We start from the raw sequence: 144,179 nt of genomic DNA on the forward strand, positions 1-144,179 counted from the left end.
GCTTAGGAAATCAGTTATGATAATACACAGGTACAGGGGTGAACCCATGCAGTGAAGCTTGAAAGGCCAGAGCATTAGTTTAAGTGACTTGCTGGAAGTCACACAGAAAAATCTGTGGCAGAGCCAGGAATTCAATCTAGATCTCCTGCATCCCAGTCCAGTGCCTTAACCATACACTTACTCATCCTTCCTATGGGCCTTCCCTTAAAGATTTCCTAAAGACGTCATGGGCTTTGGATCCACAATTGGCATCTCCAGCAGTCCTTGCTCTCATAAACTGGGAAATTCTCTTGACTATTACAGCTGTAGAAAGTAATCAATATTTTAATAGGAATATGCAAAGGGACTGGCTATCTTAGACAAATGGTAATTATCAGGGCATGGAGCTGGTCAGCTGTTTGAATCTTTCCCATGTCAATAGCAAATGAAAGCTGTTATCACTCAGTAGATTTATACCATGGATAATCCTTTTAAAATCAATGAGATTACTCAGAGAAAGGTGCTTCTCAGCATGACCAAAGGTTTCAAAATCTAGTCCTAAATGTCCTGCAATCAAGTAAGAGAGTGCTACTGTTCTGCATGGGAATTAGTACCATGCAAAGGAAAATTGCCTTGCTGGTAATCCCTCTTCAGTGCAACATGGCCTGATTTGCAGAAGTTCAGTGATTAAATAGCAAACTTAGTCCCCAGTGGCAGTCAGCCCATGTTGTTTTGTGTTTTGAGGGGGAGCTAGAGGGTTGATTTTTGGAGGAGATTGTTGGGGCTTTTGGGGGAGGGGTTGTTTTGTGGGGATTTTTTTTTAAATAAACACGACTTCACTAAAAAGAAATGTAAAAAGGAAGGAAGGTAGACAAGAGCTTTTCACAACACTGCTCAGTGCTTTGGATTGGAAAGTGAACAGAATATAGATAGTGTTTTTCCTGTTCATCCAAAATGAGAGGAAGAAAAAGCTTCACTTTTGTGCATAAATGGTTACCACTCAGATGTCATTGCAGACCTCCTTTTCCAGTTAACCATGAAAGTTTTAGCCTTCACTGCCGCTACAGGATGTTCTTTGAATTACTAATTTGTGTCCTCTGTGAAATACAGTAATCACTGCAACTGAACATGAGTACATTTAGTGAGATATTTCTTAAACATTATTTTCTTTTATTACTTCCAGGAGAAGGCTATCAGTCCACGGGAGTTGAAGAGAAGCTAGTTTTAAGTGTGTTTTTATCCAATTTGTTCAGCTACGTATGCAGTGGAATTTCATTTAAATCATTAGTATACTAAAAGTAAGTGAAGCTTGTGGGTAACGGGATATAAAAGTAGGTCAATATATAAAGAAATTCTCTCCATGACAGTTTTATGACTTAAAGCAATAGCACATCCTTGACTACTTGTGTTCTGAATTCTAATACACAATTTATCAGGTTAATATGGGAGATTAATATGTGAGCTTTCAGCATCCAGATGTAGCAAGTTCTCCCATTGAAACCTATCAGTGGTGACTAGGACACATTTTAATTCCAAATATATTATCTTTCTCAAAATATTTAAAGTTAGAGAAGTCACTCAGCTGTCTAATTCCTCCTTTCCTTGCAAGGCAATTACTTGCTCCTTTGTCACTTAACAGGAAGATAACATCAATACAATATAATACTGAACGTTCTGAAATGACTATTTTAATCATCTGCAAAGACAGTCAAAAGCACACCTGTTGGGCTATTGATAATACGTCAACATCAGATGCTGGAAGAGGAAAACACAGTATTCAGAGTTGTCATACCTATTAAGGCCCCGATTCAGGAAGGTACTTAAGCATGTGCTGACTTCAGTAGGACTACAAACATGTTTAAAGTAATGCATGTGCTTATGTACCATACTGCCCTGGGAACCTGAACTGCTTGAATTACTCACTGAATAATATTAATTGTGAATTCATCTCTCATTATCTCTCTGCAAACTCATCCTGTTTTTAGCTTCTGTGTTTATTTGTAAGCGTTTACTGAACAGTTTGGATGTTCAGCCTATTGAACTGTTCACTTTAACTATGTATTGTGCCTAGGGTTCCCAACCGTCCTGGATTGGCCAGGAGTCTCCCAGAATCAGAATTAATCTCCTGGTGGCTACTGAAACCAATTGGGAGATTTTAATAGGCCACTAAATGTCCAGTTGGTGGCACAGCAGGGCTGGCAGGCTCCCTACCTGCCGTGGCTCTGTGCAGCTTCCGGAAGCGACTGACATGTCCTTCTGGCTCCTAGGTGCAGGGGTGGCCAGGGGGTCTCTGCACGCTGCCACCTCCCCGAGCGCTGACTCCTCAACTCCCATTGGCCGGGCATTACAACCAGCGGGAGCTGCAGGGATGGTGCCTGCAGGCTGGGCAGCGCACAGAGCCCCCTAGCCACCCCTGAGCCTAGGAGTCGGACATGCCAGTCACTTCTGGGATCCACCTGAGGTAAGTGCCACCAGCCAGAGCACACACTCCTCACCCTCCTCCACACCCCAACCCCCCTGCCTCAGCCCTGAGCCCCCACCCACACTCAAACTCCCTCCCAGAGCCCACCCCCTGCACCCCCTCCTGTACCCCAACCCCCCTGCCCCAGGCTCAGCCCAAAGCCCCCTCCCTCATGCCGAACCCCTCGGCCCCACCCCCAGCCCAGAGCCCACACCCCCTTCCTGCACTCAACCTTCTGCCCCATCCTGGTGAAAGTGAGTGAAAGTGGGGGAGGGGGACGGAGTGGGTGGGGGCGGGGCCTCAGAGAAGGGGCGGGGGCAAGGAATGGCCTCAGGGAAGGGTGGGGAAGGGGTGTTTGGGTTTGTGCGATTAGAGAATTGGCAATCCAACTGTGCCACCCAAGTCTCCTGGTATTGTGTCTGTGTAACACCGACAGACCCCGTGGCCTCGGTGCCACTAGATGGGACAGAACACCACACCCAGAAGGTGTGTGGGTTACATCTGCTCCCCAGCTGTGACACAAACATTTTGATGAATGGTAGGCTTCCAATCCAAGATTTTATGGATGAATAATCATTTGTGGAAAAGTATAATGAAACCTTTGGGATTCACAGAGATTTGGATACAACAACCAGTGGTCCCTGGAACATTTGGGAATGATGAATAACATGACTCCACAAACAGCAACATAAGAAGGTCACAGACAAAACACTGGGGAAGTACTTGCTGCCTCAGCTTTCTGCATGGAGGGAAGACATGTTTCCTGATATGTCTAATGAGCTTTACTGTGCCTAGCTAACTCAGCAGTTTCTAATCTCCTCTAGAAAATGGATACTGTGTATGGAAATATTTTTAGTAGCTACTGAATATCTACCTGCAAAGCCCTCACTTAAAAGGTTCTCTCCTGAAGCAGAACAAAATTAAGGACTTGGGAAAGAAATTTAATGTTATTTGAGATATTTTCTTACAGTCCATTTGACATCCTCTCCTATAACTTCAGTGACCTCTTATGATCCATGTGTTATCTGTTTCCGGTATCAAGTATCAGAGGGGTAGCGGTGTTAGTCTGAATCTGTAAAAAGCAACAGAGGGTCCTGTGGCATCTTTAAGACTAACAGAAGTATTGGAGCATAAGCTTTCATGGGTGAATGCTCACTTCATCAGACGCAAGTAATGGAAATTTCCAGAGGCAGGTATAAATCAGTATGGAGATAACGAGCTTAGTTCAATCAGGGAGGGTGAGGTGCTCTGCTAGCAGTTGAGGTGTGAACACCAAGGGAGGAGAAACTGCTTCTGTAGTTGGATAGCCATTCACAGTCTTTGTTTAATCCTGATCTGATGGTGTCAAATTTGCAAATGAACTGGAGCTCAGCAGTTTCTCTTTGGAGTCTGGTCCTGAAGTTTTTTTGCTGTAAGATGGCTACCTTTACATCTGCTATTGTGTGGCCAGAGAGGTGGAAGTGTTCTCCTACAGGTTTTTGTATATTGCCATTACTGATATCTGACTTGTGTCCATTTATCCTCTTGCATAGTGACTGTCCAGACTGGCCAATGTCCATAGCAGAGGGGCATTGCTGGCACATGATGGCATATATAACATTGGTGGATGTGCAGGTGAATGAGCCGGTGATGTTGTAGCTGATTTGGTTAGGTCCTGGTTAGGTGATGCAGTTGCACCTCAGTGCTTGGCACTGAACAGCGCACTGATACACAGATACCCTCCCACCAACAACACAGGAAGAAGAACTCCATATGGACTCCTCCTGAGGGTCGAAATGACAGTCTGGACCTATACATAGAATGCTTCCGCTGACGTGCACAGGCAGAAATTGTGGAAAAACAACATCGCTTGCCTCATAACCTAAGTCATGCAGAACGCAATGCCATCCACAGCCTCAGAAACCAGACCCTGGAAGAATTCCACCATGATTTCAAGAGCTTCCACCCCACCATCAACCTCAGCCTGGACCAATCTACACGGGAGGTCCACTTCCTAGACACCACAGTACAAATAAGTGATGGCCATGTTAACACCACCCTATACCGAAAACCCACCGACCGCTACGCCTACCTTCATGCCTCCAGCTTCCACCCCGGACATACCACACGATCCATCATCTACAGCCAAGCGCTGAGGTACAACCGCATCTGCTCCAACCCCTCAGACAGAGATCAACACCTACAAGATCTTCACCAAGCATTCTCAAAACTACGATATCCACACAAGGAAATAAAGAAACAAATCAACAGAGGCAGACGTGTACCCAGAAGCCTCCTGCTACAAGACAGGCCCAAAAAAGAAACCAATAGAACTCCACTGGCCATCACCTACAGTCCTCAGCTTAAACCTCTCCAACGCATCATCAGTGATCTACAACCCATCCTGGACAATGATCCGTCACTTTCACAGACCTTGGGAGGCAGGCCAGTCCTCGCCCACAGACAACCCGCCAACCGTAAGCATATTCTCACCAGCAACCACGCACCGCACCATAACAACTCTAACTCAGGAACCAACCCATGCAACAAACCTCGATGCCAACTCTACCCACATATCTACACCAGCAACACCATCACAGGACCTAACCAGATCATAGAATCATAGAATCATAGAATATCAGAGTTGGAAGGGACCTCAAGAGGTCATCTAGTCCAACCCCCTGCTCAAAGCAGGACCAATTCCCAGCTAAATCATCCCAGCCAGGGCTTTGTCAAGCCGGGCCTTAAAAACCTCCAAGGAAGGAGACTCCACCACCTCCCTAGGTAACGCATTCCAGTGTTTCACCACCCTCCTAGTGAAATAGTTTTTCCTGATATCCAACCTGGACCTCCCCCACCGCAACTTGAGACCATTGCTCCTTGTTCTGTCATCTGCCACCACTGAGAACAGCCGAGCTCCATCCTCTTTGGAACCCCCCTTCAGGTAGTTGAAGGCTGCTATCAAATCCCCCCTCATTCTTCTTTTCTGGAGACTAAACAATCCCAGTTCTCTCAGCCTCTCCTCATAAGTCATGTGCTCCAGACCCCTAATCATTTTTGTTGCCCTCCGCTGGACTCTTTCCAATTTTTCCACATCCTTCTTGTAGTGTGGGGCCCAAAACTGGACACAGTATTCCAGATGAGGCCTCACCAATGTCGAATAAAGGGGAACGATCACGTTCCTCGATCTGCTGGCAATGCCCCTACTTATACAGCCCAAAATGCCGTTAGCCTTCTTGGCAACAAGAGCACACTGTTGACTCATATCCAGCTTCTCGTCCACTGTGACCCCTAGGTCCTTTTCAGCAGAACTGCTACCTAGCCATTCGGTCCCTAGTCTGTAGCAGTGCATGGGATTCTTCCGTCCTAAGTGCAGGACTCTGCACTTGTCCTTGTTGAACCTCATCAGGTTTTTTTCTGCCCAATCTTCTAATTTGTCTAGGTCCCTCTGTATCCGATCCCTACCCTCTAGTGTATCTACCACGCCTCCTAGTTTAGTGTCATCTGCAAACTTGCTGAGAGTGCAGTCCACACCATCCTCCAGATCATTAATAAAGATATTAAACAAAACCGGCCCCAGGACCGACCCTTGGGGCACTCCACTTGAAACTGGCTGCCAACTAGACATGGAGCCATTGATCACTACCCGTTGAGCCCGACGATCTAGCCAGCTTTCTATCCACCTTACAGTCCATTCATCCAGCCCATACTTCTTTAACTTGGTGGCAAGAATACTGTGGGAGACAGTATCAAAAGCTTTGCTAAAGTCAAGAAATAACACATCCACTGCTTTCCCCTCATCCACAGAGCCAGTTATCTCATCATAGAAGGCAATTAGGTTAGTCAGGCACGACTTCCCCTTCGTGAATCCATACTGACTGTTCCTGATCACTTTCCTTTCCTCTAAATGTTTCATAATTGATTCCTTGAGGACCTGCTCCATAATTTTTCCAGGGACTGAGGTGAGGCTGACTGGCCTGTAGTTCCCCGGATCCTCCTTCTTCCCTTTTTTAAAGATGGGCACTACATTAGCCTTTTTCCAGTCATCTGGGACCTCCCCCGATCGCCATGAGTTTTCAAAAATAATGGCTAATGGCTCTGCAATCTCACCCGCCAACTCCTTTAGCACCCTCGGATGCAGCGCATCCGGCCCCATGGACTTGTGCACGTCCAGTTTTTCTAAATAGTCCCGAACCACTTCTTTCTCCACAGAGGGCTGGTCACCTTCTCCCCATGCTGTACTGCCCAGTGCAGCAATCTGGGAGCTGACCTTGTGCGTGAAGACAGAGGCAAAAAAATCATTGAGTACATTAGCTTTTTCCACATCCTCGGTCACTAGGTTGCCTCCCTCATTCAGTAAGGGGCCCACACTTTCCTTGATTTTCTTCTTGTTGCTAACATACCTGAAGAAACCCTTCTTGTTACTCTTAACATCTCTTGCTAACTGCAACTCCAAGTGTGATTTGGCCTTCCTGATTTCACTCCTGCACGCCTGAGCAATATTTTTATACTCCTCCCTGGTCATTTGTCCAATCTTCCACTTCTTATAAGCCTCTTTTTTGCGTTTAAGATCAGCAAGGATTTCACTGTTTAGCCAAGCTGGTCGCCTGCCATATTTACTATTCTTTCTACACATCGGTTTGTTCCTGCAACCTCAATAAGGATTCTTTAAAATACAGATCAGCTACAACATCACCGGCTCATTCACCTGCACGTCCACCAATGTTATATATGCCATCATGTGCCAGCAATGCCCCTCTGCTATGGACATTGGCCAAACTGGACAGTCACTATGCAAGAGGATAAATGGACACAAGTCAGATATCAGGAATGGCAATATACAAAAACCTGTAGGAGAACACTTCAACCTCCCTGGCCACACAATAGCAGATGTAAAGGTAGCCATCTTACAGCAAAAAAACTTCAGGACCAGACTCCAAAGAGAAACTGCTGAGCTCCAGTTCGTTTGCAAATTTGACACCATCAGATTAGGATTAAACAAAGACTGTGAATGGCTATCCAACTACAGAAGCAGTTTCTCCTCCCTTGGTGTTCACACCTCAACTGCTAGCAGAGCACCTCACCCTCCCTGATTGAACTAAGCTCGTTATCTCCATACTGATTTATACCTGCCTCTGGAAATTTCCATTACTTGCGTCTGATGAAGTGGGCATTCACCCTTGAAAGCTTATGCTCCAATACTTCTGTTAGTCTTAAAGGTGCCACAGAACCCTCTGTTGCTGTTTCCGGTAGCATCTCAGGGTATGTCTTCACAAAACCTAGACACCTGCAGCTGGCCCATGCTTGCCGACTAAGGTTCATGGGTTTGTTTTTCCCCTCCCTCTCAATTCAGAATTTTTACAGTTTTGAACATAAAAACAAAAGTTACCAGACATGCAGCAAAAAAGTGCAGTCAAAGAAATAAAATTAACAAAATGGCAATCTTACAAATTAAGCAGAATGGGTTTCAGTTCTGAAATCAATTAGTGTAGAAAATCTTTTTTTAACTCCATTTAAGTTCTAGCTAATAAAAAGTATAAAGTTCCTGGGTCAAATACTGGGCTCTCATTTACACCAGTGAAAAATCCAGAATAACTCAGAGTAATGCTAGTGAAACAGAGCAGAAATGGGCCTCATATTTTGAGGAATTTTGTTTTAAATAACATATTTCCAATTCTTGCTATAATTACAGTCCTGGAGATATGGACTATGTTGCCTTAGGAGAAGGTATGGTGTATAAAATGGAAAAAATAGAGATTAAGTATATGTTTCTAAGAAGATCACCTTGGATAGATTGAATTGAAACCTGCTGTCCAATTCTCAGCAGCAGCAGCATGTCTGTTTCCACACTAAGTGATGGATCCTGCCTCTTTGTTACATTATCATACAAAGATAACATTTTGTGACCTACATAATATGCATAATTACTTGTGAAACAAGGTATCAAGGTCATCATTTAGTAGGATGCAAACAAAATTATTTGGATTCTGAGAACATTAATATGGCATTTTTTATGGATACCGAGACCCAATCACAGTTATATTAAATAGGATATTTAAAAATTAGAAGGGATATAAACTCTCATGCTACAGGACATAAGCCAAATACTGACTAATTGCAGCTATGGGCAGTTTACCCCATTATGTTCACTACAGGGTTTCCTGTACAGTCCTCTGAAGTACCCAGGACTGGTAACTGTCAGAGTCAAGATACTGTTATGAGCTGTGTTAAACCCTGTTGGCTGAACTAAAATCTCATTGAAACTGATGTGTGAATGCACCCTTCATTTAAGATAGCTGTAAGAGAAAGTTCAGGGGCCACACCTAAAACAAGGTCTAATAGATTCTGCCCAGAAACTAGCACCATGTGGGTGGAGAGTTCCACTGGGTATTGTTCTGACCAAGTTGTGGGGGGAGGGGTTGTGTCTATGGAGGTATAAAAAAGACAAGCTGGGGTGCAGACAAGAAACAGAGATGTGGAGAGCTAGAGAGCCAAGCGGCAGCCTGGGAGCATGATGTGACTCTGGGAGAAGCCTAGAGAAAGCTTCTGGGTCAGGGGTGGTGGCTGAGAGAAGCCTGTGCCTTTAATCTAAAACTGCTGCTTTTGTTTTTGATTCTTCCTGTGCTTGGAGAAGCCGGACTTTGTATATTCCTTGTGAACAACCTAGCCTGCACCAAAAAAGTGACAGACTTCATCATCAATTTCTACATCTCCAGGGCCCCAAATTCTGATTAGTCACTTGGGCTGAAAAAGGGGCGACAGTACTGATTTAGATGAACCACCAGTCTCAGCTGAACCATTGATGTGATATTTCTATAGGTCTATATTTATATACAGTGATCACCATTAGAAAAAAAAAGTCTGCATTTACCAGTTACTACTCTGGTATGTGAGAAACAGTAGCACTACCCTTTGCATAGTATAATTTAATACTAAATAATCTAGTATCTCAGGTGCTGTAGTGTGGTAATTGCTGGCAAAGGCTGACTTTTTAAAAAACATTGAAATTAACGGTGATTACCACATAACGTAAATATACCAATAGAAGAAATCCATGCCAAACAAGAAACAAAGTAAATGAATTTAGAGGAACGGTGCTATAGGAGGGTATATTAATGTTATATACATAGTCCATAATGTGACAAGTTATGTTTCATCCTAAGTAGGAAAGTAAATACAAAATATGAGCAGCTCATGAACAAAGAAAACAGAGTTCTAACTGGTTATAGTTGTGTGGACATTTTGTTTTCCATGTGACAATCTCTGGGGCAGCAGGATACAGTAGATTACCTGCACAATAGGAAAGAAAATTTAAAAAACTAGCACAAATGAGAGAGGAAGTTTTTTTTCAATAGGACAAAGAAACATGCAGAGCATTAGTTCTTGAAGTCCTATTGGATTTGGTTTCTCTCACTAAGGAATGCAGGATCAGGATCAGAAGATATAAAACGCCACCATAAAAATGCATTCAATTGTTATGCAGTGGGATTGGAAAAACAAAAACAAAAAACCCCTGAGACATGAAGGCCAAAAAAAATGGGCTTTTCCTCTACATTGTCCATTGACTAAAGCATTATCTGGTGAACCGTCAGTCTGTGAGCTCCAAATGTTTCTTACATGAAGGCTTGTGCATCGTGTGCTGAATCAATATTAATTAATTAATAAACAAATTAAAATTTAGCATTTAATTATTCCAATTTAAAAAAATACAGCATCAACTAATCATCTGTATAGTTAGGAAAATGTATCAATTATATGGTTGTTCTAGATAACAAGATGTGACAGTGATATGCCTTTGGAAAGTAGAAGAGGATCAACGTATACCTTAATGTAAGGAACTCTTGCATTTAAACTGGCGCACAGTCACTTGCTGCAGGAACATCCTTTGCCTGCAATTTTTCTTTTGAAGATACTCATGGTTGAAGTGAGATGAATTTCTTAATACAGCTCATTATCAAAAAAATTCTATTGCATCTGTAATGTACTTGGGTTTTGCATCTGCATAGAAGAATGGAAGCTATAAGTCGCTCTTACCTATTAATCAAAATGGAAATTTAGGGAGCATTGTCCTCACTGAAGAGCTCTTGGGAATGAGCAGCTGACCCCAGATGCATATGCACAGATCACTACTGCTGTCTCTAGTGTGCCACATGCTCTTCAGGGTGAGGGCTCTCATAAAAGCTTTAAAATAAGCAATGATTTTGGGAAAAAATCTTTGTATTTGGCATTTGAGTTCTAAACTTGGAGGGGAAACAGATCAGCCATTTTGAAAATATTTGCCGTGACCTGAAAATTAGGGATCAGTAAACCATTTTGAATAAAATGAGAACTAGCCTGACTCTTCCTCTAAACATGGACCTGTACCCAGCTCTGTTGAGGAGTTGAATTGAATGCCATAGAAACAGTTCCATTTTTCTAACATTTTCCCCTATGCCTTTTCACTATTGCTTTTGGATGGACCCAGAAATGGAACATTCATCACAATACCATAGGATAGGCCATTTTCATAAGGCCTAATCTTGCTATCCTTTTTCAGAATGTACTCAGAGGCCATGTCTACATTACTAACTTTGGTTGATGCAAGTTACGTTGACATACAGTGACCCAAGTAAGTATATAGATCGTGCACATGCATACTTGGCTGCTTGTGTCAGTGCTGCATGTACTCACCACGAGTGCTTGTGTCAATGAAAAGTGGAATGTACCACAGGTAGGTATCCCAGTGTGCCTTTCGCCAGCATCTGGCTCAATACCGTTTGGCAAATTTTTGCAATGTGTTATGGGGTGGAAAGAACTCATGTACGGATTCTGGGAGCTAGGGGTCAAATTTCCAACATGCAACATTCTCCATCCCATAATGCCATCCATATCCCATAATTTTTGCACCTTTTTCTTTTAAAATCCCACAAACCCACACTGCAGTTTTTGGTGTCCACCATCTCTGACAGAAGCATGGAGCCTGCAGAGCTCTGCATTATTCTCATGAATGCTACAAATACAGGACACATGAGTATGTGGTATTTACAGACTCGCAGGAAGAATCTCAACAGCAGGGCACATGATGATTTCTTCAAGGAAAGATTGGTGAGGGACAAATAATTCAAGATTATTGTTGGCATTCATGGAGCAACTGCAGATCGTGAATCACTGCTTCTGGGCCCAAGAAATGAGCAGTGATTGGTGGAATCGCATCGTAATGCAGGTTTGAGATCATAACTAGTGGCTGCAGAATTTTAGGATATGAAAAGCCGCATTCTTGGATCTGTGTGCTGAGTGCACCCCAGCCCTCCAGTGCAGGGACACCAGAATGAACTGCATTGACAGTGGAAAAGTGAGTGGTGATTGCACTCTGAAAGCTAGCAATGCTGGACTGGTACTGGTCAGTGGGAAATCATTTGGAGCTGGAAAAATCCATAGTGGGGGGCATTGTCATGAAAGTGTATAGGGGCATTAATCATCTCCTGCTACACAGGACTGTGATTCTCAGCAATGTACAGGACATAGTGGATGGATCTGCTGCAGTTCAGGAACCCCATTGCAAAGGGGTATGCATACCCCTATTTTGGCACCAGCCCACCTTGCCACAGAGTACTTCAATAGAAAGGGCTATTTTCTATTGTTATGCACCAGGGATGCTTCACCAATATCAGTGTGGGCTGGTCAGGTAGGTGAATGAACAGGACTGTTCAGAAAGTCGCAGTCAGAGGCGTTCTTTCCCAGCCAGCAGATTACCACTGGCAATACTGAAATGCCAATAGTGATTCTGGCGGATCCAACCTACCCCTTGCTCATGAAGCCATACACCTCGACAGCAATAAGGAAAGATTCAACTACCAGCTCTGCAGGTGCAAAATGAGAGTTGAATGTGCTTTTGGCGGATTGAAGGGAAGGGCTTACTCACAAGATTGGATCTCAGTGAGAAAAATACCCTAATGGTTATAGCTGGCTGTTGTGTCCTGCCTAATATCTGTGAGGCAAGGTGGAAAAATTGCCACTGGGGTGGAGGTGGAGTGGCTGTCTGCTGAGTCTGAACAGCCAGACACAAGGGTCATTACAGGAGCTCAATGTGGAGCTATACATTTGAGGCAGGCTTTGAAAAAGCATTTTAGAGTCAGCCACAATTGTGTTCTGTGCTGGACTGTTCTCTGGCCCTGTAGCTTTGGGTGCTGATAGGAATTGAATAATACTGGCTGTACATTTATAACTATTACACTGTCTGCTTTACTGAACCTATGATTTATGCAGTGCTTGCTGCACAGGTATAAATAGCACACTGTGCACTGTACTGAACTTATGAATTATGCAGTGCCTGCTGTACATTTACACGTATGACTAGTTGTTTTCTTGAACCTCTGAGTTCTGTGGTGCTGTACCCTGGCAAGTACTCCATGCTTTGAATGACACTGTGTATTCTGCAAACTGCTTGTGAACTAAAATATTTTATTTTCAAAAAATAGAAATGTGAGTGGCAAAAATGTGCAAATAGAAAACCCCAATACAACACAAACGTCTAACAAAGTAACAGAACAGAACTTTAAAATCCGAAAGGCAGCAAACATCTGTCCATTTCAGTTCACAAATGTAGTCCATTTTGTCTACACATACACTAACCATGGCTCTCTGAGGTCAGTATATTTGAAGATGTGGTTGTCCTTACTGTCCCCTGGTGTGCAGTAGTAAGGTTGGGTAGGGATGCGGCCCATGTGGCCACACAGAATGTTGTTGGGGGTTGGGAGCTGCTACCATGGAGTTCTCCAAAAACTGCACAGGGTGGCGAGTTCAGGATTGCTAGATCTATAGATCTACCAGAGTGCAGCATTTGTGTTTGCTGCCTGAGAAACCCCATTATGTCCTGATGCATCTCCCTCTCCTTTTCCTGCTGGGATTCCTGGGCCTTTCTCCATTTTCTCCTGTCCTCTCTGTCCCTCTCCATGTTGTCTTTAAAAAAAAATCCAGCAGGCTCTTTCTTTGCAGTGTGATGCAACAGTGGCTTGCATGAGCTCGCTGAACATGTCCTCCCTAGTCCTCTTGTTTCTTCTCAGACTCAGGTATTCTATGGGTGTAGAGGGGGCACCTAAGGCTGCAAGAGCAGCAGCTACAGATAAGACAGATAGATGTATCACTGGATTTACAGTCACAATGGAAAGGGAACAATAAGTTGCAAAACTGTCTTCTCTTTTTCCCCATACAAACTTTTAATAAGACATGCTTACTGATATTTTGGCTTTGGAGTACTTTTGCACAGCATCATTCTCCAGTCCCAGCCATGGTGACTAGAGCCCATCTGGGGGGAGGGGGAGGAAAGGAGGAGGGCATTAAGATTTACATTTGGATGAAACAATAAAATTGTGGTCTCTATTTCCATGGTTATGAGTATCAGGCAATGGCATTGAGTATTGACACTGTTTTTCACAGGCAGTGGTGATTTTAGCTGATCTCTCACTCCTGAGGATAACAAAGGCACAGAGAGCACAGCTGCTGCTGCTGGAGGTGTCCTGAAGCTGCTTGACCCCATATGCCGCTAGGCAGTTTACTGTAATGTAACCTGACAATCGCATCGTGGAGTGGGGTGGGAAAGTGTCCTGCTGCAGAGAAAGAAATAAGGCTGCCATCACTAGAAACCTACAGGAGAGCATTGCAGAGTATCTCCATGGAAGTTTTATCAAGATTGCTCGGGATGATACAAGGGACATCCCTACGTACACAAACAGACAGTTCTGCATAGTCTAACTCAACAGGGGAATGAAAAGCAGAGACCAACCCTACCTCTGTTTGTTGTACAACTACCTCTTCTCATAGGAGTAAAACAATGAAAAGTTGATGTCTTGTTATCCTGGGGATGGGCCGAGAATCATTTTTACATTTGAACATTGTAAGGGAAAATGGATGCATACACACTTACCCAAGGTCCCTCCCCCCTTCATCAGGCTCATCTGTGCTCAACTGGTGGGACTGGCTAGACAGCGATGGAATCTCAAACAGGTCCTGGTTTGTAGCATAGCTGGACTTCCTTCCCCTCCCCCCCGCCCCCCGCCAACATCTATTCCACCCCTACTCTTCTCTCCACCCATATGACATGCAGCTCTTTATAAAAGCAGCAGGTCTGTGGTTCAGTACTAGATTGACTGACTGCTGGCTTTGTGGTATGCCTGCCACACCTCCTCGGCTTTCACACGGCACTGCTGCTGATCTCTATCAAAGCCCTGCATCTCCCAGGCAATCTTTTCATAGATGTCCATGTTTCCGTGGCTGGTCCATAGCTGTGTTTACAGTTTCATTAAAAATCATTGCTATTGGGCTTGCAATTTCACGTGATGTTCTTTTAATATTCTTAGATGGAGATTATCTGCCCCTCCCTTCCCTGATTTGGTCCTATTAAATTGTTTGAATTTGACTTACACCTTGCACGTGGTAATATTTACTTCCATATCCTTGTTGCCATTAGCTATCCTGCCATTACCCCTAAACTCTTCATTACCCTTATTATAAAACGGAGGCAAAGTATTTGTTTAGGTATTGGGCCAAACCTAGATTATCTTGAATCTCCACCCCATCCTCAATGCTTAGCAAGCCCACTTCTTTCCTTGTGTTCTTTTTATTTATATGGATATAGAACCTTTTACTGTTGGTTTTAATTTCCTTTGCAAGGTCCAACTTTGCTTTGCTTTTGGCAGTTCTCACTTTATCCCTGCATGTTCTGACTAAGAGGAGCTTTCCTTGCTGAGCCATCCCATTTTCCATTCCTTGTAGGCTTTCTGATTTCTTTTAATCACCTGTTTGAGATGCTTGCTGATCCAGCTTGGTATGCAACCCTTCCCTGTGAATTTTTTCCCCTTGTTTTGGATGCAGGCTTCAGATACTTTAAGTCAAAGTTGGAGAAACTAACTCCAAACCTCCTCCACATTCAGTTCTTGAGTTCTTTGGTCCACACCACTTCCCTAATTACTTCCCTTAATTATTTAAAGAGTTCCTTTTTAAACCAAGGACCCTAGTTGCAGATCCATTTTTGTTTATCCTTCCATTTGGTTTAAAGTGAATTAGCTCATGATTAATCCAACCAAGGTTGTCCCCTACAACCAGTTCTTCTATGATGTCCTCACTACTCACCAATAACAAATCTAAAATGGCGTCACCTCTTGTTAGTTCAGCAACTATTTAGTGAAGAAATCTGTCAGCTATCACATCCAGGAAAATCTGGGCCCTATGGTTATTAGTAACACTTGTCCTCCAATCTGTATCTGGGAAGTTAAAATCTCCCGTAATCCCACAAATTCCAGTAATATTTATTTTATTAAAAACATTAAAGAGGTCTCTATCCTTATCCAGATTCCTTATCCAGATTTGATCCTGGGGATCTGTAGCACACCCCCAAGCACTATCCCAGGGGAGCTTCTGGTAGCTTTCTTCCTGAAAGTGATTTTGACCTAGACAAACTGTCTTATCCATTCCATCACTTCTTATCTTTTACAGTCTACCTCATCATTCATAAACAATGCTACTCCACCACCTTTCCCTTTATTTGTCTTTCCTGAACAGCACATACCCTCCAATACCGGTATTCCAGTCACGACTACTATTCCACCATGTTTATGTTATCCCTATAATATCTGGTTTCACTTCCTGCACCAGTAGTTCTAGTTACTCCATTTTGTTACCCAGGCTCCTAGCACTGGTGTTCAAACATCTTAGTTGTTTCTGCTTGACTTTGCCCAGATTCCTCACCTGATTGGGTATAATCATTCTACTGCCAGTATTGCCTAACTGTTAGTTTAATTGTTATCAGCGCTAGCTTTTCTCTTAACATCCATTCTCCTACCCACTGCTGTTCCTTTCTCCATTGATGTATCCTCTCTTACTTGATTTTCCTCCTGCTCAATGTTAGAATCAGGAGTGGAGGTTACATGAGCATCTCCCAACTGTCTCCCCTGAGTTCCTAGTTTGAAGTTCTTTTAATCAGGTGTGCCAACCTCCATTCCAGAAGTCTATTTCCCCTCCCTTACTGAGGTGGAGTCCATCCCATAAGAACAGTCCTCTGTCCATGAATGCATCCCAGTGGTCAAACATCCCAAAGGCCTCCTTATAACACCACCGCCTGAGCCATCTGTTGATTATCATAATTCTGTCTTGCTTTCTTTCTCCTCTTCTAGGGACAGGTAGAATCCCACTGAAGTTCACCTGAACCTCCATTTCTTTCAGCATCTTCCCCAGACTGGCATAGTCTCCTTTGACGCATTCCAGTGAGAATCTAGCAGTATCATTTGTTCCCACATGAGGGACAATCAGTGGATTTTTTCCTGCTCCCATTAGGATCCTCTTCAGCCTCAGGTTCACATCCTGTATCTTAGCTCCCGGCAGACAGTACACCCTTCTGTTCTTTGGATCAGCTGTGGTGACAGGCCTGTCAGTTCTACTTAGTAGGGTATCCCCAATCACATAGCTCTGCCTCTTTCTCATGTTGGTGTGATTCTCCAGCCTTCCTCCTGTTGTTTCTGGTTGCAAGTCTTATCTTTTGTTCTCTCTTGCAATCTTCTGCAAGTCAATCTGTATCCTCCCAATCTGGTTATCTCCATTGACTCTTCTCCTTTTCTTATAGGACTAGCCATTCTTCTCTCCTTCCTTACCCTTCCACCATCAGTTACTGCCTTCTGTGCCCCTTCTTCATTTTCCAACTCAGCACAGCTGTTCCTGAGCTCTATTTCTCCTTCATAACCAGTCTTTTCCTATGCTTGGTTCTCATAGTCACATTGCTTCCACTGGACACTTTCTTCACCCAGCCATCTCCCCTCAGAGTTCTTCAGTCCAAATTGCAGGTGCAAGTCTTGATTTTTCCTTTCAGCCTCCTCTTGCCTTCCCTTCATCATCTGTTCAAAGTCTCTTCGAAATTCAAATAGTTTCTACCTGCATCTCCAAACCTTGGATTTTCTCTGGCAGCAGCTCTATCAGGCAACACTTCTTACAAACCAAGCTCTTTCCAGGTACCCACTCCAGGATAATGTACATGCCACGGCTTCCACATCCAGTCATCTTCATTGTGTCTTCCATTCCTTGGGTGACTACCACTGCTGCCTCTGTATCTGTCATAGCCTACCTGTCTAAACTCCTGTCAAGGAAAAAAACCAAACAAAAAAACAAACATCACACAACACCTCCCCCAAACTCCTCCAACAGAACTCGCACTCAAACTCCCCTGTTTTCAGCTCTGTTTGCTGACTCCTGTGCCAATGGCTGCCTTTATAGGCCCCCTAATCAGGGTTCTGCTTCTCTCACTGCCTCTACAAACTACACACACAAAAAAAAAAAAAGTGAGGAGTTCCATTGATGTAGGTAATCCACTTCTCTGAGAGGCAGCAGCTAGGTTGATGGAAGAATTATTTTATTGACCTAGCCACATCTACAGCAAGGGTTAGGTCAACCTAGCTGCACCTACAGTGAAGGTTAGGCCCTCACAGCATGCACATTTTTTCACAGCCCTGAGCAATGTAGCTAGGTCAAACCAAGTTTTAGGTGTAGACCAGACCTATATAAATGAAAATGAAACTAACCAGCAGCCACAATGTCATCTTGTTACATCCTTCATTTCCCTTTCATTTGCCATCTCTCACCCCCCCCCCCCCTTATGCTGGTTTTGCTCATCATTATATCTAAAATCAGAATGGAGTTTCCTTCGGGCAGAGTGGGCCCCAGTCCTACAAGTGGCCCAATACAGAGATCCGTTGAAATCAACAAGGTTCAGAGCAACTGCAGAGGTCTTCCCATAAGAGGCTAGTTACAGGAGCAAGGTATTGGTCTATAAACCACCTAGCACACTTGGTGCACTGCATAAGGGATAACCACTAGTTGAATTTCACATGCCTCATTGTACAATTGCCATACTTTAATGGGATTGGTTTGGTTCCGGGTGCCTTTCACTATAAGAAATATTGATTGGAAAACAAAATGTACATATGAAGGATAACGGGTGAATAATGGCAGTATAATTCAAACAGCACCGATTAACATGAATGCAGCAGCCACCGTGCACTGGATTTCACTTTGTTGCAGACAGGGACACCTCTGGAAACATGTATTGCTGATTTATATCTAGGTAATTCTGCTCCTTAATTACCAATATAAGCTACAGTCAGACACATATGAAAGCACCTCTAGGGTCCAAATGAGTTCCTGGTGGCCAGATGAAGGTTAAAATTCCTGTTGGCAAATTGCCTCAACTTAATACTGTTAGAAGATGCTTTTATGGTTTTAAAACCCTTTTTATGATGTGTAAGTAATTGCATCAATTTGGCAACCATCTACTTAATTTTAAAGAGATTTAAGAGAACGCCTAGAGTTGAAAACAATCTTTCTCAATGCTACAGTAAATTGACTCATTTTAACTGCTTTTCTGTTATGAAAAGGGGAAATTGAAACAGCTTTTGTCACTGCTAAATTGAGTCACTTGAACTGTTATTTACGTGTAGTGTAAAGTTTTATTTACTGTCAAAAGACTGTTCATGCAATTGCATTTACATTGTAAATCCTAGACTTTGTTTAGAGTGAAAGAGTTATTTTTTTGCTTTTTATTATGCACTCCTGTACGGGGAGATTTTGGCAAACCAGTAACATGCCTGAAACCACTATGGCTTATTGTTAAAAGCAATCTATTAAGCAGTCTCAGCTTGACCAAGGCAGGTGGGGTGCCACAGAAAGGGCAGCTTGACCCCGTGTCCTTCCTGATAAGAATTGTGTTGAAGTTGCTGATACATGCATTTTAAAAGAGCAGGATGTGCCCCAGGAATGTCTATTGGGGTCTCAAGGTTGCAAACTCTGGAAAAACCCACACCTGGTTAATCAATAATCAGAAGGAACCTCTTGCTTGACCATTGAAACTGCTTACTTAACAAGTTTTCTTTAAGAGACATGTCATTCTATTACTAATGTATAAATAAGGGGGAAAAAGCTCGAGATAGTTGGACTTGTTTGGTAACTCTTTTGGACTCTTTTTGGACTCTCCCTCTGGATACATCTTACGGTCCCCACCGGCAGACAGAAGATTTGGCCACCGGAAGCCTGCCACTGTGTCACTCAAGAGCCACACTCAGTTTTGGTAATTATCAAGGGTTGGGGGTGTTTTACTAACTTCTTGCGGACATGTGTAAGTGCTTGAGACTAAGTAGAGTTTAGCTTTAAGTGAAAGCACTCTTGTGTTGTCCTGTTTGTGCCAGCCATCTATCAATCGGACGGCCATGTCTCCCCTGATTTATTTCCTGACACCACCTCACACAGAGCAAAATTTACCAAGAGCTTTGGGTTGAAAGAACCCCAGGTAACACTCCTAGTTGGCAACAGAGTGATCAGAAATAGTCAGGTTTAAACAAAAAAAATTCCATCACAAGTAGTACTCATTTCTATCATTAATTTCCAATAACAAAATACCTTTTGAAAGCTGAAAGAGCCCCTTACTGAGCATTTATCAACTCCTCTCTCAAAGACCAGCTTTATTCAGCACTTTGTAGCTACTGCCAACAGAGAATCCTTTTATCTGCTGCTTTTGACAGGTTTTTGTTATTGACTGAACTGCCACTGTAATGGTAGATTTAACCATTAACCCCAGATGAGCAGCAAAATATCCACCACTCATTAATGACTTGCATCTAAGCATTTAAAAAATCCACAGTATTGACATCACTATATTTTACATCTTCACACACAAATGTATTGCCTATCAAAAGTGCCAACTTGACAGCCTTGCTTAGCATGAAATCTTGTCTCAGCAGAAGAGATGTATGCTGTGGCTGGCTTTGTCATATTTCTCTATGCTGCCCTTCCAGCCTGCCTCCTCACTGACTCAGAGGGTGAGTAGAGAATTCAGACTACCTGCACCTTCAGCCTTTGACCTCTTACTAAGATTATCAACACAGGAAGTCAATTAATGCCAGTCATGGTTATGGTGGGTGTACGAGAGATGGACATCTGTCTGCTGGCAAGTTTGTTTCACATTGTCCCAGTTTCAGTGACCCTGGGCTGGATTTGAACTGTTAATGCAAAAGGTAAAGATTTAATATAATCGTTATTTGACATTCAAAAAAATATTGTGTATGTACAGAAATTTAAAGCAATGTGACTTTGTTCAATAAGGGGGTTGCACTTAATATGGATAGCTAAATACTTGTACTCTTCACAGATTAATTGCTATTCCTTACTTCCCTGCTATTAAATTCTAGAGAATGAGGTGAAGAAAGGCTTAGCTATTATAAGGCTAGATCCTAGAACAGGGAATCCCAAACTGGGGGTCGGGACCCCTCAGGGGGTCGTGAGGTTATTACATGGGGGGGGTCGCGAGCTGTCAGCCTCCACACCAAACCCTGCTTTACATCCAGCATTTATAATGGTGTTAAATATATAACAACGTGTTTTTAATGTATAAGGGGGGATCACACTCAGAAGCTTGGTATGTGAAAGGGATCACCAGTAAAAAAGCTTGAGAGCCACTGTCCTATATCCATGTTACATAGCATGTTCTGTCTCTCACTCTCAAAATGTATCTACAGAGTGCCCAACCACCTTTGTATTGAATGTGCTAAGAATTTCATTTCGTTTATACCTGCTCCACTTCTTTATCTTTTTTGCTTGTTGGCCCAGACATTTCTTGTGAATCAAACATGACTAGGCTCCTGTGTAAGACACCCTTGCTGTTTCACTGAATTTTTTATCGCGAGCACATCATTTCACTCATACTGAAGGTATATGTTGTGGAATATATTTTCAAGAATCCATGCCTTAATCTTCTTCAGGCGGCCATGTTTGTTTGTTTTATTTTTAATTTTTTTAAGGAGACCCATCTTTGGTCTTTGCACCTCTCGCAGTAGTGTGGCCAAATTGCTTGCTACTAATCTGGAGAACTAAAGCTCTTTTCCTGAAGTGCGTGCCATATGTTTGCTGCAGGTACATTCTGATATAGAAGGGTATATTTTTGCTTGATTTTTTACAAAATAACAATTTGCTTCATTGTCAAATGGTAGCAGGTTTAGGATTCTTGCAGTGGGTCACAGACTCAAGGGTAACAGATTTATTTGGGCATAAGCTTTCATAGGTAAAAAAAACCCACTTCTTCAGAAGAAGTGGGGTTTTTTACCCACAAAAGCTTATGCCCAAATAAATCTGTTAGTCTTTAAGGTGCCACCAGACTCCTTGTTGTTTTTGTGGATACAGACTAACACAGCTACCCCTCTGATACAGACTCAAGGTATTTTCTCCTACTCAATTTTTACTCAAAACACAAACAATTTCTCCAATACTATTCTGAGGCTATTTTACAGGCTAAGAGAACCTTCCTATCAGTATCTGCTGAAGCAGCCAAATTCAACCCTGAAGAACTATCCATGGTGGTAAACCAATTCATCAATCATAAGTGTCTACAGCCCACAAGAAAACCTCGTACCATGTAAGGAGAACTATCATCCTATTTCATTGAAACGGTCATGCATATTTGGGAAGGCTTCTCACACAGCATGGACTGGGTCCCCCTATGCCAGCAAGCAAACAGTCTTTCTACACTTCCAGAGTTCAGCAAATGCATTCCTCAAGATATATTGGCCATCTTAATGGAATCTTGGCCAAAGACCTGTACGAATGACCCAGGCTTTTCCTGGTTGGTGAAAGAGTCATGAGCAGAGCTGACCAGAGGGAGGATGATTCTGTTTCACAAAACTATTGGGTCTTGACATTTGTTTTTGGTCTTGACTGGAACGAGAGCAAAACCTCTCAAACTTTTTTGCAAAAATGGATTCGTCTCAAAATGTCTATTTTTGGACCCAAACTGAGCTCTTCAATTTTGGGTGTGCACCTGTTTTTCCATGAAACGTGTTGGCTTTGACAAAACAGCATATTTCAGCACCATTTCATTTAAACAAGAACATTCCAACCTGCTCTGCTCATGAGCAATTGGTGCTACTCATGACCAAAATAATCAATGGCTCATTCAGGAAAGGAATCTTTCCTTCCTCTATCAAACATGCAATAGTATGACTGTCACTGAAGAAACCCTCCACAGGTAATCATTTTTAGCATCTATCAACCAGTATCAAACCTTCCATTCCTGAGCAAGCATATAGAGAAATTAGACAAAAGCCAGCTAGAAGCTCATCTAATATTTTAGAGCTAGTACAGTCTGGATGCAGGCCAGGACATAAAACAGTTTTAGTGGCACTGATGGATGATCTCCAGCAATCAGTGGATGGTGGGAAGACATCCATTCTCATCTTCCTGCGCCTCCTGCAGAATTCAGCACTATCAACCCTGAGATACTGCAGTCCTGCTTGAGAGATAACAGCATTTGATCATGTAATCAGAGACTGTATCATAATGCATACACCAAGGTGGCAGATTAAGATTGTACAGGCATTGGCAGTTGGAGATTTAGGGACAGCCAGAGCATGGGGTTGCATCCCTGACCCTCTTGGACCTATCCTCCATGAACTTATCTAATTCTTTTTTGGAACCTGTTATACATTTGGCCTTCACAACCTCCCTTGGCAATGAGTTCCACAAGTTAACTGTGTGCTGTGTGAAGAAGTACTTCCTTATGTTTGTTTAAAACTTACTGCCTATTAATTTAATTGGGTATCCCCTGGTTCTTGTGTTATGTGAAGGGGTTAATAACAACACTTCACTATTCACTTTCTCCACACCATTCATAATTTTATAGACCTTTATCATATCCCCCCTTAGTTGTCTCCTTTCTAAACTGAACAGTCCCCGTCTTTTTAATCTTTCCTCTTATGGAAGCTGTTCCATACCCCTTATTATTTTTGTTGCTTTTTTCTGTGCTTTTTCCAATTCTAATATATCTTTTTTTGAGACCGGGCAACCAGAACTACATTATGCTTAGTTTTCAAGGTGTGGGCGTACCATGGATTTATATAGTGATATAATGATATTATGATATTTTCTGTTTTATTATCTATTCCTTTCCTAATGGCTCCTAACATTCTGTTACCTTTTTTGACTGCAGCTGCACATTGAGTGGATGTTTTCAGAGAACCATCCACAATGACTCCAAGATCTCTTTCTTGAGTGGTAACAGCTAATTTAGACACCATCATTTTGTATGCATAGCTGGGAATATGTTTTCCAATGTGCACTACTTTGCATTTATCAACATTAAATATCATCTACTTCTTTGTTGCCCAGTCAACCAGTCTTGTGAGATCCCTGTGTAATTCTTCACACTCAGCTTTGGACTTAACTATCTTGAGTAATTTTGTATTGTCTGCAAATTTTGCCACCTCACTTTTAACCCCTTTTTCCAGATCATTTATGAATATGTTGAACAGCACAAGGCCCAGTACAGATCCTTGGGGAACCCCACTATTTAACTCTCTCCATTGTGAAAACTGAACATTTATTCCTACCCATCGTTTCCTATCTTCTAATCAGTTACTGATCCATGGGCGGACCTTTCTTCTTATCCCATGACTCCTTACTTTGCTTAAGCGCCTCTGGTGAGGGTTCTTTTCAGAGGCTTTCTGAGAGTCCAAGTCCACTTTAAATTGACTGGATCACCCTTGCCAACATGCTTGTTGACACACTCAAAGAATTCTTATAGATTGGTCAAGCATGATTTCCCTTTACAAAAGCCATGTTGACTTTTTTCCAACATATTGTGTTCATGTACATGTCTGATAATTCTGTTCTTTGCTATCATTTCAACCAATTTGCCTGCTACTGAAGTGAGGCTTCCGAGCCTGTAATTGCCAGGATCACCTCTGGAGCCTTTTTAAAAAAATAAGCGTTGCATTATCTGCCCTCCAGTCATCTAGTACAGAGGTTGATTTAATGATAGGTTACATATCACATTTAGTAGCTCTGAAATTCCATATTTGATTTCCTTCAGAACTCTTGGGTGAATACCATCTGTTCCTGGTGACTTATTACTGTTAAATTTATCAATTTGTTCCAAAATCTCCCCTATTGATATCTCAGTCAGGGACAATTCCTCAGATTTATCACCTAAAAAGAATAGCTCAGGCTCCCACATATCCTCTGCAGTGAAGACTGATGCAAAGAATTCATTTAGCTTCTCTGCAAGGGACTTGACTTCTTTGAGTGCTCCTTTAGCAACTTGATCATCCAGTTGCCCAGTGATTGTTTGGCAGGCTTCCTGCTTCTGATGCACTTAAATTTTTGTGTGTTCAGTTAGTTGCTCTTCGAATTCTTTTTTGGCCTGCATAATTTTACTTTTATGCTTGATTTGCCAGAATTTATGTTCCTTTCTATTTTTCTCAGTAGGATTTGACTTCTGATTTTTAAAAGATGTCTTTTTCTCTCTAACCCCCTTATCTACTCTGTTGTGTGTGGCATTTTTTGGTCCTTTTACATTTTTTTCTGATTTGAGGTATACATTTAATCTGAGCCTCTACTATCACTTTTTATGAAGTTTCCATGCAGCATGCAGGCATTTCATACTGTTCCTTTTAATCTCTATTTTAACTAGTTCCCTCATTTTCATGTAGTGATCCTTTTTGAAGTTAAATGCTAATGTGGTTGGTTTCTTTGGTATTTCCCCCCCTACAATGATGTTAAATTAGTTACACTATGGTCACTATTACCAAATGGTTCAGCTGTATTCACCTCTTGGACCAGATCCTGTGTGTCACTTAGGACTAAGTCAAGAATTGCCTCTCCCCTTGTGGGTTCCAAGACTAGTTGCTCTAAGAAACAGTCATTAATGATGTCTAGAAATTTTATCTGTGTATGATATCTTGAGGTGATATGTTCCTAGTCAATGTGGGGATAGTTGAAATACCCTTCTAATCTCCCTAAGCATTTCACAATCATGGTCATCATCCTGGTCAGTAATATATTCCTACTTCTATACTCTTATTATTCAAGCAAGGAATTTCTATCCATACAGATACTATGGTACTGTTTGATTCATTTAAGATTTTTACTACATTTGACTCTGTTTTCTTCCACAAATAGTGCCACTTCCTCACCAGAATAACATATACTGCCATTCCTATATTGTAATGGGGTCTACAAACCGCATACTGAGCAGAGGCAGAAGGGGGAGGGGAGCATCTTCTGCATACTGGCAAGCATCTTGACCACACCCCCATGCAGCTTCCACAACTGCCAATCATGGAGACTGGCACCCAGAGCTGCAACCAATAGGGGAAACAAGGCCTGCTACAAAAAGAGAGCTCAGAGACGGTAGGAGGCAGAAAGGCCTGGGACAGTGAAGGAGTAATACTGTTGCACCAGGCTGCCTCCAGAAACACAGCCAAAGCAACAGAGGCAGACTGCTAGGCCTAACTAGAGGCCAGGGGCCAAGAACTATCCTGACCAGGGGCTAACCAAAGAAATCCAGTCAGGGTAAGTAGAGACCTCTCAAAAGACCATATCAAGGATAGGTGACATATATACTTTGTACCCTGGTATTATTGTGTCCTATTGATCAGCATCATTGCACCAAGTTTCTGTCATGCCTATTATATCAATACCCTAATTTAATATCAGGCATTCCAGTTCACCCATCTTAGTATTTAGCCTTCTAACGTTTGTACATAAGCACTTGTACATTTTGTTAATATTCAGTTGCTTGCCTTCATGTGTTTTATTTAAATAGGACTCTCTTACATGTGACACACTAACTCCTACTTGTACTTTACCAACTTCTTTCCTATCCTCTCTACTGGGATAAAGAATCCCTACTTTAATAAGTTCATCCTGAAGGGATGTTTCCACCTGAACAGTGTGCTCCTCTGTACCTGTTAGCTTTTTCCCAGCCCTTAACTTAAAAAATCCTCTACAAACTTTTTTATTTTACGTGCTAGCAGTCTGGTTCTGTTTTGGTGTAGGTGGAACTCATCCTTCCTGTATAGCCTCCTCCTTTCCCAAAAGGTTTCCTAGTTCCTAAAAACCCAAAACCCTTCATCCTACACCATTGTCTCATCCATGCTTTGAGACCCTGCAGTTCTGCCTGTCTTTCTGGCCTTGAGCGTGGAACTGGAAGCATTTCAGAGAATGCTACTATGGAGGTCTTGGACTTTAATCTCATATCTAGCAGCCTAAATTTGGCCTGCAGGACATCTCTCCTACCTTTTCCTATGTCACTGGTACCTACCTGTACCATGGCCACCAGCGCCTCCCCAGCACTGCACATAAGTCTGTCCAGATGTCTCATGAGATCTGCAACCTTCACACCCAGCAGGCAATTTACCATGTGATTCTCAGGTCATCACAAACCCAACTATCTATATTTCTAATAATCGAATCCCCCATTACTATTACCTGGTTCTTACTAGTAACTTCCCAGGAGGTATATCCTCAGTGCGAGAGGATACCATGACATCATCTTGAAGGAGGGTCCCAACTATGGAATTGTTTCCCTCTCCTCCATCTTGATGTTCTCCTTCTCTAAGACTTTCATCCTCTTCAACAGCAGAGAGCCTATCAGACTGGGACTGCACTATTGTGTTCCTGAAAGTCTCATGTATATACCTCTCTGCATCTCTTAGCTCCTCCAGTTCAGCCATTCTGGCCTCAACAGTCCATACTGTGTCTCTGAGGGCTATTAGCTGCTTTCAGTATAAGAACACATATGCTACCTGCCTAAAAAGCAGGTCATTGTACATTCTGCATTCAGTGCAATAAATCCCCCTATGACAGAATACACCCCTGTGTTCACACCCTATACACTATTGTAATAATATTTGTACAAGATATGCCTGTTAAGATATGATATGAAAATTCATGATTTGCTGGTCAGTATTGTCCTGATAAAACACGTGTGGGAACACTGTATGTGAAGTTATGAGAGTCCCCTGTACGATGTTAAGAGTGCACATTCAAACCTCACATAGCACCAAACTGGTCAAACAGGCCTGTGTTGAACAAAGGAGTGTATGTGTGATGTTGCACTCTATGTGATTTTATGAAAATATACTAATAAGTGTGAATATAATGTAACTGGAATATGCTTCATGCCAAAGGTCTCTTGTAAAGTATCATTACAAAGCTTATAATCTACTGAGTGTGGTCCTCCTATTTGTATAAATGTATCACTCTTGTATCTGAAACTAGAAATATGAAATATAACTCTGAGGTCCTATTGTAATTATGCAAAGTGTGGGCCATTAATGGTGGTTTGGAATCTTGATGGCTCCCATCAACTAGGACAATTGACTTTAGATGGCTCTGTTTACTTGTAAGTCTTCCTGTATATGTGTGTGCTGGCAAGTGGGTAATGAAGTCTTACAGTGACATGTGATCATGTCACCTGAACTGGAATCCATCTTTAACCTTGTGCTTTTCCATTTAGAAGGAGGGGTGGGAACCCAGAAAGGGACAAAGGATTCCCACCTTGTGCAAAAGATATATATAAGGGGGTGGAACAGAACAAAGGTGGCTGCAGTCATGAGAAATCCCCTAGCTACCACCTGAGCTGGAACAAGAGCTGTACCAAGGGAAAGGATTGTGCCCAGACTAGGAAGGCATCCAATCTGTGAAAGAAACTTATTGAAACATCTCTGAGGGTGAGATTTTATCTGTATTCAGTTTTCTTACTGTATTAGGCTTAGATTTGCGTGTTTTATTTTATTTTGCTTGGTAATTCACTTTGTTCTGTCTGTTATTACTTGGAACCACTTAAAGCCTACTTTTTGTATTTAATAAAATCACTCTTTACTTATTAATTAACCCAGAGTATGCATTAATACCTGGGAGGGGGAGGCAAACAGCTGTGCACATCTGTCTATCAGTGTTATAGAGAGGGAACAATTTATGAGTTTACCCTGTATAAGCTTTATACAGGGTAAAACAGATTTATTTGGGATTTGGACCTTATTGGGAGTTGGGTATCTGAGTACTGGAGACAGGAGCACTTCTTAAGCTGTTTTCAGGTAAGCCTGCAGCTTTTGGGGGACATGGTTCAGACCTGGGTCTGTGTTTGTAGCAGGCTAGTGTCTGGTTCAACTCAGGCAAGGTTCTGAAGTCCCAAGCTGGCAGGGAAAACAGGCTCAGAGGTAGTCTATCAGGTGGCAGTCCCAAGGGGGTTTCTGTGATCGAACCCGTCAGAGTATGTTTGCCCTAATTTGCATATAAGCAGTAAACCGTCATCAAGCAGGGAGGAAAAACAAAAAGGAAGCTCAAACAGGTGAGAAAAAACAGCAGGAAACATCCTTACATATGGACTCAGTCTCCTAATTCCTAGCTGGAAATGGTTTTCAAGGGGTGGGGGGACCGAAACTATAAAAAGAAGGGGCAAGAGACCCACCTCTCTCTCCCTGCCCAGTACATTCTTTGCATCTGATAAGACAAAAGGAAACAGCTGTTGGATTTGGATGGGGCGGGGAAGAGGAGGACCTGACCTGAAGAGTTTGGTCACCTTGCTGGAAGCATGTATTAAGAAATTTTGCTTGGATCTAATATAGTTTAAGTTAGGCACCACTAAGTATTTTACTTGTAACCATTTCTGTTTTTTTGTGCCTCATTATTTGTACTCCCTTAAAAACTTTTTGTAGTTAATCTTTTTTTACTGTATTATCTAATCCAGGGTGTTTAAATTGAAGTGTCTGGGTAACTATTTACGATAATAAGATGGCACATTATTCCCCTAAAGGAATAATGGACTTAAAATACTTGTACAACCAGGAGAGGATTGGGCAATATGTTTCTGGGGTGGGGTGGGGGAATCTGGGATTGGGGGGGGGGGGGGTGTTGGATTCACCCTGCAGTATAACCAAAGCTGGTGAAAGACAGGGTGTAGCTCGCAGGCTGCAGTTACACACAGACACTCAGGGTGTGACTTGCATGCTGGAAGGCTGTTTGTGAGCAGCCCAGGTGGAGCTGCTTCAGCAAGACATTGTAAGGCACACAAGGTTGCAGTACATGGGTGACAAGGCCCGCCACTGGTCTGAATTGTACCCTAATATGTCACACCCCCACTCTGCTGCTAGACTTCTGCATGCATTATTTTTACTCTTGCTGGGGGGGGAGGTGTTTGTTATTGGCCTAAGTTCAGAGTATGTTTGTTGGGTGTAACTGCCTCTAATGTACCCTATGTAAACTCCCTTGCAAAACTCCCATTTGCTACTCCTGTTCACTAGCTTTTGTTTGTCAGTTTGTGGTTGTATGCTTGCGTATCCCTTCTGCCAAGTGAAGCCAGCAGCAACAAGGGTTGGGTTCTGTATCTAGGGGTTCCTTTTCATCAATGCAACACACAACTGGATCGAGCCCCCACCCAGTGACCTGGGACAATTACACACCACCCCCCGGGCACCGCTAAGAGGCAATACTTCCCCTCTCACAAGCGCAGAGTCTGGGTGTGGCAAAAAAAATAAATAAAAGGGGGAAATTAACTCAGCATTAATTTGGGAAAACTCCGCAACTAGGGTTCAGAAACACAAACCATGAGCAAAAGATCCACCCCAAGTAAGTTGGGCAGTGTCCTTTTCTCCTCAGGGTCTTAAGTCCAGCAAGTCAAAAGTCCCTTTAATGTGCCCGTCTGTACCCCACCCACAGTTGATGTCCTTCGCCAGTGCAGCCCCAGAGTTCAGAGGTTGATTTGCAGAGTTCACCTCCTACCCTGGGCAGAAGGCAGGGTGTGGGGGTAAGGAGGCACCTTACACGCTGCACTGCTCGGGCACTCACTTGTCGCCCCAATGGCCAATTGCCACGCTTCTGCAGGGCTCTGCTCTGACCGTCTCCACCAGCTTCTCTGCCAACTGTCCTGCTGGCCGCTTCTCTCTGCCAGCCACCCTGCTGGCACTACCTTAATGATTTCAGCTGTTAGTGGGAGAGCTGCACTGCTGGTACACACTGTCCCATAGTAGGTCTAATACTTAGACCTAGATATAAGTGATTTCAGCTCTGCAGCATATAACAAGACTCTCAATTGAGTCTAAATTAGCTTTTTTATTATTCCATGGAGAAAGGAAGGGTCTAATCATGTCTGGCACCCTTAAACAGAGCCCAAACCACCCAGGTACCTGTTCTCACCCTCTCTCAACTCACTGGGCTTTGGAACCCATGTCCCCTGCCCAGTGAGTGCTATTCATTTGAGGGTATGCCATTGGGTATGCCAGGTACAATTCTGCGGCCCTCAGTTCACACAACAAGGATAACAACCCTTTATTACTCCTGCCCCAATAACAAGGAGACTGGGGATCCAACACCAGCCACAAGTGATCATTTAGACAAGCAATCCCATCATGCTGAGCTCCTAGGCAGGGTGGGTGTGTCCATGCAAACGAGATCAGCTTCTGAAGTCTTTTTCCACAGCTCACCACTAGATGTCAGGGGAGAGCTCATTCAGCCTCTGCTTACGCTTGCTTGAAGATTATAGCATGGTCTGTTCTGGGGTCCAGGGTGCTAGGCTAGGCTGAGAGCTGACCTGAGAGCTGAGGTGAGGCTCTTCATGGGAAAGGAAAGATTATGTCAATATAGATCAACAACAAAAGATTTGGCACATATGGTGTTGGACTAGTTGATTTTTAATATCCAGTGCAGATAATATGGTACTTTCAAATAACAAACAGGAGAAAATGGGGGTGGGGTGTTATAATAAAAAAAATTGTGTGTTAATTGCTATGTGTTAACTTTTAGGTGTCTACCCATGCAGTGGAATCCACAAACCCTGAGTTAGGTGCCCAAGCTTCCTATATAATGCATGGGAAGAATGCCTGCAACTGTGTGATGCTTCCTGGGAGTACCCAGAATTGGGATGCACCTCACTACCATCTGCCCGTTGAGTGAGGAAGCCGTGTCTGTGCCTGCCATGGGTCAGCTCCTGACACCACCAGCCACAGGCAGCACAAGCACTTCCCTCTCAACCTAGGTAGGCTTCACTATCCCTCTGCAGATTAGGGATAGGCACACTCCAACCTCCGAGCATCCACCTGCAGTGCCCAACCCCATAGCCCTAACTCTGACTTGTGCTTCAACAAACAGTTAAGCTGAGGCTCAAGAAGAAGAGGAGCATAATAGTTATGCAGAATATTGCCTGATCATCCCCTCCTTTCCCTTCATTACACAAATAAAATCAATGAGACTACATGCATGCATAAAATTAGGCACATGCTTAAGTCTTTGCAACATCAGAGTCTGCAATTGTCTGGATGTCCGTGGCAGGGCAGCAGCAGGAGAGTGCTTGGAAATCCCTAGCAGTTGAGGAGATAGTCCAGCCCTGCCCTGCCTACAGCTTGCTGCTCTTCCCCCTCTACCCCTCCCTGATCTCTGGGGGCTCCCTGCGTGCTCTCCCCACTGCTGTCCAAAGCCAGGCACCTGGCCAGCCACAGCCTCACTTATTTTGAACCCTCCCAAGCCTGCAGGAGTGAAAGTCTCTGAGCAGGGGAAGGGGGGCAGAAGCTTTGGTTCACTCCATGACATGTTACCATGCCATGTGTTCTTCCAGGGATGGAGCCAGTCAGTCCTGCCACTGTCCCTCAGTGAGTCACTTTCTACTGCAACAGGTGGGACCTGAGGATAGGGTACAAAGACTGTTATGTGACTTCATGGAGAAGGGAATGCAGCAACACAAGTTTGGGAACCTCTGTTCTAGAATATCACTTCTGCTCTGGAGTTATTTACTTGGACAAATGGGCACGTCTGAGACTTACCTGCCTTCCGCTTCCTTCAATCTACTGTAGCTTTTTGTTTTCTACACACTGCCTCAGAGTAGTGAGGAACCCATCCCTTTTAGTGTTAGGATGGTGGTTTCTTGTGGTGATGGTTTTTGTTTGTCATAGTTGCTATTATTTTCCACTCATGCACTGTGCTCTAGAAGCAGAACTCCAGAGTTAGTGGAGATGCAGTCTGCATGACCTGGAGCTTTGAGAGCTTCCCTAATGAAAAGGGAATCGCTTGACTTGGCTTTTAGGAGTTCTGCTGCTCAGGAAATTCAGAGAATCCTCACTGGTACAGCAGTCACTTCCTGATGATCACTGTGATTAGGAAGAGAAAACCAGCTGGGGCTAACTGATAGGTGCATAGGTGGATAATAAGCTGAAGTCACTCTAAAATTGCCTGTATAAGTCCGGAACAACAGATAAAAATTGGTTTTGCTGCATTCCCCAGCAAACTGGCCAGGTACTGGCCCTCCGGTTAAGGAACATAGTAAAGTGTTCTCAGGCTTTAGGGACTGCAAAAGCTTACTTGAGAGCCTGTCAAGTTCTTTGCCTTTTATTGGTTAATAAAAGACCTGTCTGTGTGCGTCTTACTGCCAGCTTGCCCAAGTCAGCAACCTTCGTAATATTCCTGTGGAAGTAAGAGGCTGCTCCACTGCTGGCTAGCAGCCAGAAGGCTTAGAGCCATCAGTGATGGACTGGGCAACCTCTATAGCCACCCGGGAGCCTGGTCCACTTCAAAACCTGGAGAGCTGTGGCTAACGGGATTTAAAGGGCAGGTGTGGGAGAAGGTCAGAATGAATGTGAATATCATGTACAGCTGGTGCAAAGTCCAATCCCTCCCCTTCACACATGCACATTTTTAAAAGATTGAAAAACGCACAGGAAAGATTGGCTACATTTTAACAATATTCCACCACCCTCTTCTCCATCCAGCTCCTCATCTCCAGTTTTTTTTAATTACCTATAGAGCTGATGGACATGTTTTGACTTTCGAAATTTTGTATTATTTTTAAGGGGAAAAACATCAATTGCTCTGCTTGCAGAAATGGCCTCACTTTTTGACTTGCTGTATTATCGTGGGGACCTCAGGAAACACCAGCCTGACAGACTTTCAATAGTTGGGGCCAATCTATATTTTCAAAGCTAGCGTTGCAAACAAACAACTAAAACTTGATTTTAAATAAAAGCTTAGATTGACTTGGATATCTGTAAAGTCCCCAAATGAGAAGGGTGAGAGGCTGCAAACATGGGCTTCACAGACCCCAAATGCCATCTGACTGGATGGTTATTGCCTTTGGTCACAATTGGCTTGGGAGAGATTAGAACTGGTTACTTAGAAATGGAAGGCTGTTTTGTTACCAGTCACTTGACCCAGGATGTTATTTCATGCTTTCATATTTTTGGAAGAACAATTTCACCCTTTTCATATTTTGGAGTTGGAAAAGAGTTGGTTAACTTTTTATTTTTGCCTGACTCTTCTCTTCCTGATTTCTGCTGCAGCAGACAATGGAAGAAACAGAAATTTCACAATAACAATACTAATATGTAGAGCATGTTTGCTGGACTGGAGGTCAAGTCATGACAGAGCTGGGGATAGAATTCAGTCCCATCCATTACCCTCACTGCCTTCAGCTTGTAAGATTTCCTGCCATTTTACTAAACCAAAGAGGTCTGAATGAATTCAGAAGCAATGAAACTTGTTCTGCTTAGTTGAACCTCCAAACCTTTTCAGATGCCCCCCCTTCACTACTAAAGACTGCTTTACACACCAAGATAACATCACCATATTTTGAAAAATAAAAATAAATCAAAATGTGAGAAGTAGTTATGGCACTAAAAGACACACCTGCCGTTGGTCATATTCTGCTCTCCGGATCCAGACATTAGGAGAATTTTCTCCTTGTTAATTAGTTGGAGAAAACAGAAAACATATTCTTTTATTCCCCAGATGGAATCTCTCCAGTTCTGTAATATGCCTCAATTATTGGCAGTCTATCTATTTTCCATTTCAGAACAATCTCATATCTGCCCACTAACAGCTAAGAACTGATCATACTTTGGCACAAATTATCAAAGACATAGTTGGTGAAATCCAACCGATTTGAAGTCATTGGGAATTTTGCCATTCACATCAGTGGAGCCAGGATTTCACCCTGTCTATCTAGAATTTCAGTAGTAATTAAAGAGATTCATTTCTCTCAGTAAAAGGAAATCTGTTACCTCATTTGGAAAATTAAATGTTTGGATAAGGCAGTAACATTTGAGGCAAAGTTCCCTATAATGGGTATAGAGGTTTTTTAGAGATGTACAGGACTTTTGGGGAATCACACAATGTTTGTGGAACTCATTGCCACAAGACTTCATTGTGTCCAAGAGCTTAGCTGGATTAAAAGACGGACTGGACATTTATATGGATAACATGATTAAAAAGAGAAAGCATTTTGGAAGGTTATAAACCTTCAGGGGTCAGAGCATAAACCCGTCTCTAACTAATAGTGATTAAAAAGGAACTGTCCTTGGGTAGGCTATCCCATAATGGCCTATTGCTGGTTTTCATTGCACCTTCCTCTAAAACCAGTGTTTCTCAACTGGTGGGTCATGACCCCTGGGGGACTCATGAAGGGCAATCAGAGGGATCACAAGACATTGAAAAATTGATTACAATCTGAAGCAAACAAAATCTCCCTACCCCACACGCCCTTACCCTTCAAGGTCAATTATTCTCAGTTTACCTCTCAAAACACAAAAACAAATAAATGACATAGGCTTATCACTGTTATTGCTGAGACACTTTTTGCTCTTTTATAGAAACAAGGTTGAACATTTTTCCCCTCAAACCTGAAAAGATTGAGAACATAAGAAAGGCCATACTGGGTTAGACCAAAGGTCCATCCAGCCCAGTATCCTATCTGCCAACAGTGGTCAATGCCAGGTTCCCAGAGGGAGTGAACCTAACAGGTAATGATCAAGTGATCTCTCTCCTGCCATCCATCTCCATCCTCGGACAAACAGAGGCTAGGGACACCATTCCTTACCCATCCTGGCTAATAGCCATTAATGGACTTAACCTCCATGAATTTATCTAGTTCTCTTTTAAACCCTGTTATAGTCCTAACCTTCACAACCTTCTCAGGCAAAGAGTTCCACAGATTAACTGTGCGCTGTGTGAAGAACGTCCTTTTATTTGTTTTAAACCTGCTGCCCATTAATTTCATTTGGTGGCCCCTAGTTCTTATATTATGGGAACAAGTAAATAACTTTTCCTTATTCACTTTCTCCACACCACTCAGGATTTTATATACCTCTATCATATCCCGCCTTAGTCTTCTCTTTTCCAAGCTGAAAAGTCTTAGCCTCTTTAATCTCTCGTTATATGGCACCCGTTCCAAACTCCTAATCATTTTAGTTGCCCTTTTCTGAACCTTTTCTAATGCCAGTATATCTTTTTTGAGATGAGGAGACCACATCTGTACGCAGTACTCACGATGTGGGTGTACCATGGATTTATATAAGGGCAATAAGATATTATCCATCTTATTCTCTATCCCTTTTTTAATGATTCCTAACATCCTGTTTGCTTTTTTTGACTGCCGCTGCACACTGCATGGACGTCTTCAGAGAACTATCCACGATGACTCCAAGATCTCTTTTCTGATTAGTTGTAGCTAAATTAGCCCTCATCATATTGTATGTATAGTTGGGGTTATATTTTCCAGTGTGCATTACTTCAGTGGTTCTCAAACTTGGGCTGCCACTTGTTCAGGGAAAGCCCCTGGTGGGCCGGGCCGGTTTGTTTACCTTCCATGTCCGCAGGTTCGGCTGATCGCGGCTCCCACTGGCCGCGGTTCGCTGCTCCAGGCCAATAGGGGCTGCGGGAAGCGGCGCGGGCCGAGGGAAAAAGTGGCCACCCTAGTTTGAGAACCACTGCATTACTTTACAATTATCCACATTACATTTCATTTGCCATTTTGTTGCCCAGTCACTTAGTTTTGGGAGATCTTTTTGAAGTTCGTCACAGTCTGCTTTGGTCTTAACTATCTTGAGCAGTTTAGTATCGTCTGCAAACTTTGCCACCTCACTTTTTACCCCTTTTTAACCAGTTCTCAGTCCATGAAAGGATCTTCCCTCTTATCCCATGAAAACTTAATTTACGTAAGAGCCTTTGGTGAGGGACCTTGTCAAGGGGTTTTTGGAAAACTAAGTACACTATGTCCATTGGATCCCCCTTGCCCACATGTTTGTTGACCCCTTCAAAGAACTCTAATAGATTAGTAAGACATGATTTCCCTTTACAGAAACCATGTTGACTTTTGCCCAACAATTTATGTTCTTCTATGTGTCTGACAATTTTATTCTTTACTATTGTTTCAACTAATTTGCCCGGTACTGACGTTAGACTTACCGGTCTGTAATTGCCGGGATCACCTCTAAAAGCCCTTTTTAAATATTGGCGTTATATTAGCTATCTTACAATTACTGGGTACAGAAGCTGATTTAAAGGATAGGTTGCAAACCATAGTTAATAGTTCCACAATTTCACATTTGATTTCTTTCAGAACTCATGGGTGAATGCCATCTGGTCCCAGTGACTTGTTACTAGGGCCGGCTCCAGACACCAGCGTAGCAAGCGGGTGCTTGGAGCGGCCAACGGAAAGGGGCGGCATGTACAGCTCTTTGGCGGCTATTCGGCGGCGGGTTCCTCAGTCCCTCTCGGAGGGAAGGACCTGCCACCGAATTGCTGCCAAAGAAGCGGCGGCGGTAGAGCTGCCACTGAAGTGCCGCCGATCGCCATTTGTTTGTTTTTTCCCACCACTTGGGGCGGCAAAAACGCTGGAGCCAGCCCTGCTTGTTACTGTTAAATTTATTAATTCCAAAACCTCCTCTAACGACACTTCAATCTGTTCTAACATTGCTCTAACACATCTGGTACTGGTCATTGTGAATTGCAAACAACAGGATAAGCTGAGTCATGGTTCTGCTCCAGTATGGCAATTCCTATGTATCTGAGATAACACTTTGTCTCTCTTTCAGAATAACTACACTTAACATGGGGGGAGGGGGAGGTGTGGAATAGGGGCCACTAGCATAGCTCCCTGTCCTCTGTTTCTCTAATAAAAGGGCCTCTCCTCAGGAGAGGAATTTTAAAGGGAGAGGCAAGGGTAAGGCTCCTGTGACTGGATGACTTTCAAATAGCTGGCTGAGTAGAAATTATCTGTATTATTTTTATTTGTTATTTGTATTACAGTAGCATCTATGTATTCCAGCCAGGGTCTGACCTCACTATGCCAGGTCCTGGACAGCCAAATAACAAAGACAGTCTCTGCCCTAGTGGGCTTACAGTCTTAGTGCCAGACGGAACACTACAGGTGGTCAAAACAGACAAATGGGGAGGTGAGTGGGAGTCTGAGATGAGAAAATTAACAGTTTAGCAGAAAAATGAAGCCTTTTCTCAGTTCTTGCCTAACCAACATCAGACAAACGCTTGTTAATTGTAGTGGTTTTTTAGCTGGGCATAATTGTCACTAGTATCTGGTGAGAGGGAAGATACCCAGGACCCTTTATTTGTGTTTAGCTGAAATGTGCTATAGACTTTTTCAATAAAAGACCATTCCAGACAGGGATTTCTTCTGGTCTGAACCTCTGTGATGTATTGATCCGTCAAAAACCTCTGGCCTCTTGCATTCTCTTATGGCTGAAGCATCTGCATCATCTGTCTGATATCCATTCTGTGAAGTCTACCTGGGCACTGATAAAAACCTAAACCAAATGTTAGTGCATCACCATCACACTACAAACAAAGTCAATTGTTCTTAGAGCAACTGAATCTCTCTCTCCAAACTACAGCACTATCGCCTCCCACTGTTCGAGAAAAGGCTGTTACTTTACAGACAGCACTCAAAAGATTTCCACTAAGATTTGTTAAATTCAATGAGGGAGAAATAATCCTTTCAATTTTATTTGGGAGCTGAATGATGTGATGTTAAATGTGCCTACTAAGGATAAAGAATTTGCAAGGAATTCAGTTAGTTACATTTAATTTCAATAGGAGTTAGAAGCCTAAATGCCTTTGAGGATCTGGGCCTAAATTCTAACTTTAATTATGAAAACTAATCTACAGCCCCCAAAAGAATTGTGAGTAGATAATAAGGCCTTTTACCTTCATTATATTGATCACATCATTATTAAGTGGGGAACAGGACTGCCACTAGCTGAACACAGGGAATTCACCTGGTCCTTAGTGTCTCTCAAATTATAATCACAGAAGAATTTAAGGGGTGGTGGTTTCTGACACTTACATCTGAGTGGGAGCATTCTGAGGAAGTTTAATGGCAGAAGTTGGTCTGTGCTATATCTATCGAATGACAATGGACTAAGTTTAACTTCCAATAAATTACCAAACAGCGTAATATAAAGTTCAGCAAGTCCTACAAATGTAAGGAACCCGAGTGCTTATCTAAGATGTATGTTGTTTTAAATAGATTTATCTTGTTGCAATATCTTAAATTTGACTCAGGGTCTTTCATAAACACAAAGGCAATGGCAAATCCCACTATTAATCACAAGGAGGAGAAAGATGAAGGTAAATCAGTTGGTGGCACATAGAACAAGTGAATGATGCTGGCCAACCAGTTCATCTCTATTGCACTCAGTCTTTCTATCCTGGAAATATATAGATATAGCATCTGTCCTCAGCTCTGATTTTGCAATCAAGAGCAGGCTGAAGTTTGTTTTACATAACTACTAAATTTTGGCAGCAAAGTATAATCTAAATATCTGAGTTTATCTTTCTCCCTCTAAGGATCATAAGGCACATACCACATCACTCACCAGAGCTGTTACAGTATGTTTAACAGGAGGACCATTGATTTCCTCACAATAAATCATTTCTTTAAAAAAATCCAATTTCTGCTACAAATTAGAAATAAAAGTAACAGAGAGGCAAGAAAACTAGCAGCCTATTTGCTTACAAAACAAAATTTCATTTAATTAGAGCAAGAGAATTTCCTTTGATGCTCTTTGGCTGGCTGTAAATGAGCTGAAAGCTAGAGCAAATGAGGACACCTTCCCCTTTGTAGCCCAAAGCTATTTAGAAGGTTCTGACTCAGCAATCACCAGTTTAATAAACATTGCAGGGTCCAAACCTCTCCAATTGCCAGCAAAACCCAGTGTATGCAATTGAGCCAAGCAGAGCTCTCTTGTCTATCAGTTGCAATGTTTACATACATCAAAAGGAGCATTGTTTGTTGACAAGTGGATAATATCAAGTATATGAAATTGCTTGATGGGAACCAAACATTTATAAAAATGGTTTGATATTAGTTGATGAAACCTATCTAAAAATCCTTTCAATAACAAATAACATGGTTATACTAGATGGCAAAAAAGACACGTGCAATACAGACTCATGTTTTGGTTTTCTATTGTAGAGCTATGTCTTGGAAACTTTAATGGGACTGCTTACGAGTAAGGTCTACAGAATCAAGCCCTTTTAAAAAAATCATCTCCCCATGCAAATAATAATTAATAATACATAGCACTTGTATAGCACTTTTTATCTATAGATCTCAAAGCACTTTACAAAGGAGGTCAATATCATGTACCCCTATTTTACAGATGGAGAAACTGAGGCACAGAGAAGTGCAGTGATGTTCCCCAGGTCTTTCAGCCGCAGCGAATTGAACCCATGTATCCTGAGTCCCACTCTAATGCCCTACCCATTAGGCATTAGTGCTTCCCTGATGGATATTATTTCCATTCTTAGGGAAAATCATACAGCAGGCTTGGATAGTCAGCTGCTTAAGGCCTCTTGGCTGTGGATCACTAGGCATTTTCAGGCCTGCTCAGCTTTTATCAAAGCAATGTGTATACTGGGCTGTGGAATGGCTTGAAGGTTCTTATCCTAGACTGGACAAAACATTCATATTGAACCTACTCAAACTGAACTTCAATACCCACTTGAGCAGTGGGATGAAAGTTTGCACAGTGGAGGATTTCACAAACCCTGTTGAACATTCTTCCTTCATCTGATTGGATAGCCTCTTGTATTTTCCTCAGTTAGGGTCCCTCTTTCCCCCCCACCATCACGCTTTGTGCACAAACAAACCTTGGAGCCCCTACTTACTATTGCTTTCTTCAAAGATGCCTGGTTTCCCCCTCTCACTTCCCTATGGGTCTTTGGAGTGGGGTGCCAGTTGCTGATGGCCCATTATGCTCAGGAAGCACCAGATACTGTTCAATTGTTGCCAAATCTTGTAGTATTAATTTCAGGTCTTGTGATATTGGTGGGGTTTTTTTTTAAGCCTCAGCTTCCACAGTCAAAGGATTGTGTGATAATCTCAGTTTTCTTTCTTTTCTTTTTTAATGTAAGCTTCTAGCTCTCTTGGTTGAAGAGAGAGCCTTAAAAATGTGGCTCCCAAAGGTTCAAATGAAAAGAATCCCGAAGGTACTACTTTTAAAGTTCCCCTGATTTTTAAGCCAGTCTCCAGATCTTTGGTGGTAGTGGGAGATGACTCATGATGTTTGAATGCTTGGGTTGGCAATACTATGTTTCCCTCAATACCAATGGTCTTGGGGCGAACTGTCGAGAAGGAAGTGACCTGATCCCAGCCCTCTCAGGGCAGCAGGACAGAGAAGCACTGCACTGCGCTGCACTGTATGTTGCTTCTGGTCCCTGACTGGATGACTCTAAAAGCCACATAGTTTTCAGAAACAAGTATGTGTGACATGTCCTGTAGGAGTATAGGCCCACATTAGACCTGGGTGAACTATAGTTTTAAATTGAGTTTGGATCTTAGCATGAGTGATAGGCCCAAAGCATTTGATGAAAAAGAATGAACTCACGAGAAAGAAGGATTGTTTGTACTAAAACTTGTAGTGAGCCTGGAAACACCAGTGTTATCTTATTTAAGGTTTGGACTGAGCAATAGAAATAAAGAAAACATGGCTAACTGGGCAGCAGGTGCAGTAAATAATTTGGTTAGAAATGCTTAGTCCAGTAGTGAGGCAAAAATATGGCAAAGTGAGATAAGGAGAAAAAACCTGAAGAGAGCAGAGTGCAGCCCTAAACTTCTTCAGCTGACTTTAGCTAAGGTCCAATAACCAGCAATGTCATTGTTTGTATGTTATTGTGTATAAAAAACAAAAGGCTTTCTAGGGATTCTTTGTCAGAGCTTTTCCTTGCCCCTCTAGACTCATGCCATGATGGGAAGGTGTCTCCAAGGCCTGAGCCAGCTGTGAGTATTTGGCCAATGCTTCTAGCCATAGTGTTGCTAGGATATAGAATATTGGGGTGTATATGCATATGTTGATATTTTGGATGTAATCAATACCAAGTGGCCTTTGAACTAATAAAGGAATGCTTGTTTGGAAACTAAGTCATAGTAAACCTTAATAAACTCATTAAGAAAATTGTTTCCAATATGTCCTCTTTCCTTAGTTATACTTTTGTACTTGCTGTCACAAATGTTAGTAAAAGCCAATAAAAGGGGTCACAAAAACCTGCTGAAACAAAGTCTCAGCATCTGTTTCAATAACATTTTGCAAATCCTTTCCCAGTATTTCCCCAAGTCTCCTCTGCATAGTTTTCTGTAGGATGCATACTGATGCCATAAAGCCTTCCGTGAATATGTCAATGGAGACAAAAAGATTTTTATCAGGAATAGTTATTCTAAAATTAAAAGCAGAAACCCATATCTGCTGGATGCCATTTATTACTTCTCAGCATCCAAACAAATGCTAAAGCTTTATGCAACAAATAAGAAGACAGGGGCCCTTGTTCCAAAGAACTTACAATCTTATTTCAGACATGCTAGAATGAAGAAAGTATCAAGATAGCAGGGAGGGATTGTGGGAGGATGGACAGAAGATATTGCAAAGAGATCACATGGTTACTCAACGAAGCTTGGAGCGTAATATGGTAGAACAGAAATTTTTGTTTTTCTTTGCTTTTGTTTAAATAAATGTCTTTACTGAGTTATTTCTTAAAGCATCGATGTAGAAGTGGGTCTTTAAAGAGAGTTTAAAGGCCTGCTCCAATTTTCATTACAGTTAATGTGAATCTTGCCACTGACTTCAATGGGGCTTTGGATCAAGCCCTAACTGAGAGATTAGGACCACTGTAGACTAGCCCCTGGGTAGTGAATGACATGGCAGGAAATGCAGACAGCTGCAGGAGAAGCAGACAAATGTGGCATTGAGGCTGGCATCGTTGGTAGAACAGCTAATGTGGAGGTCAGGTAGGAAAGGAGCAGTCACCTAAATCTTCATTTAACTCGTTTCTGTTTTTTTTTTTTTTTATTTAATCTGCATAGTTATTTTTACACAAAGACTTTCCAAGGAGTGTTCAGTCACTCTTCATTTGCCATTTGAGTGGTAAATCTGAGCCATCATAGTTGACCTTTAACTCACCTCCCTCCAAGACTGCCATTCAGATGTTTTAGGATTTGTGTAGTACTGTATACTCCTATTTTTACATTATCAAAAAGATAATACTGGACACTCTTGATACAAAACATGGGGCCTGATCTAGCCCCAAATCTTTTTTGCATTATGTATGGCAATTCTTTAAATCACCTCAAGAAAAGTCTTCTGCTGTAATACTCTAAGTACAACTCCTAAATATAATTAAAACGAAGCAAAATAAATATCAATACACTGCTTTGTGCAGTGAGAAAATTACTCCTGCTGAGCACTAATCTTTAATCCATTGTATAAAGAAATTGATTTGTTAATTTACAGTTTCAGTGAAACTGATATTCCAGGAAAAGCCCTATGCTCAGTCTTTCATTAGATCTGGTTTCTGACTCTTTGTTTCTTAACAAAATGTACTTTGAGTCTTTCTTTTACAGTAGCATTAATTGGAAATCCTTTTCTAAAAGTTCCAGTATTATTTTATTAGTGCTGCCCTCTTTTATATTAAATTTAAGATGAAGTGAACTGCAGCTTTTAAACTTTATTTTTGATCCAGTTAGGCCAGTGTAACAATTCCATATTTGGCCATCTATGAAAACCTAATAATATATATCAGTAAGAAAAGCCTTAGGCAAACACAGCTCTTTTGAATTATAATTCCCCAGGAAGAAAGGACTCCTAATTCTCAGAATTCTTCATCTTTTCCCTGAATTTTCAGAGATGTGTGACCCTACTTGGCATACATTTTCTGATGATTTTATATATACACACACACACACAGGTGTTATGATCCTTCTGCATTTTTTACTGGAAAAAGTTATTACAAGGAGCAGTGTAACGGCAAATAAAGGGTAAATGGGGGTTAGATTAACTCTTGGATTTCTTTAGAGACGTCTAGATGGTGCAGTAAAAGGCACAAGCATGTTGCAACTTATTTTGCCATTAGTGTGCCAACAGATCCTCAAAAGAATGGATTTGGTTCCAGTACCAGATACTCTGCTGTCTACTGTTGGTTTAGCGCTGCTTTCTTGCAACATTAAGAATACTATTCTGCCTGCATTTATGAGCCACTCATCTCTCATTTTTTGCATAATTGATACAAATGAGGCATGCAATGTGGCTTTATCAAGTGTGTGAAAAATGGCTGTATATTACATGTGACTTGGAGACCTTTCCAATTACATGGGAAAGGGGAGCAGGAGGGACAGAGCACATCATGGAAAGTTTGAGGAACTGGTTAAAAGAATTGGAACAGGTCACATAGTTTCACTCTTCCATAATGTGAACACACTGAAGATGAGCATATTAACTTTCATCTATTTGATCATAGGGTCATTTTATAAACAGTAGATAGACTTCAACTACTAGCAACTGCACAGGTGTTATAGAAGGTGACATTTATACACTGGTATTTGCTTGTAGGAAACACAATGAAGACTCCCGAATTGTAGCTTAAAAATTCCACCTTCTCCATATTAACTGAAAAGTATCAGTCCATGCCCAAATTTGGATGTTTGCATAAATGGAGGCTCCATTTATTCTTTCCTGCATTCGGAGTACACCCCAGAACTAAACCCCACAGCCCAAGCTCGTGATTTCTGAGCTTCAGAAACCCAAATGCTCTGGGCCATAAACACTAAGGAAGCCTTGGCATACAGGGAAAATCAAATGTTTTCTTATTATTTGTATTCTCATAGAACCCTGTATATGGGCAAGGACCCCATTGAGCTTGACACTATACAAACACAGAATAAAAAGACACTACCTGCCCCCAAACAGCTTACAAGCTACCACAGATGGATACATAAAGATAGAAGAGTACAAAGAAACAATGAGATAATACTGGTCAGCATGATAGGCTGTGGTCTTAGCATACATTGTCAAGTGTGCTAACATTGTCTAGCCACTGTCGAGTTTTCTGTAGGTATCACAGCAAAGGAAAATTTTAAGGATGGATTTGAAGTAGGATAATGAGTTAGTTTTGCATGTGTTTACAGGGAGCTTTTCCCCAAGTGTGAGGGGCGGCATGTGAGAAAGCTTGAAAATTTAACAAGAGGACAGTGGAGGCTGACATCCTGGGCAGATCAGATCGGCGGCATGGCTGCGGGAGGTCTGCCGGTCCCGCACCTTCGGCGTACCCGCCACCGAATTGCCACCGAAGCCACGGGACCGGCAGACCTCCTGCAGGCATGCCGCCGAAGGCAGCCTGACTGCCGCCCTCACGGCGATCGGCATGCCGTCCCACACGGCTTGCCGCCCCAGGCACGCACTTGGTGCACTGGTACCTGGAGCCGCCCCTGCTTGGTTGTAATAGCTTGTTGTATGGCACAGCCTAGGAAACACCTCACAGCTGAAGAGCAGGTGTAGGCTATTCCTCTCTTTTGCCTGACATACTGCTGGATCTGAGATATGTAAAGAACCACCAGCATGGTATTGTCTGAATGCTCCTTGGCTTTGGAACTCATTCCCATCTATGAGGTGGCAGAGTCTGGATTTGTTAGCCTTCCTCACATGCAGCATGCCACCACCTTTGTTCACAGGCATTTGGGAGGGGACAGAGGAGTGGTTTTTGTGGTGGCGTTTGAAGGTTAAAAAAGAGGGATTTGTGCTGAGATGGAGTATGGTGAAGGCAATAAAATGTCAATAGGGTAGGGGCAATTTAGTTGATCTGACTATTGGATTTTATGGCCTTGTGCATACTATGGTAAATGCACCCAGAGAATTTGGATGTGCTTATTTTCATGGATTGATTATAAATTTAAAAATGAATATTTGTAGTAGCAAATAGTTTATGTAGCATTGTAAATCTACATTAATTTTTACAGAGAAGATATGCTGGGTTCTTCTGCACATGGGACCGTATTTCCAAAAAGGTAGCCTCAGGCCTACACTTAAATAGCTTAAATAGGTTTTTAATGCCCATCCTATTTAAATAGCTAGTCAGGTGCCCAACTATCTATTCACATTTGTTATTACCGATTTGTACCCTCAGTCACAGTAACCACACATGCAATTAAGGGTGCACTTTTGTATGTGGATCCAAGCCTCTAACTCTGGCCCATAGTATTGAAAATAAATGTAAAGGATAAATTATCAAAACCCTGCTTGCTTGTCCCAGATGGATGGAATTGCACACTATGCCAGCTGAACATTAATCTGTATCTCTGTTTATTCATGACCTTAAGAACAAATTAACAAACTCGTCTCTCATATCTTATTCATGCTAAGAGGTGTTTAGTTTATCAGTTTGTTCTTAAGAGTTAAGTCTTAGTGTAACCCACACACCACCTGGGTGTGGTGTTCTGTCCCATCTAGTGGCACCAAGACCACTAAAAGAGATTAATGAATCTGCTACAGCCTTAGCTAAAGGCTGTGTGGCGTTTAGCTCATGCAGTAGAGGCTTATGCACTACGCTTCAAAGATTCCAGATTTGATCCCACCTGCTGATGACCAGAGTCTGTCGTGTTACAAGTATCATTAATCTCTCTCTAAGTGGTCTTAGTGCCACTAGATGGGATAGAGCACCACACCCAAGAGGTGTGTGGGTTACATTAGTATTGCAAGCCAATACGTTAACAGGTATACATTTGACATATACCCATTCACTTCCCTAGTCGCTCCATGACTGAGGAGGCAATTGAGCATCAAAGGGGCAAATTACTTCCCTTTTATCCTTCCACAAAGAAGTCCTCCATACACCAAAGAAGAATTCCATCATAATACAGCACCATCTCCCCCAATTTCTGTGTGTCCAGGGTCCACGTGGGGTAGGGAGTGGAAGGAGAGTAGGTGCATCGAGGGGATGTATGTCACTCCCCATCCAAGTCCAACTCTAGAGATGTTACCCAGAATGAAAGTACAGGCCCAGAGGGCAGTTGCTGCTGCTGTCAGAATGAGTCCCTTTTAGAATGACTCCACTGAGTGGCACTATCAGGAAGCTAAGGGAGGAGGAAAGGCAGGGGGCAGAGGAACAGGACCTGCATCCCTGGTCCTACTTCCTTGGGATTGGCACTAGCCCTTTTTCCAGTGGGGGACAAACCTCTCCTCTCAACTGTACAAGGAGGAAGACGCTCAATTAGGGATTGAGGCTCCCGCCTTTTAACATGGGAGGGAGCGACCTGACCCAATGGATGGAATATCGTTTGTGCTTGGACTACCGTGCATAGCCAGTGCCTTGGCCCAACACAGCTCTGATATGCAGTCAGCACAAATCCAGTGATGTGCTGCCAATATTGGCAAAAGGAGGTTCCCACAATTCCCGTCCTTTAACCAATGACTGAACCCTGCATACCAGAATTGCATATGTCTGCACGTGATGTTTATTAACATGTTTTCCACTTAAACAAAAACACTCTCCACTTCATCTGCATGTAACAATAACCAAGGAGTGAGACGAAACGGCTTGGCCAACACACTTATAAATGCACTTCACTGTAAATGTTTATATTATGCTCCTGAAAAGTATACTGAGTGTATTGCTAGCATCGCATAGTGCTCACTGTTTACAACTGAAAGGGAAATGAGTTATGTTCTTCTGGGGCCATATTTGGAAGTTACTAACATTTGGTGCAATATGGTCCATTCCAGTGGACAACAAAAGTGTTCCAAATGTGTTTGTACGAGCCCCAGGGATCAACTCTCTCTGCTAGGGCTGATTAAGCAGTATTGAGAGAAACGGTGAACTCCCATCAGAGACAGGGAAATCACTTCACTCTCGTCAGTTCACTGGTGGACTCTCACCAGCTCACTCCAGCACATCATGGCAAAAGCCTCATTGGGAACATGGAATCGTCTACAGCAGAAGTTCTCAAACTGTGGTCTGAGAGACTCTGGTGTCCACAGAAATATGGCTGGTCACACAGACTTGGCTCTCTTTCTCATTACTGCATTCATGCACCTCATCAATGCATTTCTCATTGCATTAAAAGACATACCTGTATGCTGAAAACTCTCCTAATATTACTGTACAATATAAGAAATTGCTGTAATTATCACAGGCATGCTATGTGATTGCAAAGGAGAGAAGAGGTGAAAAAGTTTGAAAACCTATGAACCAGGGGAACAGCATTTCCACATTGCAGCTAAAATAAGCCTTATTTGCTGCTGTTTATTGGATAGCTGCCCCTTGGCATCACTGGAAAGACTTATTCCTTATTATATTGTTTTGGGAGTTAGTTAATTTATTTGGCCACTTACACATGAACCCAGTACTTGTCCTACAGACTTCTGTGAAGGCCACTAAGACACACTGTACTAGAGTATACAACAAAGCTATTCAGTTTACTATTCTGCCTAGGTGACTGAAGTACCAGCATTTTACAAAATGACTAGTTCAGAAACAAATTATTTATGAGTCACTGCTCTCTGCTGCAATTGTTCAGGGTTTTTTTGTGTGCCTGGTAACTTGACTTTCCTTTGATTCCCCCCTCCCTCCCCATGCCATTTAACTACAATTTTATATTCTAAAGTTTACAGAGTTGTTTCATACAATATATACAAACAATATGGAAAAGAAATATAGAGGATACTTTTCAATAAGCAAAAACTAGGTACTAAATGAAAAACAGATGTTGACAACTAGCAGCTCTGCTTGGGCCCCAGTTCTCACTCACTCCGTTTCAAAACTTGGGGCAGAGATGGAGGTGGGGCAAATGTGCCTAAGTCATTTTTGTGTGCCCTGCATGCTGGGCTGTTCAGGGCCCTGCCCAGCCCCTGGTATAAGTTAGAGCAGCTCAGAAGTTACTCTAAGGCTAGGTCTATACTACCCGCCTGAATCGGCGGGTAGAAATCGACCTCTCGGGGATCGATTTATCGCGTCCCGTCGGGACGCGACAATCGATCCCCGAATCGGCGCTCTTACTCCACCAGAGGAGGTGGTAGTAAGCGCCGCCGACAGAAAGCCGCAGAAGTTGATTTTGCCGCCGTCCTCACAACGGGGTAAGTTGGCTGCGATACGTCGAATTCAGCTACGCTATTCACGTAGCTGAATTTGCGTATCTTAAATCGACTCCCCCCTGTAGTGTAGATGTACCCCAAGTCAGTAAGCTTCTCATTGTGAGTCTCTTGTGAGCTCAAGGAAGCAGTGAGTAGCCATAGAGCTCTGCATTGCAGGCTGTCCCTGAAAGACACTAATATGGCTCTCACACCAGGGGCTGGGGCTGCAGGTTTGTATAGCACTAACACAAGTTTGGTTCTAGTTGGGGTGGTCCCCTGCACAGAGGGTACTCTCAGGAAGCTGTTTGAAACCCCCTTTAAGTCTTTTATTCTGCACCCGTATGTCTTATTATCTAGTCTCTGTGATCCTATGTTTGTGTATAGCCTCAGAAACAGGATGATGCCAATCTCTACAGTCAGATGTGCTCTATCTCCCTAGCCCTGCTATTGTGTGACAACAAAAGCCCATCTACAGTTAAAGGTAACTTTTCAAAGTGGGCTTAAGAAAAATGGACAGGATATTTTGAAGGAGGACAGCAAGGCCAGTGTCTGCACTGTGCTGGCTGGGGCTCAGAAACTGGTTCACGCAGTAGGGGGGAAGGGAAGGAATTCAGTATATGCTGTATAATGAGACATTCTTAACAATCAAATCCCTCATTCACACCGCTTGCTCTCTGGGATTCATTCAGCTGGCTCCAAACACGAGCCTGTTCCCTCTAAAGGGCCTTGACTCCAGCTTGCGAAGGGGGATGTGTGCGCCACATAATAAACATGCTACTTAGTTTCTCTGAGTAAAGAAACAAGAACCAACCACAAGTAGGGGGAAGGTGGAAAGTAAGTGCTGCCTCTCCTTACCCCTGTTACCTAAATTGGGCTGCAGCTGCTGCTGCCATCAGGTGTCAAGAAATCAAAGAATCCAGTGGGGCAACCACACCCAAGCCTCCTGCAGTGAAGTGGTTGAAATGTCCCAAAGCTATGAGTGGAACAGCAGGGATTGATAGACACCCCTGGAACTCCCCATGCAGAAGCAGTAGCATAGTGCGTTCTCAGGGAGCTATCCCCTAGTGACAAGCAGCATAGTCCTGGTAGTGATGGAGACCTTTGGTGTGGATGCGGCTTGCTTTGTGGTATGTACAACCTGGCTCTGGGATGTGCTGAGGTTCTGCCTCCAGGGCTGGCAGCAGCCCCACCCCTTAAAAAGACAAAAACTGAGCATGGCTGGTAATCACTGTTCAAGATTTATTAATTTGGCCATTAGTGCTCGTTTTCAAAATACCACAGGCAATTAGACTACTAGACTATGGTTACTTGTTCAAGTTTGGAATCAAGGTTGTTTATAAGAAAACAAAAACACCCCAGACCAAGACACTTGCATTTATTTTTTGTTTTTCCTATTCAAAGTTGTAAGGTGGCCACATTATTTTTTAACTGCTAGACAAAATGGTTTCCAGGCTGTGACTTTGCATGCAAATACCAGCATGCTGCAAACATTTACAAACAAGCTATATGCCCCTGAAAATAGGAGGTTTGACAGAAGTGCCAATCTTGATTGCAGTGGCACTGGTATGACACTAAAATAAGATTCCATCAGCTTTGTTTACCATGGCACTGGGAGTGACTCACTAAAGCTACATCCAAAAAGCATCTTCAAACTGAAGCTGCATTAAAATTATTACCATTTGTATCCTTTATACATATAATGTTTAAGTAGTGCTTAAACATATAACAACTTTATGTTGACTGCTGTAGCCATCTGTCCACATGCCATCTTTAGACCAGTAAACCCAATAGCTTTTCTCCATGCTGCACCTGCAAACATCTAAAGGAAAGATTTAGCCCTTGGTCAGCTTTCTTGGTTACCTCTGAAGGTCTACTCACTATTTGCGCCTTAAAGTTCCATTAATAGAATCATACTGATGTGTGTATATAGGGAACAGGTTCCAGAAGAATGCATTTCAGGGCAGGGGGATGTCACTAATGTATGGGATTGAAGAATAATAAGGAACATACAGTAATATAAAAAGAATTAACTGCTTCTTTATCCTGTTGGCAATGGAGCAAATCCTAATTCCAGGTCAGAGAACAAGTAACGAGGCTGTGTGCTGGGGAGTTCTGCAGGGGCCAGGGAGGGAAAGAATATTCCACTTTTAGGCCACACAGCAGCACTGGAACCACTTGGAGTGCTACTTCAACCTCAGGAAGGAAATGGCCAATAGATCCCAGGGTGTTGAGGGTAGAATGGCTAATCAATCTGTGCAGTCAAGATTAATGCGCTCTAGCCTACTCCTCTACATGCTGGTGCTGAGGGGCAGCTGTTGTAGGGATTTAATACATCTACCTCCCTGCATGAAGCCCTGGCATTCTGTTCCACCCATGAGGTGGGATGACATCACTTTCACTGCAGTCACACTCTCAATGTCTGCTACTAGGGTGTGGAGTGGGATTTGCCACAACGTGGAGAAAGTGATTTTTTTTTTTTTAATAAAAGAGACAAATGAATATGAGTCATTTATACTTGTGATGAGACTATGGTACCAGATTATAAATGTTCAAATTCTTAAACCACTCTTTCCCACATCTGGCCATTTAAACAACATTTTGACTGATGCATTCTTTTTTTTAAAAAAAAGAAAGATTTGAATATTCAAGAATAAGTAACTCAGTGTTGGCAATTGAAAATAGAAATTAATAGCAACATAACCATAAATACTGTGCGCATATGATTATACATCATCACTGCAATACGCCTTACAATAAGAGACACCAGGTTCTATTGTGCAGTTTATTCAGCTTCATATTTAAAAAAATTACTAAACAGTTGATAATTCACATGCATAAACTCAAAACATTCCAGCTCAGAAAAAGTATTGATTTTTTTCAGTTTTATATTAAGATTTTTAAGACAGACAGACAGACATTCTGGATGTATGTATGTTTGTTTTCTAAAGGCCATAATTGACTGAAATTTTCCATTTGTTAACAAATCTAGTGAAAGTGAGTCCTGGTAGTATTTAGTTTCATTCCTTATCTTTTCAGTAGTGTATAGCAGATGGGGGCCAGTGTGATTTGGAAGGAAAAGTTATCTTCAGCAAAAGTTTTCTTCAACAATGCCTTGATTTGGAGTGCTGAATAAGCCACTGTAATGTTATGTCTGCAAGGATAGATAAAAAACAAATAATCTATGAAGGGACATAAGAATGCTAGCAGGTCGTTACAATAAAAAAAACAGAAGCCTCACATTTGACTTTATATCCATTTCAAAAGTGGCAGGATGGAAAAACATCCGATATTTAAATAACTAATCTAGAGAAGTAGTCTGGGAAATAGTGAACTACTTAGGGCTTAGTTGGGATGTATTTGAACTCAAGGACATTCCAGTACAGAGGACTTAAAGCTTAAAAGTCTGCAACAGCCCCTAGGGGTAACATCTATTTGACAGCTGCCTACAAGACCAGTAACCATCAGAAGTTTATTAGATTAGATAACATACTAGTATCTTTCTATCCCGGAAATAACATTCTGAAAGTATCACAAGTTGTATAATATATTTAGTTTATGTTTAAAATGCATCTTAAAGGGTTCAGTTAAACTAATTTAATGATTTTCTGCAGAACTAAATGTCTTTCTAACTGACTAGTCTATTTGCTTTCTAAAATTTCCAAACTGTTTTGAAGGGTTGCTTTAATAGCAAGCTTGGGTCAAAATGTCTCCAACTAAAAAGGTAAACAGATTTACAAAGCTGCCTAAGGGAGTTGGATGCTCACTCCCCATTAAAATCTCAATCATAATGTACGTAGTGTACAGAAAGCATTGTCAAAATAACATGCTTACCTATGTTATCCTTTTCTTTACAGGAAATAGAATAGCAGCAGATTTCTCGGTCTTGAATAGCTGAAAGGTTTCTATAGAAAGTAAATTCCATTAAGTAGTTTTATTACTCCACAAAACCAGACCCAAGCATTTTCCACACAATCCACTAAATTACATATTTGTAAATTTGTATTCAAAGGGCCAAACTCTAACCTCTGACATGCAACTTTAAAACTCCACTATTGCTTACAACAAATGCATTTTTTTTAAAGTGTTAAATGTTTTAAGGGCTTCAAGTCCTTTCTGATTAAGCCAGGTTTAATCGAGAAAGATAGAAAAGAGTAGGCATCCATATGTCTGAGACAATATTGCTTAGTAGTAACTAGGAAACAGTGCCTTGTCTTAAAAGCTTAACTTTCACCCTTTTGTATCAGAAACCAAAGATTTTACGAGTTTACTACATTTTGTATGTAGTATCGAGAGAAGCTCAACAATAATCTTTGGGAGGTTCACACCATCATACGAAGTTTATTAGGTTAAGAACTAAGGCAGGGATCCACAACCTTTGGCATGCGGCACGCCAGGCCGGGCTGGTTTGTTTACCTGTCACATTCGCAGGTTTGGCCGATCGCAGCTCCCACTGGCCTCGGTTCGCTGTTCCAGGCCAATTGGGACAGTGGAAAGCGGCGGCCAGTGGGATCCGTGATCGGCCGAACCTGCGGACGTGGCAGGTAAACAAACCGGCCCGGCCCGCCAGGGTGCTTACCATGGTGGGCCGCGTGCCAAAGGTTGCCGATCCCTGAACTAAGGTATCCAAGATTCCTGTATAAACGTGGATGCTGCCTGTGGTGGAAAAAAATCTGTATTTTAAATAATATTTTTAGTCTCTTTTAGGTACTTATATGGCCCCCACTATCAGGGCCGGCTCTGGCTTTTTTGCCGCCCCAGGCAAAAAAGCCTCCGGCCGCGCCCCCCCCCCGCGCGGCAGGGGAGGGCGGCCGGAGCCCCGAGGGGAGGGCAGCGAGCCCCGGCCGGGGCTCCGCTCTCCCCGGCGGCCAGAGCGCCGGGGGGAGGGCGGCGAGCCTGCCGCGGCTCCGCTCTCCCCAGCGGCCAGAGCACCGGGGGGAAGGCGGCGAGCCCGCCGCGGCTCTGCTGTCCCCGGCGGCCAGAGCGCCGGCGGGAGGGCGGCGAGCCCCGGCCATGGCCCTGCTCTCCCTGGCGGCCGGAGCCGGAGCACCGCACCGCCCCCCTCCAGGTGCCGCCCCAAGCACAAGCTTGGTGGGCTGGTGCCTGGAGCCGGCCCTGCCCACTATTTAGTGTCTGAGTGTCTCACAGTCTATAATATATTTATCCTCACCACACCCCTGTGAGGTGAGGATCTGCCATTATCCCCATTTTACAGATGTGGAACTAAGGCACAGAGAGGTTAAGTGACTTGCCTAAGTTCACACAGGAAGTCTTTGATAGAGCAGTGAATTGAATTCTGGGCTCCCAAGTCCCATCTTAGTGCCCTAACCACTGGACCATCCTTCCTCTCTGAATTCTTTTTCAAAAGGATTGCATCCCACAAATAAAAAATGTAGTTTGATTCACAGCAACTTATTTAAGCAAAATTACTGCTGTATTGGCAGGGCCCTACCAAATTCAGGGTCCATTTTGGTAAATGTCATGGTCATTGGATTTTAAAATTTGTCAGTTTCACAGTTTCAGATGTTTACATCTGAAATTTCATAGTGTTGTAATCATGGGGATCCTGACCCAAAAGGGGCTTGCAGGATTGCCACCCTCATTTCTCTGCTGCCAGTTGGGCTCAGAAGGTAGGTTTCTGGAGGTGGGTCTGATCTCCCCCATGTTGCTGGGAGCGTCCCAGTCAGGGGCTGCTAGCTGCTAGTCCTGGTGGGGCTGGGCTCTCGGGGGGAGATCAGACCCACCTTGCTGTGGAGTTTGCTGCAGCAGGGGGAGGTACCCAGAGATGGGTCTGATCTCCCCCTGGAAGTGACCTCTGCAGGGGAAAAAGGAAGTCCTGTCCCTCCCGAGCCCCGTCGGGACTAGCAGCTGGAGCCTGGTGCATGCAATGTGCCCCTCCCCCTTCCTTCCAACAGCTAGATTTCACTGGGGAGATCTGATTTCATGGTCCGTGACACGTTTTTCATAGCCATGAATTTGTTTAGACCCCTATGTATTGGACTTCTTTGTATAAAAGTAGATTTCCCTTTCCCACTGTATTAATTTAAGCAAGTTTCAGTAATCAAAATCTTCGTGCTTTGGTTGCATGCCAAAAACATTGAGTTGCTTAAATTTACAGACAATAGTTTCAAATGAATGACAGTCAAGCATAAAACTGCCATTACAATGCACCCTGGATAGCGTAAGAAAGAACATTACTTAGACTCATAGACTCATAGACTTTAAGGTCAGAAGGGACCATTATGATCATCTGGTCTGACCCCCTGCACGCTGCAGGCCATAAAACCGTCCCCGCCCCTTCCCTGGACTCTGCTGCTGAAGTCCCCAATCCTGTTATTAGTGACCTCAATCGGCAGAGACCCTCCTGCTAGAGATCCCTGCCCCAAAGGGATGACAAAAAAAGTGATGACAAAAAAAGATATCTGAAACAACTTTATACAACTGAAACTATCAGAAGGAAAGATTCAATATTGGTTTCCTCAGTCAACAACCATTGCTATTTTAGATGCCAGTGCAGCTAAAAGTGGAACATCTGAAAATGTAAACTAGAATCTGTAACTGCTGGTCACTGCAGCACACTTCCAATGATTTTGCCTTTACACACCAGCTTTTCAGAATGCCACAACTATTTAGATAGGCCAGCTACTTACAATTTCTCAATTAGCTGTTTTTCATCCAGTGCACCAGGAAGGTCTCTTTTATTTCCAAGGACTAACACCTGTGAAATAATTCACATTCAAATTCACGTAAATAATTTCATGTAAAATTTGTTTTATTTTATTTACTATTTACTATCACAATTTCATTCCATTAGCTTTAACACCTAAATATTTAAGACACGATGAGCTACATTCTCAAAAGTGACTAGTGATTTTTGGGTGCCAGACTGAAACACACCTTAAAAGGGCCTGATTTTCACAAAGGATTGAGCACTCACATGCTGAAAATTACATCCCTTTAAGGTGCTTCAAGTTAGGCACACAAAAAGCAGCCAGTGCCACATTTCGCCCCCCTTCCCCCCCCCCAATATTCCTTCCATGCAGAAGCAATCATAGGAGCCTCCATTTAGAACTAGGTATGAGAAGTAAGAAAAAAAATAGATGCTTGTGCTCATAGAACTACATAAAGAATACAAAGTGCACCATGTATAACTTAACTGTGGATAAACATGCTGTATATTTTGTGGAAGACAAAATAAGAGACCGAGGGGTTTTAAAATCATGGTCATATTACTGTTTTAATGTATGTCACAACTGCAAGTAAAAGTCCAGATTAAAATTAAACAACGCATTAAAATTCATTCATTGTCATCTTTGGGTAAATAACACTATCTTACTAATATGCCAAGGAATAACTACAGTAAATAAAGAATAGTTCAATACTAGTTACTTACAACAAACTAATAAGTAAAACCAACATACTACTGCAACCTGAACATTTGGGTGTACCCACAGACTGTGATATAACAGCGCACAAAAGGAAAGGAACTTCATTATGCATGGCTAAAAATCTCAGATCCATTTCAACCTCTTCATGCTCAGGAAGGAAGGGGCAACAGTATGGGGAAATCTGATGAAAAACTGAAATAGGCGCTCCGTACTTTCTTGTCCCTGTCCTTATCAATCTGCAGTTCTTTTTTGTCCCTGTCCTTATAAGGCTGCAGTTCTACTTTCTCTTCCCCATTTGACTGGTCCAATAATATGCAGTGAGGTTACAGAGGGGGTCTCAAATCTTTCTGCTACAATAGTGGGTGGGATCAGAAATTCTGCCTGAATTCATTCTACAAATCTCAGTTTACTGCAATGATTTGGATGTCGGTCACCTGTCTACTCCTCCTCACCCAGCTCTCTTTTAGCTAGCATTTTCCTAGGTCAATGACTGGACAGAACTGAAAGTAGCTGCCCACAGAAAACATGCAGGGGCCAAGCAAAAGCCCTAAATTCCTAATACTCTTTGTCCTGGGTCAGAGAACAATCTATTTTCCTTCCCAAAACAGCATCTCTGTGGATAGGCCCCATGTCCTCTTTTGCTGATATCTGTATCCAGGCAGAAAAATGATAGAAGGCTGAGGATAACCTATTCTAAAATTGCAAATTATCTTTAACAAAACATTCAGTTCCACCTCCTCAATTACTTAATGGTGCTTCAAGCTCACATTATTTTTTGCCAAAAGTCAAGATCCTGCTTGAGGAGAGATTAATTTTTGCATTCCTTTTTCTATTTACATTTTTACTTTGCAGCCAAGGTCTTCCTTAACCTGTAGAAGCAGAGGACTATTTCATGCTTGAGTTCTGCTAATCAACCTCTACACAGACAAGTCTCTTACATCTTAAGATATTGCTACTAATACCTCTGGGTCACCAGTTCAAATCTGGCCCATACTGGTACTGACTGAAAACTATTACCAACTGATAATGCCCTATGTGCAATTAATTTGATAGGCTCAATCCACCCCCAAATTTTTATTGACCTTTACACTGGAAGATGTACAAACACACTGTAGCAGCGATACCATGTGATAATAACCAGAGCTCTGTGAAAAACTGTCACAAATTCTCACAAAAGCAAAACTGGGTGAGAACTGGATTTTGTGTTTTGTGGGAAATTCTGTGATTTTGAATTTTTTTCCATTCAGAAAAGGAATAAAGCCAAAACATTTAGAAATGTATTGGAAAACAAAATTCTCACAAAAAATAGTTCAGGTCAATCAAAGCATTTCATTCAGATTTTGACCTTTTAAAAAAATTAATATAAAAAAACTATTTTGTTTCAAAAAGTAGTTCATTCTGAAAATGTCAAAACACTACATTTCAACATTATTGAAAAGCTTCATTTCTGTTTTTTCTAAACAAAATTCTATTGAAATGGATGTGTTTTATGCAATGTTTCAATTTTTGCAAAAATGGCATTTTTCATCAAAAAAACACTTCCATGAAAAAATGTCCAACCAGTTCTAGTGTTGTGTAGCCAACCTGCATCACATTTGGGCTGGGATTTTCAAAGGCTTCAGAGAATGGGAGTTCAATGGGAGTTGGGTGCCCTTAGTTTTCTTTGAAAATAGCAGCCTAAGGCTATACAGTCTAAATTCACATGTGAACAATTAAAGTAAGTAAATAAATCCATTTATTCATGTCTGAATATCAGTGACACCATAGCAGAACAGTTACGTAAATACAAAAACTCAAAAACACTTACTGGAATTCCATGCAACTGTGGCTTGTCTATTAAGCTGTGTAGTTCATTTTTCGAAGCTTCTACTTTTTCTAAATCTGCTGCATCCACCATGTAACTAAAATGGGGAAATTGTCACTTGTACTTTTATCCAATACACACAGAAAACATCATTAAAAATATCTGAAATGTGTCAAATGTACCCACTCCTCCCCCACTGAGCAGATGATTTTAAAAATATAAATTTTTCCTATTTCATTGGGAAGAAAAAAAGAAGAATGAAATACAGGCTGTGGGAAGACAGAAATTTCTGGAAAATGTAATTGATTGCATACAAAGGATGCTGGATGTGCAAAATATACCATATACATGTGCCAGGTCTTTTTACTGAATGACTTGTCAGATCCAAATATAGTTTTAAAAAAAGATTTTTTGGAGTAACCTTCTCAGTTGGCAGGAGATGGGCAGTATTACACTGCAAGCATAAGGAAACACCACCTATTACACAATATTGGGCAAACGGGCGTGAAGCATGTGTACCAGGCAAATACATATGTGAGAGTCAAAATCTCCAAGAATAATCTTGCACAAACTAGGGGACTGACTAGATAATATAATAGATCATCTTCATCTAGGGCCTGATTTTGGGGCCTGGCCTTTTCACTAACATCAGTGGGATTTGGATCAGGTTCTTAAATTCTACACGTGTATTTCCTTGTAATGCTCCAATGTTATTTCCAATAGACCCTTTGAGAGAAATTTCCTCCCAACCTCCAAAATCTGGCCATCAGTTTAACTTACTGCATATGACCAAGAATAATTGGGTTAAGAAAATGATCCCACTTTTACACAAAAGATATGGTTAGTGACCAAGTAATTTTTTCTTGTTGAATTTTAGAATGATTATGGATACGATTATGTCACAGTAAAATTAGGCAAAATTCACAGAGCTGTTATGGTAAAAATGTATAAAATCAGGGTATGGTCACGGCAACAAAAATTGCGTAACAATTTAACAAAGTATTTACACAAAACAAACAAGGTTAATGCAATAGTTTTCATTTCCTTGTCAAAGTAAACTATTTTGAAATTATATATGCATATTGTGCAATCATTTTTCAAACAAAAATAATGAAAAAGCTATATAACAAAAATAACATTCTTTTTAGTAAAGTCCCTTGTACAAACTGTTGCAATTTTGGTATAAGAAGTTATTTTTTATGTGGTCTCTATTGACGCCAAGCACATTTTTAATAAGATAGGGAGCATTTGGCATCAACATTGTTGACTGGTACTGCTAAGTATCACAGGGCAACTACTGACAGAGCTGGGAATCTGGCCATCATGCTTCTTTAGAACTGGAAAACATCCTCTTTCCTCAATTCTTGAACTGCTCCACAGTAAGCCCAGTACTCTAAGTGCTGCAATTTTGTCTTCAAACAATGGTATATTTTCAAATACTGTGCTTTCACAAATATCAAGGTGTTTTGCTTGATTTGGCTCAAATACACGGCATGCACAAAGAAAGTGGCAGCAGATTGGCAAAAGTGGGAGGCTGAGTCAGTGTCCATGGATGACCATTTTTTTTGAGCTTTCCTGTTTTTGCTGTTGGGTGTTGGCAAGATTCAGAGCAGCTCTCTGCCCACAATGCAGGGTCACACAATTTTTGACTTCATGAGCATGAACTGTGAGCTCTTCATAAGCTGTAAGTATGTTCATGATTTGGGGTGTAAACTCTTTTAGAGCCTGGAGTTCTTCAATAAATGCTGTGGATTGGCAAAGAATCTCTTGAAAACTTGAACTACTGCTACAACCATTCTCTTCTGTAAAAAATATGAAACATAATTCTCAGTGTGCTCAATGTGATAAAGAGATGCATTGAACCAGCTGTTCCATGTGGTTATTATGGGGATTGGTAAAATGGAAGGCCTTTTAGCTATTTCCATTAGAAACATGTTGAACCGGGTTTTTTGGGCAGGGCAGGCAGTGAAAGCATGTTTCAAAGCCACAACTACACTGTAATTCATTTACTTGCAACAGTATCTTCCTCCTCAGATTGCCCACAAGGTTAAACAAATGTGCCATGCATGTAAGATATACAGCATTTAAAAACATAGGTTTCAAACCTCAATCCCAAGCTTTCCCCATGTAGGTGGCATTATCAGTCACAAACTCAGTGATGGAATCAAACGGTATTGTAGATTTTTCAACAATTTCCTGTATTGCTTTGCTGACTGTTTTTAAATCAACTGCTTCCAAAACTTCACAGTGTAACAAAAAAACATCCAGCTTGTGTTCACCTGCTTGTGAAGTGCCTGCATTATCACTGCTTGTGTGAATGGGATGGCAAGAATGTTAAGCACATACCTGTCTTCAGCATTGGTAGTTTCATCTGCCACAATGCTAATTCCTTCACAGTACTGCAACTTTTCCTTTAAATTCTTCAATATGTCAGTCAAACATTTTGGGGAGGTAAAACTTTCTAAGTTGATCTGCACTTGGTATAACACCTACCTTGGTCTCTAAAAACCTTCTCACAGTTTTGGATTATCGAGGGTATTCAGGGGTATATTTGCTGCAGAGAAGGCTTCTGTTAATTTGAATACTACATTTCTCCTGTAAAGCTGCTCTTCCGTCTTGGTATTAAACAGCTTCCTGCTTTTTTAAAAATTCTATCTTCATCCATTTTTAATGCCTCTCATTTGCACGTATGAGTTGCACTTCCAATATACTTATCACAGCCAGCCTTTCTCATAAAATCAACAGGTGCATTGCATGACGTACAAAGCAACTTTCCTCCACTTTCATGGAATGTTTTAGAGTACTGCTCTGGTTGCTGCTTAGAGCTTAATTTTGCTACTTTGCTAATTGTTTTGTTTGCTGTTGTTCTCCTAGTCTAATTTCAAATTAATCGCTGTAACTCCTCCTTTTACAAGATGCATGACTCTTACTTGTGAAATTCAATGAAGTCCACACGATGTTACATTCTTAGTTACTGTTGCTGGAAGACTGCATTCACCACCGCTCACTTTGTTTACAGTCAAACAAATGTTGGTGAGTTTATTTTGTTTCTTTTTTTTTTACATATACTTCTAGTTCTTACAAATAAACAAATTAAAAAACGGTTTTACAGGGATGGAATGGTGCATTTTAAGGCATTCTCACGACGTCAAACTGAAACAAATGGCAAAATTCACGGATTCTATTCATTGTAACATAATCGTATCCACAAGTATGGTTAATTCTTCTATTTTTGGGGCCAGAGACTAAATGTTGAATCAAGCTACTCCATGTTTTAAAGCTTTTTTTGTTTTAAGGTTTAAAGCACTGTCTACCAAGTTAAATTAAACATATAACCATGATGGAAAGCAGGCAGTCGCACAGAAGAGGTAAATGATTGAGAAATATCTGTAGGTGGAGGGGACTGAAAGTGGAAGTTGGCAATATTACAAAAGATATTTAAATCATTGATTTGTAAAGAGATACATAAAGAAGCTTACACAACTGCATTGACTCCTCTGCAATAGCGCTCCCACATGCTTCGAAACCTTGGCTGTCCCCCAATGTCCCATACCTGGAGGAAAAAAAGGCTTCCTATGTTATTCTGAATATACCGTTAGTATGAACAGAGATTTAGAAATTAAAACATAAGTCTCAAGTTAAATTGTAATGCCTATAAAGATGAAGTCATTCAATCACATTAACAATGTTAAGTTATGTGTGGGGGTAAGGAGACCAGAAGAAAGAATGCATTAGTCCTCCAATGACATGAAGGACAGATAGTAAAAAGTTGGGGGGAAGAGAATGAGTGAGTGTAATGATGGACTAATCTGGCTAACTCTATTATCTCAATAGCTTTCACATTTGATCATTGAAGATGCTTTTAAAGATATGAGATCAAGATAATCAGAACAAGAAAGAAAACAGTAGTCAATTGCAAAATTGGAGAACCACTCAGTGATGAGACATGACTAATTAGTTCACCACATGAAAAGATGAAATATAGATACATTTTACTTAAAGAGTTTAATAGGTTGAAAATAATCACTCAGGCCCCATCCTGCAAACACTTATGCACATGCTTAACCGTAAGAATGTGAGTAGCCCCACTGACTTCAATGGAAGCAGAGGCTACTGGAGTTCTTTGAGATGTTCTTTCAGATGGTGTCACCTCTTCCTCAACTGTCAGTACTTGCTCCTCAAAGGAGTACCCTTGAGGAGGGGAGAATAGGGCATGGTCTTGGACAATGGCTGTCCCTCCTGATGGATCCTCTTGCATGTGTGTGCCCTGTAGTACTGATCTCCAAACAAGGCAAGGATTCCAAAAGGCCCACTGAGGTGAGGCAAAGGCAAAAGGTGGAGGAACATAAGGGTGTTCCTGCCAAGGATGTTGTAGAGTGATTCGTTGACTAGTTTCTGGGAGCTCTTCCTCAAGATACATCTCAGGTGAGTGGGTCTCAATGAGAATCTAGTGGTACTTCTGAGTCCAAAGAAGTAACCTTCTCTGTTTCTAGTTGGGGGAGGGAGGCCAATCGTGTTGGTACCAGCACACATGCTGGCATCAGAACGTGCAACAGCACCAGCAGAAGATTCCTTTTGGTATCTGTCAGGAGAGGGGAGTCAGAGGTCTATAGCTGTGGAGAAAAGACCTATTACAGGTCTGCTAAAGTTTGAAACCTGGGGTTTGGGGCACATGCTGTTTTAAAAAAAGGAAGAGAAGGCCTCAGACAAAGGGAGAGAGGTTGAGGGTGGGGCAAATAAGATGTGTGTGGGGGGGAGGGAGAATGTCCTGACTGCAGGAAGAAATAAGGGGAGGGGGCAAAATGCACACCGGGTGTCATGGGGAAATAAAATAAACACAATAAGAAATAATGAATAAAAGATAAAGCAGATTAGCTAAACTTGAAAGGCTAACTAATGGACACCACAGAGATCCAGCTCAGGCCACGGGCGGCTGAGAAGGAACTGGAGTGGTGGTGGGTCTGCTCTCCCCTATATGCCCTCAGATAAGGGCACGTGGATATGCAAGGTGCAGGTGTGGACCATGTGGACACTGCTACAAAAAAAATGTCTGACCAGACACACAGGCATGCACCTGAAGTGCAGAACCCACAGGGACAACTACTCAAAAAACAATTATTCATGCATTTGTAGAACTGAGATTTTAATTTCCTGCCTAAAACCCATTTATTCTGGTTTTGTTTATATAGTGGTGAATTTCACCCATGAGAATAGACCCAAACGTTCATAATCATTAGCTAAAATTGCATCTAAGATAAAGTATCACTATAAGGATCTAAAATGTATGGTTACATATAGGGAAGTTGTAGCTACGTTGAAGTAGATGTTATGTTACAAGTCACCCAACTATTAAAATACTGATGACTTCTGAAAAATAAAACCAAAGGAATGTATTTGTTCTCAAGCCAGGCACAGAGAGAGGTGATTATTTCTTAAACCTATTTAGTTACCAAAATGATAAGATCTGAACCAGAACTAGGAGGGATATGTATTACGACTCAGTTTGGATTTATAAAGAACATATAGAGCAGAAAAGGTTTACACCTTTTACATTTTCTCAATAATTTTTTTCAAGTTTATTCTCTTTCCCAAATCCACCTACGTTGGAGGCTGCTAAGGACTGCAGACTCACATGGAAGAGTTAGACTTAAATAGATCCCTGGAACTAAATCTTTTCCAACTGGCATGAACCTTACTTTTTATTCCATAGTCCATAAATCATATTCATGTATTGATCTCTGTATCATTTCCAACACTTTAGGCTCATATTTTGGATAAAAATACTTCCCAATTCACAATTAAATAATTCCTGGATTGATATCTTACTCCCTCTGGCAACACATTAATATATCACATGAAGTAGACTGCTTTTGATCCCCAACTAAGAATGTACACTTTAAGGACAGCAAAATGACCATTTGTATGCCACCTGCGTATCAATTATGACTCTCCCTGACCTTTTTGGGGATGTTTCAGAAAGACTTAATAAAAATCAACCATTTATTTATAAAGCATAAAAAGGGATGACTACATAGTGCAATACTGCAAACCTCACACCAATGCCAATATCACACTAGGTAACGAGGACCCTGAAAAAACAGTTACCATATGGTGCACATCTGTTTGAGTGGGAAGAAAAAACAAGTTATTTTCCTGATGGATCAGAAGAAAAAGGAGGAAGGGGGAGACAGAGTGTTAAGAAAAGACTTCAGAAAACTACGATTCATTACTCTTGGAAACAGAAAGGTCTACAGGATGGTGTAGCTTGGAGTAAAAATGAGAATCTGAGATACAAAGATATCAGTTCCACCCTGTCCAGTGATATAGTATACCTAATCTATGCGATATTTCTTCAGCTATATGAGCATTAGTCTAATCAGCAGAATCATCCTGAAACACTGGAAAGACAAGTTATCTCCAACTGAATATGAATCAGTTCTCTCAATAAACCTGTTGGCAATCCATTACAGAATGGGATACAGGATGCAAAATGGTATGAATGTATTTGATAGGATTTGGAAGCCATTTACTCTATAACTGGAGACATTGAAATGATCTCTAATAGGGAAATAAAACAGACAAAACTGATTAACTAGAAAAATGTGTAGTGTATGAACTGCCATCTGTACCTCTTTACCTTTATTTATCCAAATAAAAATGATTAGGTAACTACTGTTCATACTAGTACCATCCTTCTTATGCTTATTTGTTGTTTTACAGAGCCCACAACTGTGGTAGGTACTCCGTAGAAAACACAGTCCTCTGCCGCAAACAGCTCACAATCCAAATGACAGAAGTGACAGACAAATGAGGATATAACATACACCAGGAAGAGGAAAGACATGGGTTAAAGATACATGCTTAGATGGTGACTCATTTAAGACATACATTTGACTTGGTCATAGAAATGTATTCTTGTGCATGCCCTTTATGCTGAGTACATAACTCATTTTTGCATCACAGTATTTCGTGTATAGGGCAGTGGTCCCTAATATTTTTCTGTCACGCCTCCCCTTACCTATAATGGAATCTGTCCGCGTCTCTCTCCCTCCGCACCACCATAGCTGCAGTTGGGAGTGGGGCTGGAGTTGTGGTCAGGAGCTGGGGCCATGGTTGGGAGCGGGGCCGCGGTTGGAGGCTAGGGCCCAGGAGCCAAGGCTGGGGCCGGGGCCTGAGCTGCAGCTAGAGCAGATCTGGTGACAATGTGGGGCTGGGTGGCGCTCCTGCAAGCCCTCCTCCCCGAACGTTCCTCCGTGCCTCCCTAGGAGGATGTACCCCACAGTTCGGGGACCACTGATATAGGGAAAAACATGTATATTGGGTATATACTGGTAAAGGAGGGAAGCTATGACTGAATAGCACAAGATACAACTCGCTATAAAAATCAAGATTTATATCAGGGGTTCTCAAACTTTTTTTTTTCTGCGCCCCCTCCCCCCTCCATGCCATAAAAACTCCATGGCCCACCTATGCCACAATAACTGGTTTTCTGCATATAAAAGCCAGGGCCGGTGTTAGGGGTAGCAAGCAGGGAAATTGCCTGGGGCCCATGCCACAGGGGCCCCCGCGAAGTTACATTGCTCAGGTTTCAGCCCCAGGTGGTGGGGCTTCGGCTTTCTGCCCTGGGCCCCAGTGAGTCTAATGCTGGTCCTGCTCAGATGCCCCCCTGAAGCCTGCTTGAGGCCCCCTAGGGGGCCACGGACCCCTGGTTGAGAACCACTGGTCTAGGTGATATTAAATGTAGATTAGACTTTAAATTGTTACTGCAGTCTTCTTTGATCCCTCGTGATTAGAATGGCCACATTTTATAGGCAATTTTATCCCAAGTTGACCAGCACATCTGAAGAACTGGAAAATGCCCTGCATATGCCCAAAATGAATAATACTCCTCGGGGAATTCTGCACCAAAAAATTAAAACGTCTGGGCACAATATTTTCAAATTCTGCATATTTTATTTGTCAAAATAACACAATATAATCGCACCAATTTCAATGATTTTTGGTCATTTGTTTCAAAATACCTGTCAGCAAGTACGTCTGTAACAATGCAGATATCAAAAAAGATTCAGAAAATGATTTTTGAAAAATAGATTCCTTACTAGGCATATTAATACAGAACTCTGAGTAATGATTCATTTAAACTACAATAGAGAACCATATTTCCCACATCCCCCAGAAGCAGTGCAATGGCTGGGGAGAGTTGGGGCAACAGAAGCGCTGAGGAAGAGGGAAATAATTGCTGGGAAGGAGCCTAGGTGTGAACTTGGGAGGGTTGTTGAGTATGGATGGGAAAAGTATAGAACAGGTTTTTTGGGGGGCTGGGGAGGGATTGTTAGGGAGCTTCCCCCATGCAGACCCTGACTGACCCCTAGTCTCTCCCATTCAGTCAAGCACATGCGTCTCTTCACCCCCATTCAGACACTCCCTCCCCATGTGGCCCTTCAGCCCCTGCCCCAGTCTGTCCTCCCCCACTAGCCCTTATGAGCCCGTCTGACCTCCCAGCAGCCCAACACTGCCTACAGGCGCTGTGAAGAAGGTTCTGCAGGCTCTCTCTTCCCTAGCTGGCTGGGAACAGCTGTTGTGTTCTATTGCCACTGTGCCCTCTGGTGGGCAAAATGTGGAACTGCAGCAACTTTTCAGCAGAAGCTTTTTTCTGCGCAAAAATTAAAAATATGCATGGCTCATTAATTATGCACAGGTGCAGTGGTGCAGAATGCCCCCAGGAGTAGAATAAGGAAGAAGATTCTTTGCTAGGTGGATGCATTGCTAAAGAGGATATTTAAATCATATTAAGCAGATGTTGTTCAGACTAAATCTCAGATCATATTCCCATAGAATTTTATAAATAAAATGTTTTATTCATTCCTGTCAGTTTCTGTGGAGTAATAATTCTTAGCATATAAGAAGTGTTTCATATTCTCAGCAGGCTGTCCAGTACAAACACTAGTTAATGTTTTAATTAGCAAGTTAGGGTAATCAGTATGCTTTAGATTCACCATTCCTTTTAGTGTCCTTACACTGATCGGTTAAATCAAATTCTTCAAAAACAGGAATCCCTCTTGTCCAATTTCCATACTTTATCTGGGCATAAAACTCTCTCAAAATTGCAGCTATCAGACTGCGTAACAGGTTTAAGGGGCAAATCTTTCCCTTTTGTGCACAGGAAAGTTTTAGCAAGGGAGCAGGGATGCAGTTGGAGGCATGCTTAAGAATTTGGAAAGCTGTAGGTGGATTAGGGACTCAATGCACTGGTTGGTTTTTGATAAGTATTTATTGTGGAAAGATTTGACAGGTAATGGAAAGTTGCAGGAGGAGAAAGGATAGTTTTGTCTTATGCTGTTCTTTCAATGTCTGCCTCCATGCAATCACCACATTTATTTCTACTCAGAAGGTTATCTTTGCAACCAGACAGGATTTTTTTTTAAACTGTTTTCAGAAGAAAAAACTTTAAATCTTGTAGAAATAGAGATGGGAACCAAACTCACAGGGAGAGACTAAATCCTTGGACAATGCAGAGATTAAACAGATTTCTAGGGTGCTGCTCAGAGGGCAACATACACCAGCAATTTCTGACAACATTATACTGTACACTGACAAGTAGGGAGGAATAAGGCGCTTCCACAGAGGTCCTAGGCACACCTATAATATTTAATGCCAATTCCCAAAGTCACAATATAGAGGCAGTAATTATCAGTAACTGTTCATCTAGCACAGTGAGGAAATAGCACATCAGGAAATACTCAATTTCACTGACAAGGAAATGGGAAAAAACACTTCAATTAAAGTAGCAAAGTAGGGTATCTAACAAAAGATGCCTTCTTTTAGTACTAGCCAAATTAGCTGCTGTGGAAGATACACTCCCCTGCTCGATGCAAATGATGAGCTTAGATGTACTTCTTAATGGTCTATCATCTCACCTTTTGCAGTGTAGATTCTTTTTATGACTCGCTCTGTATACACTGAAAAAAAAATTCACATGACTACATTTCCACCAGGCAATACATCAGAGAACACTACGTTCTTTGAAATAATTCCTGGCCCTTTGAAGAACCCTGCTGTCAGTTTCTGTAGGTGGATGAAGCCCTACTTGTATGACATTTTTCCAGTTAGGTAACAAGATAAGCAATATTGTGTTACCTCTGAGAGAAACAAGAGTAATTTTCCCAGACACACACTTTATGCAGTATATTTTTAAATTTAATCATGATACTCTTCTCTAGTGATCAAATGGAAACATATTTAGGGCCTGAGCCTCAAAACTGCTAAACATACAAAGCTCCTGAAAGAAAGGCCAGGAGTACAATAACAGAAAGGGGTATTACTCAGTGGCAATGCAGATCTAAGTGCATTATCTTTGACATGTATGGTAGCCAGAAAAAGGGCATGATGCCAGAATTTTCAAAAACTGGACTTCTCAGAAGGGACAAAAGGAAACTCTATTCCCATTGAACAAAATTGACATTAATGGTGCCTCAACCCACACTGATTTTGGGTGACAACGCATACCCACTTTTGCCATGGCTCATGAAACTGCTCCTAGATTATACAAACCCAGTGAGAGGCTGATTCAGTTAATAAAATAAAAATGTCAGAAGTGCCAAAAGTTCGTTTAAAAAAAAAGAAAAATCTGAAGAACCATTTCAAAATGTAATTTTGAATTAACATTTTATTTAGAAGTGTTGATTTGGACATTTAAAACATTTCATTTTAACCCGAACAAAAATCTGCTGCATTTTCATTTAAAAAAAAAAATGTTCAGTTTAAAAGGAATCTATCCATCCTCCCCCCTTCTCCTGTCCCCCCGCCCCCCAAGTTTGGCCACCAAACCAAAAAATCTGTTATTCGCTCAGCTTTATTTGGGAGACTGAAAGCAGGAAAGAAAGGGCTGTTGGCTTAGAGAGATGGGTCAGTAATTAATGTAGTGATTATTAATTTGTCTGATGATCTTTGAATAACGTCTATTAAAGCAAAGATGAGGTTTTTATTATTAAACAACAGTGAAAAGGCAGCAGGACTCACAGCACTCTATACTCCATGGGAACAAGAAATGTTGCAGCAGTAGTTAAGAGTCAGAGAAGGAGGGCTGGCAATGCCAGCTTGAGCTCTCCTGGGCAGTTCACACCTAGAGCCCTGCACGGATACAAATTTATATCCGTGGATGTGGATATAAATTGGTATCCACGGAGCTGCGGGGCTCTCCCAGGAACCGCAGCGGCGAAAGGAGCAGAACATGGGGCTGCTGCTCCCAGGAGCCAGCGCCCCATGCCAGCAGCTCCTCTGGCACAGCTGTACTGCTTCTAGCCCCATCCCTGCCCCTTCCATGCAGCTGTCTGCATCTCCCATCTGAGGGCATGGACTCCGCTTGAACACAAGAACATGACCAGGGACAGCTGCCAGTGAGTCTGGTGCCCACCCCAGTGGGCAGTGCTGGAGGCGGTTCAGCCGCACTGGAGGAGCTGCCAACATGGGTTGCTGGCTCCTGGGAGCAGCAGCCCCACATTCGGTTCCTTTCACTGCTGCAGTTCCCAGAGAAGCCCTGCGGTTCCGTGGACACCGATTTATATCTGAGGATATCCGCATCCACGGGTATAAATTTCTATCCACGCAGGGCTTTCTTCACAACTTTTTCAACATGCCCATAGTTGCTCCCCCCATTCAGGTCTGGGGTCTACAGAGTAGTTCTCCTGCTCCTGCCTCTGGGGCGGAAGCCAGGATTCACTTACTTTCTGTCACCCCCATCCATACCCTAGTTCAGCAGGGCAAAGAGGCTTGAGACAGTTGAAACTGAACCTCCACCCAATTCATCTCTGAAATTCATCCCCTCCAATAGTTCAATTCTCAGTCTTTAGTCCAGTGGTTCTCAACCAGGTGTACATGTACCTCTGGGGGTACACAGAGGTCTTTCGGGGGTACATCAACTCATCTAGATATTTGCCTAGTTTTGCAACAAGCTATATAAAAAGCACTAGCAAAGTCAGTACAAACTAAAATGTTATGCAATGACTTGTTTATACGGCTCTATATACTATACGCTCAAATGTAAATACAATATTCATATTCTAATTTATTTATTTTATAATTATATAGTAAAACTCAGAAAGTAAGCAATTTTTCAGTAATAGTGTGCTGTGGCACTTTGTATTTTTATGTCTGATTTTGTAAGCAAGTAGTTTTTAAGTGAGGTACGCAAGACACTTGGGGGTAAGCAAGACAAATCAGACTCCTGAAAGGGGTATAGTAGTCTCAAAAGGTTGAGAGCCACTGCTTTAGTCTATTCTGTGCCCCCAGCTTCATCAATTACATTCTCTCCCTGAATCCCATATTTCTCTGTCCCATCCCCCCCAAGACCAAACACTACATTCTGATGGCCCAAGTCCTAGCTGTTCATCCACAAAATTCCTCATTACCTACGATAGGAATCAGGAAGAGGCGGGGGGCTTCTGGTCACCCTGTCTCTCCTTCTCGAATTCCTCCTTTTCTTTGTCTCCCTCTATTCCATCCACCCACCTCTATCTAGTCCAGTACTGACTACCCCAAGCTGAAAAATCATGAGATTACAAAACAAATAATTTTTGAGCTACACTCCCATTGCCTTTTGGTCGGTTTTCTGAACTCTTGGAGGAAGGGGGGAGAGATATGTACGCACATTTCACATTTGGGAGGACCTACTCACTTTTACTCCTAATTGATAGGTGGGACACTTCAACACCTTTCCCTGATTCCCTCCCCATGCACTGTTCTGTGGGTTCTTCATCCATGCCCTGCTCCCTATAGGCCCCTCCATCCAGTGGGCATTATTCAGTCTCATGCTCTCCACTTCTGCTGGACACAGCCCCAGCCTTGCGCCTCCCCCATCACCAGATGTTGGCCTTGTCCGAGCACCTTCTCTCCCCTCAATCCCTGGCACACACTGCTCAGTTCCTCCTCCCAAAACACTGTCCCTGCCCAGCTCCCTCTCCACTCCCAATTGCTGCCGCTGCCCGGCCCATTCCATGCTGAAGCTCCGTTGCATCAAAGGAACTGGCTCCCCACAGGATGTAAAGGTGGGAAGCACACATACCTAGGATCACTTCCTTCTCCCACCCTTCTGTTCCAGTCAGGGCTGGATTATGACATGCTGAGGCCCTAAACTATGTCAAGTGTAAGAGGCCCCACACCATGAAAAAAATGGAATTTATTATTTTCACAGAAAGGACATTGGATATATAAACATGAAAACTTTATATTTGCATATATACAAAGGCTAAGTTGTAAAAATAGAATAATAATCTTCATTTTCAGCAGCCCTCTGTAACGATGACATCATAACAAATAAATTTTAGACAAATTCTTTGAACTAATTGCATATGTAAGTAAAGTTAGAAGTAAATAATACAATATACAAAAATACAAAATAAAATAATACAATTTACTAGATGAGTTCTCAGGAAATTTTTCTTCTCTGTTGGGGCATTTAAATTGTGGAATTCCTTGTCTGAATACTCAATGAGACTCAGAGGATATAAGATGGCAAAATTAATCAAACATTTTTTCATTTATTCATATGAAAAGAAGGATAACCCACTAGCTTAAAGCTCAACTATTAGTTATACTGATATGAATTACACCCAGGTAATAAGCAAACCATCAGAAAATTGCATGTGGGTTGTATTTTTCCAATACATTGATTTGTTTTGTTTTTTATAGAAGGTTATGCTGAATTACCTAAGATTGGTACTACAATTAGTAGTAGAAAGTTTTTATTGAAACAAGTAACAACTTTAATTTTATATTATAAATATTGAGATTTATATATCTATCTCAACAACAAGTAATATTTTTATTAATATATATATTATATATGCCAAAAACCTGTGTTATTTTACCAGGATATTTCTGTGAAAATTAGTGCTATTTTGTCTATGTTCTCACAGGAAAACAAGAGAGGATTTTTATTTTTTTTACACCATGAATAAGGAAAATTATCCTTCTTTTCATATGAATAAATGAAAAAATGTTTGATTAATTTTGTTAGGGAAATACAAAGTTTATCCAGACTATATATAAAACAGTTACAAATGTTTATTCTGATTTAATTTTCGCTACGAAACAATGAATTGTTGGGATTTTTCTTTTGCCATACTATAAAAATACAATCAATTATGCATATGATATGTGATTTGTAGACTCATAGGACTGGAAGGGACCTTGAGAGGTCATCTAGTCCAGTCCCCTGCCTCATGGCAGGACTAAGTAAAAATCTCCAATGAAGGAGATTCCACAACTTCCCTAGGCTATTTATTCCACTGCTTAACCATCCTAAAAGTTAGGAAGTTTTTCCTAACGTCCAACCTAAACTTCTAAGGATAGGACAAGAAGCAGTGGGCTTAAATTGCAGAAAGGGAGGTTAAGAAAAACAATTCTTCTCCCTCCTCCTTGTAACAACCTTTTACATAATTGAAAACTTATGTCCCCCTTCGGTCTTCTCTTTTCCAGACTAAACAAACCCAATGTTTTCAATCTTCCCTCATAGGTCATGTTTTCTAGACCTTTAATCATTTTTGTTGCTCTTCTCTGGACTTTCTCCAATTTGTCCACATCCTTCCTGAAATGTGGCCCCCAGGACTGGACACAGTACTCCAGTCTATATAAGTATCTTATATAAGTCTATATAAGAATTTTTTACATCGCATACTACCTATAATAAAATATTATCTTGTGCCCTCCAAACCCAGCGAGCAGAAAATCCCAGTCTTTTTTTGAGGCAGACATCTCTTTTCGCATTCGCTTCTCTATCCTCTGTCTCCCCAGGACCACTAATTAATCTCGAGTAAACACCTCGGAGACACAGAGTGACAACAAGCTATACGCGTGAAAGAGAAAGAATTTACCAGAAAAATGACTGGTAATCTCTAGACAGGCATTGAGAAAATGAAAAAAACTAGCCTATATTCAAGCAAATATAATGACTATTATAGGCTTTAATAGCCTATAAATCATATATGCACATAGTTTGAAATAACTTGCTCACCAAGTACTCAGAATATTTTGATATATATGTACATCTTCCTTCACTTCTCTCAAAACCCTCTATTTATCCTTTCGTCAGCACTCTCCGATATTTACTGTGAAGTTCCTGAAACTGACGGAGGGAAGCCAACACAAATTTATCCTCCTCAAGATCCACTTGACCCAAGTCCACAAGACAATCATCTGCAAACTCAATCATGTGAAGCACAGATAGCGCATGAAGCAGAAAGTGGCGTGTGCACTAAATACACAATTGTACGTATGTACAGATCAAAAGAAGAAAGAACACGCTAACATACGAGCATGAGTTTGGCAGGATTGCTTCACGACACTGCCATCTCTGACCTCACATTTTTCCCGATTTTATCAGCAGTGAGATTTATTTATTTAAATAAGTTATGAAGGCACGGTCAGAATTTTACCAGTAGCAGCTGGCCAACAAAACACTGCCTTAGGAGATCGATAGCAGACTTACTCATAGAAACACTAATTTTACAAGTGCAATTATCGTTTTTTTCTCAGCCCCAGCCTCCCACCTGTCAGTAATGAACAATTAGGGAAGGAAGGATAGGGTAAGAGTATTTGTGTAGCCAGATGTGTATATTTGTCATTTGAATGAAAATGTCTATATTTAGAGAGAATCTTCTTTTTCCCAAATCGCCTTTATTTATCAACCGATTTTGATAAAATTTGAAATTGAGTCATTTTTTTCTTTTTTAGAGGACCCTCATATTGCGAGGCCCTAAACTGTAGCTTAATTAGCTTATACCTTAATCCGGCCCTGGTTCCAGCACAGCACTAAATGGGAGTGAGAAGGGCTGCTATCCCTGAGTTGCCTTCCCATGGGCTTCCACGCCCTGCATAGGCAGCAGTTCAACTGAGGGAGCAGATTCCACAGCAAGTGGAGGGGCGGCCTCTGCTGGCAACAGCTAGAACTGCAGCTCAACCTGCCAGTGCCTGCCTCTGGTGGTTCCAGCCAGAACTGCAGCATCAATTATAGCTCAGGCAAAAATGTTGAGTTGCCAGGATCTTCCCATGAGATTGAAATAGACCAGTATTCATGCTGCAAAGTTGCTGGACTCACCAAAATACCGAAAGAGCTGGCAACACAGCTGCCACCCCACCATCCTAGCTACACATCTCCTCTCCAATTCCCTCTAATCCACTTCTGTGGGTCTCCCTCAATTTCCCGCTACCCCGCCCCCAACAAACATCTCCCCACTCTGGGCCCCCTCACCCCAATACCTCTGCCTGCCACCCCCAGGCTCCTCTATTCCTCCACATCTTTGCATGTTCCCACCAACCTCGGGGTTCACTCACTTGCTACAGTACCCTTCCCTGTGACTACTTTCCACTTAAGCACTCAAGTTTTCTTGACTAACTCAACAGAATCAATTTCCCTCTCAGTCCTCAACAGTCCTGCATCAATTCCCTGTCCTCTTGCCTAAATGTGCCCTATCTTTCCAGAGTCGTCATCTTTTTGAGTTCCTTGAACCAGTACATTCAGAGTCCCAGTACATGTCACTGTGCGTGTCCAGAAGTAGGTCTTCCCTACTTGATTTGCTCCCTGGCCCTTTGTTTCATAAGGGTTTCATCACTGGGACTCATCTGCCTTTCCACCACTGTTCAGAGATGTCCATAGCACTGACATGGTGATTACAGTGAAAAAGATGAAATTACCACAATTAACCACAGAAATACTGTAAGATAATAATTTCAGTTCACTTTTCAATTCCAATGCCCTCTCTCCATGGCCTAGAACTTTTAAGGACCTCTAATCAAAATTCGCACATAATTATAGGGGTAATTGGGAGTGCTAGATTGTTATTAGAAAGTGATCCTTGAAGGTGGGAAAAAACAAAGGGGACAGTTGGTGGTGAGTGTAACAGGACTAAAAGATTAATGCAAGCCTCAGGGGAAAAAAAAAACCCTAGCCAGTTTGCAGAACATACCTGCAAGGGAGAGAGGGGGAAAAGATTGATAAATTCGTACTAGAGAACCCATTGTACTAGGTGCTGTACAAACACAGAGCTTGTCTACATGGGAAAGTTTTGACAGTTATACTGATACAGCTATACCAGTATAGCCCACTCATGTGGATACTCCTATTCCAGTAGAAGAGTGGCTTTTTTGGTTTAGATTAAACCCACCAAGAGAGAAAAACTAAACCAAAAAAAAGTACTCATACCAGAATAAGAGTGTCCAGAAAGCTTTGGGCAGGTTAACAACAGTTTAAATTAATATCTTAGACGATAAAAAACAAACAAAAAAAACCCTCAAACTTTCCTGAGTAGGCAAGGCCTTCAACCAGGTGCAGGAAGCCCACAAATCCAGAGGGAAGAGAGACAATTTCCAAGAAATGGAGGAGAAAGAAGCGACGAGAACAGAAAAGACAGATCCAGGAAAAAAGGAGAAGTAGCAGATAACTGTTTATATACGAGATAGCACAGTAATTTGAATATATGCAATATTGCTCTAATTTAGATCAGTTGGAGCCAAAAGAAATTCTCTCAACCCATCCTATAATTTTTGAACTTCTTCCATTTGAAGAAGTGTGGAGGGAAGGCTTTGGCCTGGCAGGGACTTTCCAGTGACAAATTAAATGAAAGCAATAATACAAATAAAATAAGAATGTATTTACTGGAAAAAAGATGACATGTTTTGACCAGAAACATCTAAAAAATAACATTGTCAGCTTAGACGCTTGTCTGCTTTTCCCCTATACTGATGTTTTAACTGTAAGATTATTATACTTGAAAAAGATTAGAGGGAAAAAAATCATTGTCAGTTTAATTTGTGCATTGGACAGCACTTCATATAGTCAGATTCACTACTTCCTGGCATTGTTAAGTAAATTTTTCCTGTTTTTCACACAGCAGTAGAGCACAGAGAAGATGATTAGTTCAAACATACAAGAGTTATTGAAAAGTCACAAGAATTGGCAAAGAGATACATTGGCAGGTGTAGAAAATAGTTTTAACTTTCTTTTTTAAATAGACTACGTTTCACATTTGCTGGATTACTTTAATAATGTGTTCTTCACTATGTAGGTCTGTTTTCATAAAAGTGAACATACTTCTGTTGGTTTCTTGAAATAACTGACCACAGTGCATATTCAAAAGAAGTCTCAATAAAGTTTATTAAAAAGAATAGTCCATCCTATTATTTTACATGACAAAAATGACAGCTGTCATCAATTATGCTAAGTGCAGCCATTTTCACCACGCTCACATTCCATGCTAAAAAATTTGGTTTTAATAGTTATTTCCTCTTTTGTATGATTCAGACAAGAACACTTACCTTTATGGTAACATTTCCTTTTGTTATTTTTCTCATATTGAAGCCTACTGTAGGAATCATATCTTCTGTGAACTGCCCTGACTAAAAAAAAAAAAAAAAGTTATAATTAATATAACTAATTAAGAACTGATACATTCAGCATTTGTAGTCTAAATAATCTTTAATTTTCACAACATAAATTGAGAATTATGTAAATTATTTAAAATAACATGAACCAATGCTTTGATTAACACACTGTCCTGCCATTGGGAGAAAACTGACTTATGTCTGGCCTCTTGTTCCTAGACTGATTATCCTGAGTTGTCAAAGAAACTCTCAATACGCTTCATCTGGTTCCTTTAGCTAATCTCGGGGCAGCATTGTTGGATTACTATGAGGCCTTGACAACACTAGGATGTTTCTCCTAAAGTTCCTCACCATTGCTACCATGGGTTCAGCTCCACCAAAGGTAACAATGGTGAAAATGGGTGGTGCTGCAGGGAATAACTGGTATTTTGAGTAGCTTGATGTTGGAAGCACCATCTACCCTCAAGTTCTTACTATTACTGCAATAAATGGAGCTGAATGAGTGATAATTTGGGAAATTTTAGGAAAATACTCTTTCATACAAAAGGTTAAGGCAGGGGTTCTCAAACTGCGGGTCGGGACCCCTCAGGGGGTCACGAGGTTATTACATGGGGGGTCACAAGCTGTTAGCCTCCACTCCAAACCCTGCTTTGCCTCCAGCATTTATAATGGTGTTAAATATATAAAAAAGTATTTTTAATTTATATGGGGGGGTCGCACTCAGAGGCTTGCTATGTGAAAAGGGTCACCAGTACAAAAGTTTGAGAACCACTGGGTTAAGGGGAGTCCTGTCCAGTGCCTTTCAATTGAAATGAACATTGCTACAATAAAGGAACTTAGTTTTTGGTAAAGTGCGCTTTACCATAATACCATGAGAGAGGAGGAGGTGAAAAATGAGAACCTAAGTAGAGGACTCACTATGCCCTCGCCATCCATCACCTCCAAAAATGTAACTTTAATAAATATAGTAGGCATTTTGTCCCACGAACAACATTACATTGGAGCTATTTTCTATGCTACTTGACAACTGACTGATTCTTAATGTTATCACTGGTCACACCAGATATGCTGCATCTTTCCCCTTCATTAACTGGGGTTAAGAGGATAAGATTCCATCACTCTATCCTTTATCTACCAACTATGGTAAACCACTTCTAGTCTAGGGCTTAAAAAGTCACATAACTTTCAATAAAGATCTGTTGCTCCCACTTGATTTTTTTTTAATGTTCTCTATCTTTCAGATTAAAACAACTTCTATTAGTTAGTTCCTTGGTTTGTTCAGGGTATATTGTTCCCAGGATACCAAACTTCTCTATAGGCCGTCTTATAGATATATTTTCTCCCATGCTTTGCCCCCATCCTTTGTTTCTGTGTCTCTCTCCCTCGTTCTTTGTTTCAGTCACTGTCATAAACATACAGCTAAGGGTAGCATTTAATTCCTTTTTTACCTGTAAAGGGTTAAGAAGCTCAGATAACCTGGATGGCACCTGACCAAAAGGACCAATACGGGGAGGAGACGCTTTCAAATCTGTGCGGGAAGGTTTTTTTGTCGGTCTCTCCCAGAGTCAACAAGGAAACAGGGCAGGGAAAATACATCTCCCTAAGCCATATTTGAACTAAGCATCTAGTCTTGCAAAAATAGTAAGTAATAGCAAAGAAATGCATTAGATTACCTTTTGTTTTAGCTTGTGAGTTTTCCCTGTGCTAAGAGGGAGGTTCATCCCTGTTTTTGTAACTTTAAAGTTTTGCCTAGAGGGGAAATCCTCTGTGTTTTTGAGTCTTCTTTTATTCTGTAAAGTACTTACTATCCTGATTTTAGAGGGGTGATTCTTTTACCTTTTTTTTTTTTTTAATTAAAAAGTCTTCTTTTAAGAACCCGATTGATTTTTCATTGTTTGTTTCAATTAGGTTTGTGTTCACCTGTACCAATTGGTGAGGATATTATTCTCAAGCCTTCCCCAGGAAATGGGGGGGCAGGGTTTGGGGGAATATTTTGGGGGGAATAGGACTCCAAGTAGTCCTTTCCCTGATTCTTTGTCTAAATCACTTGGTGGTGGCAGCATACTGTTCAAGGCAAGGTGGAATTTGTGCCTTGGGAAAGTTTTTAACCTAAGCTGGTAAAAATAAGCTTAGGGGGTCTTTCATGTGGGTCCCCACATCTGTACCCCAGAGTTCAGAGTGGGGAAGGAACCCTTGACAGTCACATTCTATAAATGCCTCCACGTGCAAAAATCATCACTAAACACAATTGTACCTGTACTCCTATATAAAACCACATGCCTAGCAGCAACAGAAGCAGAAATTTGGAATTGAATAAAATCAGACAAAGTCTAGTTAGTTTCAATCTTCTGGTAAAGACATTGGTCTAATTTGTTCAATATTTTATGCTGAATATTTATTTTATGCTGAACTGACTTTCAAAGGGAGAAACCAGAAGAAATGTGATTATTCTTTAAATACTGAATCTTGGGGGGGCGGAGAGGAGGGAATTAGATAGTTACGCCAGGAATCCATTAAAAGTCATGATTTTGGTAAATCCTAAGAAAGTAAATCTTCCATTTTTATTAGTAAAGTATACATCAGACATGTTAAATAGGAAGACATACGTAATAAAATAAAAGGCATAACTGCCCTGGTATTGGAGAGACAATGTATATATTGGGGTCCTCAAACAATTAACGTCTCCTGTTTAGATATTTGGTCTTATCTTTCTGAGATGTTTCTATTATGGTAGAAAGGAAATAGTTACAAGCTAGACAACATTATTTTTATAGTTCTTTTCTCCATATACAATCTTGGACTTTCTAGCTGAAAGACAAGGATTGGGGGGGGGCAGGGAGAGAGATTACTAATCATTGCCCAATTAACATATAGTTTCTTATCAAGGGGAATCTGTTGTGATAAGATTATTTGGTTCAAGCACTATAAGGAGCCTTGAAGTGAAAAGAATAACTCCAATAAAACAGGACTTTATTTCCTGGGAAGGTCCCACAAGATACGTATCTTGTTTTTGCAATATTTCGGGGTGTGCAGTCAGACATCCTTATTCTATCATATTTCAATAAAACAAACGACAATCTAAAGGAAACAATAGATTTGATGCTTGAGGGGTTTGAAATGAATTTTTCATAGCTTCCAAAGCCAGAAGTGACCATTGTAATCATCTAGTCTGAGTGCCTGTGTTACACATGCTTACAAATATGGATTTATAAATGCTTTGGGATACTGAATTAAATGCCTCCAAATACTGAGTTACCATAACTATATGGACTATTTTCATTAACAGTCACTCTTACCATTAACAATGGCTCAGATTCTGCTCTGTTACACAGGCTAAAATTCAAAATAACTCCTTTACAGACAATAGAATTTGTCTGGATTTACACTGGTAGAACAGGGCAAAATCTTGCCCAAGCTCTTCAGGGCAGGGACTGTCTCACAATGTGTTTGTACATGGCTTAGCACAGTGGAACCCTGACAAGGATCTCTGAAGCTACTGCAATACAAACGACATCCTACCACTGTGTTTTATGGTACACCACAGTCCCTTGTCATGATGGTTTCTCTTTTCCCATTCAACCTTTCCCTCTTCCCCCCACACACTTCCAATCCCCTCCCCTCAGGTCTATTGTAGTCAAAAATAATCCACTGTGAACCACTTATTCTGGACTGTTTACTTCAGAATTGGTTCCCAACCAACCCTTCTCTATCATGACACCTTATCTCCAACCTGAAGGACACAATACATGTGCTTTTCCATAGCTGCAATCTGTGCCCTTCCCCAAATCAGAAACCATGGTCAAAAGTGATTCATTTCATAGCATTCTTCTTAGACTCCATCTGTGCTGGCAGAAATTAGACATGTAATTTTTCACTAGTGCATCTCCGCTGATTATAGCAATGACAGAAACTGTAGTGTGCACAGTGCAGATTTTTTTTTGTACCGCCATATTGTCTAGCCCATTCTGAGTAGAATTACGTAACATGACAACAAGAAGTTGAGTCCTGTCCAACATTGCTACCACTGATTGAGTTGTGATGTGGTGACTTATAGCCACAAAGTTTGCTAATGTAAATGCAACCCAAAACCAAAAGGTGTTATTTCTTAGTTACTTTTTCTCCTCTAACCTACAGCAGAAGGTTGAGAGTTTGTGCCAGTCCCAGTATACCTGCAGAGAGCACCATAAACACACTGCTAGTGGGAAGCCAACTCCTTGCAATGTAAATCATTAAGCACTAACACCCGCACATCTTATTACACTGGTGCTGTCGTCTTATTGTAAGACTATTTCTATTTTTGCAATGGTTGCAAGTGGCAAGATGATTTATTGTTTGCCAAGCAAGAACTCCCAAGGGCAGAGCAAGCCCTTGTGAGCTGAATGCTCCTCGGCTGGAGACTAGATTAACAGCAACACTGCTGAGGCCCATATCATCAGATCACCCGCATGCCAGATATGTCAGCAAACTGCCTTTTACAATCTGAACTGCAGACATCCTTTTCCGTTTGCTGATTGATGGTCTTCCTCACAACATACCCTCCCAGTGGCCCCGCTGCTAGCCTCATTCTCCAATACCTGCACGCTTCTCTTCTTTTTTCCCTTCTATCTTGCTTCCTTCCTCTTCTGATCTCACTCCCCACCCCCTCGCCGCCATTTCCCTTCATCGCACCTTGGTCCCCATATTATAAAGTAAAACAAATGTGGGACTAAAGTTGTGTGCTTACCACTACCCCAATCACTTGCTTATATGTTGTATCCCTTCCTCCCATGCTTCCTGTTTTTTCTCTTCTGAAACTGCCATCTTTTCAGGGTAGGGACTGACTCTTCAAGTGTCTATATGGGTGATACCGCAACATAAGTTAGTAGTAACTGTCAAGGCTGATTCCCCACTCTGGCACTTTGAGTGCAGAAGGTGGGGACCCACAAGGATTCTAAAAATTAATACTGGCCACTCCAGGCTGGTATTAAACTCCCAAGATTACAGCTTTTCTTTGACCTTGAATGGGTAGATGCTGCCACCACCCAGGTGCAGAACCCCTTTGAGAGCCCAGGAAGGCACACTTGGGAATTCTTTCCTGTGGGGGTACTCTCAAGCCCTTTCACTCCCCCTCCGGGGAAGAGCTGAGAAAAAAAACAAAGGAAATCAGCTGTTGCCAACAGCTAATTAAACAACATTTGCACAAACCTCTTAGGACACAAAAAAGCCAATCCCGTTCTTAAAAAAAGGTAAATTTTATTAAAAACAAAAAGAAAGAAAATACATCGGGAAACTCAGGATATTGCTAGATTTAAAAGAGCAAATATAATAATTAAGCATCAAGAATGGTTTTCTTGAGGTCCAGCTTAAAGGTTACAAGCAAAACAAAAGCTTTTGGGGGTTAGCACAGAGGAGTTCACGAGCCAATAAGAAATAAAAGAAATAATCCTAATCGCATTTTCCTAGACATTCCCTGATTTACTTACATATCTGGAGTTCAAATAAGTAGTTCTAGGTATGATCTGATGATTTCCCATACCGGTCTTAAAGCTTCTTATAGCATTGCTGCTATGTGTCTCCTCTCTCCGGAGAACAACGGACAGACCGACCAAGGGAAAGGTTTTTCCCCAATTTTAAAAAGTTCTAGCCCTCCCATTGGCTCTTTTGATCAGGTGCCCACTCACTTCGCCTTACCTATGCATGCAGTCAGACTTTTTAACCCTTTACAGATAAAGCAAGTGGAGAAGAGCTACCAAGAGAGATTCTATGCTAACTGGCTGGCTGTCCACAAAAGAGAACTACCCCCCTCTCATTTATCACAGTAACAATGACAGGCTAAATGGAGACAATGGAATGCATTGGGAAGCCCAAAGGAAAGATAAACTTTGAGTAACAATAGATAAACAGATAGATAAGATAGCTTAGCTGATCAGTACATACTGACAAGTAGGGCTGGTCGAAAGTTTTCTGACAGAACAATTTTCCATCAGAAAACGCTGATTTGATGGAATCAAAATGTTCCATGGGAATGTGTCTATTCCATTGAAACTTTCGGAAGAAGTCAGGCAGAATGGCAGACCAGCTGGTCAGTTCCTAAGTTCCCTCAAAGCTGCGCAGCAGCCTATTAAGCGCCGCGCAGGCACTCAGGGCTGCCGTGGCCTGGTCCCAGCCCTGCCGCGGCCTGGGGGAGAGGTGCCCCTCCCCTAGCCCCAGCCTGGACATACCATGGCCAGGGGAGAGGTGCCTATCCTGCAGCCCCAGCCCAAGTGCTGCTGCAGGGAGAGAGAACTGGGGGAAATCCTCTCTCCCCGCTGTAGCCCCGAGGCAGCCTGCACCCCAAACTCCTCATTCCTGGCCCCGCCCCAGAGCTCACACCCCCAGCTGGAGTCCTCACCCCCCGCACCTCAGCCCTCTGCCCCAGCCCTAAGCCCCCTACCACACACCGAACCCTTGGCCCCATCCCCGCCATATGAATTTTGTTATGTGCACCAATATGGAGGTGATGTGTCACACATTGCCTTTGTATTGGTGCACATAACAAAATTTATTCCGCACACGTGTGGGGCAAATTAGAGGGAACACTGGTCAGCTCCTCAGATCGCTACCTGCTGGCCAGCTTGCCTATTATCTAGCTGCTTGGCTGCCATGACATCATAGTAAAAATCTTTCAACCTTTATATGACATTACATAAGTCTTGTTGATTATAATGTTATAAAGTCAAAACTAAATGTTTCGACCTTATCAAACCAAAAGGTTTTGACACAAAATAAAATGTCATTTGGATTCTTCCAAAATGAATTTACAGAATTTTGCTCCAATGGACATTTTGAAAAATTATTGTTACATTCCTATTCTAACTAAATTTTGGAATTTCCTACAGAAAAGGTATTCCATGTTCCAAACAGCTCTAATATTCAGTCTGCATCTTTTTGGTATCAGGGAAGCAAATCTTTTGAAGGGACTTGGATGTGAGGAGTGGTGGTTTGACAAACTGATATGGAGTGGGCATTCTAAGCATAGGGACAGAATGGAAAGGGGCATGTAAATGGAAATGGGAGGAGGAGATGAACAAGACATTGAGGCCACCATCATGTGAGGAGGACACAATACTACAGTAGATCAGACACATAAGCTGATGTAAACCTATTGAAAGTAAGGTGAAAAAAGTTTAAAACTTGATGTGATGGAGGAGTGGGAGTCACTGAAGGGATTCAGTGAAGGTGGTGATAAAGTCTCAGTGACAGACTAGAACATTATTTTATCAGGTGCATTTTAGCTAGATAGAAGGTGTTGATGTGAGGATTTATATAAACAAAACACTATTTTATTGTAGAAAGAGTGACTGTATAATGTACAAATATCCTTTGCCTGGGGGATTCGCAGTGAGATGGATGAACCTGATAATCAAAAAGCTATTTTCTCATCTCTAACTTACTTTAAACTCACATCTGTTGTTGGAGTGATATTAAAGCGATTGTGAAATGGTCACTGTCCCAGGGTTCTTCCCATCCCCCACTCCTACAGAGATCTTATGACAGGATGAGGACTTCACCACAGGCAATAAACCTCTCTTGTGAGGGGATGAGGAGGTGAGCAGGAGGGAAGAGAGGTGCCGGGCATTCAGCTACAAGGTACTAGAAATCCTAACAAAGTTTCTAGCAACCATCTGCTTCCCAGCCTCAAATACAAATCATGTTCCCCCCATGTACTACTACAAGGGTTCTCAATCTTTTTCTTTCTGGGGCCCCCTCCCCCAACATGCCATAAAAACTCAATGGCCCAGCTATGCCACAACTGTTTTCCTGCATATAAATGCCAGGGCCTGCAGTAGGGGGTAGCAGGGAGAGCAATTGCCTTAGGCCCCCCCACTACAGGGGGAACCGCAAATCTAAGTTGCTCAGACTTCAGCTTCAGCCTGGGGTAGCGGGACTTAGGGCCCCAGGGCTGCAATCCCATGTGGCAAGTCTTCAGTTTTCTGTCCTGGGCCTTGCGAGTCTAATGCCAGCCATGCTTGGACCACCTGAAACCTGCTCGCAGACCCCCGGGTGCCCCAGACTCTGAACCGCTGTATTACTACACATCGCCCCAAGGGCTCACTCCCAGGAGGGAAACCAACCACAGACAAGGTTCATCCAGCAGGCAGGGCTGGGGGCCTACTGCATCCAAACCCAGGGACAGACCACCTCCATTTCCCCAAAAGAGAGACAGTCCCAGACACGGCCCTCTCGCAGCAGAGAGGGTCCCCTTGTCCCCTTAAAAGAGACACACACACCCCTACGCCAGTGTCAGGGTCCCAGACACAGCCCTCCCCCCCCCCGCCCATCCAGACACAGAGCTCCCCCGCCTGCCCTAGAGACACCCTCCGATCTCATTAAAGGCACAGCCCCAAGAAAGAGTCCCCCGCCTCATTAGAGACAGCTCCCGCCCGCCCCAGAGACAGAACCCCCCCGCCTCATTAGAGACACAGCCTCCTCCCCCCCCCCGCACCAGAAGGGCCAGGACCATGGCCCCCTTCTCCCGGGGACCGACAACCACGCCGCGGGGAGGCCGTGGCCGGGCGCCGTACCGCCAGCACGGTGAGCAGGGTGGTCTTGCCCGAGTACTGCAGCCCCACCAGGGTGAGCTCCATCTCCTCCTTCCAGAACAGCGAGCGCAGCCACTCCAGCAGCCGGGCCACCAGCGTCAGCATCCCGGCCAGCGCCCCCGACCCGCCTCCCAGCTCTGGCGGCACCGCGGGCTCAGCGGCGCTCAGGCGGCCGGCGCGGAGCAGCGGCTCCGGGTCTCGGCGGCGGTGGCGGCTGCGCTGGGGACAGCACCGGGGTCGGAGCAGCTGAGCGAGGAGACACACGTGATCCCAGCCACCGCCCTTCTCCCAAGGCTGCCGCTGGCTGAGTCGCCGCAGACTGGGAGGGGCTCGGGACGGAGCGGCCGGGCGGGTCTCAGCGGCACGTGGGCTGCGGGAAAGGGGGGATGAGCCTGGGGGTGATAGGCTGGGCCCCGGCGGGGGTGTCACTGAGGGGCGGAGAGTCACGTGGTGGTGATAGGCTGGGCCTCCGCGGGGGTGTCAGTGGGGTCACGTGGGAGGCGGGGGATCACATGAGGGCTGACAGGGTGGGTCCTAGGGGGAGGAGGGTCATTGAGCGGTGGAGATTACGTGAGGGGTCATAGGGTGGATGTCACTGAGGGGCTGGGTGGAGGGGGTCACATGAGGGGTGATAGGCTGTGTCCCTTCAAGGTAGGGTTGCCAAGTTTGGTTTGATGTATTCCTGGAGGTTTCATCACATGACATAATCATTAATTTTTAATTCCTGGAGACTCCAGGACAGCCCTGAAGGGTTGGTAACCCTACTTCAGGGGGTTTATTACTGAAGGGTGGGAGGGTCACATAAGGAGCAAAAGAGTGGATCCTTATAGGGAGGGGCCCTGACTGAGTGATAGGGATCACAGCGGAGCCTGAGGGGTGGAGGAATCATGAGGGTTGACAAGGTGGGTCTTCATGGAGGGTTACTGAGGGGCAAGGCATTGGCCCTGTATAGGGTGTTTTGCAGGGGAAGCAAAGCTTAGTGCTTAGCTTGTGGCACTAGCCGGGTTCTTGGGAGAATCAAGGTTCAGGTCCCCATTCTGCCATTGATTTCCTGTGTGACCTTAGCAAGTCACTTAGCCCCTCTGTGCCTCACTTTCCCATCTGTACAATGGGGATTGCAGACCTGCCCTGCCTCACAAAATAGTGGGCGAATCAATACATTAACACTGTAAAGCACTCAGCTATTACAGTGATAGGGCCAGAGAAGTACCTAAGATTCATAGATTCTAGGACTGGAAAGGACCTCGAGAGGTCATCGAGTCCAGTCCCCTGCCCGCATGGCAGGACCAAATACTGTCTAGACCATCCCTGATAGACATTTATCTAACCTACTTTTAAATATCTCCAGAGATGGAGATTCCACAACCTCCCTAGGCAATTTATTCCAGTGTTTAACCACCCTGACAGTTAAGAACTTTTTCCTAATGTCCAACCTAGACCTCCCTTGCTGCAGTTTAAACCCGTTGCTTCTTGTTCTATCGTTAGAGGCTAAGGTGAACAAGTTTTCTCCCTCTTCCTTATGACACCCTTTTAAATACCTGAAAACTGATATCATGTCCCACCTCAGTCTTCTCATTTCCAAACTAAACAAACCCAATTCTTTCAGCCTTCCTTCATAGGTCATGTTCTCAAGACCTTTAATCATTCTTGTTGCTCTTCTCTGGACCCTTTCCAATTTCTTCACATCTTTTTGGAAATGCGGTGCCCAGAACTGGACACAATACTCCAGCTGAGGCCTAACCAGAGCAGAGTAGAGCGGAAGAATGACTTCTCGTGTCTTGCTCACAACACACCTGTTAATACATCCCAGAATCATGTTTGCTTTTTTTGCAACAGCATCACACTGTTGACTCATATTCAGCTTGTGGTCCACTATAACCCCTAGATCCCTTTCTGCCGTACTCCTTCCTAGACAGTCTCTTCCCATTCTGTATGTGTGAAACTGATTTTTTCTTCCTAAGTGGAGCACTTTGCATTTGTCTTTGTTAAACTTCATCCTGTTTAACTCAGACCATTTCTCCAATTTGTCCAGATCATTTTGAATTATGACCCTGTCCTCCAAAGCAGTTGCAATTCCTCCCAGTTTGGTATCATCCGCAAACTTAATAAGCGTACTTTCTATGCCAATATCTAAGTCGTTGATGAAGATATTGAACAGCGCCGGTCCCAAAACAGACCCCTGCGGTACCCCACTCGTTACGCCTTTCCAGCAGGATTGGGAACCATTAATAACAACTCTCTGAGTACTGTTATCCAGCTAGTTATGCACCCACCTTACAGTAGCCCCACCAGATAGACAAGGCTGGTGCAGTGCGGGAAAGGGAGATGTGATGTGACAGGTGATGGCCTGGGGTCCATGCAGAGGGCATCATCTTTAGGTGTTGGGATCAGTTTACAGTTTGAAAAACCTCACCCCTCTGTCAGTAATGCCAGCCTCCATGCACCCTTCATCCACATCTCCTATAGCCAGCGGAATGCCTTTTCCCATACTACCCTTTACCTAGAGAACAGTTGTTCAATTCTGGTCACTAGGCCCTAACCTCTCATTCAAATTCTTTGTTGAGACTCATGTTTTCATGATACCCATTTGAAATGACATGCTAACCTGTGGTTAACCAGATGTTAATGCCTATAGAGTGGATTTTCACTATCACAAGGAACTTCCTTTTGTTTGCAACTGATAAGGAAGCACACTAATACCATGTTATTTTGACTCAGTATTGCACAAAACCTTATATTTCCCCTATATATACACAAGACATATCACACACTGAATCTGAGTGCATAGGTCAACCTGAAATTATTTGTTAACGTCGCTGAAGTTATAATTAAAGTTCTGCATTATACAGAGGGAGATTACTGGGTTGTGTGTCATTTCCTCGCTTGTTAGAAGCAGAAGAAAATTCCTTTTGACAATGCATCTGTCATTGACAGTAGAAACATTGTGTGGCATTATGATATGGTTGAAATGTCCCATAATTTGGAATTTCCTTGCTTTCTAGGGTTTGGGGACATGTCACACAGTCTTAATTATGTTTATTACCATAATGCATAGGGGACAACAATAAAAAAACAAGGTGGACAGTGCCTGGCACAATGGGTAACAGAATAGTAGACAGTCTTTACCCTGCAGAGCTCAATATCTAAACAGACAAAATAGGGAAAGAGGATATAGCATGCAAGCAGAGAGAACAGCATAATGGCTTGCAAATGTCATGTTTTAGTTGTTCCATGAGTTTTCTTTAAAAAAAATAATGTTAAAGATGGAATTTAGTTGGGGGTAACTAAGCTGAATGGAAAGAGGACATTGAAGGGAGGTGGATGAGGGTATGAAGGGCAAGTATGATGTGAAGCTGTGGTGAAGAGATGGAGAGCAGTGGCACAAGGCAGGGGGAAGGAAACAAACAGCCAGTCACATATGGCAGAAAATGCCCTGTCAAAATTGGATAAAAACTCTGATGGGATCAGTTTCAAATGATTGCTGCTAATCCCTTTTCAACAAAGTTTTTTTTTAATGGAATTTCTATTTATAAAATGTAATTGCCTCACCAAGATGTGCACATGGTCAAATTGACTATCTGTGTGATCTGTGACAAAGTTCCTCCTCTATCTTGGTGGGTCCTGTGCTTATTGGCAGATTTTCTTGCCTCAGAGATTCATCCTGTGGGTTGGGGAACTGCCCAGAGACCTTCCCCTCTGGAAGAACCCACAGTCCAGGTCAATTGGGAGGTTTGGGGGGAACCCGGGCCTGCCCTCTACTCTGGCTTCCAGCCCAGGGCCCTGTGGACTGCAGCTGTCTATAGTGCCTCCTGTAACAGCTGCATGACAGCTACAACTCCCTGGGCTACTTCCCCATGGTCTCCTCCAAACACCTTCCTTATTCTCACCACAGGATCTTCCTCCTGGTGTCTAATAACACTTGTGCTCCTCAGTCCTCCAGTAGCTCTCAGTTCCTTGCACCAAAAACTGAAGTGAGCTCCTTTTAAAACCCAGGTGCCCTGATTAGCCTGCCTTAATTGATTCTAGCAGCTTCTTCTTAATTGGCTCCAGGTGTCCTAATTAGCCTGCCTGCCTTAACTGGTTCTAGCAGGTTCCTGATTACTCTAGTACAGCCCCTACCCTGGTCACTCAGGGAACAGAAAACTACTCATCCAGTGACCAGTATATTTGTCCTCTACCAGACTCCTGTACCCCACTGGTCTGGGTCTGTCACAGATTTTATTGCTGAATCTCTGACCCCCACCACCTCCCTACTCATTGAGACTATCACCCATCATGTCGTGTCTACATTTACATTGTACACCCCCAGGGGCGGAGACCTTTGTAGTGTATATCACCTAGCAGGCTTTACATACTGCAACAATAATAAATACTACCACTACTACATCTTTTTCTTTTCATAGCAGAGACAGGTCATATGAAATACCACCAATCCAGTTTACAGGAATGGTTTGTGTGGAATGCAGGGGTTATGATTCATGGATATATAACCTGCAAAGTGCAGTAGTTTCAGTTTGCAGGTGGGCTCATTTGAAAAACTACCATTTTTGTTCAAAGAGGTCATATAAAATTCTACAGGCTACTTTCGTCAGATCCCAATGAGGATTCATAGATTCATAGATTCTAGGACTGGAAGGGACCTCGAGAGGTCATCGAGTCCAGTCCCCTGCCCGCATGGCAGGACCAAATACCGTCTAGACCATCCCTGATAGACATTTATCTAACCTACTCTTAAATATCTCCAGAGATGGAGATTCCACAACCTCCCTAGGCAATTTATACACTAAGAAACTGCACCATCAACTCAGGACACTCCCTACACTAACAGAGGAACAAATCAACATACCCTTAGAGCCCCGACTGGGATTATTCTATCTACTACCCAAGATCCACAAACCTGGAAATCCTGGATGCCCCATCATCTCAGGCATTGGCACTCTCACTGAAGGACTGTCTGGATATGTGGTCTCCCTACTCAGACCCTATGCCACCAGCACTCCCAGCTATCTCCGTGACACCACTGATTTCCTGAGAAAACTACAATGCATTGGTGACCTCCCAGAAAACATCATCCTAGCCACCATGGATGTAGAGGCTCTCTACACAAACATCCCACACACAGATGGAATACAAGCTGTCAGGAACAGTATCCCTGATGATGACACAGCACAACTTGTTGCTGAGCTCTGTGACTTTATCCTCACGCACAATTATTTCAAATTTGGTGACAATATATACCTCCAGACCAGTGGCACCACCATGGGCAGCCGCATGGCCCCACAATATGCCAACATTTTTATGGCTGACTTGGAACAGCGTTTCCTCAGCTCTCGTCCATTCACGCCCCTTCTCTACCTACACTACATTGATGACATCTTCATCATCTGGACCCATGGGAAGGAGACCCTGGAAGAATTCCACCATGATTTTAACAGCTTCCACCCCACCATCAACCTCAGCCTGGACCAATCTACACGGGAGGTCCACTTCCTAGACACCACAGTACAAATAAACAATGAGAGGCAAATCAACAGAGGCAGACGTGTACCCAGAAGCCTCCTGCTACAAGACAGGCCCAAAAAAGAAACCAACAGAACTCCACTGGCCATCACCTACAGTCCTCAGCTTAAACCTCTCCAACGCATCATCAGTGATCTACAACCCATCCTGGACAATGATCCCTCACTTTCACAGACCTTGGGAGGCAGGCCAGTCCTCGCCCACAGACAACCCGCCAACCTTAAGCATATTCTCACCAGCAACCACGCACTGCACCATAACAACTCTAACTCAGGAACCAACCCATGCAACAAACCTCGATGCCAACTCTGCCCACATATCTACACCAGCAACACCATCACAGGACCTAACCAGATCAGCTACAACATCACCGGCTCATTCACCTGCATGTCCACCAATGTTATATATGCCATCGTGTATCAGCAATGCCCCTCTGCTATGTACATTGGCCAGATTGGACAGTCACTACGCAAGAGGATAAATGGACACAAGTCAGATATCAAGAATGGCAATATACAAAAACCTGTAGGAGAACACTTCAACCTCCCTGGCTACACAATAGCAGATGTAAAGGTAGCCATCTTACAGCAAAAAAACTTCAGGACCAGACTTCAAAGAGAAACTGCTAAGCTCCAGTTCTTTTGCAAATTTGACACCATCAGATCAGGATTAAACAAAGACTGTGAATGGCTATCCAACTACAGAAGCAGTTTCTCCTCCCTTGGTGTTCACACCTCAACTGCTAGCAGAGCACCTCACCCTCCCTGATTGAACTAAGCTCGTTATCTCCATACTGATTTATACCTGCCTCTGGAAATTTCCATTACTTGCGTCTGATGAAGTGGGCATTCACCCATGAAAGCTGATGCTCCCAATACTTCTGTTAGTCTTAAAGGTGCCACAGGACCCTCTGTTGCTTTTTACAGATTCAGACTAACACGGCTACCTCTCTGATACTTGATATAAAATGAAGCCGTTTGAATTCACATCAAGTAGGAAAGTGTTGTGAAAAAATTCTGTTTGTGCAAGGCTTTTTAAATACTTAGGTGACTAAGCCCTGGTCTATACTGGGGTGGGGATTGATCTAAGTGGGGTGGGGATTGATCTAAGTTATGTAACTTCAGCTATGTGAGTAATGATGTACTTAGATCAACTTACCATGGTGAGTTGACTGCTGCTCCCCCGTTGACTCTGCTTGTGCCTCTTGTGATGCTGGAGTACAGGAGTTGACTAGACTAGATGCGATAAATCGATCCCCGCTGGATCGATCGCTGCCCACCAATCCAGCGGGTATCATAGAATCATAGACTATCAGGGTTGGAAGGGACCTCAGGAGGTCATCTAGTCCAACCCCCTCCTCAAAGCAGGACCAATCCCCAGATAGATTTTTGCCCCAAATCCCTAAATGGCCCCCTCAAGGATTGAACTCACAACCCCGGGTTTAGCAGGCCAATGCTCAAACCACTGAGCTATCCCTCCCCTCATGTAGTGTAGCCATATCCTGAGATACTATGGTGATGGGGGCTTAAAACAATTTGAAGAGATACACAGATACAGTATACCTTAGCAATGAGTACTGGAGGGACTATGTTTCTGTCATACAAATAATAAATATTAACAATGGAATATCAGACTTCCAGAAAGTGGCTGAAGTATGTATGTCTTTTGTTATGGAGCCCAAGGGAATCATAGTGTAATGTGTGACTAATGAAAACTTTTCTTATGAAAAGCCCGTGCATGATTTGTCCACTTTCTTAAGTTTGTTATAAAGTCCTAATTTTGAGACAACCTTTCTTGCTATAAAATTCTTTAGCTTTTAGTTTGCAGGCAGTCTAACAAAGTATTGCATGTAATACTGGGAGAATACACCTCTTTATAGCTGCAGCTCAGAAGAACATTGTTCTTGTGGTTTGAGGTACTGGACTGGGAATCAGAAGATCTGCATTTAGTATCTGGTATGACTTTGGGAAGGTCAATCTCTCTGCGACTTAGTTGCCTATCAGTAAAAGTATACTTCCTTTCTCCTACCCTTTGCCTGTCTTGTCTATTTAGATTGTAAGCTGTCCTGGGCTGGGATTTATGTGTCTGTACAGCATCTAGCACAGTTGGGTCCTCTAAGCACTCTTAGGATTTAGCTGGTTTATTATTTTTATTGTGCTCTGTTGTAATAATTGGCCCTACAAATTTAACCTAATTGTGAGTTCAGCTGTTAAGATCATGCTTGGTAAACAAGAAGAGTATGGAACCAGAGATCAGTGAACCAAAATTGGTGTGTTGGAAACCAGACCTAATTGGTGGACAAGATAATGAGAGAACAGACTAGTCTATCCATCATTGCACTTTTGGGGTCCTCAAAAAGAGATTTGGGGAAGTGGGGAAGCTGGCTATTGTGATGCCAACTGCATGATGAGAGAAGGGGAAGGAGCAAGTTTCATCATTATGGCTGCCACCTTCACCATCTTCTGGGACCTAGGGCCTTCTTTATCCTAATGCTGATAGATGACCGGGCTAGAGAAAGAGGGACCCAGACACCACCAGCTCTGGCTAAATCCGAAACACCACCTACACTTCATCTCCTTTCCCATCATGTGTTCTTTCCTTCCCCACCTTTATTTCTTTTCTTTCCTACCTGTCTCCTTTTTCCATCTGTTTAGTAAGTCTGGTTTAGCCAGGCAAAACTGCATATTTTGCAACACTACTGTGAGCCTATGACCAGAAAGAGGAAGCTAAAAGCAGTGCCCAAGCAGTCCAATCCTCATGTCAAGTTTGCCAGGTCTCAGAGTGGCTGATAAGACTATGGGCTTGTCTTCACTACTGGGGAGATCAACGCTGCTGTAATCGATGCTGCGAGTGTCGATTTAGTGGGTCTAGTGAAGACCCACTAAATTGATGAAAGAATGCTCTCTAGTCGACTGCGGTACTCCAGCTCCACAAGAAGAGTAAGGCAAGTTGACCGGAGAGTGTCTCCCATCGACACAGCGCAGTGAAGACACTAGGGTAAGTCGACCTAAGCTATGTCAACTCCAGCTATGTTATTCATCTAGCTGGAGTAGTGTATGTCTACACTACAAAGTTAAGTCGATCATAGGTGTGCGCACAGGGTGTGCCAGGTGTGCCGCGTGTGCCTAGGCACACCCTAATGCAGGGGTGGGCAAATGGCTCCACTCTCTCGGCGCGGCAAGCTGCCGGCCCCTCCCCTGCCTTCCTGGGCCAGCCCCGCCTGCCACCCCCCACCCCCCGCGGATCTCCCTCCCCTCCCTGCCACCCCCCCACCCCCCACGGGTCTCCTCCTCTCCCCGGAGCATCCCTGCCTGAAAGAAAGCAGCGCGGGCCTCTCCCGTGCCTGCTTGTGCTGCTGCTGTAGCACATTCCTGCACAACTGCTATCTGCTGCCCCAGGGTCCTAGTGGCCCCCGACCAAAATGGCAGGGCAGGCTGCCCTTACCCTGCCCTTCCACCCTAGCCCTGAGTCTCTCCAACACCTGAAACCCCTCATCCCCAGCCCTCATCCCCAGCACCCTAATCCTCTGCCCCAGCCCTGAGCCCCCTCCTGCATCGTGAACCCCTCATCCTCAGCCCCACAGCCCTCACCCCTGCACCCCCTCCTATACCCAAACTCCCTCCCAGAGCCTGCACCCCTCACCGCCTCCTGCACACCCACCCCCTGTCCCAGCCCAGAGCCTGAACCCAGCACCCAAAATCCATCCCAGAGCCTTAGGCAGGTAGGGGGCGGGGTTGGGGGGGCGGGTTCTGGGCACCACCAAAATTTCTACAAACCTGCCACCCATGCGTGGGGCAGCGTGTCTGGCTCTGCACGGAGCAAAACATGCTGCTAGGAGCCTCATGGTAAGGTGTCCGGGGGGTTGGATAAGGGGTGGGGGCAGTCAGGGGACAGGGAGCAGGGTGGGTTGGATAGGGGAGTGGGATCCTGGGGAGGTGGTTAGGGTTGGGGGGTCTCTGGAGGGGGCAGTCAGGGAGCAGGGGGGGTTGGATGGGGCATGGGAGTCCTGGGGTCTGTCAGGGGCGGGAGATGGATAGGGGTCAGGGAGCAAGGAGGGTCCCAGGGGTCCAGTTAGGGTGGGGGGTCCTCTGGAGGGGGTGGTCAGGGGACAAGGAGATGGGGGGGGTTGGGTGAGTTGGAAGTTTGGGGGGGGCTGTCAGGAGGCAGGAATGTGGAGAGGGGTTGGGGCAGGCAGGGAGCAGGGGGATTGTATGGGTCAGGAGTTCTGGGGGTCCTGTCAGGGGGCAGGGAGCAGTTGGATAGGTGTGGGAGTCCCAGGGGCCTGTCTGGGGCGGTGCTGTGGATAAGGGTTGGGGCAGTCAGGGGACAGGTAGGGGGTAGGGTCCTAGGGGGGGCAGTCAGGGGACAAGGAGCAGGGAGGCTTAGATAGGGGTGGGGTCCTGGGGAGCAGTTAGGGGCAGGGGTCCCAGGAGGTGGTAGTCAGGGGACAAGGAGCAATGGGGGTTGGGGGTTCTGAGGGGGGCAGTCAGGGGGCAGGAAGTAGGAGGGATTGGATGGGGGCAGGGTGGGGGCCGAGCTAGGGCAGGGCAGGGGCGGGGCTAGGGTGGCGCTCCCTGGGTGCACACCCTAATGAAATGGGCTGCGCACGCCTATGAAGTCGATTTTATGTATGTCAACATTGAACCTCTGATTTAAGCAAGTCGATCTTGCGTGTCTCCACTATGCTTATTGTGTCGGCAGAGTGCATCCTCACTAGCAGGGCTTGCGTCAATGCACAGAGTACTGCATTGTGTGTAGCTATCCCATACTGCTTGTAGCCAAGTGGAATTTTGGGTTGGGCTTGCAATGCCTCAAGGGACCAAAACATTTGCGTGGGTGGTTATGGGAACATGGCGTTAGCCTCCCATGATGCACTTACCTCCCTCCCTCCATGAAATGAACGGCAAAGAAACCAAGCCTTTTTCGCACCTTTTTTCGTAAGCCTGGGTTACCCAAACAGATGCCATAGCATGGCAAGCATGGACCCCGCTCAGCTGTACACTGTTGTTGTGTGCATTATAAACACCTCACACCTTATCCTGTAGTATTTACTCAGACAAAGGAGGAGCCGCCATGCGGAACAATGTGATGCCACACAAACAGCCCTGCTGGAAGCCATGGACTGGAGCAATTTGCAGATGCTGGAGACAGACGTGCATCACCTTGACATGGTGGAGAGCTGCTTCTGGGGCTGGGAAACAAGCAGTGACTGGTGGGACCACATAGTTATGTAGCTATGGGATGACGAGCAGTGGCTGCAGAACTTTTGAATGCATAAGACCACTTTCATGGAACTGTGTGAGGAGCTTTCCCCAGTCCTGAAGTGCAGCAATAGTAAAATGAGAGCTGCTCTGACAGTTGAGAAGTGAGTGGCGATAGCTCTGTGGAAGCTTGCAATGCCAGACTGCTACTGATCAGTGGGGAATCTATTCAGAGTGGGTAAATTTACCAGGAGATCTGTTGTGATCCAAGTTGCCAGAGCAATCAATAGACTTATGCTAAGAAGAGTATTGACTTTGGGGAACATGCAGGACATAGTGGATGTTTTTGCTGCAATGGGGTTCCCTAACTGCAGTGGGGCTATAGACGGATATCTTGGCACCAGACCACCTTGCCAAAGATTACATAAACTGAAAGGGGTACTTCTCAATCACGTTGCAAGTGCTGGTGAATCACAGGGACCATTTCATGGACATCAACGTGGTATGGTCAGGAAAGGTGCATGACACGTGCATCTTTAGGAACTCCAGTCTGTTCAGAAAGCTGCAAGCAGGTACTTTCTTTCCAGACTGCAAAAAAACCATTGGTGATGTTGAAATGCCAATCATGATCCTGGGAGACCCAGCCTACACCTTGCTCCCATGGCTCATGAAGCCGTACACAGGCAACCTGGACACCAGTAAGGAGCGGTTCAAACATAGACTGAGCAAGTACAGAATGGTGGTGGAACATGCCTATGGATATTTAAAAGGGCGCTGGTGTTATTTGCTTACTAGGTTTGACCTCAGTGAATGCAATATCCCTATTGTTGTTGCTACCTACTGTGTGCTCCATAATATCTGTGAAACAAAGGGAGAAAAGTTTCCTTCAGGGTTGGGGGTTGAGGCAGACCTCTGGCAGCCAATTTTCAGCAGCCAGCCACCAGAGCAATCAGAAGAGCACATTGAGGGGCTCTGTGTCTCTGTGAGGCTTTGAAAACTAGTTTCAGCAATGACCCACAGTAATGTTACACTTATGTGTGTTGATCAGACTTTAAAAACAACAGTTCTAACTCATTTCAACTAACTTCCTCTCTATTTCATCACCCCCCTTAAAAAGGGACAGCTATTACCATAGATAATATGATTTAAGAGACAGTCAGATGTGGCGAAGGGGGACCTTCCTTTTAAAAACTCTCTACAGCTAAAGGAGAAAAGAACAAGTAATGTTAAAATGAAAGCCTTACTTAATACTTTACATTTCAAATGCTTTTTGTTCTTTTTTGTATCTTTAATAAAGAGTTAAAGAGATGTTTAATGGTGTGCTTGCCATGGTACTAAGCAGGCTGAGGTCTCCGTACACCAAACCCCAAACCTTGTTTAAAACCATTTAATGTTGGACAGTTTCAAGGTCATGTTAACACCTTTAACTCTTTGGGCCCTTTATGCCATCTATAAAAATACAACATGCCGTTCCAGAGACATAGTTGGAAATGTAAAAGTGTTTAAGAGGATGTATGTGTACCCTTTGAATAACATAATTTTTGAACAATAATGATGATGACATAAAATGTATATGCAGTAAGTAAGGTTGGACCTGCACCAAAACCCCATATCCAAGCGTTCCTAAACTTCAAGGATGGCAGGGAGTTCAGAATCCCCATTTTTATAACACCCTCACTTCGGGGGAGGGGAGGTTGTAATCTAAATCCAAATGTTGTGGCTCAGGCTCATTTCTAGTGCTGGCTGTAGAGCTGAATAAAAATAAACCTGCAACTTAATGAAATCTTTCGGGAGGCCAACGTGAACAGAAATGATTTATCTGGATCGTGTGTATGGGTGTATATTGTGTTTTAAAGTTTATTCTGACATAGTAATACCACATGTTTGGGGCGGGGAGGGGAAAATCTGCAATGTAAGCCACATGCTTTTCTATTAATGAGATAATGCACTAGCATGTGACTAGTTGCCACTTCTCTTTTTTACAGCAGGGTCAAGCATTTGCTTATGCTAAAGGAAATTCAGAGGCTTTAATGAATTTATCATTGGAAGCATTCGTTATGCTGGCGATATATATTCACTTTTGCAAGTATCCCATAACATCTTGGATTAGCTGAAGTATGCTTTGGCTTAAGTAGATAACAAAGCTGTCAGGACCAGAACAAAGAGATAAGTGGTACACCATGGTACCAGAAAAACAAGGGATAAAACTAGTTAGTTAAATCTGGTTTCAGATTATGTACACAGTACCTTCTACTTGTAAACAGGCAGGGTATAAAAAGATGGTTTTAGGGGTGTAATTTTGGGAGCACAGCTTCTGTGTTAGGTGAATGTAACAATGCTGCATGAGATGGCTTCCTGGAGACTGGTATTGCATAGAATTTTTTCCTGTACTATATTATTATTGGCTCATAGCAATAAACCTGACTGACATTGGTTATTTGGTCTCTTGAGTATATTTCATAATGAACCAAAGTGTGGTCAAGCAGTTGACTGTACAATTTATCAACACTCTGTAACATACTATTAGTGTTTATGTGCGTCATTGGTGCCCTCTACTGGATGGAACGTCAGAAACTCTTTAGTGTTTCTCTTCTTTATAAATTTGTCTCCTGCTCTAGTGGCTAGAGGACTGAAAAGGATATAAGAGCAGATATGACATGCTAAAGCAGATTATCTTTCAACTCAAGAAATCTGTTTTGGAAGCTGAAGTTTTATGGATTCTGTGCATTATGAATGCAGCTTCACCCACTGAGACTATGCTTGGGATAGATGGTGCTTCAACCTAATTAGGCCTGTGCCCCTCCTAACTGGTCAAGCCTTGCAGTGAGATACTGGATCCATTGTTGGTGATATTAACCATGTCCTCCTTATAAAACTACAGGACACCACCAGCTTTCCATTAAGTGAGAGATTATTAGTTCCCTGTTCAAGAAACCATCTCTTGACACTTAATAGCCTTCCCAACTACCTGTCCTTAGCCTGAGGGAACACTAAATGTAGTGAGGCTATTAATATTGTTAATGAGTTGTATTTTGTTGGTCACTGCTGTACTTAGGGCACTGTCAAACAAACGTATTATCATAGCACTAGGACCCCTGGTCATGGACCAGGGTACCACTGTGCTAGGTAGTGTACAAACACAGAACAAAAAGCCAATTCTTGTCCCGAAGAACTTACAATTTAAGATGAGTCAACAGATGGATACAGATAGACAGAGGAGTACAAGAGAATGATGACATTCTTGGTCAGCGTGATAGGCAGTAATCTCAGCACACTAGCAGCCTAACTGTTGTGAAGTTTTTTTGTAGGCATCTTGGCAAAGAAGAGTTTTATGGAGGGATTGAAAGGAGAATAATGCATTTGTTTTGAAGAGGCTTATGGGGAGTTTCTACCAGCTGTGAGGAACCCCATGGGAGAAAGCATGAAGGTGCTTGTATGGAAACTTAAACAAGTGAACAATGGAGGCTAGTATCATGGGTCAGTTGAGGTAGTCACTGACCTCTCAATAGTGTGAGATAACGTGTGGGGTGGGTTTAGGCAGTGAAAGACCTTGAAAGTGAAAAATGTAGGTTATGTTTAATGTGATAGAGAAGGGGGAACTAATGGAAAGATGCAAAGAGAGCAGTGACAGGCTAGGAAAATGATCTTTGCAATTGGAATGGATATGAATGGGACAAGATTGCATTTGCAAGGCTAGAGAAAAGAATGTTGCAGTAATCAAGATGTGAGATGAGAACCTGGCTAAGAGCTTTAGGTGTGTAGATGGATAGAACAAAGCTGTATCTTAGGCCTGGTCTACACTACGGGTTTAGGTCGACTTTAGCAGCATTAAACCGAATTAAGCCTGGACACGTCCACACAACGAAGCCCTTTCTTTCGACTTAAAGGGTCCTTTAAACCGGTTTCTTTACACCACCTCTGACGAGGGGATTAGCGATAAAACCGGTCTTTGCGGGTTGGAATTGGGGTAGTGTGGACGGAATTCGACGTTATTGGCCTCCGGGAGCTATCCCACAGTGCTTCATTGTGACCGCTCTGGACAGCACTCTCAACTCAGATGCACTGACCAGGTAGACAGGAAAAGACCCGCGAAGGTTTGAATTTCATTTCCTGTTTGCCCAGCGTGGAGAGCACAGGTGACCCCGCAGAGCTCATCAGCACAGGTAACCGTGATGGAGTCCTCCCAGGATCGCAAAAGAGCTCCAGCATGGACCGAACGGGAGGTACGAGATCTGCTCGCCATATGGGGAGATGAAGCAGTGATAGCTGAACTCCGTAGCAGTAAAAGAAATGGAAAAGTATTAGAAAAGATCTCCAAGGCCATGAAGGACCGAGGCCATAACAGGGACACACAGCAGTGCCGCGTGAAAATTAAGGAGCTACGGCAAGCTTACCACAAAGCCAGAGAAGCAAACGGAAGGTCCGGGGCAGAGCCGCAAACTTGCCGCTACTACGCGGAGCTGCATGCGATCCTAGGGGGTGCAGCCACCACTACCCCAACCGTGTGCTATGACTCTCTCACTGGAGAAACACGCAGGGAAGACAGTTCGGGGAACGAGGAAGATGACGATGGAGGTACTGTAGGTAGCTCACAGCAGCAAGGAAGCGGAGAAACCAGTTTCCCCAACAGCCAGGATATGTTTGTGACCCTGGACCTGGAACCAGTAACCCCCGAACACACCCAAGACCCTCAGGGCACACAGGAGACCTCTGGTGAGTGTAACTTTGTAACTATTTGTAAACATTACAAAAAAAAAGCAAGCGTGTTTAATGATTACTTTGCCCTGGCAATCGCGGCCAGTACATCTACTGGAAAAGTCTGTTAACGTGTATGGGGATGGAGCGGAAATCCTCCAGGGACATCTCCAGAAAGCTCTCCTGGTTGAAATGGGGTGATTTTATTAAGGGGACATTCAGAGGCGCCCGTTCCTGCTCTTCTGACCAGAAATGTTCCCCGCTGTTAACCACGCGGTGGGGGGAGGGGTGAAGTGATCATCCCAGAGAATCGTGTGTGTGTGTGTGGGGGGGGGGGGTTACTTGTGTTTGTGCCGCATGTTAACCGGGAAACCGCAGCCCCCTCCTTTTACATTGAAACCCCATTTTAAATGGACAACCCAATTCATCCTTGATATGGGAAATGCGCTGCTGTTTGCAACCTTTCCCGCATGTTAAGAAGGTTAAAAAAGCCAAAACACTGTGGCCTACAATGGCTGCCTGCAAGCCGAAATATGCGACCTTGTAATGAAAGAGTGTACCCATTGTTCTCTAAAATGTGTCTTTTTTAACCACCTCTCCCTCTCCCTTCTCCTCCGCCAGCTGCAAATGTTTCTCCTTCGCAGAGGCTCGTGAACATTAGAAAGAGAAAACGTAGGACGAGGGACGAGATGTTCACGGAGCTGCAGATGTCCGCCCAGGCTGATAGAGCACAGCAGAATGCGTGGAGGCAGTCAATGACGGAGATGAGAAAAGCCCAATATGAACGAGAGGAGAGGTGGCAGGCTGAATCGTGGGAAGAACAGAGCAAGTGGCGGGCTGAAGACGATAGGTGGCGTCAGCTTGCAGACAGACGGCAAGAGGCAATGCTCCGTCTGCTGGAGCATCAAACTGATATGCTCGAGCGTATGGTTGAGTTGCAGGAAAGGCAGCAGGAGCAGAGACCGCCGCTACAGCCCCTGTGTAACCAACAGCCCTCCTCCCCAAGTTCCATAGCCTCCTCACCCAGACGCCCAAGAACACGGTGGGGGGGCCTCCGTCCACCCAGTCACTCCACCCCAGATGATCGCCCAAGCATCAGAAGGCTGGGCTTCAATAAGAGTTAAAGTTTTAAAATGCAGTGTGTCCTTTTCCATCCCTCCTCCCCCACCCATCCCAGGCTACCTTGGCAATTATCCCCCTACCTCTGTAAGGAACTAATAAAGAATGCATGAATGTTAAAAAAAATGACTTTATTGCCTCTGCAAGCGGGAGGGGAGGGTGGGGTGGGGTGGTTGGTTTACAGGGAAGTAGAGTGAACCGGGTCGGGGGGGGGGTTTGGAGGGTTCATCAAGGAGAAACAAACAGAAGTTTCACACAGTAGCCTGGCCAGTCACAAAACTCGTTTTCAAAGCTTCTCTGATGCGCACCGCGCCCTGCTGTGCTCCTCTAACCGCCCGGGTGTCTGGCTGCGCGTAATCAGCGGCCAGGTGAGTTGCCTCAACCTCCCACCCCACCATAAAGGTCTCCCCCTTACTCTCACAGATATTGTGGAGCGCACAGCAAGTAGCAATAACAATGGGGATATTCTTTTCGCTGAGGTCTGAGCGAGTCAGTAAGCTGCGCCAGCGCGCTTTTAAACGTCCAAATGCACATTCCACCACCATTCGGCACTTGCTCAGCCTGTAGTTGAACAGGTCCTGACTCCTGTCCAGGCTGCCTGTGTACAGCTTCATGAGCCATGGCATTAAGGGGTAGGCTGGGTCCCCAAGGATCACGATAGGCATTTCAACATCCCCAATGGTCACTTTCTGGTCCGGGAAGAAAGTCCCTTCCTCCAGCTTTCGAAACAGAGCAGAGTTCCTGAAGACGCGAGCATCATGTACCTTTCCCGGCCATCCCACGTTGATGTTGGTGAAACGTCCCTTGTGATCCACCAGGGCTTGCAGCAGCATTGAAAAGTACCCCTTGCGGTTTACGTAGTCGGTGGCTTGGTGCTCCGGTGACAAGATAGGGATATGGGTTCCGTCTATGGCCCCGCCACAGTTTGGGAATCCCATTTCAGCAAAACCATCCACTATTGACTGCACGTTGCCCAGAGTCACTACCCTTGCTATCACCAGGTCTTTCATTGCCCTGGCAAATTGGATCACAGCAGCCCCCACCGTAGATTTGCCCACTCCAAATTGATTCCCGACTGACCGGTAGCTGTCTGGCGTTGCAAGCTTCCACAGGGCTATCGCCACTCGCTTCTCAACTGTGAGGGCTGCTCTCATCTTGGTATCCTGGCGTTTCAGGGCAGGGGACAGCAAGTCACAAAGTTCCATGAAAGTGCCCTTACGCATGCGAAAGTTTCGCAGCCACTGGGAATCGTCCCATACCTGCAGCACGATGCGGTCCCACCAGTCTGTGCTTGTTTCCCGGGCCCAGAATCGGCGTTCCACGGCATCAACCTGCCCCAGTGACACCATGATTTCCACATTGCTGGGGCCTGTGCCTTGTGAGAGGTCTATGTCCATGTCAATTTCCTCATCACTCTCGTCGCCGCGCTGCAATCGCCTCCTCGCCTGGTCTGGGTTTCGCCTTGGCATGTCCTGGCTCTGCATATACTCCAGGACAATGCGCGTGGTGTTCATAGTGCTCATAATTGCCGCGGTGATCTGAACGGGCTCCATGATCCCAGTGCTAGCTATGGCGCCTGGTCAGAAAAAAGGCGCGAAAGTAGTATCTGATGGACCAGGAGAAGGAGGGAGGGCGGGAGGGAGGGAGGGCCGAGTGACGACATGGCGTACAGGTACAGGAACAGGGAGAAACACAAACAACTGTCACACAGAATGGTCCCCCCAAAGATTAAAATGAAAACCCTGGGCTTAGCAGGCCATTGATTTCACGGAGGAAGGGAAAGCATATGAATACAGAACAAATCTATTTTTTACATCTTAAGGTGGCAGCCGACGGTGCAGCATGAGTGACAGCCATACCCATACCAGTATGACGATGACGGATACCAATCATAAAATACCATCATCTGCCAAAAGGCAAGGGGCTGCTGCTGTGTAGCAATGCAGCCCCACGTCTGCCAGCCCCACGTCCGCCAGCACCCAGCATCGCCCTCGGCCTCTTCTGGGTGCTTAGCAGACAATACTGGGCAATTGGCAGAAAATAGTATATTACGACTGGTAGCCATCATCATCGAAACAGTAGCATGTCTGCCCAGGTGGCCATGATTGACAGCCACACCAATACGATGATGACGGGTACCAGTCATAATATACCATCGCCTGGCAAGGGGCTGGTGCAATGCAGCCCTACGGCTGCCAGCCCCATGGCTATCACTCATGCTACACCGTCTACCGCCAAAAGGCAGTTAGCAGCTGCTGCTGTGTAGCAATGCAGTCCCACGTCTGCCAGCACCCAGAGGACATATGGTGACGGTGAGCTCAGCTGAGCTGAGCGGGCTCCATGCTTGCCGTGGTATGTTGTCTGCACAGGTAACCCAGGTAAAAAGGCGCGAATCTATTGTCTGCGTTGCTGTTACGAGGGGGGAGGGGCCTGACGACATGTACCCAGAACCGCCCGCGACACTGTTTTGCATCATCCGGGCATTGGAATCTCAACCCAGAATTCAAAGAAAAGGCGCGAACCGCTTCTCGGCTCTCTGAGCTGTGGCGCAAACGTAGTATCTGACGGACTAGGGGAAGGAGGGAGGGCGGGCTGAGTGACGACATGGCATACAGGCACAGGGAATTAAAATCAAGAACGGTGGCTGTGCATCAGGGAGAAACACAAACAACTGTCACACAGAATGTTCCCCCCAAAGATTAAACTGAAAACCCTGGGCTTAGCAGGCCGTTGATTTGACGGAGGGAGGGGGAAGCAAATGAATACAGAGCAAATCTATTTTTTACATCTTAAGACGACGGTGCAGCGTGACTGATAGCCCTCGGCATCTTTCTGGGTGCTTGGCAGCAAATACGGGGCGGCGTATGACGATGGTCTTCAGGCCTATTGCACAATCGGCTGCTCGGGGAAGACTCTGCTAACGTGCGATGACCCGACTTGTAATAGGACGGCTAATAGTCGTAATACACCATTTACTGCCAAAAGGCAAGCCCCACGGCTGCCAGCACCCAGATCGCCGATGAAGGCTACCAGTCTACTGCACCGTCTACCGCCAAAAGGCAGTTAGCAGCTGCTGCTGTGTAGCAATGCAGTCCCACGTCTGCCGGCACCCAGAGGACATATGGTGACGGTGAGCTGAGCTGAGCGGGCTCCATGTTGTCTGCACAGGTAACCCAGGTAACCCAGGTAAAGAGGCGCGAATCTATTGTCTGCCGTTGCTGTGACGGGGGAGGGAGGGGCCTGACGACATGTACCCAGAACCGCCCGCGACACTGTTTTGCATCATCCGGGCATTGGGATCTCAACCCAGAATTCAAAGGGGCGGCGGAGACTGCGGGAACTGTGGGATAGCTGTGGGATAGCTACCCATAGTGCAATGCTCTGGAAGTCGACGCTAGCCTTGTACTGTGGACGCGGTCCGCCGACTAGAGCACCTAGAGCATTTTATTGTGTGGACACACACAATCGGCTGTATACAACCGATTTCAATAAAACCGGCTTCTATAAATTCGAACTAATTTCGTAGTGTAGACGTACCCTTAGAGATGTTATGCAGCAACAGTCTGCAAGACTTAGATATAGCCTGGATGTGAGGATGTAGAGAGAGGTCTGAGTTGAAGTTGATGCCAGGTTATTGGTTTGAGTGACAAACAGGGTGGTGGTGTTATTCACAGTGATTGAGAAAGGAGGTGGCTGGGGAAGGGTAGAGAGGAAAGATTAAGAACTCTGTTGAGCTTGAGCTGACAGACATCCACAAGGAGATGTCAGAGAGATCAGCTGAGATTTTATAAGTTGAAAATAAATGATACAGTGTGTGATTATGTACATACTAATTGGTGACTGTATGCATATAGCTACACACTGCGCTACAGCTTGTAAAAAAATGAATGTAAAAATAGCACTAAATCATAAATGAAGTATATGCTGTATATATAAATGAATCATCCACACTGATTTGCATACAGCCTGTATGTGTCTAATTTATCAATCAGTAAATATTTGTAAACTGAGCTGTATATGTAAATTGAAAATTGACATCAAATTATCACATGGAGAACTAGAAGCAATATGAAATGACAGATAATGAGTTAGTAAGCATGATGAAACCTGGTAAGATTATTCACAACTAGAATGCTAATATAGATGGATACAATTTATAGAGGAGAATAGAAGGGGAAGAGATAAGGGGTGGCACTCTACATCAGATGTATTTGCAATGTTAATGGCATACAATTTGACAAGAGAGAGATGGTGTCTGATCTTCAAGACAACTGCAGTAGAGAACAACTTTCTTTTACAAATCCTGAGAGCTTCTGGGATCTCACTCCAAGGGCCAGACCCTCAGCTGGTATAAACAGGCATAGCTCTGTTGACTTCAATGGAGTATGGCAGGTTTGGGGTTGCTCTGTAATAATTTATTAATACAGTTGAGGCAAGTTGACCTCTGCAGTGCCCACTGGTGGCCCAACATGGCAATCCCTGCCTCAGGGTCTCCTATAGTCAGCCAACACCTAGCATGGGTGCCGGTGCTTGGAGCCTTAGCACCACAGCTAAGACACTTTCCAGACCCACCCTTCTGGGGTATCAAAGACCCAAAACAAGAGAAAAAGAGGAACTTAAAAGAAGAACTTAAAACAATTCTTCAGCAGAACCCCAGTCTTTTCTTTAGGGCTGTGACAGGGTGCTGACTAAGGAGGGCTTAATCAGCCCTCTGCCACTCCAGACCCAATCAAGGGAAATGGACTGGGGCTGGTTGAAGAGCCCTGTGCCTGCCTGGCAACAAGAAACATCTGCCAGTCTAATTAGCCAAGGGCAATAAAGGCTGGCAGGAAGGAAGCAGGAGAGGAGGGGAAAAGAAAGGCCAGGCACAGAAAGGGGGCCTCGGGTGCTTTAGTCTGCTGCTGGCAACAGGGCCGGCTCTGGCTTTTTTGCTGCCGCAGGCAAAAAAGCCTCCCGCTGCCCCCCGTGTGGCAGGGGAGGGCGCCGAGCCCGGCCTTGGGCCCGCTCTCCCTTACCGGCCAGAGTGCCGGAGGTAGGGCGGCGAGCCCGCCGCGGCTCTGCTGGCGGCCGGAGCCCCGGGAGGAGGGCGGAGAGCCCGGCCGGGGCTCCACTCTCCCCGGCGGCCAAAGTGCTGGGGGGAGGGCGGCGAGCCCACCGCGGCTCCGCTCTCTCCGGCGGTGAGCCCGCTGCAGCTCTGCTCTCCCCGGCGGCCGGAGTCGGAGCACCGCGCCGCTCCCCTCCAGGTGCCGCCCCAAGCACAAGCTTGGTGGGCTGGTGCCTGGAGCTGGCCCTGGCTGGCAAAGCTTGTCTTTGAAAAACCTGTACATAGACTGTAAGGTGGTGGTAGGAAACAGCTGTAAATAAAGAGCACTGGTGTTTGCATCAACCTGAGGTGTCCCTGATTGATTTGCGAGAGAAGCAGGGGCAGAAACCAGAAGGGCCTAGCTTACACCTTGCTACATATGGGGGCCTGTCCAGGACCTCAAGCCAGAAGAAAATCCTGGACAACAGAGTTGGAAAAGGGAAGACAAAGGGGGGGAGGGGCCCAAGGAGTGCCCCAAAATAGAACCCCCAGGTAAGCAACCCTGGACCCCACTGGACAGGGTAGGAGATCCCCTGCCAGAAGGAAAGGGGGAAGCCAACAGCACACACCCGGGGTGCAACTGGTGTGAAGATCTGTAGATGACAGCGAGTTATGGGGCTGTCCGCTCCCTACCCAATGTGTGGTGTTCTGCAGGTGGGGGATGAACAAACCCCCAAGGACAATCCTGGGGATCACCCACTGGGAGGCGAGAGACTCACCTGGAGTAACCCACGTAGTAGGGGGAGAAAAGGATGGGCAAGGACAAACCTAGCGGTTATCTAAGTGGGGAGGTGTGTGACAGGGTGCTGAGTAAGGAGGACTTAATCAGCCCCCTGCCACTTCAGCCCCAATCAAGGGGAATGGATTGGTGCTGGTTGAAGAGCCCTGTGCCTGCCTGGCAATGAGAAACAACTGCCAGCCTAATCAGCCAGGGCTATAAAGACTGGCAGGCAGGAAGCAGGAGAGGAGGAAAAAGAGAGGCCAGGCACAGAGAGTGGTGGAGCACTCTAGTTTGCTGCTGGCAAAGTGTGGAAGTGTGGTTGTGAAAAACCTGTACGTAGACTGTGTGATGGGGGGAACAGCTGTTGTCAAGGCTGATTCCCTGCTCTGGCACTTCAAGTACAGAAGGTGGGGGCCCACAAGGATTCTAAAAATTAATACTGGCCACTCCAGGCTTGTATTAAACTCCCAAAGTTACAGTTTTTCTCTGACCTTGGATGGGCAGATGCTGCCACCACCCAAGTGCAAAACCTCTTTGAGGACCCAGGAAGGCACACTTGGGAATTCCATCCTGTAGGGTACCCGCAAGCCCTTTGACACCCCACCTCTTCCCCTTTCTCTCAGGGAAGAGCTGAGAAGAAAAACAAAGGAAATCAGCTATTGCCATCAGCTAATTAAACAATATGTGCACAAACCTCTTAGGACACAAAATCCAATCCTGTTCTTTAATTTTATTAAAAACGAAAAGAAAGAAAATACATCTGGAAACTCAGGCTATTGCTAGATTTAAAAAAAAAACCCACACTTCCAAGGATTAAGCATCAAGAATAACATTCTTTAGGTCCAGCTTAAAGGTTACAAGCAAAACAAAAGCATTTGGGGTTAGCACAGAGAAGTCCACAAGCCATAAAGAAATAAGAGAGAAACCTAATCGTGTCTTCCTAGACATTCCCTGATCTACTTATATATCTGGGGTTTCAAATGAGTAGTTTCTAGGGGTGATCTGATGATTTTTCATACCTGGCCCAAAGCTTCTTATAGCAACGCTGCTTTCTGGGAGAACAACAGACAGACAAAAGGGGAGTCTTGTTTCAATTTTAAAAAGTTCTCGCCTTCCCATTGGCTCTTTTGGCTAGTTGCCCACTCACTTCCTTTTACCTATGCATCACAATGGGACTTTTGACCCTTTACAGGTAAAGCAAGTAGAGAACAGCTACTAAGAGGGATTTTATAGCTCACTGGCTGGCTGGGTCCATAAAAGGGAGTGCTCCCCCCTTCATTTATCACAGCTGTAAATAAAGCGCACTGGTGTTTGCATCAATGTGAGGCGTCCCTGATTGATTTGCAAGGGAAGCAGGGGCAGAAACCAGAGGGGCCCAGTTTATGCCTTGCTACAAGAGCCTGTCTTCAAACAAATGGTCATCGTCCCTGGGACCAGTCTGCCCATCCACAGGGGGAGTCTCCTAGGTGACCAGCTGTCTCCTATTCCTGGCCAAAATCAGGCTTTTCTCACAGAAGTCAAAGCAGAGGTCTGCACTCCTTCCTGGTCAGCACTCAACTGACCTAAGTCCTCTCCTAACTCTCCTTGCTGCACCTGACACCTACCACTGGTGTAGCGGAACAGGGTTGGTTGGGCCCACAGGCCCTCAGCAACCCCGTCCTGCCTATTGTGGGACTTTTATACCCCAACACAACTGTATGTTGGCCTGGTTATTGGGTATTTTCTGAATAACTATATTGATTTAACTCAACAGGAGTGAATCTGGAAAAAACAGGCAAGCTGACAAAGAATGGCTCAAGATAAGCCATCTCTCAGTGAACACTTAAAAGTTAAGGGATAGTGCCAGACCTATTAGCTTTGATTTTTTTTTTTTTGTTTTTTTTTGCCTGTCTCTAGCCAGTCTTGACCAGGACAAGAAAAGCACTATAGTAGGATTAAAAGGGACCCTCATTCAAGAGAGAGGGAATAATTGTTCAGGGAAACCAGACAGACACCAGAACCCTCTCCAGTGTCTGAAGAAGCTAGGCCTGCCTGGGGTCACCATCAAAGGATGGGAGGGCTTTAGGTAAGGAAGACATAGGTATAGACTGTTTATGGTTTTAAAATCCTTTTTCTGTAAAAGTTTTTCATATTGCTAAAATAAGTACTTTTGTTTTAAGAGGCTGTCTGATCACTAGTGCATGCCACCAGTCACAGGCTCATGAAGGGAAGAACTGCAACTGCCTGAATTCAGTCAAGCTTGCAGGTTGAGAACAGTGGTTACACGGGGCATTATAGCCCAGGACACCAGTCTAAGCGGGAGAGACTTGTGAAATTCTGCCCCAGAATATGTAAAGGCATGAGGCCAAGCACCTTAGGGGTCACTCAGAGAGAGCAGAAAGGGGACAGAGGTGTAACGAGCCCTATAATCGCATCATGGAGCGACACTGAATTAAATCAGCTTAGGATCTGGCTCCAAGATCCCCACTCCTGAGTCTTTTTTAGAACAGCACATTTATCCATAGACCTGCTGACCCTTGCATCACTGAAAAGGGGACAGGTCAAAAAGTACATTGGGACCAAGAAGATGAAAGAGCTCATGATAGGTCAGATTCTGACATCCTTATTACTACCAGATAGTTACACTGGTTTCAGGGGGCTACTCATGGAGTAAGATAGTATTAGATAGAGAGAGTATTAGAATCTAGCCCTTTGTGAGTCAAAACTTGGGATGCTCTAGGCAATTCTCTTGTATAACCCTTCTCTTGGCCACATCATCCCACCAGAAAGACTTCATGTTTGGTGAGCTCCCTATCCCAATAGTGAAGATTATATCAAACTTGTCAAGGGTGTGAATATTTAAAGGAATGTCTTTCGCCTAAATCTGTGTGGTGGTTTTGTTTGTTTTATTTTTTTAAGAAAAATACTTTCGTCACAAGGATCATTACTACTGGGTAACATTTTTAAACACAGCTAAGTGACTTGGGAGCTTATGCCTAAATCCTATAGAGTTTCAATGAAATCAAGGCTAAGTGCCTATATTGCTTTTGAAAATTTTCCCACTATGTTTTACTTAATTTTAAACTCTACCCTGAAAAGTGAGTCTCTAAACATGATATCAGTAGATTCCATGGTCGTTGTGTCTCTCATTTAGATAGACAGATGTGGAGAGAGCTGATGGAAACGTAGCTGTGTTTCCTTTATCCTTCTGGCTGCAAAACTAAAACTAAGAGGAAAGTGAGGCTTTGCACTGGAAAGGGGGAGAGTACAGAGCCCCCTGAACTGCAGATTGCTTGCTCATCAACTCCTGTACTCCACCTGTTTGAGAAGAGTAAGGAGAGTCGACAGGAGAGCGTCTCCCGTCAACATCGCTTAGTTTGGACCCCACAGTAAGTAGATCTAAGCTACGTCTACTTGAGTTACGCTATTCACATAACTTGTACACTACCCCACAGTGCAGACGCAATGCATTGATGTGAATAGCAGTACACACCAAAGTGCTAGGCTGTAACTCCCCCGTGTGGACACTGCAGATGCAAACTAAAAGGTTCCTAGTTTGCATTAATGTAATCCTGTGACAACCCCTGCATCAAGCTTCATTCTTTCTTTCTCTCAAATTATCACCAGTCGAAAAGGTTTTGAAAGTAAAATTTTGCTCTCAGCTATATATGTGCAGCCCTTTTGTTTTCAGCATATGATCTCAGTGATACCTGTGCAAACCCATTGAAGGTTAATAGGGATTGTGCAGGTGTCACTGAAGGCTTGATCTGATGACAGTGGGTTTGCAGAGATTTAGGCGAGTAAGGGTTGAACCACAGTTATTGCCAGTTTAAGGGAGGATCCACTCCTTAAAAACTTGTCTTAGTATCACCTGTTTTGGATTTTTATTTTATTTAGTTATTTCTTTTTTCAGAACATTGGCAGATATTCAAAATCTTTTATCCACTTTATTTAGTGGAGTGATGATTGTTGTTAGCACTACAGTAAAAGTGCATGCATGTGGAACATCATAACACTGTTTTGGAACCTAAGGGCCTAATCTTGCAAGTTGCTTTGCATGGGCACTTGTCTTCCAGCAGCCTGCAGAATTAGGGCATAAAATGCCTTTCAAAGCATTTTTAATAATGTAAGTGCATTTTTAAATGACTGAATGCTTCTTTATAATTTTTTTTAAAAAGAATTTAGCCTGTTTTTCATATTGTTTTTTGTGTTGAAATATGATTCTATATACTTTTGATCCGGTTTAATTCGTACACCCATCTAATCTGTTTCTGGAATTTGTCAGGACCTTAATTTCAATTGCATGACATTAGGTTCTGGATTTTTTCCTATTTCATTTCTGATCTGTGTATAACAAGGTATACCAATATGATGCAAAGATTCGGAGAGAATTGTTCTGGGTTTCTTGGAATGCTATCTGCATCCAGCCTGTCCTCAAAATGCTCTTGTTGGCTGTGTCTCTCCAAACCTGCCGTCTCTGGTTTTATTTGACTACAGATAGGCCTACGTGTGCCAAGTGGCCTCTTGCCTATGATTTTAGGTTCTTTTCACATTGGGCTAAGTGCCAGCAGTCACCTCTCAGGTATACCAGTACCTTTGAATTGCCCTGAAATGAACAGCACTGCAGAGCAGATGCAGGTGATTCAGAGAGGCAGGTTTAGATTAAGAAATCTAATCGTTATGTGCATTGGGGGAGGCGTTCATTAAGGCAGTTGGACCTGTCCTTCTGGACCATATCACCTTGCCAACTCAAACCCAGCTTTCCCATGTCCCTGAGCACTGCCAGCCGGAAAAGTGCCTGGAGGGGAGGTGTACAAAGTAATGAAGGTAGAATGGATGCTCCTTTACTATTTACCCTCTCTCATAACACAAGCATAAGGAGCCAGTCAATTAAATAGAAAAACAACAAATGTAAAAATGAATAAAAAATTACCTGTGGAACTCATTGCCACAGAGATCATTGTGCCAAAAGCTTAGTAGGATTCAGAAAATTATTTGTTATATATGTGGGGGGCCTTCTCCAGTATAATAGGCTGGACCTGGATTTGACTGCCTTTAGGCAGTGCCTAAGGGTACTGGCCATTGGTTGCTGATTGTTGTCCTTTAGCTTCCAAGTGCTGCAGGTTGTAACTCCCTACTTTCTAGCTAAACAGAAAGGAATGTGGCTACTTTGGTGAGTGACCTGATAGGCTGCACCTTGTGTTGCAGAGACTGGCCTGAGCTGTAAAGCTGAAGCAGATCCAATGACAAGTGAGCAGAGTGGCAGGACCAAGTTAGTGTACACTGTGGCTGGAGAGGCGGTTGCAAAAAGTAGTGAATGAAGCCAAGGATCTAGATGTGGGATGTGAGTGAACCTGAGAGATGTTGCTCGAGGAGGAGTCCCTCCTCCCCCTCCCCATCATGCTGGCTGATACAGTCGGAGGTGGGAGCAGCAGCAGTTGTTCCAGCTGAATACTGGCTGTTAATGGAGAACTACTCAGCAGGTTAATATATATGGGGCCCTGAGAGTCAACAAGGCAAGAGCAGTCAATAGAGGTGCAGGGTCTTGAGAATTGGCTGCCAGGACATGGAAGGCAGAGTTGGCCAAGACATTAGCTGAATATGTGTGTGTGTGTGTGTGTGTGTGTGTGTGTGTGTGCGTGTGTGTGTGTGATATCATGCATGCATCCCCAAAATACCAGACATTCCAACGCTTCCAGGAGCAGCCTTGTCACACCTCTGCCTATGTGACTCTTCCCCTGCTGGTGTGACCTCACACCATTCACAGTGCATGTGAAGTCACGCCACCTGGAGGTTTCTGTTTGAAAGAGCACACTGCCCTATCACCACTACCTCAGGTGGAGGGATAGCTCAGTGGTTTGAGCGTTGGCCTGCTAAAACCAGGGTTGTGAGCTCAATCCTTGAGGGGGCCACTTAAGGATCTGGGACAAAAATCAGTACTTAGTCCTGCTGGTGAAGGCAGGGGGCTGGACTCCATGGCCTTTTGAGGTCCCTTCTAGTTCTAGGAGAGAGGTATATCTCGATATATTATATTATTAAATTAAAAACCTTACATGCATGGTGTGTGCAAGGTCATAGCAGTGGGGTAGAAGAGCATGCTCTTCAAAATGGTGCCTCCCCCCCCCCATCCATTATACCAGACAAAACTATGTCCAGTATTGTGTCAGTACCAGACAGGATTCAAACCATTTAAAAATAGGACTGTCTGGCTGAATGACCTGCCTAGTGTGAACCTTCTCTCTTTACCCCCCCCCCCCCCGCCCCTGTACTGGAGAGATTCCCTTACACTGTAGATGATTTATTATAAAGTTTCAGGTGCCATTTCTTCTCCCCACAACCATCCTCTTGATTTGTGAGATTCTGGTGTTTACAGGATATGTGGTATCTGGGCTGCTCCTCCCCCACATAGACACCTGCCAGTTTAATGCCAGCAGAATGGTGAAGAGCCCATATACTTACAGAAGGAGTCTTCAATTTATAAATGAAGGTGACAGAAAAGATCCTGGAAATTATCACCCAATTAGCCTCTAGATATTTTTTTTTTTAAATTTACTCTCCTGGGGAGATTAGAGAATTGGGCAGAGAATTGTAATTTATTTGCCAAGGAGTAAGCCAGTTTCTGGAATGGCTGTTCTACCATTGATATCTACTTTGTCCTCTCATTTGATTAATATATATATATATTACCAAGTGGCAAAAATTTCTTTGTCAACCTGAAATTGGCTTTTGGTTCTGTTGACAGAGGTCATCTCTGGGGAAAACTTGTGGGGACTACTTACCTCATGAGAACCCTTCAGACCCAAACAGTGGCCAAGGTTAGGGTAAGGCAGCAAGGTGAGGTAACTGACTCTACATCCATCACAAAAGGTGGTCTGTCAGGGCTGGTTATTGGACCCTTTCCTTTTTAATTTTTATATTAATGAGGTGGTGGCTTTAGAAGAGGTGCAGTATTTCCCTCCCAAAATTATGAACTGATTTGTGTCTGTCCTTTATGCAGATGACATAGTTTTTCTGTCTCAAACGCCTTTAGGCTTGAAGCATATATTAAAGGACTTCAGCTCCTCTTGCCAGCAGGTCCACCCAACCATAAACTACCAGAAAATTGAAGTAATTGTTTTTGGCTGCTGACCAAGCTTGCATAAATAGATGACTGATGGCTATTATGTAGAATGGGTCAGGTTTTTCCCCTATTTGGGCATTTGTTTTACATAAAATGGTCAATGGGATAAACATGTAGAGGAGGTAAAAAAAGAAAGCTGAGTTCTATTCAAGCAGTGCTGTGTTTCACTTGGGTCCATGGGCGCAATCTTATAATCCCAACTCTGAGAGTTTTCAGGGCTAATGTCTGTGGCCAAATACTAGATGGTGTGAAACTTTGGGCTGGAAGAATCATAGTAAATTAGAGGCTGTGAAAAACAATGTTTAAGGAGAACGTTGGCCTCCCAAATTACACTCCTGCTGCTTTACTCGGGGCAGAGGTAAGGGAATGTGAAATTTCATCTCCTCTATATTCATTCTTGGCTCCATAGTCAGCATATGAATGGACACTCCTTCCAAGGTTATGTCTAGAGGAACAAATTAACAAGATACATTCCCTGAAGTTCCTTTGGCTTTTGCAGGTTCACTGTTCCCGCCATTCTTGGGGCTTTTCAGAACTTGACTTGGTTAGGACTGTAGGCAAAAGTGTGGAAACGTTAGTGACGCTCAAAGCAGAAGATATCCTCAAACAACTGGATATGGCGGTTGTTCATACAACAACTATGCCTCCTTGGTTTTCTCACCTAAAGAATATCCATAGTTATGAGATATATTTGGCTATTTTGAACAATATGTTAAGGAGGGCCTTTATAGGTCTCCTTTTCCAAACTATGCAGATCACCTATTTGGAAGGGAAGTATATTGGCACGAGGAGTCTTGTAATTTGTATTGTCACCCAAGAAATAAGTGGTTCTCCCCATTCCCAACCCAGATGCCTTTTACCACATTAGCTTAGAAATTAGAATACTTGCTGTGTACTGAATATTTCACTAATACAGATTGTCACCCTATTTGCCTGGTTAGTCATAAGAATAAAAAAAAAGTATGTGAAAGACTGGCTAATTTTGACCTAAATGAAATATTGTACTCCTAATATTTTATCTTACTGTCATATATCATAATGGAATGGTGATTTTAAAGTTGTAACTGATTCTAGGAAAGGGTTAATCTTGCATTTTTAATTTTTGTTTTAAAATTTTATCTTTTTTGGAGTTGTGGTGATTTAAAATGTTGTATTATGTGCAGTGGCCTATGCTAAGACTCTGTTAACAAACAGTAAATGATGTAAACATCAAAAAGTTACATTAGGCAGGAGTTTGGGTAAGGTGTATATAAACCATTTTACTTCAGGGCACTCATTGATGGGGGTTAGGAAAAAAATCTCTGTGGATGAGCTTTTGCATAATTGTCCAATTATAAGATTTCTTGCACTTTCCCAAAGCATCTGGTGCTGGCCACTGTCAGAGACAGGATACTGGATGAGATGGACCAGTAGTCTGATCCACTATGTTTCTATGTCTATATGGTACTATGATGGGGCAAGGAGTGGGTCAGTGAGGGCCCTGCCATGCTACACCTGTAGCAGATCTCAGGAGTGGAGAGGGGAGTTAAAAGGAGGAGACCCAGCTCAGTTTGGTGCTGACCAGAAAGGAGAGAAGAGCTCTGCTTCTCCCTCAGGGAGGAAAGCCTGGGTTTCAGCCAGGAGTCTGAGACCACCTGATGCCTGGATAAGCCTACCAGTATATGGGGTGTGACACTGTATGGAATATGGGAAACACTTTATGATATTATTACCAATAATACCAAATTATAAAATTGCAATGAATTGTGCCAGATATGCCAGGTAAGGTATCTGTGAAAACTATGATTTGCCAAGTATGATGATCTTTGTACTGTGAGTTATAGATATGTATGCTACGTCTGTATTTCAAAACGTGTGCTGCTTCTGGGTGGCACCCCCAGACAAATTGGCATCAGCATTAAGCCTGCTTGATGGCTTATCAAGGGACATCAGCTATACAATTAACTATTGAAAGAGGGCAGGAGCCACACCTTATGAGTCAGCAAGACTTGTAGGGGCCTGCCTGTGGACAGAGAACTCCTGGGCTTTTCCATGCCATGTGCTATGAAGCTTGTGTTTGGGACACAGGAAGCATAAGCCACATGGCAGAAGGAATATAAAGGGCAGCTGCATCATCTTCATTTTGTCTTCATTCCTGCTTCTCACCTCTGGAGGAACTTTTCTACAAACTCTGAAGCTCTGAACAAAGCACTGAATGACCCAGCCAAGCTGTGGATGTGTTCCAGAGGGATTTTCAAGCCAGCAAACTCACAAATACTGCTAAGAACCTGATATATGGACTTTGAAGACTCTATGTATCTGTGTTTTATCATTTAACAACTCTTCTTGTTCATTCTTTCTTTTATAATAAACCTTTAGTTTTAGATACTAAAGGATTGGCTGGCAGCATGGTATTTTCAATAAGATCCAAACTAATATTGACCTGGTAATATGGCTGGCCCTATGGGGTCAGAAGAACATTTTGTATAGTGAGCATAATTTCAAATAACTTCTCACTGCACAGGACCTATGTGCTGATTGGGAGCCAGAGAACTGGAATGCAATAAAGGGGGCTGTGAATAGGCGCCAACTCCATGGGTGCTCCAGGTGCTGGAGCACCTACGGAAAAAAATTGGTGGGTGCTCAGCACTCTTCGGCAGCTCCCCGCCCCCCTTGCTCCAGCTTGCCTCCACCTCCGCCTCCTCTGCAAGTGTGCCACCGTGTCCTGCTTCTCCCCCCTCCCTCCCAGCTCTTGCGCCGCAAAACAGCTGATTCGCAGGGCAGGGAGGGAGGGGGAATGCAACGCGCGGGGGAAGAGGCGGGGCCAGGGTAGGGGTTTGGGGAAGGGATCCAATAGGGGCAGGGAGGGGGCAGAGTTAGGGCAGGGACTTTGGGGATGGGGTTGGAATGGGGGTGGGGAAAGGGTGGCGTCAGGGCGGGTGGGGGGCGCGGGCACCCACCGGTGCCGGAGAAAGTTGGTGCCTGTGGGACTGTGTGATTTCTTTTTTCAGCTTCTTGATAATCAGTGAGGGAGATCAGAAGCACCGTCTGTGAGTGGTTGGTGAGTTTAACATCAGTGTTACTCCCCAAACTGGTAGTTATCTGCTCTCCCTTTTGCAACCTGACCTGACCTTGGCATTTTCAGTGAGGGCTACCCCAGTCACACTGGGTCACAGTAATTTACATGGACTGACTGTGTGAAGACAAGCCCTCAGTAGAAGGGTGGGGTCCTGCCAAAGACTCCTTGGACAACCCTTGATTCTGAATTCATTGTATCTATTTATATTTGGGCTTTAATATCCCAGTGAAGCAGGGTCGCATACTGGCTCCCACATTGTTTATTATTTACTTCTCATTCCTGCTTCAACATGCATTCTGTGATGTTCGAGAGGGTGCCTATCTTACACTAGACATGATGGACCTTTGCTTAACATTGCAAGGTTCAGAGCTAAGACAGAGATCATCATAAGGGACCTGTTGTTTGCGGATGATGCAGCCCTTGTGGCTCACAGAGTTGATGCCCTACAACATCTTATTACCAAGTTCTCTGATTCATGCAAAACCTTTGGGCTACCAATAAGCTTGATGAAGACTGTTCTCATGCACCACGGCTCTTCAGAACTAGTTCAAGATATCACCTTAGATGTTACTTGTCTGGACGTTGTTGACCAATTTTGCTACCTTGGCTGTACTGTTACTAGCAATGTAGATCTTGATGCTGTGCTCACTAGTAGAATCGGCAAAGCAGCCAGGAACTTTGGTCTTTTGCAAGACAGAGCCTGGAACAATAACAAATTGTCCACTGAAGTGAAAGTCTATATTTGACACATGTTTTATCCACTCTTCTATATGGCTCAGAAACATGGACGACTTATGACAAACATACAAAAAGACTAAACAGCTTTTATATCAGATGCTTGCGTAAAATTCTTCTAATAAGATGGCAAGACAGGGACAAATGTGTAAGTGGTAAAACATGTTGGTATGTCATTCATGGGAATGTTGATTAGTAAGAAAAGATTCAGGTGGCTTGTCAAGCGAATGCCAGATGACATGATCCCAAAGAGTGTGCTGTACTCTGAAGCTTGTGAAGGGTCTAGAAAAAGAGGAAGACAGCTTCACAGATGCTTGCAAAGATGACTTAGTTTCCTTTGGAAAATCTGCGGATGATTGGGAAAGTAGTGCAGAATGCCACTCTGGTTGGCAGATTCAGCTTGTAGATGGAGTGAGGTGTTGCAAGGCAGACTGGATCAAGCTTTGTGATGACTAGCGTCAGGGGAGGAAAGAATCTGCTGCTTGGATTCAGGGCATACCCATGCACTAGCAATGCTCTATCTGTGGATGGGACTGTCACTCATGCATCAGACTCAGCAACCATCAAAGAACTTAGTGGATACACCATGCTCTGTAAAGAGCAACAGTGCCATTGGTAATATCCCAGAAGGGGTGGGACTGAAGTGTGTCTTGCAGCTAAAGCACTACTGCACCAGACCCAGGAGTGGCAGCAACCCACCATCAGAGACCCCATAACAGGGTGAGTAGTCCCCCATTGGGCCACAAGAGGGCACCCTGGAGGTGGGCTCCATCACAGGTACATTCCATGGAAAGGAAAGGTGTGTCACAAACACAATAGAGAGAGCGAGTAATCTGTCCACACTCCCCTGGTGCCTCCAATTCCCTCCCCTCTCCAACTTCTCCCACTATGGGATCTCAGCTCCTGGTGCCTCCAAACTCTTTTCACTTCTCTCCATGAAAACTTCTCTCCTCCTGGCATCTCCATCCCTTCTCCTGCCACACCCCTACCGTGAGAGTTATTATTGGTTGGTTGTAGCATAGAACCCTGGCCTGTGGTCCTGACAGTTCTTTCATGGTGAAGGATTACCAGTGCAGTACAACTTTCAGAGCTAGACAGAAACAAATGTGAACAAGAAACTTTGATAACATATGTTAGCTCCCAAAAATGGTGTTGCTTGGTCATTAACTTGCATAAACTAATATAATTTCAAATGTGAAAAAAGGCTGCTGTAGAGACCTGCACTTGATATAATTATGGACATTCCAAAGTTCTAGTCTACGGCTTATAAAATGTTAATAGTGAAGGTTCCTGTGGTTGGGGATGCCTGGGTCATTTTCAGCTCTGTTTCTGAAATAGAGGTGAAGAGTAACCAGGATTGTGCCTATATAGGCTGCTTAATGTGAAGGGGAGTGCGGGATGGCTCAGTTTCAGAAAAACATGTGTAAATTCTGGTGTCTTCTGATAGCTGTATACTCAAGGTCTAATAACCTTTATCAGGGATGCAGTGACGTATGTATTTGTATTAAAGTTGATCAAGACTGCCCAGCAGTACACTCTAGATTTTTTTATTAGTAGTATTCATGAGTAAACTTGATGGCTGAAATTCCTTTGCCTGGTGGACTCAAGTCCATAGCTACAATGAAAAAGTTGTCACTTGCCCATGATAACTTGCTATCCAAAATCCATCAGAACATTATTTATCCATAGTAAATCTAAAACCTTCAGACACTCTTCTGCACATGTCTGTTAGGATTGACAACGTGAAAATGTGAAGGTAATGGATTACAAAGCATAATATATGTGCTTTCTGCTAGGTTTAAGCATTAACTTTAAAAAACATAAAGGGGCTACTATATCAAAATCACTGAGAGTTCCATTAGTGAGGAAAGTTGTGAGGAAAGTTGTATCAATGAGAGTGATGATTTACAGAGGTTGCTGTTAGCTCTAGGAACACTTGCAATCTATTAACCCACTGATGCTAAGAGTCCCGCTTTCTCCATCCATCAATTACTTAAATCAAACAAGCATCTGGCGTAACAATTCAGAAAGGTTATTTTATAAGGTGAACTGCATTGTTCTTTGCCTTTAATGTTAAGATTGAGTAAAAACAGATCAGTCAAACTCACAATACAGAATTAGTAAGGGGTTATTACAGATTCAAATATTAAACCTTAAAAATTTCTTTGGCCAAGAAAGTGGTAAGAACTCTAAGCAAATAGCTGTTGCAGCTGCTCAAATACAGCATTTAAAAGTTGTATTGAGCTCCAAATAACATACACAAGCCAGTGAAACTTTTTATCAGTTCCTCTAAATAGGAGTTATTTAAAGCCCAAAATGCCAATTGTGACTCTGCCAGACCAGGTGCCAGCTCATGCCAGTGTCCAGATCAATTTGTACCTTAGATCTCACACCAAAGACAACACTGGTAGTCAATCCTGTAATAAATTTAATGATTTATTAACTAGGAAAAAAGAAATACGTTATTTACAGGTTAAAGCAGGCAACCTATACCACAATTGAGTTCAGTCTATTGTTTCAAAAGCTGACATCAGCATCAAATGTTTGTTTTTCAGGGCTAACCCACGCAAGGCCTCACTGAGTACATACAAATGCATAGTTGGAAACCAGTCCAGCTCACTTGTGTTAGCATCATCAAAACATTGATTAAGGTAAAATGCTTCTCCGGCCCCCAAGATGACCCATGACATATTGTGTAGAATCGAAGGACAGAGACTTTGATTGCTTTCCTAACTCCCTCCCGGAAGGAGAGATCTACACATGAACTCATCCCATCAGTTTTGAACTCTGGGGTGTAGGGGATAAAAGATACCTGATGAGGGGAAACTGGTTCTTTTATGTTGTCTGGATTCTGAAGGGCAAGGATTCTTAAACATAAGCATAGAAATCCCCAGTCTGCTTGGCATGGGTTAGCCCTGAAAAAAACATTCAATCCTGATAGATCTGTCAGCTCTTGAAACCATAGACTGAACTCACGTGTGTATACGTTGCCTGCTTTAACCTGTAAATAACTCATTTATTTTTCCTAGTTAATAAATGATTAGTTTATTACAGGATTGGCTACCAGTGTTGGTATTGGTGTGAGATCTAAGGTATAGATTGATATGGGGTAAGTGACTGGTCTCTTGGGACTGGGAGCAACCTGACTGCTTTTGTGTGGGTGTATGTGGGGTTTTGTTTGTTTGTTCGGGTTTTTTTTTTAATAATGTAAGTGACCATATATCAAGTACAACTTCCCTGGGTGGCAAGATACACTAGAATGTCTAAGGAGACTGTCTGTTATTCCATTATAAGACTATTGTAGTACTCCAGAAGCTCAACTTTGTTACTGGGTTAATGAAATCTAATTATGGAACATTGTAGGTATCTGCCCTGCTTCTTGAGTCTGCCCAGAATTTGGCACTCTTGGTCATGAGCCACTTCAAACAATGTGACACCAACATGCAGTGAATGAGGGACCTGGCAATACCAATGTAATTTTTACACCTTTTAAAAGAAAAAACAAAGTTATCGCAGGTGCTGCTTTTCAAAGCTTGAAGCAGTATGTAGGAGACAGGACTCTTTCATTTCACATCGGCTTTCGAATGTGAGATCAGATTTCAAAATGGTGTTTCCATGTATATTCAAGTTTGTTTATGCAATCATCTCTTGAGCAATTTTTGTCCTCCATCACTTCAGTCACTATCAAAGATTAGAATTCACACAGGTAAATCCCCTAGCTATGTGCAAAACAAGCGAAAATAGGCTTTGTGCCTGTACATTCTATTTTTATGCACAAGTGAGTGCTGACTGCATGTACAATGTTGTACATGCGCAAATACTTGCTAGGCTGAGACCCCTTTGAAAATATTGCCCATGCTGTGTTCCATCTCTAGCTATGCTGTTACCTTTTTTCCTATTGAGGGGTGTGTGTGTGTGTGTGTGTGTGTGTGTGTGTGTGTGTGAATTCCCAAAAGATAAAGTTAGAAAGTTTTTTTTCCTAATATCTAACCTAAATCTCTCTTGCTGTAGATTAAGCCAGTTACTTCTTGTCCTAATTTCAATGGACAAGGAGAACAATTGATCATCGTCCTCTTTGTAACAGCCTGTAACATATCTGAAGACTGTTACCAGGTCCCTCAGTCTTCTTTTCTCGAGACTAAACATAACCAGTTATTTTAACTTTTCTAAACTTTTTTATCATCTTTGTTACTGTCCTCTAGATTTTCTCCTATTTGCCCACATCTTTCCTAAAGTGTGGGGCCCAAAACTGGACATAACACACCAGTGCTGAGCAGAACAGAACAATTATCTCCCGTGTGTGACATACAACACTCCTGTTAATACCCTAGCCCAGAATATTAGCTTTTTGCTACTGCATCACATTGTTGGCTCATGTTCAATTTGTGATCCCAAGATCCTTTTCTGCAGTTCTATTGCCTAGCCAGTTATTCCATATTGTGTAGCTGTGCATTTGATTTTTTTTCCTTCCTAAGTATAGTACTTTGCACTTGTCTTTATTGAATTTCATTTTGTTGGTTTCAGACCAATTCTCCAGGTCATTTTGAATTCTAATCTGCTGCTCTGAAATGCCTGCAATCCCTCTCAGCTTGTTTTCATCTATACATTTTATACGCATACTCTCTACTCCATTATCAAAGTCATTAATGAAAGTGTTAAACTGTACCCGGTACTGGACCAAGACAGATCCCTGCTGATCCCACTAGATACATCCTCTCAGTTTGACAGTGAGCCGTAGATAACTACTTTTAGAGTATGGTTTTTCAATTAGTTGTGCACCTACTTTATAGTAACTTAATCTAGACTACATTTCCCTAGTTTGCCTATGAGGCACTTTATCAAAAACCTTACTAAACATCAAGATAAATCATATCTACTTCCCCCTATCCACAAGGCCAATAAACCTATCAAAGAAGGAAATTAGATTGGTTTGGAATGATCGTTCTTGAGAAATCCATGTTGGGTATATGGCTCCACACTGCCCCAAACATGTGGCTATGGACATAGAGTGCAATTAAGCCCCGAGGTTGTCATTTGCTGATGTGGTTAGCACTCCTAGCTGCAACTGATGGGAGCTGTGATTTGAATGTATCAAATGTTATATAATGTTAAGGATTCTGAAAATTCAGGTCCTAGGCAGATCAAATCTGACACACAAAGTTAGTGGATAATTTTGACCTTAATCTCTGGCCCTCAGCTCCCCCTGTGTAAAATGGGGATAATAGCATTAGACCTGTTGTGAAAATCAATTCATATTTGTGAAGCACTCAGGTACCATAGTGATAAGCACCATAGTAAAGCCCAAGATGACAATATTTTTTTCTTCAGAGCAGGGGATTGAATAATGTGCAGTAAATAGGGCCTAGGGCCACACGTGGAACAACAAGTATAAAACAACATATTGAATAGCTGCTCATTCATGGAGCACCATCCACTCTGAATGAATGAGTCAGAGGTTCTATGGAAAAAAACAGTATAATCATATACCGTAATGCACATGCATAGGAGGGGTGAATTAAGTTTGTACAGGCACCCTTAGTGCTGGCATTCCTTAACTTTTGAGTGCTGAACTTTGCAACCTTAATGTTCTTTGAACATAGTTTTGTGTTTAATATTCTATAAGCTAATGATTTAGGCTATGTCTATGCTACCACTTTTGTCCGCAAAACTTATGTGAATATTCCACCCCCCCCCGAACAACATAAGTTACACCGGCATAGTGCTAGTGTCCACAGCTTCTGCCACTCACAGACCCCAGTAGCTTCTTCAATCCCTCCTCCAGATGATGGGAGTTTAGCTCATTCAATGAAAGAACAGAAATACCCTATGACTTTTGTGACCACTCATACCTAGCCAATACAGATCAAATTTAGAATATTGAATATTAGATACTTGAGGTGAATTGTTTGTAATCATTCCATAGGGCATAATTAATAACTTTTAAAAAAGTCTTTGAATATATTTAAATAAGGGATATATTGCAAAATCCTTGCAGATGTTCTAAAAGCAGAAATTGGCTGCAAATTATTTCCTCAGCTCTAAAGTTAATCCAGGTATTTGTAGAAACTAGTATTTATATTCACACTGGATGAAAATTCATCCCATAAGGAGGACCAGCACCAAATCTACGTACTACTCAAGACCCACTTAGGATCAGTTTGAAATGAATTTCACACACTTATTTTGACACACAAAATCTTCTATTACAAATAGCTCCCTCAACCATATAAAAGTTTGTTTTTCAAATATAAAAATTAGTTACAAAATGTTCATTTTTTGGGATTATTCTGTTACACAAAGATGTGACCAGTATTTCTCTGGCACAAATAGTAGTTTTTAGAACTAAACTGTTGGAAGTAGAGAAAGAACTGACAGGGATTTGAAGGGGATTTCATATTCAAACAGTCCCCTTGTGTGAGCAAGAGTCAGGCTAGCTGTAACCCTAATAACGCGAGATTTGTAGAAGCGAGGATTGTGTGAGGCGAGTGGGAAAGAACTGTATGAGAAGTTGTTGTGACCTTGTGTTAGATAAATATGGAATGTAGACTATAGTCTAAATAAAGTATCTGACTTGCTGCACCCAACCTGAGAGTGAGAACTCTGTTTTTCTCTGACAACTGAAAAGCTGATGTACAGTTTGAGGCACAGAAAATGAGACTGATCCAGTTAAATCCACAGAAATCACAGCTACTTATCTCCTTTCAAGAATGGTCCCTTTGTGGGAATAAAAAACTCCAGAATGCTGAACACAGCCTTGAAAAAAGAAAAAAGGAAAATGGCATTCTTTCATCAGTTGAGACATTTAGATTAGGTTTCTCAAAATTAGAATTAAACAAACCACATCCAATATCTTCATCTCATCAGAAGATGAACCACTGAAGCTATGAGTATTGGTTATCTTGAAATCACCACTACTGTTAGTTGGGGCATTGATGTGTTCTGCAGTAGATACATTGAATGTGTTATTCCAAATAGTTGGCTGAAAACCTCCTGTTGCATTATGTGCAGGTAATGTTATGTTTCTCTGTGGGGTAAATGAAAATATACTCATGTTGGAAGAGGCTCTAGCCCCAGAGGCTTCTACATTAGAAAGTGAATTTAAGGATACTTGAACACAAATATCTTCTGAAATGCAGGCATTGATGTAGTGGATGTCATTTAGATCAACACTAGGTTCACAATTGTAGCCTGCATAACAGCGGCAATAAAACTTTTCTATAAATCGCTGCAGATCCTGAAATGCTGGCTTCCCTTGTATGGCATATTTCCCATTCCTTGACATCTGAATGACAAAATTCTCTGGGTTCAGATGAAGATAGTCACTGGAGTTCCAGTTCTTTCGTGCACATGCACCAGAGTCATGGCATAATACCTGACTACAGATTTTGGCTGCCATGGTTACATTGATGATGTAAGGATTCAGAGTGTGCCTAAGGTAGCTGTCCAGAGCTCTGCAAGTGTTCTGTGAAAAGAAAATCATATTAAAAAGTTTGGTATACAAATTCAGTATGAAAATGGTTGTCACTTCAATAACAACATTGTCGTAGCTAATTATCAGTGTTTCTCTTGAAGTATTGCGAATGCAGACGGTCAGTTATCATTGGCTGTTGGAAGCAAGCACACTTATTAAGTTGTTATACAGTGCAATAATTATGGCAAAATTATGCTAGGTAGATGCTGGAGATTTTATTAAAATCATTCAAATATAGAAAGCAGAGGAATTATCCCTTTATCTATGTAAGGATACCCCGTAGGTTTTTTTTGAGTCCGATGTGTTTAATGAAGTTATAAGAGAGATCAAAATTCCTTTTATTTTGAGGGGATCCTGAAGAATTTTAGGTCTTCACAAATGATCATTTTTCTAATTATTATCCCCATGAAACTCTTAATTTTTTCCGCTGAGCTGACTATCCGTCAGCTGCAGAAGGTAGGGGTTTTTAAGGCTTGAACTGAACACTCCAAGGGCTCTGCCTTTGGAACGGAAAGAGTTCTGCGAACTTCTTAATATTGAGGAATATCTTCAAAATATGACTCATTGACTGAGAAATTCTTGTGTAATTGGCACAGGTTTCCTGTTTGCTTGGCATGGTTTCATAATTAGAGGTGGGGTGGGGGGTTGCTTTTTGGTATGTTTTGTTTCTGAGGCTATATCTATACTGGGCATTTGCCCTGATTAGACACCAAACACCTAGTGTAGACAGGCACAGCTACTATTTGCACCAGTGCAGTTTACCCTGCATATCACAGCTGATAGCAGTTAGTTTATCCTGTCTGCCTTAGGGTTTGTACTAATGCAGCTACATCAATGGCTGCCCACCAATGGCTAAAATCAGGACAATAACCCAGTGTAGAAAAGGCCTAAGAGAACTCTTTGCATTTTTCCCCTTTCCACCGGTTATGTTGAAAAGGGTATGTCTTGGACCTAACAAAGGCTAAGATGAAACATTTATTTACTATTCAAACATTAAAGAGTTAAGTGTGGTCTGGGATTTCATAGCAAGTAATAGCCTCCACTAAAAAAATCTTTATAACTCGTTTATTAAAGATACAGAAAAAGAAGGGGAAATAGTTAAAGCATTTGAGCATTTGAAATGTGAAGTATTGAATAAGACTTTCATTTTAATGGTAACCCTTCCCTTTAGCTGGAAACAGTCTTTTATAGAAGACAGCTCTGTCTGACAGCCTTTTAGATGGTGTTAACTGGTCTTCTGGGGAAAAGAGAAGTTCGTTTGGATGGTCTGGAGCTGTTGTTGAAATTGAACCCCATTTTCTTTAAGACAAAACAAGGCAAACACATAAAAGAGGAGAGGACAGAATAGTAAAGATGGAAGCTGTTTTTTCTATTTTAGGTGCTGATTTGTACTCGCAGCCTCACTACTGAAGAAGCACAGGCACATTGCATTATCAGCCACTCTGAGACCTGGCGAACCTGTACCACTGTCAGACTGTTTAAGGCATTGTTTTAAGCTGCCTCTCTGGTCACAGGCTCACAGCTATGTTACACAAGATAAGAGTTGTGTTGGCTGGCTTATCCACACTTTATTTTTAGACAGAAGGCAAAAGGAGTGAGCTAGGAAAGAGAAGAAACAAGGCAGGGAAGGAAAAGGACACACAAGGGAGGGGGTGACACCAGGAACCAAAATTTCATGTTCCAGGCCTTGTTTAGGATTTAGCCAAAGCTGGTAGAGGTGGCAATGTCATCTGGTTCCCTCTCTGTCTTGTCTGGTCTGGTCAGGATGTCTTTCAGGATTAGGATGATGGAGGCCCAGTGGTGTTAGTGTGGATCCGAGCCAGAAGACAGTGGGAGTGGCACCCAAGATGGTGAACCTTGCTCCTTCCACTCCATCTATCCTTCACACTCCCATTTGGTGAAGCCCAGATAAACATTGTCCATGGTGGTCACCTCATCTCAGAAACATTTGTCAATTAAAATACATTTTGTGATTTCAACTGTAGATATTTCCTCCCATTTCTAGAATCTCTCCATTTTTATCACTTATGTCATGCCAACCTGTGACCTTTCTGGGAGTCTTGAAGACTCCTTAATACAGTTCTTTTAATTCAAGCAATCCAGTTTCCATCTATTTATTTTTAACTTTGATGTAACAGGCTGTGTTGTTCCTGGACAATTTAGAGTACCGGCCTTTGAACAACATAACCCACAATCCTTGCACTCTTCTGAAGAGCTACTGGACTTTACTGTTACTGATTCTGTCAGTTAGTCTATGTCACTTATATTGATTGCAGTGGCACCCAAAGTAACCTAGGAACACAAGATAACACTTTCAAATGCACCTGAGGGAAAAAACATATAAAATGTGGAGGGAAAGGATATAATATACCATTAAAGTAGTCAGAGCGATGATTGGCACAAGTATTGTTTTGTTTTATATAAAGAGAGGACAGCTGAAGATATTTTAGCTAGCAATTCCTAGCTGATTAATTTCTTGGAGGAGTTAAGGCAGAAGTGGGTCTAATAGAGAGATTTGTATGACGAGGATAATGACTTGACATATCCACTTAGAAAGGTTGTTCCATGAACACACAGATTTACTCATGCAAAAACTTGCACAACTGTGTGGACAAATGTTACAATCTGTATATGCAAAATCTCATTTGCTTATACTAATCACTCGCAAATTTATTTCTAAAGGCTGTTGCCAATGTAAATTCTGTCATAATAATTGCATGCACAAATTACAGATGCAAATGATATTCATATCAAAACCAAGCATGTACAAATGGAGTCCATGTTCAGATCTTTTGAAAATTCAGTCCTTAAAGAACTATGAATATTTATGTAGGCATGCTTTCTGCTCAAGGGACACCAAGAGTGCTGGACAGTTCCAATTCCTTCCTTTTAGGAGACTGTGGGTGGGGGTGAAAGTACAATAACTGCACAAACAATATTTTATATGGACTGACTTGACTGTATACAAATGGGCTAGTTCAAAAGATTTATTTCAACATCCTCTGAACAGTGTTTCTCAAACTGTGACTGATCTTCCTAAAGTAAATGAAGGGGAAAAAAGATTTCTCCCCCCCCCCCCCTTTTGCCATGCATCTTTCTCATATAGGAGTCAGTCAAGGTATTATCATCCACTGCATATGAAATAGAGAACAGGCTAATCATGAAATGTAACAGGCTACCCCCTCTTAATGTTTAAAATATTTTTCCTAAATGTACCATTAAAAAAACCAACAATCCATGAGGACGATCATCAAAACAGTTGCACCTGAATATTTTTCTGTGCCTTAGGGTGGAATGCTATGAAGAAATTTCAGAACTCCTAAACTGACCAAACAAATGACAGCCTACCTGCAGCTTACATAGTAGCTTGTCTAGTCACTAATCCCTAACAGCATGTATCAGATTGAAAGCTAAGTACTAACACTGATATAAAAAGACTTCTGGAGGGATGACGTTTTATTTAAGTATAGTGGCAGATGATGCCAACAAGCCTCAAAGGTGTTTGCTTTCTTCTCAAAGAAGACACTGGGTCTTCTGAAAACTGCTTAGTCATTATTTAAAGTGGAATAATTTATTTACTCTGAGAGGAGTAAATAAATAATAATAACGAATACCTTAGACTTTTCATCTCTATGGCAAAATAATGTATTGCTCTTTAAAAAAATTGAATGTAATTAATCTGACATACCACACTCAGTGTTAAATTCAGGTCTCCCCAGATTACAATTCCAGACACCCCTAATGCAGCAGATTCTCCAATGGTATTTACAAGGTCATCCTGAAAGGAAACGTGCAAGGATGAATAATAAAGTAAGTATGCTTCAGTAATATGCAGTACATACAATAAGTTATATAACCAGAATAATAAAGTGGTAAATAATTAAATATTACACCCACATTCTGCTCTCACTTATGCTGGTGGATTCTGGAACAGAGTTGAGCAGATGATGCAAAACAAGGTTGCCACCTAACACCCTTTTGAGTATGTCTTATGATCAGAGAACTAAGACTCAAATTGAGCCCCTACAAGTTCATGAGACACACTGGCACCTCTCCAGGCTGATCACCCCATTTTGTCCCACCCCCTTCTCCCCTCCTATCAGCTCTTTTGGCTAATCAGAGTTGGTGGTCCAAATTCAAAAGTGCTACCTGAGGCTGGGGCATGAAAGACCTCGTTCAGGGCAATGCTTCGCCTAACTTTGGCCAGCAGGGGGAGCCAAAGCAGAAAAGCAGCAGGAGGAAGAGTCAACAGCTCCTGGGCTTTACACATAGATTAATTTAAAATATTTGTTTATATATTGTTCAGTCAGGTTTAATCCCAGGTAACCCCACTGACTTCAGTGGCGTTTCTCCAGATTTACAAAATTATACTGTATAAATGATAGCAGAATTTGTTCATCATACTTAAGATATTGACCTATAAAGGCAACATTCAGTGGACTTGTGCCATTTTTGCCTCTTTGTGGTGTATATAAAAAGTTTTTGTGCTTGGGTTTTTTTTTTTTATTATTTTTTATTTTTTAATTCTGCTTGTTTTTTCACCTCAGAAATTCTGACCCTGTCCAGGCCAGGCAAGCAAGTTCCATGATAGTAGGAGAACTAGTAAAATGGTGACATCACAAGAGCCCAGAGAACAAAAGGTGAGCAACAGGGTGGGGTAGGGTAGGGGTTTACTGTTAAACAAGAAAACTAAAGTTTGTTTGTTTGTTTTATTAACACCTAATCAACAATGGGTAGTTAACATTTTAGAGAAAGGAAGCTTCTCTTAAAGATTTGAGAAACTTGCCTCTTCAGTTACAGAGTTAGAACTCACAATAGACATCCCTGAGATCTCTAAGGTCTTCTAACACAGTGGTTCTCAACCAGGGCTACATATATCCCCTGAGAGTACGCAGAGGTCTTCCAGGGGTTACATCAACTCATCTAGATATCTGTTTAGTTTTACAACAGGCTACATAAAAACACTAGCAAAGTCAGTACAAACTAAAATTTCATACAATGACTTGTTTATACCGCTCTATATACTATACATTGAAATGATTAAATACCTATTAAAGTACAATATTTATATTCCAATTGATTTATTTTATAAATATATGGTAAAAATGAGAAAGTAAGCAAATGTTCAGTACTAGTGTGCTGTGACTCTTTTTTGTATTTTTATGTCTGATTTTTATAAGCAAACAGTTTTTAAGTGAGGTGAAATTTTGGGATACGCAAGACAAATCAGACTCCCGCAACGGGTACAGTAGTTTGGAAAGGTGGAGAGCCACTGCTCTAACAAAACCAGGGCAGACCACACTTCATATTCCTAATACTTCTTGAGGTAAAACTCAACAGAAACATCTTTTTTAAAAGTAATCTTCTTCATACTTTCTTTATACATCATTTAAAAAAAATTGTCCCAAGTCCAATTTTAATAGCCCCTAACTAGTCAGCTTGGAACAACAGCTAATTCATATTTTCCCTCAATTAACCTGCTACAATATTCTTTCCACTTCCATAGCATTTCACTACTTGTTGGATACAGTACTACTCATAAGGTACTGGGAAGAAGTTTGGAAGAATTCAACCCTTTTGGCTTGGCTGAATTTAATTGCTGAATAAACTTAAGTTTTGTGACTCTGTCTGTACACTTCCATTTCAATACAATTTCATTTACGTGTCAAGTAAACATCCAAACCCCCCTATAGGATACTTTAATCGTCTTGCAAATGCTTTGTGCCTATGTATTTAGTATGCCTTACATTACAAATATTTAAGAGCTAGCCAAGCCTCACTCACCTGAGAGAGATATTCCTCATTGAAATCTGTGAATACTGGACGTGTATATACAAAAATGGGAAGTGGACAGGTGGAATTCGAAACATTAGAAACTCTAATGGCTTCTTGAACTCTGTTACGAACAAAGAGTGGTGCATTTTTGGAAGATCTCAAGGCCGTTTCCAGATAGACAGATGGGTAAAGTGCTGTGCTTTCCTCCCACAACCAATTAAGCTCATTATTTCTTGCTATTTCAATATCTAAACAGCTTCCTGTATAATTGTGGGGATTTTGGTTGTAATCATAGTTATAGCAGTCAGGGTAAAGGTAGTATCCCCACAAATGATTCGGCTTCATTGATATTCCCAGTTTTAAAGATTGCAACATAAGTGATTTTGCTGCAGCTTCAAATTCCATTTTGGCTAAAGTCCTGGCTTGGGTTTCTGATAGGCTTAAATCTTTTTGCTGAACAAACTCAACAGACACCTGTCTGTAAATGTCTTTCGATCCCCAGTTCCGTATCCATAATGGCCTCCAGTTTTCCCAGTCGATGACAGCCAAGCCAACCTGTTCATCTGAAGGCATGTAAAAATTAATGTCATCATTGGCTTTTTTAAATGATGCTCAATGGAACAGAGTTGGGGGATCCCACCATTAAATGTCTCACCTGTGTTCTCATCTATGTAAGGATAATTGCCGAGCCTGTTAGCATAGAATATAGTAGTACTCTGCTCAGTGGATGTCTTCAATGTGCTTCCTACCAAGTGGAAGAGTCTCATATCCAGCTGCACTCGAGCCTTCTCAGTACAAAGCTCTGTAGGAGCATTCCAGATGGAGATGAAAGGAGAATTGGGGATGAGAGGACGGGCTCTTATATGCAAAGATGAGCAGCAAGTAACTAGAATAATGATGAACACCAGCCAGGATGCTCTGTTAGAGGCAACAAAGCTACCGAAGCTTTGGACTTGCCTTAGGGTTTCCATTTCAGTTAGTGAATGGCTCAGTATGTACAATGGCATTAGCTGTTTGTGATCAAGCTGCAAATAAATGCTCCAAAGGTGCTCGCAGCCATGGTAGTCAGTCAAAGTCTTTAGTAAAATAATATATTTCTTCAAATAGAGTACACATTCCGCAATATTCCTTAAGGGGAAAAGATGTGTTGTTTATCTCATGTTCTTTATTGCTTTATGGCACATTCAAGGAAGCTTCCCAATAGTTGCCCAACCTAATGCAGAAAGAGAGACTGAAGCCATTATAATATCCAGTGGGATTTTTTTTAGAGTATCCTTAAAACATAAATAGACATAGTTTATAGCTATGAAAATACTGCCATTTTTCAATGAGCAGAGACTACTCCTCCTGAGTGAAAAACCAGCATAGAAGCAATAAAATACTTAGAGAAGATCTAAGATGGTCAGGGAAGTGGTTTCTAATGGTCAGAGCATGGAACAGAGTTGATACCCCATCTTACTTCTTATTCTGCCAGCAACTCAAGTATGTGACTTTGAACAAAGTCACATAAGCACTTCGTGCCTCTACTTATTTGATAATAATCTGGGTATAATATTACTTACCTACCTCACAAGGTTGTTCTGAAGCTATTAATTTTACAAAGCACTTTGCGATCTCCAGATGAAAGATGCTCTATACATGCAATTGTATCATGTCCTTGCTCTAGGACAAAATGTGGGTGCTATTTTCTTGTTTCTTGTCTCATATTCCTATTACTTGCCTGTTTTTAATGCAATATACTGTACTGTATATAGTAGCTCTGTTTGTCTTCCACTTTTGAACCCAGCAATCATGCCTGCATGCCTATCAGTCAAGCTTTGCTAAAAATGCAGGGCTTTTTCATAATTTACGTTGTTATGAAAATCCTTCCTGCTGAATTATTTTTGCCAAAACAATATGGTAATTGTATTAGCAAGTGACTTGCAGTAGGAAAAATATCACAATACAGAATCCATCAAAATAAAGCTTGTGATCGGTGGGCTTGATTGTGCCCAGACCTATGTGGATTTGCAACGCTACTTCTCCTGCCCTAGCTGCACACAACGAGAGCATATGACTTCCCTAGTGCGGGTTCCCTTGGCATTGCTAGCCTTCCCAAATGGGTGGGAAGGAGGTGGACCATTGCCCTGTGTCAAGGCTGCTTCCCCACTCTGAATTTTAGGGTACAAATGTGGGGGCCTGCATGAAACTTCTAAGCTTACACTACCAGCTTAGATCTGGTCCGCTGCCACCACTCCCAAAGTGCTAATTCCCTTCCCCGAGTAGCCTTGAGAGACTCTTCACCAATTCCCTCGTGAATACAGATCCAAACCCCTTGGATCTTAAAACAAGGAGAAATTAACCATCCCCCCTCCTTTCTCCCACCAACTCCTGGTGGATCAAGATCCAACCCCCTTGGATCTAAAAACAAGGAAAAATCAATCAGGTTCTTAAAAAGAAGGTTTTTAATTAAAGAAAAAGGTAAAAATCATCTCTGTAAAATCAGGATGGGAAATAACTTTACAGGGTAATCAAACTTAAAGAGCCCAGAGGACCCCCCCTCTAGCCTTAGGTTCAAAGTTACAACAAACAGAGGTAAACACCCTAGCAAAAGGTACATTTACAAGTTGAGAAAACAAAGATAAAACTAACACGCCTTGCCTGGCTGTTTACTTACAAGTTTGAAATATGAGAGACTTGTTCAGAAAGATTTGGAGAGCCTGGATTGATGTCTGGTCCCTCTTAGTCCCAAGAGCGAACAACCACCAAAAACAAAGAGCACAAACAAAAGCCTTCCCCCCACCAAGATTTGAAAGTATCTTGTCCCCTTATTGGTCCTTTGGGTCAGGTGTCAGCCAGGTTACCTGAGCTTCTTAACCCTTTACAGGTAAAAGGATTTTGGAGTCTCTGGCCAGGAGGGATTTTATAGTATTGTACACAGGAGGGCTGTTACCCTTCACTTTATAGTTATGACACCCTGCGTCACTCGTCTACACAGGCTAGAAGAGTGACCTTTGTGCGAGGCAGGAACGAATGTACACTGCACCCTTGGAAAGCATGGTATAGTGGCCATGCTCTTAAGAGCTCAAAGATGCATTGTGAGCCAGGCCCAGTTACTTTAGGACTCAGCATTCCTGCTGGGGCATGGTGCCTCCTTGCCATAACTAAACACTTTACTTGAAAAGAAGTGTGAAGCAATAAACATATTAATGCAGTGTGATGGGGTAGCCTGCCTATTGGTCAGTCCTCCCCATCATGTGTCATGGCCTTTAAGAATATTGGGCAGTCTGATACACAAGACCTGAGGAGATCTGGAGAGAGAGGTAAAGGGTCCTGGGAAGAGTAGCAGTTAGAAGAAATCCTGTTACTGTGTCTTTAGAGGCCTTGGACCTGGAGCCTTGAAGAGAGGGTGGGGTAGGGCCCCATTTTTCACCCAGCCAGTAAGGAATGAGCTGGGAGAAGGGGCCAGCATAAATGCTGCCTCCTCTTTCATAGTAGGTCAGATACCTGTAGAAACTACAGGGAGCAAGAAGGCTCCTGCAAGTCCCTGAGTTAACAGGGAGAAGACAGCAGTAGGGGAAGGACTGCTTGCCTCAGGGTGGATGGACTGATTGGTAAAAGGGCCCAGCTGGAGGAGAAGCTGGTTAAAGCCCTGCCACTGGCCTGAACTACAGCCCAGCTACACAGAGGAGCACTGTGGGAAACTCCTACCTAAATGAGAGAAACCATAAGGGCAGTTTGAAAGATAGGCTGGCATGTGACAGAGAAGCTGAGGAGGCTTAGCTGTGTCAGGTTCTGCCTTTGGGGTTGAATAAACTAGACACCTGAAGGGGTACTTTTCAATACACAAGCCTCATAGACTCATAGACTCATAGACTTTAAGGTCAGAAGGGATCATTATGATCATCTGGTCTGACCCCCTGCATGATGCAGGTCACAAAGCCGTCCCACCCTTTCCCTTGACTCTGCTGTTGAAGTCCCCAAGTCCTGTGGCTTAGAGACTTCAAAGCCTTATGGGACTTATTAAAACCCCTCACTCAGTGAAACCGAGGCAAAGACACAATGGCAGCATTTTACTGGGCTGCCAGGGCCTCGGGGGGTACTCCAGGGATGAGGGTCCCTGCTGTATGCAGATATGGGTTTATAATGTGGACACTGTTCAGATCTAAAGAGCCCAGTTCTTAGTCTGCAATAGCTCCTCTGCACTTCTTTGTCTGTGCAAACGGGATGTAAAACCGGTTTAAATGCCCCCTGAATATTTCCCCAGTGTAGGAAAGCCAGGTGTTATAGAGCCAGCACTGTCTGAGCCCCCAGCATGGGGGATGTGGCTAGGCAAAAAGGGGTATGACTGAAGCACTGTGGCCAGAACAACTCCTTGGGGCTTTGGGCAGCCATGTGGAATTAAGAGTAAATTGGAAGCTACCCTAAGTCATATGAGGGGCCAAATCAGCCCTGAGCCAGTTCTAAGATCAGGGGAACGCTAAAGTAAACCTACATTTACCCCCTCTTCCTTTGGTCATGAGCCAAGTACAGATCAGCTGGACCCCCAAATTGGGCCCCCATGTTGTTTTTCACAGACTCTGCAACCATTTAAACAAGTGCAGGGTGCATTCCTACCCCCCCTTGTGCCTGATCAGCTCTGCTGGCTTCTGTAGAGGGGTTTGCATCATTGTGTTTTCCTCACCTGTCCCCTCTGAGAAGGCGAATGATGCCACTGCTAGCCTCATGCACTGGCCATGCTCCTCAACCACATTGTACCTGGACCCACCATAATCTTACCCTAAGTGAATATCCATCCTTTTCTTGCACTCATTAATACTACCTGCTTCCACTTACTAGAACCTTCAATAGATTCAAATCCCAGTGACTCTACGAGAGAAGTCTTTAGCTGATATCTAGACTAACTGTCCTTTCTTTGCTTAAGTTAAAAATCAGGACTACCTGTCATGCCCTCTCTTCCTAGAGTTTGACCGATGAAGCTATGTCTGTGCTACTGTAGGGGAAGCCTACATTTGTAAGGGCAGGCATGCTGCATGCACATGCACTATGCAATTTATACCTTAACAGTGCAGGCAACATTTGTTATGGAATTCAGGAGTTTTTCTTTTACAGTGCAGCTTTATATTAACACACTGTATGGTTCTAACACACACTGTGTGTTAATGGTATGATGGTGTGTAAGGACAGGCCTTTCTTGGGAGAATGAGTAGTAAATGAGGGTGGAAGTGGGCTATGGATTAACCTGCTAGCTGTAGGTAATTATGCTATTGTTAAATTCCTTCCCTTGTGATTTGCGACTGTACTACCCAACCCGCTAGGGCAGGGTAAGGAGCACGGTGATGTACTAACAGTAAAATTCTTACCTTACCTCTAGACAGATGTACGTTCTTATCTCTGATTGGTTAAGGACCTATTCTGGAGCAGTGCAGCTTCTCTTTATTCTCCCAGAGTAGTGATCTATCATCGACTTAAGCTGCGTTGGATGCCTATGCAAATTGAGACATTTTATCAGCCAGCCTTCTGGATAATGTTTTTTATGCAACTGATATCCAAAACAAATGTGTCCCATACTTAATGAAGGGGGCAGCTGTTGGAGATGGAACTGAAAAACAACAATGCTGAGTCCTTTATAGGGCATTATCTCCAGCTGATATTGCTAATAGTCTCCCTAGTGAGGGTGTTGGCATTTGTAACGGTATGTGCAGTAATTGAAAGCATTATTAAAGTGGCTAGGGAAACTACTTCTGTAGTCAGTCCATTACTATTATTTACAATTGACTGTCTCTCCTTGGGGGAAATGGGAGCCCAAATTTTGGGGTACATGCCAACTTCCTGCATAAGGAAGCTTTGCCTGCTTCTGACCAAAGCTGAATATGGTCAGGCTAGCACATTATGGACTACAAAGGGGCTCTGCAGAAACTCTGTCGTCAAATCTGACAGAGATGCTGGAAGAGGCATGAGTCCCCACCAGCTCAACCAGTCTTCTGTAGATCCCAACTCATTTGTCTCCCCTCTGCTGGCACCAGGGCAGACGAGAGAGGGGGGAAGCCAGTACAAATGACCGGGGCCCAGCGGTCCGGCTTCCCTGGCTTTCCTCCCTCCCCCATCGGCCCTGTTTAGCTGGTCCACTCTTGCTGGGGGGCCTGAAAAAATTCCGGGCTCGGCTTCCCTGGCTTCCCCACCCTCTCGTCAGCCCTGTTTAGCCGGTCTGCCCTTGCTGGGGGGGCCGAAATTTTTTTTTCACCAGGGCCCGAACCTGCTCTCAGCGGCCCTGGCTGGGACCACAAAAGCTACTACAGTCCTGGGCAGCCTGTGAGTGAGAGGGGCCGTCAATGCTGTGATATCAAGACCCATAGCATGATAAAAGACCCATAAAATTGCAGTGTAGATATTTGGGAGTGTCGCAAAGCCCAGGGCCAAGCCCAAATGTCTATGCTGTAATTTTATAGCCCCTCTGTCGGAGCCTTGTGAACCCGAGTCATCTGACCTGGGCTCAGAGACTGTGCCATGGGTTTTTTATTGCAGTGTAGACATACCCTAAAAGAGGGGGGTGAGAAGGGAAGTGGAGGGAAAGGGACAAAGCACAGAGGGCCATGGATAGGGGCTTTCCCATAAGGCCAAAAAAATTAGCTAGTGGGAGGATTGGAAAGGTGATGGGTGGGCTTTGCTATGTCTTCTCTATCCTCTGGATACCCTTGGTTGGGTGGGAGAGCTTCATCCTGAGTGGGGCCTTTATCATTCCTGGCTTACATTTCTATTTTGGAGCTGTCATCTGGCTCCAGTATCTCAGGAACAGGAGGAAACACACCACAACCACCATCTTCCTATAAAATAATTTCTGATATCAAATTATATATGGCTCATATCCACGTAATTCATTACAGTGCTCCAGAGTGTAGTTGCATTACATACAGTGATAACAGCAGAGGTGAAAGTGGGCAGTACGGGCCGGTATGGCATATCGGTAAGAAGTGGCCCCGTACACAGCTGACGTTAAAGCGCTCCCCCTTTTGCCCCTGCCCTGGGCGCCGATGGGGGGGCAAAAGGGGCAGCTGCCCTGGGGCCCGGCAATTTAAAAGGGCCCGGGGCTCCTGTCCGCTGCTGCAGCAGGCAGAGCACCGGGCCCTTTAAATAGCCACCGGAGCCCCGGACGTCACTGGGCAGCGTGGAAGGGCTGGCTGGGGGAGGCTGACCCTCAGCCCTGCCCCTTCCGCCCAAGGCCCCGCCCCTTCCAGAAAGTCTTTTATCTTACTTTCACTCCGAGATAACAGACTATGTGAATAAAGAAGTGCATTGATACAAATGCCATACTAATACTAAAAATATCATACTAATATAGAAATTCTGCTTTGATCATATATAATAGGTGATGGTAGAGCATAACTGTGTTTCATATGATTCCATTTGAGGTTTTTGAGGAAAAGAAGAATGTTTTTTGGGCTTTTCTTGGTCTCTTTGACTCTTCTGTTAAGTCTTGTCTTCTACACGGGTATACAGAATTTGGATTGGGGAATAAGGAGAATGTGATCATATGGAAAAATTCAATTTACACACTTCATGTTGGATATTATACAATAAAATACCTATTACCAATTAGCTATTACCAATCACCATAATATAATGTTGTAATACCTCATACTTAATAGCCATGTACTCTTGAGAAAGTGTCTGGTCCTGCACCATTGAAGTCCACTTGGCATTTGTTGTTGACTTCTGTGAGTGGGATCAAGCCAAAAATGTGCAAAAAGCTGACCCTCCAGAATGGCAACCTGCTGTCTGATCTAACCTGACTTTTCTGTTTTGTTGACCACCATAACTTAGAACTTCTTCACATTAACCAAATAAGGTGACATTTCCACTGGGGCTCCAGAGACAGAAAAGGAACTCTTCTCAGAAATCATGAGGGGAGAGGAGAATATCTTCCATTTATGCATGAACAACTAATCAGATGAAAGAAAATTATCACACGTTTTAAGGAGGAATTCTTACCCCCAAATCAAATTGGAGCACTAGAGAGTAAAAATTTGACTTTCCACTCTATTAAGTTTACTTGTAAGTGGATTTGACTGGAAGGCCATGGATGTGGAGGAAAAATAGAAATCATTGTACTGTATATTACATTGATCAGCTTATATAAAACTCAGCTGATTTTGCCAATCCTACTAAGATTTGTTCAATTGGTTGTTGGGAAACTTTTGCCTCCAAATCTTATGGTAATTTATTCTTGTGTGTTAAAGTTAATAGATTATTTCACATGATAGCTTTCAGTTAAAAGGATTGCCTCTGGCCCAGCTTAATGATGACAGGTCTAATAAATGTTGCTCTTTTCAGTCTCCTGTTGTGAATTTGGGTCTAAGTGAGCTGAGTAATAAAGCTGCCCTTGTCTTTGTCAAAAAGTCAATATCTTTAGAATATATTAACACTAATTGCTCTAGGGTTATCTGGGAGTATATACTGATGGACCTAAGTGCCCTGAGTCTAGGGAAATAGCTACTACTTTATATTTTCCTGAATTTGATATTTGTGAAGGTTATATATTGGAGAATATCATATCCATTTTCTCTGTTTAATTATTTTCTCCTTTTTATATCATAAACTAGATTGCAAATGAATAGAAAGGTTGAAAATCTGAGTGTACTAATCTAGTGCAACATCTCACAATTCTTATTCCCCTGGTACAGGATGATATGTGTCCCATCAGGGATCACTAGTAGTGCTGCTTGGATTAGGTCCAAGAAGTGCTCATAAGCATTATAAGTATTGGGCAGTGTTACTTTACTAGGATTAGACTTGAGAGTCTAAATTCAACCCTGCTATAACTGGGCATAGCTCATTAGAGTTGGGTCCACTAACTTTGACCCAGTAAGTGCTACAAGCATCTGATATCTACTGCCAATAACGCTCTTAGCCACGTGTCTCAATTTTGATGCAAAAATCAGTAAATTCATGGATTTGGATGGCTCATAGTGGCCCTTCCTGGATTCCCATAGAATTGAGTGACTTGTACTAACTGGTATTAGTCTGCCTGAGTATACAGAAACATCTCTAAGATTATGATCATAGTTATATTTATCTATAGTTCAGAATGTTTGGGCCATTTGTTAGCCTAGTTTGCTAGCCTAGTGATTATTATTTGTTTTTCTTCATTCTAGCCTGAGTCACTTGAATAATTAATGACAGTGTTAATAATATAAACAATGATCAAGGGAGCAAATTAGGCCTTGATCCTAAGAGTAAAACCCTGTGAGTGCAGGAATCAGCTCTTGGAATTGGGTCCTTGGTTAAGGTGGAAGTGGAAGGACTAGGTCATTTGTTTAGATCAGTATAAAGCTGTCAGGAATGATGTGGCAACTTCTTAAGGTCTAGGAGGAACCAGAACTTTGGGCCTTTTCACCCTGTTGTTTCCTTTTTGAGTAAATACTTTTTAATAATAGTTTATAAACTATGTATGTAAGTTGACTCTAATGATATTGGGGCATTCAAGAATATTTTGATATAGTTACTGAGATATTCTCTTTTCAGAAACACAAAGATTAAATTCCTAAACTCCATAATTACATACACAGAGTGTGTGTGTATATCGGAACTTAGTCTTTATAGTGGAACATAGCTAGAGCCCTGCACAGATACAAAATTTGTATCCGCAGCCGATCCGCGATCCACAAATATGGTCCATGCATATTCGTGGATATAAAATGGATATCCACAGATTTGTCAGGCTCTAAACATAGCTACTCACACTACCAACAATATACCATACTTGAGAGTCTAGCCCTTTGTAACTCTATGGAACAAAGTGGTATAGATCTTGCTTCATTTGTGTTCATGCTCATAGTAGAAACAGTGAAAAAATGACTAAAATCTCAACTCCACCTACTGGAAAGAGAAAGCTATTCAGTAGTTACTCAGGCCTTGTCTACACTACAAAATTAAGTTGACCTAAGTTAGGTTGACGTACCGCCATTGCAGTAAGTACTGCATTTTTGTAATGTCCACCCTAGCCCCTTCTGTCAGCAGTGCACTTCCTCACCAAAAGTGCTTCTACTGACAGGAGTGGGGCATTGTGAGGCACTGACAGCTGGAGTTGCCCCCCTGGCCCGGAGCTGACAGCCCAGAGCGCCTGCCGGGGCTGACAGCCTGGAGCCCTGCTGTTACCTCCCAGTGAGAGACTAGGGGGCAGGGAAGGAGAATCCAAGCCTGGCAGCTTCCCAGTGAGGGATTTGGGGAGGGGGTTAAGGAGATCCCAAGCCTGGCAGCGTCTCAGTGAGGGACTGGTGGGGAGGAGAGCCCGAGCAGCGGCTGGGCTTGGGCTCTCCTTGCCCACCTCCACCCCCAGTCCCTCACTGGGAGGCAGCGGCGCAGTTCTGGGCTGCCAGCCCCAATGTCCGGGCTACAGGCTGTCAGCCCCATGCATCTGACAGACAACAGGTGATGGTAGTAATGCAGTGTCTACACTGACCTAAGCTCTACGCCTCTCGCAGAGGTGGAGCTATTAGGTCGATGTAGTGACCAACTTACATCGGTGGGAGCACCATTGTAATGTAGACATCTATAGAGTTAGGTCGACGTAAGCTGCCTTATGTTGACCTAACTCGGTAGTGTAGACCAGGCCTGAGGAGGAAACAACAGCTGTAGTTACTGAGGAGGAAACAGACCAAAATAAGGGTGAGCTAGTTTTGTATTTGAAGAATCATTAATTCTGCAGCATTGCCAATTTAGGAGAGAAACCATATAACTTCAGAAGATCACTGAAGGACAGATTATGCATAACTTGGATAGTCTGATAACTGTTTTGTTTGAGTAAACATTAGATGGCCTTGAGCTAGGGAAAATTATTTGTTCATTTGAATCTTATTCCCCAGTCTCATAAACTGAAAGAGCATTCAAGGCATTGGTGGGCCATTAAGCACAGCAAATGTCCCACGTTCTTTGAGAATTCTCCTATTAACTTCTGTTTTGTATAGCTGTTGACCAGTAGGTGCTGCAAATAATCATGTTAAAAATTTAGATGTGTCATGACAAGCTAGATGTCTTCAAGTCACCAGAACCTGATGAAATAAGTGCTAGAATATTCACGGAGTTGACTGAGGAGATGTCTGAGCTATTAGTGATTATGTTTGAAAAGTCATAGAAGATGGGAGAGATTCCAGAGGACTGGAAAAGGGTAATAGTGCCAAACTATACAAAGGGAAATAAGGATAACCTGGGGAATTACAGACCAGTCATCTTAACTTCACTACCTGGAAAGATAATGGAGCAAATAATTTAGCAATCAATTTGCAAACACTTAGAACAGGGGTTCTCAAACTTCATTACATCGCAAACTCCTTCTGACAACAAAAATTACTACATGACCCCAGGAGGCTGGAGTGAAGCCTAAGCCCACCCGAGCCCTGCCGCCCCAGGTGGGGGCCAAAGTCAAACCCCAAGTCCCACTGCCCCAGAGCGGGGATTGACCAAAGCCGAAGCCCAAGGGCTTCAGCCCCAGGTGGGGGTCCTGTAACCTGAGCCCTGCCGCCCAGGACTGAAGACTTTGGGTTTTGGCCCTGGGCAGTGGGGCTTGGGCTTCAGGCCCGGGTGGTGGGGCTCGGACTTAGACTTGTTGGGGCATGGGATTGAAGCCAAAGCCTGGTCTGGTGACCTCATTAAAACAGAGTCGGGACCCACTTTGGGGTCCTGATCCACAGTTTGAGAACCACTGACCTAAAAGATAATAAGGTGATAAGTAACAGCATGGATTTGTCAAGAACAAATCATGTCAAACCCAACCTGATAGCTTTCTTTGACAGGATAACAAACTTTGTGGATGGGTGGAATCGGTAGATGTGGTATATCTTGACTTTGTAAGGCTTTTGATACTGTCTTGCATGACCTTCTCATAAATGAATTAGGGAAATACAACCTAGATAGAGCTACTATAAAGTGAGTGCATAACTGGTTGGAAACTTGTTCCCAGAGAGTAGTTATCAGTGCTTCACAGTCATGCTGGAAGATCATGTCAAGTGGAGTCCTGTAGGGATCAGTTCTGGACCCAGTTCTGTTTAATATCTTCATAAATGATTTAGATAATGGCATAGCGAGTACACTTATAAAGTTTGTGGATGATACCAAGCTGGGATGGGTTACAAGTGCTTTGGAGGATAAGATTAAAATTCAAAATGATCTGGACAAACTGGAGAAATGGCCTAAAGTAAATAGGATGAAATTCAGTAAGGACAAATGCAAAGTACTTCAATTAGGAAGAAACAACCAGTTGCACACATACAAAATGGGAAATGACTGCCTAGGAAACAGTACTACAGAAAGGTATCAGGGGGTCATTGTGGATCACAAGCTAAATATGAGTCAACAGTGTAACACTGTTGCAAAAAAAGCAAACATCATTTTGAGATGTATTAGCAGGAGTGTTGTAAGCAAGACACGAGAAGTAATTCTTCTGCTCTACTCCACGCTGATTAGGCTTCAACGGAGTATTGTGTCCAGTTCTGGGTGCCGCATTTCAGGAAAGACATGGACAAATAGGAGAAAGTCCAGAGAAGAGCAACAAAAATGAATAAATGTCTAGAAAACATGTCCTATGAGGGTTTGTTTAGTCTGGAGAAGAGAAGACCGAGAGGGGGCATGAAAACAGTTTTCAAATGCATAAAAGGTTGTTACAAGGAAGAGGGATAAATATTGTTCTCAATCTATGGGGATAGGACAAGAAGCAATGGGCTTAAATTGCAGCAACGGTGGTTTAGGTTGGACATTAGGAAAAACTTCCTAACTGTCAGGGTAATTAAGCACTGGAATAAATTGCCTAGGGAGGTTGTGGAATCTCCATCATGGGAGATTTTTAAGAGCATTTTAGACAAACACCTGTTAGGGGTGGTCTAAATAATACTTAGTCTTGCCATGAGTGCACAGGATTGGACTAGATGACCTCTTGAGGTCCCTTCCAGTCCTATGATTCTATGGTTCTATAATATTTTAAAAGAGAACAAAGAAAGAATATTTTGCATCTTGTTGCTAAGCATTGTGGTATATGAAAAGATACCACCTAAACTGGGGCAAATCAGATGGCCCAGGGATTGTTAATAGAATACAGAGCCTTTTACTTCCATTTCCAGCTCAGGTCGGAATCATGACTGTTCAGTGTCCTATGTGACTTGACCCATGTCTTAGTTCTGTTCCTATTGAACGGGTATCAATGTCATAAAGCCACCTCAAAAGGGAGGGAAGGATAGACT

At 43.1% G+C, this 144,179-nt stretch overlaps 2 protein-coding genes and 1 long non-coding RNA gene across 4 annotated transcripts in view; 1 reads left to right on the forward strand and 2 right to left on the reverse strand.

The window, feature by feature from the left end:
- The first annotated feature begins 20,168 nt into the window (after window positions 1–20,168).
- Window positions 20,169–67,922, forward strand: LOC135973236 (uncharacterized). Its single transcript, XR_010590022.1, has 3 exons — window positions 20,169–20,445; window positions 60,474–60,591; window positions 64,279–67,922. It is a non-coding gene; the product is annotated as an uncharacterized LOC135973236 (long non-coding RNA).
- On the reverse strand, window positions 49,729–84,923 carry LOC101941138 (ADP-ribosylation factor-like protein 8B). Of its 2 annotated transcripts, XM_005305706.5 has the most exons (7): window positions 84,477–84,912; window positions 75,868–75,948; window positions 61,038–61,111; window positions 57,562–57,655; window positions 55,017–55,084; window positions 52,201–52,271; window positions 49,729–51,520 (listed from the first exon to the last, which is right to left on the reverse strand). In XM_005305706.5, exons 1-7 carry the CDS (start codon window positions 84,597–84,599, stop codon window positions 51,471–51,473), a joined length of 561 nt encoding a protein of 186 aa, XP_005305763.1. In that variant the 5' UTR covers window positions 84,600–84,912; the 3' UTR covers window positions 49,729–51,470. The 2 variants fall into 2 exon arrangements, with proteins under 2 accessions (XP_005305763.1, XP_065411733.1); XM_065555661.1 differs by lacking the exon at window positions 52,201–52,271 and having other exon boundaries at window positions 84,477–84,923.
- A 36,279-nt stretch (window positions 84,924–121,202) lies between these two features.
- The window catches only part of SPAM1 (sperm adhesion molecule 1), a 50,515-nt gene continuing 27,538 nt past the window's right edge, over window positions 121,203–144,179 (reverse strand). Inside the window, 4 exon segments of the mRNA XM_065555674.1 lie at window positions 121,203–125,187; window positions 128,885–128,974; window positions 130,981–131,573; window positions 131,576–132,184. Coding sequence (XP_065411746.1) covers window positions 124,528–125,187; window positions 128,885–128,974; window positions 130,981–131,573; window positions 131,576–131,978 — 1,746 coding nt within the window. The 5' untranslated portion in view covers window positions 131,979–132,184 and the 3' untranslated portion in view covers window positions 121,203–124,527.

Source organism: Chrysemys picta, chromosome 1 (assembly GCF_011386835.1).
Source record: "Chrysemys picta bellii isolate R12L10 chromosome 1, ASM1138683v2, whole genome shotgun sequence".
In the NCBI taxonomy this organism is placed as follows: domain Eukaryota; kingdom Metazoa; phylum Chordata; order Testudines; family Emydidae; genus Chrysemys; species Chrysemys picta.

What these genes read in the sequence shown, in the direction of transcription:
- LOC101941138 (XM_065555661.1), bottom strand. Translation starts at nt 84,599, where the DNA reads ATGCTGACGCTGGTGGCCCGGCTGCTGGAGTGGCTGCGCTCGCTGTTC. An exon ending in CCCTGCTCACCGTGCTGGCG is followed by an intron (nt 75,949 to 84,476) that starts GTACGGCGCCCG and finishes TTTTTTTTTTAG; the next exon opens with TCAGGGCAGTTCACAGAAGA. An exon ending in AGAGGAGTCAATGCAGTTGT is followed by an intron (nt 57,656 to 61,037) that starts GTAAGCTTCTTT and finishes TCCCCATTTTAG; the next exon opens with TTACATGGTGGATGCAGCAG.